At 41.6% G+C, this 104,692-nt stretch overlaps 1 protein-coding gene across 1 annotated transcript; it reads right to left on the bottom strand.

The window, feature by feature from the left end:
* Nucleotides 1–798: 798 nt before the first annotated feature.
* EGF (epidermal growth factor) lies at nucleotides 799–90,944 on the bottom strand. Its single transcript, XM_084872245.1, has 24 exons — nucleotides 90,334–90,944; nucleotides 71,430–71,629; nucleotides 68,999–69,180; nucleotides 68,119–68,346; nucleotides 67,235–67,437; nucleotides 55,522–55,647; nucleotides 54,210–54,332; nucleotides 51,333–51,455; nucleotides 50,210–50,335; nucleotides 48,779–48,915; nucleotides 46,488–46,636; nucleotides 41,230–41,334; nucleotides 39,830–40,053; nucleotides 35,446–35,613; nucleotides 34,609–34,758; nucleotides 30,600–30,719; nucleotides 23,585–23,701; nucleotides 22,535–22,660; nucleotides 18,928–19,050; nucleotides 16,561–16,705; nucleotides 11,367–11,534; nucleotides 8,185–8,299; nucleotides 4,922–5,027; nucleotides 799–3,054 (listed from the first exon to the last, which is right to left on the bottom strand). The coding sequence occupies exons 1-24, from the start codon at nucleotides 90,458–90,460 to the stop codon at nucleotides 2,804–2,806; spliced, it is 3,642 nt and encodes a 1,213-aa protein (XP_084728371.1). The 5' UTR covers nucleotides 90,461–90,944; the 3' UTR covers nucleotides 799–2,803.
* Between the last annotated feature and the right edge of the window lie 13,748 nt (nucleotides 90,945–104,692).

Below are 104,692 nucleotides of genomic sequence, written 5' to 3' on the forward strand. Positions count from 1 at the left end.
CTTCAAACTTTCTGTGTACAGAGACAATACTCCAATCAACTGAGCCAAGGTGCAACCACTTTAGCTTTAAAAGGGTGCCTCATTTTAGAGCTAAAAAACCACGGTGCAACCATTTGACTCACTATCCAAAATGATTTCCTAAAGATTCAGAATAACAACAACTTTACTATAGTTCCATTATTTTGGCAGATGAATGATATAAATAAAAAAAAAAAGAATCCAAATAATTTAGGTATTAACCTGAATTATTTCTTAGTTTAGAATGCTGGTTGAAGGTTTCCTTGCTGAGTGGGACACATCTTACCTTTGCTTCCGGTCTACCAGAGATGAAAATTGAGCCACATCAGAAGGATCAAGTATTCATTGGGAGTAGGTTGGGGGGAGATGACCACAAACTAGGAAATTTTCCTATTTAGAAATTTCTATGCTTTCTCAAGTCTGTTTCAGATATGTGATCTTATGTTAATCATTTTTGGATTTTCCTATTGAGCTGTGTTGTTCCTAGCCTATGACTACTAGCTGCAGAAACCCTTGTCAACTTCTAAGCAGAAAAGTGCTCTGCTTCAGGCAAGCCTGGAGCTAAAGAGCTCAGGATGAAAACAATGCAAAGCAGCCTTTCTCACCTAAGGATTTCAATAAAGAAGAAAGAAAAAGTAAACCAAATAAAAATGCAATCTTAACTGTCACACATACTTAAATTGACCAGATATTTTCCCTTTCTCTCAGTTTCTTTGTTTGATTTGGGTTTGGGGTGTTTTTTGAAGAAATTATTTAGTGCTTTTAACAAATTTTCAATTATCACACAACTATCCTTTATTCATAGGAAAAGGCTATCAGTGGTAATCAAGGCTAATAAGAGGAAGTGTACTAAGACTTCATTAGATGGTAGAAAGGTGGGCAAAATGCTCATTGTAAATGCGGTGGGTGACATTTAGTGAAATAGAATCACAATTAGGCATTGTGCACAATGAGATTTTTCAATGACAGGATCTAAGGATATTCAGTCTGGAAAAAAATGCAAATCAAATTATCTTAGATGAAAATGCTCTTTCTAAAACTAAATGTTTAAAGGAGGGTATTTCTGGTAGAGACGTGATGCCACAAGAAAGGAAACTACAACTCCATGATGATTTGTTGACTAAAGAATAGAGAGCCATTTGTTTACTCTTATCAGGCATGGAGCCGGAGTCAGAGCCTGGTCAAGGCTTTGTCAGGATCCCAGTTCATGAGCAATCACATTCAATGAAAAGCTCAAAGGACACAGGGACTTTCTGGTTCAAATATAACACTATGTTATGAGCGATTGTGGTCACATATCATCTCTTTAGTTATCTTTGAAATCCTAAAAGAATGAGGTGCTAAAATAAAAAAATAAAATAATCTAAACCCTTAAAACTCCAAAAAACGCTCATTTTTGAAAGAAAAAAATATTCACACTTAGGAATATAATTTCCCTGTAACTGGGGAAATTATGACTATTGTTCTTCTGAGATCAGTTCACTCAGAAATGAGACAGGTTTTCTCATTCAAACTATCAATTAAAGCAAAATTGAATAGAGAAAAATCTAAATTAACTGGGAAAAGGTTCATACTGAATATTTAACCAACATAAATTATCCTCCCCACCACCAATCTTTATTGAAGTTTCTAAGGATTATCCACTTAAAGAGATGTACTTCCATTCACTTTTATGCTGACTTCTAGTATAACCAAAGTTCAAGGAATTGGGGGAAAAAAAGATGGACAAAGACTAGTTAATGTAGGAACTAAACAATCCAAAGCCATGAACAATATCCAGTTCCTGTATTAGGTTGTGTAAATTGTACCAACGATTCCTGGACTACAAGAATGGTACTTATTTAGAACACTTTGTGAAAATTTACTTTATAAAGAAATTTTAATTTTTCTAAAGGAATAACAGTAGCAGCTTAGCGAATCACTTTGATTCAACTCTAACATGCCCACAGACTGTAACTTATTATTTAGCCAGGCATACAATACAGTGTTTATGTTTTACAGTGATTTTATTTAAATAATTAGAAGAAATCAATCGCTGTTCATAATGAAAATAAATCTGGCAATTTGCTTACAATCTCACATTTGAAAATAAGTAAAAAATTATGTGCCAACAACTAAAGGAAATTTACCATTTTCATTAGAAAAAACTTCTGAGGGGGAGAGGAGAGTAATGCCTAAGAAACACTGAGATCTGTTGGGAGCGTTTTCATTTAAAGATTTTACGATAGAAAAATAAGTCATCTAATTCTGAGGAAATCAGATTCCAAATGAATACATCTTCCATTAATTTATCATAATTCATTCTCAAAATTACCAGCATGGATAAGTTAAATAGTGATAAATTAAATGCCTGCAATGTATCATAACAGTGATTTTAACATTCTAACCATTTCATGAGATTGAGCTAGATGTTCTGTCCAATTACTTTATAACTGGCCAAACCTGTGTGATTGCCTGCTTCAACCCCAGATTTCTTCTGGGGCTGAAGGGGAAAAAGAATCTATCTTATTGATTACTGAAGACAACACAATTTATAAAGCAAAACTGCCCCCAGTTGGTTTCTAATGAGTTATCTAGTGGTTCTCCCAGTTACTGTGATGTGCAAATCCATAGAGTGACTGCTTGAAGAAAGAAGCAAAAACAAAATTCATATTTGCTTCCAGGATGCTGAGCAGGTAATTAGTTGTAGAGGTTGAGGAGTCAGATTTGTACTTCCTTTCCCTCTACTTTTTGAAACAAAGTATTACTGTCCACACATACAGTAGTGTTCTTCAACTTCCAGTGTTCACTGAGTCAGGTCCACTTGGTGTGGTGGATCCGGGGCCTTGTGTGGCCATGATGCGTCAGCTGACCAGAGAGAATGGGGCCTCTCACCCCCCACAGCACTGGGCTGTGCCCCAGAGGAGGGGTGAGGAACGCTACCCTCCATCCTCTGGGGACCAGAGCCATTATCACTGGACGGTGGGACACAGCAGCTGTACTCCGTACCCACAGACATCTGGGGCTCCTTCCCCCACAATGTCAGTTGTGCTGATCCTATACAATAAAAAAAGAAAGAAATTTTAGAATTCACATCATTCACAATCTCCAGCAAGAGATATCTTAATAGTAATGGTTGGAGAATAGACCTGAAATGTGACACAAAATGAACCTATTCCTGAACCATTCAAGACCCAGTTCTTTAAAAATTGCAATACTTTTGGTTGGTTGAGATGATTCAAAGGACTATGCTCCCTGACATTGCTCTTCCTCTTTCCCTGTGTATTTCCTCGCTCCCCATCTGAACCAGAAATGACTTGAGACCAGAGCTCAGGCGTTGGACGCACTTGCATTCCTATTCCCTCGCATGGTGCTCTACCCTCCGTGGCGCTTCCCACTGGCCTGCACCAGCTGATGTTGGCTGAGGTCAATGGCTATGGCTCTATGGGTCCACCACTGGCAGAGCCTGTGTTTTTAATAGGTTTTCCAGGAGCAGGGAAGAGATTTGCAGAGACCCCATCTTGATTTATGAGACAGCTGGACACGTTATTAGGAGACAGTTGTATGAATGGCATGTAGAGAATGGCTCAAGCTCTTTGCAATAGAAAGACCCAAAAGAGAACTATTCTAATTTATTCCTGAGGACTCAGCCGAGTCCTTAGCTCTTTCCTGAGTTTAACCATATATGGTCAAATCATTGTGCTATTTGTTTAACTTACCAAATTATAATATATGTGCCTCTAGAGTGGATTGCCTTTATAACAAAGAATTATATATTTTTTAGCTCTTCAAAAAAAAAGTAGAATGTAACTTTAAGATATTCCATTACTTTATAAGAATGCTACTAACAACAACAAAATCAAAGCAACTTTTGAAAATGGTGAATGTTTTCATTCCCAGCTAACACCACTGGGAACAGTGCATGTAGCACTATAATATTTACCATAATTTTAGTTGTCAGTTCCTAAGTGAACCTTAATATCCAGGGTGTTCCTCTGGATATTATGAAGTAAAGTTCAACTGAATTGGGTTCCATGGCAACATATGCATGAGAGGTAAGTTCAGAGTAAGTTTTAAAAATAAGAAGCCCATGTTCTCTCTACAAGGAAATCTGAGGAGGAGAGTATGGTAATAAGCATATTTGTGAAGGGCAAATATCAGAAAATGTAAGTGCAGTTAAAACTCTAGCAGAGGAACTGTTTTTTGTTGGCTCAAAGTTTCTCTGAACCTTTCTCAAAGTGTATGATACAAAGGATATTCAACCTTGTTCTCTGAGTTATGAAACAGAACTTTGATATCTGAGACTGAAACCCCAGAAGTTCATCATAATACAACTCTTGTCAAAGGCATTATGTCAATGCATATCTAACTCCATTTCTACCTGAGGCAGGTTGAGTTCCAGAGCAGCCTGAGGACCTGGATTGATTTGTAGCCCCTCTCCCAGTGGCTTGGATGGACTTCCTAAATGTCCAGGCTTGTAGCTGAAGGCTAGCCCTGGTAAGACTTGAATAGTCCTGTTTCCTGGGAGAACAGCCTAAATGTACAGGAACCTTTCCTTCTAGAACATGGAACACATTTTATTAGATCCATTGACAATGTCACTGAAACTATACTGACAACTACCAATATAAACCTAAACCCCAATAATGGCCTAAAAATCCAACCTAACTCAGAATGAGTCAACTCATCATACACTTGCTCAAAATGACCTAGCGGACTGCTATGTGACCAGAGTTTTGAGAACATGGTAACCTCACATCTAAATCAGGAATTCAGCTCTAATATCTTTCTCTGAAGCTCAATGGCATTCTAATACAGCCAGCTGCTCACATAGCTTATCCAATTTAACTCTTGTTTCTGGGCTTAAAAGACACTTTTTACATTCAGAAAAACAGTCAGGATGAAGGTAAAGATAACCATTCACCATGCTCCAAGGAGAAAAACTGGCCAACATCTGCTGCCTGGCCATCCTGGGGGACCACAGGTTGATGCCCATCCCCGAGATTCTGGTGTTCCTTTAGAACCACAAACTGCAGAGAATAAAAGGGAGGGAGAGAGAGAACACCGTTATCATTCATAAATTATCTCAAAATACATGAAATCAGAGGCTATGGCTTCTCATGTTCATACTATGAAAGTTGAAAGCTGAAAGAAAGGTCCTGTCAAATTTATTTCTCTGGCTAATTAATGAGAAGTTTAGTTCAATTTGGAACTTGATGTTACTCTCTATTAAAGCAACCAGGCCTTATCGATATCTTTAACTGAACAATCTATCTATTCCAGAATCCCAAGTTTTGGGGTCATGCTTTACTTTAATCGACCCAAGAATTTGTAAGTGTTCTAAGCATTACTAATAGGCCAGAAAAATAATATCCTATATAATAAAGAGGGAACATGCTAATTGACTGCCATGCCCTCAAATATGGTGGCATCCACAGCCACAAGATGGCAGTGCCCTATCCCCTCAGCCTTGCTGGGGTGGCAGGTGCATAGCAAGACCAGGCCTGCCACCAGGAGTCCCCCAACCCCCTCAGCCCCCCAGCCTCCCAGGGCTGGCCCAAGGCACAGGCAAGCCTTGGATGGCAGCTGCCTAGTTGCCCAGGGCCAGCCTGAGGCTCAGGTAACCAGGCCCAGCCAAGGCTTGCACTGCCAGCAGTGGCAGCAGCAAAGGTGTGATGGGGTGTCACCTTCCTCTGATCACCAGGTTGCCTTCTGCTTCTGAGGGCTCCTGGACTGTGAGAGGGGGAAGGCTGGGCTGAGGGAATCCCCCACTCCAGTGCAGGAATTTTCATGCACTGGTTCTCTAGTCTCCTATAAGATGAGCTCCAACTTTTCAAACGTGTGTGCAGTTAATAAAATTCATTTAAACATGCTGCCAAGTTCTGAGTAATTGGAGTCATGCATGGGTAGTAATAACTAATAGTGCAATTACTATTTGCAGGAATCCACCAAATGCTTTTTCATGGTTGAACAATGTGGGAACCAGAATTCTAAAAGGCAGGCACAGAAAATAACATTTCTCTTTGGGCAACAAAATGATTATTTTTGTTATTATTTGTATTATCCACAATTGATGTGGCACTTGCCATGGGGGGCTGACCAGAGTTCCCTGGCTCACATTCACACCTCATACACTGAATATTAAAACAGATCAATGATAAAAGGAAAGAAAAGAAGTAACCTCAGGCCCCAGAATAAAGGATGCAGTTTGACAAAGTCCTTCCTCACCCATTAGTGACTCGGAGGAGGGAATGCCCAAGATTTTGGCTAATCAAGCTCCGTTTATTCAGAAATGAGCCCTACATAAGAAGAAACCCATGACTCGGAAATACAAGGAGGAAAGGGGAATGGAAAAACCTTGCTCAGGTTTTGAGAAAAGTGTAGAAAGGAATGATGAGTGGAATTGAGTCGGGAGAGAAATGTTGATCATGGAAGAATGGATCCCCTGAACACTAGTGTTTTTATTCTCTTATTTCCCACAACACTAGCCCCTCTCTTCTTCATGAATGGACTCCCTGAAGCAACATTTTGCAAAATCAATGTGTGACCCACTGTTTATGGGGGCATGCCCACCATTTCTGACTCCAGTCAAAGCTCAGCCGTCTGCGTTGCAAAATTTCCAACCACATGCCTCTCTGTGAGCTGAACACAGGTCTCTGAATCCTGGGCTGAGATACGGGTGACAGACAGAACCAGATTTGTTTCTGTAGCTGCTCCTCCTAGTGTGTGTGCTCTGCTCTGGGCCGCTCTCATAGATGTCTGGTGAGGGGGACTGAGCCGGGAGCCCCAGTCTACCAACCAACCAACAACGGCAAATGTTTCTGATTTCTTAGAAGAGAACACACAGTTTGTGTCTCCTCCTCTCCCATGATTTATGTCAGATGAATTAAACTTCCTACTCAAAACCTGAATGAAATACCACATAGACTGACAAGAGCAACTTGTGGATTTAGGAGTCATAAGGCCTCAAAGAACTGAGGACATTCTATAGCTCAGTGCACCCAGAATCACACACTTAGGGAATCTCCAGAGACAGAGGAATCTGAGAGCTCATCTGATCCAAATCCCTTGGTGTCCTGAAGAGGAGGGAGGGGCTACGTGACCTGCTGAAAATTAGACCTCTGTTTGCTACGAGGGTCAGTAAGGCTAGAACCCACATTTCTAATTGTATTTCTATACTCAGGTTCAACCACAAAATCAGTGCACGCTGGATGATAGGATAGGCAGGGCAGATGATCACTTATCAGTCAAAAGCGTAACTACAGGAAAGCTATCCCCTGGGAATGCACTTGAGGTGGAGGCTGGGAAACGGGCAAAGTGGTATGGGAAGGACTCCAAAGGGTGCCTTGGCCTCTCCATAAACTCTCCTAATGAACGTTTCCCTGTTTGCCCACAGGTTTCAATCCCCCTTGGACCTGCCATATAGTCCAGCCTCTTCCACAATCTATCCCACCGATAACGCCAACAGCACACAGTGAGCCAGTGAAATCATCTCTGACAGGTTTCTGGGAACAAAAATAACAAGTTTCAAACGTTTAGCCTGTCTCAAGTTTGCCCTCTAGTGTTCTACGATTGATTACTGAAGTGAGTTTATCTGTGAAGCATTTTGAACTTGAATACTACATAGGATTGCCAGATAGAAAACAGGACACCTGGTTAAATTTGAAATTTCAGTATTAGTGAACTAGGTGTGTCGTATTTTTTATTTGCTAAACCTGGCAACTATTTTGCTGCCGAAGTTCAGCGATTTGAAATGTTTGTGAAAAAAGAAATAGGCAGACAATTAGGAGAATAACCTTGGGTTTTTAAGACATCCATCTGAAGAGGGGCACCTAAAATTGGGAAAGACATTTCATATGCACATCAAAATCTATGTTATAGGTAAAAACTACATGATTAAAAAAAAAGATTCCATAAGTTTCTTGTACAGTTAAAGCATGGCACTATCGTAGCCTGTTGGATTACTGTACTTTAGGGCAGAGTCTCTCTCCTCCCCGCCCGCGCCCCCCCCCCCAGAACCCCTAGCCCCTCCCCCCAGTTATTGTGGTGTTGGCTGTAATATTAACACCCGCTGGAAGCTAGATCAGCTTCCCGTCTCTCTGAACTCAGAAGAACGAGAAAAAATGAAAAAATGAGCTGGGATTAGTATAAAGCCAACTTCTTGCTCCCCGCACTGTGGTCACCTACCCAAGGTTGGGGGCCAGAGGACATCCCAGCCTCTCCGTCCGCAGGCCTGGCGCTCACATCTCTGTTGGACTCTTCGTAAGGGTTTTTTAGATTTTTCGATAGCAGCTTCTGAGTCCTGCAATCAAACCAAAATGTGAGACCATCTCAACACAGCACTAAACAGCAGCCCGCTCAGTGATGGTCAGGGACAACTGCGCTTGCTACTGCAATTGAGGTCCTCAGAATGCATGGGGGAGATGAAGTATTAAGAAAACTAGAAAGCCGACTTCGGGTTTTTAAGGCCTTACTTTCTGGAGAACTTTCCAGATGATGTTTCACTTTTTCCAAGGTGCTGTGAGATTGGGGGTGGGGAGGGCATAAAATGGAAGTGGGAAGGGAGCCATGAACTTATTCACGGATTTATCTACTAAATACTAACTACAGTCCAGGCACTGTCCTAGGACTGGGGATATAGCAACCCCAAACAACAACAACAACTAATCTCGACCATAACGGACTTACACCTTGGTGGGGAGGAGGGCTGTCTATGGAAATAGTATTACAGCAATCACGTGACACACACTGCATCAGCTCCACTTTATAAGAGAAGCCAGTGGGGCTGGAAGCCAGCGTGACCACCCAAGGCTCGCTGCTAACCAGGGCAGCCCAGGGCTCCTTCCACTGGCTCCTGCAGCCTCCTGCTCACAGGCATTGTAGGCAAGAACACCGGAGTGGAGGCCCAAGAGCATGTCGCATCCCAGTTGCCATGCCAGGAAATAGACTAGACCTCCTACCTCCGAAGTACAAATGTAGACAAGAACATAGCTGAAAATTTGTGGTGGGGTACCTGGTGGGGTAAGCAGTACCACCAGTCAGAACTGCTCGGTAAGTAACCATATCTTTGTTCAGGAAAACACTTCACAACTCTGGATACATTTCAGCCAAAAGGAAAGAAGAAGAAGAAGGAAAAAAAAAAAAAAGACTTCTGACAAGTTTTCTTTTTGAAGGAGTAGTCCTTATCACTTTTTTTGATTTCAGGTACACAGGGGTCAGAGGCTAAAGGCATTCTTAAAGTCTCCAGTCATCTTCCAGCTGAGCTGGTCTTTGAATCCTAAGTAAGAAAAGCCAGCAATCTGCCCCCGGCTTTCAATCCAGAGCTCTGAAGCACGTCAGGGTGACATAAAACATACTTCCTATGCCATAGCACATAGAACAAGAAAAATTATTTGATAATCATGGCACACATAACCTTAAGTTTCTTGCTCCCAATTTTGTCTACATTATTATTTTCCAAGCAGATATTTTTCTTCTGGCATCCTGTCCAATGGGATGAAACACTGCTTATTCAATATTCTTCCCACAGACATCTGAGATCATGTTTGAATTCCGGAATTTTTAATCCAGTGGTCCCTCAGTAACACTGGTTACTGAGGGACCACTGGATTAAAAATTCAAGTTGCACCTGAGAATCTTGTGCCTTGAACTATTATAGAAAAGGGTTTGGAACATGTGACTCTTTGGGGGAAGGTTATAGTTCATGGAAAAACATAATAATTACAACAAGGTAGGTCTTAAATGCCAGACCTACAATAAATGCTTTACTTAGATGAACTCAATCGCACAGGAACTCTCATGTACTATTCTTGTTCCCATTTTATAACAAAGGAGATGAGTGAATATAAAGATTAAATAACATGCCTGATATTATTTAAAGATTTTTTAAATTGATTTTTATAGAAAGAGAGGAAAGGAGAGGGAGAGAGAGAGAGAAACATTGATGTGAGAGTGAAACATCACTTGGCTGCCTCCACAATCCAGGCACATGGCCCCATGGGAAATCGAACTGGCAATGCTTCCGTGCATGGGACGATCCCCAACCAGCTGAGCCACACCAGCTCATAGTGTTAATTAAACATGAACTAGGAATTGAACCTGTGTGATTCTAGAGCCCATGTTCTTAACCACTACACTAGGATATAGCAGGATCTCAGACAAACACATCTTGAATTACGTTGAGTTCTCCATAATACAAGACAGTTGACACCCGCATGGTTGTGCGGCACCAGTGAGTGTGGCTGGAGTTTTATTGACAAATGGTAGTACATATTCCATACATTCCCAGAAATTGTGACCTATTAGTTAACTGGGTGCTAGGTTTTTCGGCCATAAAATGATGCAATCGAATTCAATGACTCCATCAAGTTCCCTTCAGCCCCGAAGTGTTAACAACTCGGTGATTTGGTTCAGCACTAACATAACAGAACATAAAACGCTTCTCAATGTTGAGGGTCGTGGAGGGAGGACAATGCCCTACTTTTTAAGAAAATGGAGCATCAGCAGTGTGATGCCTACCCCTTCATCCCAACGTAGTGTCCATTTTTAAAAACTAAATGTACAAAAAATCGTTTCACAGCTTTTAACTTCTAACTTGAAATGATTGAAAACACAAAATCTGCCGTGGCCAGTTTGGCTCAGTGGATAGAGCATCGGCCTGCAGACTGAAGGGTCCCAGGTTTGATTCTGGTCAAGGGCATGTGCCTTGGTTGTGGGCACGTCCCCAATGGAGAGTGTGCAGGAGGCAGCTGATCGATGTTTCTCTCTCATTGATGCTTCTAACTCTCTATCCTTCTCCCTTCCTCTCTGTAAAAATCAATAAACTATATTTAGGAAGGAAGGAAGGAAGGAAGGAAGGAAGGAAGGAAGGAAGGAAGGAAGGAAGGAAGGAAGGAAGGGGGGAGGAAGAGAGGGAGGGAGGGAGGGAGGGAGGGAGGAAGGAAGGCAGGCAGGCAAAATCCCAGGACCAAACCTTCCTTCAGAGTTGGGGAAAATAATGATGTGCTGGAACCAAAGTGAGTGCTTTGCGGGAAATCCAGGAAAGACAGCCTCGAAAGAAAGCACAGTTATGCAGGCGTGAGGGGGAAGCAGGTACAAGGGGGAAAGAGTGGATACAAAACCGCCTCCTTAGGCAGCAGCCCCATGCCCTCCGCAGGCGTGTGGCCAAGGCCTGGAGTGGGAGAAGGAAAAGGAGAGCCGCTGGGAGCTGGGAAGGCCTGCTCCCTGTGCCCCTGCCCTGCGCCGGGACCCGCTGGAAGTGTAGAAGGGTGCACGCGTCCCTCCCGGGGAGGCAGGTGTCCCGGAGAGGCCCAGACGCTGACCTGGGTGGAGGAAGGCCGGGACGCTGACATGGGCGGAGGAGGGCTCACCTGTAGTAGCGGGCGCCCCACAGGCCCAGCAGCAGCAGCAGCAGCAGCAGCACCGCGCACACGGCCAGCACCGCCACGTCCCGCTGCCGCCCGCGGCCCGCGTGGCGCAGCTCCCACCATCGCAGGTCCCGGTGCTGACAGCGCTCCCCGACGAAGCCCACCACGCAGCTGTGACAACACACACAGGGTCAGCTGGGAGCCCGGGAGGAAACGCTTCTGTCTTTCACACTCAGTATCCAGGTGCCTTCCTGGCCTCTGCATTCCCAGGCTCAGCTTTTCGGACGCACATGGGAAATGCGTCAGGGGACAGGCCTGAGCTCCCTGCTCCTCACGCCCATGCTGCGTGCACGGCCCCTCCCGGCCCTCTGCCCTCGGACCGGAGTTTCCTCCCTGCCTCCACCATTGATTAAAGATCAGTTACTCTGAGGCGAAAATCCCGAGGAGCTGCCTGTAAGACCAACACAAAGCAACTCTGCCCTAAGAGCCAAGCGAGTGTTTGGCCAGGTTGCATTGAAATCTGAATTCGGAGGCAGGAAGCCTGTGAAAGCCGTCCTTCACCTGAGCCCAGGCTACACAATAATGTAACAAGAAAGCACAGCCTCGCCCTAGCTGGTTTGGCTCAGTGGATAGAGCATAGGTCTGCCCACTGAAGTGTCCCAGGGTCCCAGGTTCGATTCCTGTCAAGGGCATGTACCTCGGTTGCAGCACATCCTTAGTGGGGAGTGTGCAGGAGGCAGCTTAATGGATTTTTTAACTCTCTATCCCTCTCCCTTCCTCTCTGCAAAAAAATCAATAAAATATATTTTCTGAAAAAAAAAAAAGAAGAAGAAAAGAAAGCACAGCCTCGTATATGGAGGAAACGTTTTCTTTTCCATCACCACAGGCCCCAAAGAAAAGCTCTTGGTGGTGACACCCAAGGGTTTACCTACTTTCTTCAAAGGGGAGAGATGAAACGGAGGGGCAGAGGCATCACGGAAACCTCCTGCTAGCTCACCAGTGAAACTTACTACTGGAATGAACCGCCAGCGACCGGCAGGCTGAAGCTCCGGTGAAAGTAAGTGGAACAATGCTGCCATCTACTGGGAGTGAGTGCTTCCTGAGGCCGTGGGCATCTTGCGGAGAATGGCAGTTTTATTTGTGCTTTGTTTTATTATTCTTCTTCACGAGAGCGTAAACTTAAAAAAAGATCCTATTAAGTATTTTGTGATGCTCACTTGGTAGGAATGTCTTCCCCTCGACCCTGGACCAGCTAACTATCTATCTGTTCATTCAGCCACCTTGCTCCAAAAGGACTTGATGGAATGAAAACAGAGAGAACTGATACCAGACCCCATGGCAGGCAGGGGCCGCATGGGAAAAGACACTAGAGAAAGCCCCAGAATACCTGATCCTGCCCTGGTTCTGCCTGGAGTTGGTTGTAGGAGCTTTGGTGAGTCACTTTCAGAGATAGGAGGGAAGGGATCTAGCATTGTTAAGCACCTTATGTGTTTGACACTGTGCTGGACACTTTTGCTTATTATTATTATTTTAATATATTTTATTGATTTTTACAGAGAAGAAGGGAGAGGGATAGAAAGTTAGAAACATCGATGAGAGGGAAACATCGATCAGGTGCCTCCTGCACACCCCCTACTGGGGATGTGCCCACAACCAAGGTACATGCCCTTGACCGGAATCGAACCTGGAACCTTTCGGTCCACAGGCTGATGCACCATCCACTGAGCCAAACCGGTTTCGGTGACTTTTGCTTGTTTTTGATGGCTTGTTCCCATTTCACAGATGAGGAAAGGGAGGCTCAAAATGGGGTTAAGTAATTTGGGCCAGGTCACTCAGTTAGTGAATGGCAGGTTCCATTCAAATGGCTGATTTCAAAGCCTATGTTCTTCCTCCTATAGAAGCCATATGCACCTGTGAAAGCTACTCTAGAACCGGCCAGGCAAGAGACAGCAGCATCTGAGTGCAGGAAGCATAAAGGACTGTGAAGTGATTCCAGGTTTTCCTGGGATCCGTTTTAATTCCAGCTCTTGGGTTATAGATATTAACTAGCAATGCCTAGCACACACTTTTAATATGAAGGGGCCACACCTCGAGTTCTCTCAGAGATTTTAAGGTCTCAAGGAATATACCGAGGATTATACGTTTCACCAGATGGAGAAATGTAGGCGGCCATGACGGGCTGCCGAATCCGAGCCTCTGAGAGCTGCGCAGGACCCAGAGCAGTGCGCCAGCATTGCACAGGCTCACCAGGGTGGGCCGCACACCGCTGGTCCTTGGGCTTGTTGAGTTCTTCTCTTAAACCAGCGTTTTTCAACCGCTGTTCCGCGGCACACTAGTGTGCCGCGAGATGTTGCCTGGTGTGCCGTAGGTGCAAACAAGACAAGAATTTTATAATTTTTCACTATTTTGTTTACTTAATATTTCATAATAAAGTAATTATAAAATACTTTCTTTGTGTTTATTTGATTCCTATTCAAGAGAATTACTTTATATATAGTCAATATAGGCACAGAGTTAAATTTTTTAACATTTTCTAATGGTGGTGTGCCTCGTGATTTTTTTCATGAAACAAGTGTGCCTTTGCCCAAAAAAGGTTGAAAAACACTGAACAAAAGAATCCCTGGCCAAATAAGTTTCCATTTCTATGGTCAAATAACTTCAAGAAATTCTAGACTAAGTAAAGACCAGCCACACTACCTTGTGTAGTACCGTGAATCAACACGTGGAGGCTAGAGTATCAGCGTTTTTCAAAAGGCTTTGATCACAGCACCCTTAGTTCATGAAACATTTCACAGTGCCAGTTCCAGGGGGGAAGCGGTGGGTGGAGATCTTGGTCTGAAGACCTCACTGGAAGGGCGTGGGCTAGTTCAAAGCCTAACCGGAACAAGTGGGATCATTGCAGAGCTCAGGAGGTTTGGAGTCTTCTGAGGACCTCCAGTCCCGGGATGCGTGGAGGAAGCCCCTGGCGTGGAGACTCCAGTCCTCACATCCCTGCACCCTGAGCAGCCGGGGTCCCTGTCTTGCAGGCAAGGAAAGGGCGCCCTTTGTAAGCCTGCTCGCAGCGCTGGGAGCACCGGGCGGAAGGCTGCCCAGGGAGTGTTTCTAATAAAAGGTGGACTAGAGAGCTCCCAAGAGATGTGTTATTACGGAACTTAACACATACAAGGTCACCGGACAGGGAGAGGGAAGGGTGGAATGTTTGATTAAACCACAGTTTAATGAAATGTAGAATTCAAAAGCAAAGTTATGATCCAAATCAATGGGAACTCCTGTTATAGTTTCAACATTGATTTTGATGAAAGGCCCTCAAATATGACTCTTATCTCCAGCTGGTCTTTTTGTAACAACACATGTTTAAAACATTATCAGAGGAATATGGTATTTTCATCAGGATTTAGTGGCAGGAAGAAAAGCAATATGTTAGTGTTTATAAGCCATTTAATTAATTGACTCTACCAAGGCCAGATGAACATAACATATTTTTTTAATATATATTTTATTGATTTTTTTTTACAGAGAGGAAGAGAGAGGATAGAGAGCTAGAAACATCGATGAGACAGAAACATCGACCAGCTGCCTCCTGCACACCCCCTACCGGGGATGTGCCCGCAACCAATGTGCATGCCCTTGACCGGAATCGAACCTCGGACCTTTCAGTCCGCAGACCGACGCTCTATCCACTGAGCCAAACCAGTTTCGGCTGAACATAACATATTAATTGCAATGCCTAACTCTTCTGTACTGTTCATATTATCATAAAGTCTTCTAAAAAGGACCTAATAAATTAGAACATTTGTTTTCATAATTTCATTATTTGGGATGATAAGAAACCACGAACAAGTAAAACAACTTGATTTTATTATCAGACTCAAGAATAACTAGCACTAGATTTACCTTAGGTTAGAAAATTATATAGCATGTAAATATGAGTATGGAAATAGATTTTTATTCGAATTGAGTCATTTTTGCTAATAATCATGAGAATTTTCCATTATTTTTGTCAGGCTGGCATGACTTATGATGCAAGGCATCCACTTTGTCACAGAATGAATATAACTTAATTCTTTTAATAACTTAGACTATGTTTCTGCTGATTACCACTGATAAGTAATAAAAGCTTGCCTGGTCAATGTTGCTCAGTAGTTGAGCATCGACCTATGAACCAGAAGGTCATGGTTCAATTCCCATTCAGGGCACATCCACAGGGTTTTGGGTTCGATCCCCAGTAGGGGGCATGCAGGAAGCAGTCTATCAATAATTTTCTCTCATTGATGTTTCTATCTCTCCCTCTCCCTTCCTCTCTGAAATCAATAAAAAAGGTTTTTTTAATGATAAAAACCTTTAAACTTATAGCACCTATTTGTGAGAATCAGAATAATTTATCACTCCTTCCTTAGGCCCAGAGAAAATTATCAGTGAGTCAAAAGTCCTAGCATTAGGAGGCCTACTTATTTGTCAGAATCCATGAATTCCCTCCTATTGCCTTCAAAACATGGAAATAGCAAAAAGTAGAATTGATGTGGAACTAGACATTGTGAGTGTCACTTTAAGAAAGGCCCCAAGGGGACAGTTCTCTGATGAGTGGGAGTGGGGGGAGCTCAGGGTTACAGGGCTGCAGGCTGACACTGCCCACTGTGAAACCAGCAGGGACAAAGGGAGCTCACAGCCCTCGTGACTCCATCCCCCTGTTGTCATCAAACAACAACAGTGCAAACATCAACTATTAAGAAATGAAGGAAAAAAGTATGTATTTCAATTTGGAGAACGGAAGGCAAGAAGTCCAGTGTGAATATATACAACGCTTTTGTCCCTTCAAAAACACACCATAGACGCTGTCCATATATGTGGCAGCAAATAAATCAACACTGTAAGCAATTCTCCCACAAACCTACGTTTTTCAACCAAAGTGAGACGTTTAATTCCCAGCCCGTACCAGTAGCAATACCAAGTTATTTAAGTAAAAGGGGAAATCACCCAATTCCTTAAATGTATATTTAGCACAGGCAGCTGTGGGGGGTGGGAGAGGGGATATGCAGGGAGAACGCGATGCACACACAATGTATACAGATTTATCTATGTTTCCCTGAGGAAAACCTTCTTATAGAAAAGGCTTCTCACTGTAAATGGTGTAAGTCAGCATGAGGCCAGGGGCTGCAGTAGCTCATCTCTGGGCCACCGGAAGGGCAGCTGCACTTACTTGCACGCGTAGCGGTCCGCGGCTTCAATGTACATGCACATGCCGCCGTGGAGGCAGTACCCGGCGTGGGACGGGGGGCATTCTGAGTAAGCATTTCTCACAGAATAGTGCCCGTCCTCCTTGAGATGAGAGGGTGGAGTTGAGTCTAGAAGAATCAGAGAGTCTACTTTTATTTCCCGAAGCTATCAGCATCCTTCAGGTACAAGTATCCACGTCCTACTTCGAAAGACCTACATCAATCAGTGCCCGCTTTCGCGAACCCAAAGGAACGCAAAGAGGATTTTCACTTTCAGGAGAAAAGACGAAAAGCAAAAACAGCATTCAGTGTTTTGCATGAGCCCTTAGCGAGGCAGAGGCACCCGGCAGCGAGAGGGCCGCACTCCTTCCCCAGGAACCACGCTGAGCACCTTCGGACCAGGCTGCCATAGCCCTGAACTGTCTGTGAGCATCAGTGCTTCGTCCCCCCTTATTCTATGCACCTGCTAGTAAGGTGTGTTCTAAGGGATCGGAAAAGCCTACAAGCTCCTGAGGATGTGACTGGACATAACTAAATGTATTAGGTATGATATTGGTAGGTTATTATTAATTGTTATTATTATTATTGGTCTTGGAATGCTCAAAACTTTTTCTATGTAAAATTAACTAGAGGCCTGATACACGAAATGTGTGCACAGGTATGATTCCTGGGAATCAGGGCCATCTTCCCTGGCTGCTGGCAGCCGGCCTGCCCCTGCTGCCACCCACCTGGGGTTCCCTGTTTGCCATCGGGTGATCAAAGCCTACTGGCCTGGGGGAGGGACCAAGAGGTTGGCCGGGAGGCCCCAATCAATCAGGCGATCAGGGCCTTCGGGCTGGGGGCAGCTCCTGTATTGAGCATCTGCCCCCTGGTGGTCAGTGCTCATCGTAGCGACCGGTTGTTCTCTCATTTGGTCGATCTGCATATTACCCTTTGATTATATAGGATGGTAGTCATTGCTCTTTTCACTTTGCTTCATTTTAGCTTTTGAATGTCAGGGGAATCCTAGGTCAGTATCAGGAATTAGTTTCTGTGAACAATTTGTGATACAGTGCCTTTCAGTGACAGTGGAACTATCAAAGCAACAATAGTTCCACTTTCCTAACCAGACTTCCTGCTGTTCGCCACGGAAAGGCCCATTCTTTCTTTAGGCTCAGTATTTTTTGACATAAAGCATATTGGAAGCAAATAAGAGAATGGTCAATCCTAAGACACCCAATGAATGCAGAGTCACTGATCTCATTATAAAAGCACATCTGTCATCCACAAACACACACATGAGAAATGACTGCTCGCTTTAAGAGGGTCTCGCTGAACCACAGTATCTATTTATGGCTTATAACCCACCCACGAACACACAGTCCATTACCCCTGCTATCCTGGGAGTCGCAAAAATTTCTCCCACGCAATGATTTCTTCTAAAAACTATTTAACTTTCGGGGCGGGGGGGAGGAGGGACCTCAAAGACAAGACTAGTCCCGCTGAGAGAAAAGAAATGTTGCCATACATAGGAAATGCCAAAGTGGTAAAGTCCTCTCACTGAATGGTTCACTGCTCTTTAAAAGGAAAACATGAGGGTGTGTAGCTGGTTGTGTAAATATTAGCAATCTTCCAATAGCTTTAAGAAGAGCAAATTATTTGAGAAAATAACTTGTTAGAAAAAAGCAGACACCCAAGCGCAGGACTTTTCTTTATTCCGATGCATCCTGCTTGCAGAGCGGAGCGGGATAAATAGCTGGCGGGGTCACTAGTAAGGAGGGGTGAGTCTAGTGCTGGCCTCCGGAGCTCCGAGGCCAGCCCCCTGCTGGGGTGCTGATGGTGAGAAGAGCCTGGGTTGCGGGGAGAGGGATCAGGAAGCAGGAGTTGACTATTATGAACATAAAAAAAGAAGGAAAAAAGGAAGAAAAAAAGCTGGGATTCCGGTTACAGATTAAAAAAAAATATTGACTTTTTAAAGTAAAAATTTAAAACCCTTGAAAGTGACTAAAAATCCTAACGGTCCAGACATCCTCCCCAATCTGTCCAGCCCTGCGGTTTCCCCGGCAACCCGAGAAAGTGACATCACAAACCGGGCGTTCGCTGCCTAGTCAGAGAGCCCCCTGTGCTGCCGCCTGTACTGAACGGTGAGCAATAAAGACGGCTTTATTCCAGATGCTATCAAAATTTAAAAAAAAAACAAAAAACCAGGCCATTGCGCATTCGCAAGCTCAGCACCAACCTAAGCAGGAGGGCAAACCGGAGAGCCTGATCGAACCAAATGGTTTCTGGAGTCTCCAATGCAAACACACCAGGGTACAGAATTTTCCCCAATCAACTTCCTCCCCTTGGATCTAGCCAACCCACCAACCTACCGGGGCAAAGCGGCCGGGGTTCAGACAGGCTGCTGGCACACAGGCAGGTGTAGTTTCCCTCTGTGTTTGTACAGGTGGCATTTTCCCCACAGGTGTGCACGCCCAGTTGGCACTCGTCGATATCTGCCGGGAAAGGGGGAGTAGGGAAAAGCGGGGTGTGGAGGAGGAAAGAGGGTCAGACAATGGGAAAACCCAACATCGGAGAAAAAGAGTATTTTCAAGTTTGATCGTGCTGCATGTTGCTGGATCCAAAATGTTCCATCAGGAACGCTGGGCGAGAGGTGAGCAGGGCGGCTGGACTGCATGCCCAGTCAGGGAAGCTTCTACACAAGGCTGGCATTTCCCTACTGCTTGGAAGGAAAGGGACCCTCCCCACACAAGAGCTCAGCGGGGAAGTTGGAGATGGGGGAGTGATCTCTAGAAAAACGTTTAGAAGGTGAGCTCACACCAAAGAAAACATGTTGCCTTTTTGACATAAACATACCCGAAGCCATCACTTTCTGTCCCAGCTACCCACCTCCTCCTTTCTCAGTGACCACCCTAAGGCCTAGGCCCCTCCTCTCTATAAGAAGAGCCTGACTAATCCCTGCCTCCTGCCCTCTCTGCTCCGCCCCTAAACACCAGTGCCCGGCTAACCTTCCTGAACCCCACCTCCCATCACCGCACCACTTGATCCCAGTGCTGCCAGCGCCCCCTGCTGCCTAGAGCTCGGCCGCCCAGTATGGTAGCCATGGCCCCGGGGGAGTGCTGAGCACCCGGACCACAGCCAGTCCGCGTGGGGCTGTGCGTGCAAAACACACGCCAGCTTCTGACGACTTAATACCCAAACGAGAAAGAACGTAAAATTACCTTGATCATTTGTGTATTGATTATATATTAAAATGTTAATAGGTTCGCTGCTCAGCCTTGTGGCTAAGGTCAAGGGTAGTATCTGTTCTTACCAGTTTAAAATGTTAATAACTTTGGATATATTGGAATAAGTAAAATATATTTTAAATTGATCTCACCTGTTTATTTTTACTTTTTCTAACGTGGCTACTAGAAAATTTTAAATTATACATGTGGCTGACATTGTATTGCTATTGACAGTGCTGGTCTAGGGAAATAAAACCCCAATGACTAACCCTCAGATGCTCCTCTTCCACAAACGTAACCCAATGCACCGGTTACATGCTGAATTGCATCCCCCAAAAGTCACATGTTGAATCCCAACTCCCGTGGTGACTGAATTTGGAGAAAGGGCCTATGAGGAAGTAATTAAGGTTAAATGAGGTCATAAGAACGGAGCCCAATAGGGTTGGTGTCATTATAAGAGGAAGAGACATCAGATCAATCTCTCTCTCCCTCCCTCCCTGCATGAGCCACAGAGGATGGGCTATGAGTGTGTGCGAAGCTAGAAGGCAGCATAAACCAGGGAGAGCCCTCACCAAGAGCCCAGTGAGCTGGCACCTTGATTTGAGACATCCAGCCTCAGAACTGTGAGAAAGTAAACGTCTTGTTCAGGTCCCCCAGTCTGTACAGCAGACAAGGACTCTACCTTGGTTTCTGCTTTCTCTCAAATACAGCCTAGAGGCAGTGCTCAATGAGGCTACTTTCTATTCCTTCACGCTCTGCTTCGTAAAAACTTACGCTTGCAAAGTAACTCTTCCTCTATGAAAGTCTTCCCTCAAACCTCCAACAGGCATTTGTCCCAGTTCTGAAGTTCTGCTGCAGTTTTCATGCTCTTATGATGCTGACTCTCTTCGCCACTTACCACAGCCTCATTCTCTTAGATCGCATTCTTCTCGCAACAAGGACTGCCTTTACCACCTTGGGATTCCCGTCAGGACCCAGTGCTGTGCCATCGTACTAACGGAGGCCCATTAAACATCTGTCCCACTGGGCCCCTCTCCCGAATGGCTCAAATCGAGTCTTTAAAAAACTGACTTCCTCTTACTATTTGTATGAACTATCACCCTGAGGTTGAAAGAGCTTTTGCAAGAAGCAAAAACAAAGATAGACTTGTAGCCAACAAGGACAGCTACTCTTTACAATAAGAATAACAATTCTTTTATATAGCACTGTATCTATATCTATATCTATCATATATCTATATCTATCTATATCATCTATATCTATATCTATATAATATATATCTATCTCTATCATCTATATCTATATCTATATCTATATCTATATCTATATCTATATCATATATATATGTCTATGTCTATGTCTATGTCTATGTCTATGTCTATGTCTATGTCTGGATAGGGAGGAAAGGAGGAGATGGAAGATGAAAGGGAGAAGGAGAGAGGGAGGGTAGGAGTCAGCTCACTGCTTCTATGGGACAGGCTGGGCCCTTCCTTTCTCTTCAAAGTAAATTAAATATACAGCCTGTTTGTCTAAATTACCTATGAGCCTGTTTAATTACAGCAGTGACATTTTCCTGACTGACAGCCAAATATGTGCTTAAAATGGCACTTACCGATGTCTGTGAACTCCACAAAACTAATCTGATAAAGGTCTGATTTAAATCAGCCAGATCCTGGAAGTTGAGTGATATTTCATCTTTAATCTCAAGATAGAGGAGAAAGCAGGACCATTTTAGTTTCTTACCAGGGTATCTGCCCCTCGCTGTAAAAAGGTTTTTGTGTTTTCAGCAGGAAAAGAAAACACTCAGAGACATGTTAACGCCCTGCACAACCTTAGACACCCTCTCCGGGGGTGGCGAGGGTGGCAGGCAGGCCTGCACTTGCACGGCGATGCTACACTCCTGCCACTTGGCATGGGACAAGACAGCCACTGAGTGAACTCCCGCCCAACAGGCCACACCCAGGCCTTGGCAGAGGGTGGTGGTTATGAAAGAGGTCTTAATCATTCATTATTTGTGGCTTCAGTCTTTCATCTATTATCAAGAGCCACCGAAGAGCCCTTTTCACAGAACCACACCTCTTTTCCTTCACACACACACACACACACACACACACACGCACAGTAAAACCTGTATCAGCTCTGCAGTTCACTGCTGTTCAATTGTCAAATTTGGTGACAAAGAAAATGTTCAATTCCACCCAGGATGGCTCAAGGAATGGAGTATTACTATTTTTAAAAAATAATATTTTGATTTTTGGGGGGGAGAGAGAGAAAGAGGGGAAAGGAGAAGGAGAGAGAAAAAGAAACATCGATGTGAGAGAAGAACATCCATCAGTTGCCTCCTGCATGCCCATACCGAGGGTTGAACCCACAATCTGAGCACATGCACCCCCTATCAGAATTGAACCAGCACTGGATGACACCGAACCCCCCACACTGGCCAAGGGTCACGGTATGTGTGTCCGAGAGGCACTGGTGTCCCTCAAACCCAGACAAAAGAACTAGAAAGGCCGAGGGGTACATGGCCTCCGCTGGGCATGGTCCCTGACTAGTGAAGCACAGCACAAGGGCACAAGCTTGGCTCTGCACCAAGAACTGAAAGATGTCCGTATGAACAAGCCACACAACTCCTGTTAGTCTTAACCTGTATGTCGCCCTGGTTATATCCTGCCTTTCCTTGGCCCACCACACCCAGAGCATTTCATGGTTCTCCGAGGCCAGCCTCCACCCACCTGCGCACACACACGCTTACCCAGACAGTGAGTCCCGTTTCCTCCGTAGCCTTCCGAGCACGCGCACACGTAGCTCCCCTCAGTGTTGATGCACTTGGAGGAGGGGTGCGGACAAACCGTGATGCCCATCTCACATTCATCCAGATCTGCGGGCAAAGGATGAGCTAGTGAAATATAGAGGCCTTCCTAGTCCAAATGAGGGGACTGGAGAAGGAGAAGTATAATCCTCTGTGTGATCATTCCGTTGTTTACAGAGACTGCAAATGCAATGCGGACCCACAAAGCTCATGTCTCAAGTCGGTTTTTATAGGTCTCTCACATGTCTGATTAGCTACATATGTGTAAGCCAGTCACTTTGTGCCAGAGCTTCAGGACGTAAGGACTGAGATTATTTACAGTAATCGCTAACTTATGATTTTGAGGCAATCAATGTAAAACAGAAGCTGATCCATCACAGTCTATTTATTAAACTAAAACGTATGACCTAAGGCTTTTGGAGGAAAAAAGGTGTTTTTTTATTTTTTTATTAAATTGTTGGTTTTATAAGTTTGACTTGAATTCACATTCATACTTCTGAAGCTAATTATAAATTCTCAACTCCATATATATTGTAATTTTTACTTGAATTCACATTCATACTTCTGAAGCTAATTATAAATTCTCAACTCCATATATATTGCAATTTTGACTTGAATTCACATTCATACTTCTGAAGCTAATTATAAATTCTCAACTCCATATAATGTCAACTCCATATATATTGTAATTTTAACATAAACTCAATGTCATGTAACAACATACTATATTTCCTATTTCTATACATGCCACCCATTATCTTTTTGTTGTTGTTGGTTAAAGTATTACATATGTCTGCCTTTTCCCCATTTGATCCCCCCTACCACCACTCCCACCCCCAAAGGCAAGCCCATTATCTTTTTAGCTAATGCCAAATAATTTATTCAATCCTGCTGATTACATAAGTCCTTCATGAGATTTGAACCCATTTGATCCGAGAGAATGTTTCTGGCTCACTGTTTCCCCCAGTTATGCACAGTGACCTTCACTCTTACCAGAACATACTTTTCCATCCCCAGCAAAGCCTCTCAGACACTGACAGGTGGCAGCCTCTCCCTCCAAGACGCACTGTGAGTGTGCACCACACCCCACGGGGCTGCAGTCATCGTCATCTGCAAAGAGCGAGAACCCCATCAGGGTGCTTCCCTTCCTCAGAGGTGACAGTGGGCTTTAGTGCTCTGGGTTCTACAGAGCATTCCAGTGTGCCCCTTACCAAGTTCCGGGACAAGTTATTCTCCAAATAGAAACACCGCTGACCTGGAAGTCATATCCATCTTAAAGGGCTCACAAGCCATTTGTTCTCATTTACATGCCCTCAACAAGGCTTTAGTCCTAAGTATATTTCCAGTAGGACATGATCTCACTCATCTAGGGGAAATGATGAACAACATAGACTGATGAACAAGAACAGACCCAGAGATAAGGAGCCATGGGTCAGACTGTTGGACCTGAAAGGGAGGGTGGGGATAAAAGGGAGAGATCAACCAAAGGACTTATATGCACACATATGTGCCTAACCAGTGGTCAAGGACAATAGGGGGGTGGGGGCATGAGTAGGGAGGGGGATTGGAATTGGGGGTTGAGGACAAATATGTGATACCTTAATCAATAAAGAAATTAAAAAAAAAAACTGTTTGGTGTTCAAACAGCCCTGCATGAACTTATTTACAATTTTTAAAAGCATTTAAAACTTGAATTATAAAATTTCCAGGAGAAAAAGGACTCGAGTTTCAAAAGGTTTCTAGCTTATTTGAGAATTCTCAACCATTATGACAATACAAAAGGGGTCAATATGTTCTTATCCCTGAAAGACACACAGAGTAATATATAGCAAGTAGCTCCATGTACTAACATGGCAAAGAGATTCAATCATAGAGATTTATTGTTGATTTACTAAAATTACATTTCATATATAATAGAATATGTATGTTTATTATCAAGATTTATGCAGAGACTTGCAAACCTCAAGGCACTTTTGCAAAGTCATGAACCATATAAACTAAATGCTGTAAATGGATCATCTCATTTCATACTCCATTAAATGCAAATGCCTCAGGGGACAGAGTTGCATGCTGAGCCATAAACATGAGCAAGTCCCCCTCTACCCTCACCCCCACCCCCACCCTTTAACTACTATATAATCATTCCCCAAATGTCTCCTCCCGTTTGGAGTTGAGGGGATCTGACATACCACAGTAGGATATAAGCTGTCATCTGTCTATTCACTAGTAAGTTTGCTCATCTGAGTATAGAGGAGGTCAAACTTGCCCATAAATTTAAAGAAAGTTAAATGATCAAAGTAGGATTTTATGCCATGCGAACGCAGACCTTGGGTAATTGTGTTTGATTTGCTTAGCTATTTCGGTAAGATTTCTCTTGTGGGAAAACATGTCTTTCAGGCTTGCCTGATAATGTGTCACTCCTGACTCTTAAAGATGGATAACTTCAGACTAAATCAATTACCCATTTGATTCGGCATTTATCTGGAGGTCTAGTGTCCAAGTCACAAGGCTGTTCAGAGTGTGTGGTGGACAGTATTCAATTACTCAAGACATTTTAAAGCACTTGCACAATTATCTTAAATTAGAATCTGATTCGGGATTTATTTGGTAACTTGCAAACCCTAAGGCTGCTTTGCACAATAAAAAGCAATGGAGGTGCCGTTGTTGGAGGGATGGTCTTAGCTGAAGTTCCTTCTACCATAAACTGGCTCTGGAAGGAAGGAATGCCTGAGCTTCGCGGTCCTCTTCTCTAAAATACAAGTGACAATTTCTGTCCAGTCTGCTTTACATGATTGTTGAAAGAACTTGGAGAAAAAGTGATCTTTAAAACTCCTTTGAGAATTATAAATTATTATGCACATCTAAATAAGGATTATAAGGAAGAAGAATGCTGTGACAGCCTGAATCACAATTTGCCTTATCACACTAGAGAAGATTCTGGGGCCTGCTGGTAAAATTAATAATTTCATTCAAAAGTACCTGATACGTACCAGATCCTAATGAGAGCCACAAATACAGTGGTGGAGAACATAGACAAGGACTCCACTTCCTTATATAATTAAGTATTTAAGTGCGGGTATGGTAAGCACTATTCATAAAACAATCCCTAGCTCTAAGAGAACTGAAGTGGTTCTCACCTGGATCAGGAGACTAGGAAAGGCTTTCTGAGCAAGGGCATAAAAGCTGAGGTCTGGCCCTATGAACCAAGAGGTCCCAGTTCACTTCCCGTCAGGGCACATGCCTGGGTTGCGGGCTCGATTAAGAGTGTGGAGCATGCCAAAACCGGTTTGGCTCAGTGGTAGAGCGTCGGTCTGTGGACTGAAAGGTCAGGGGCATGTACATTGGTTGCGGGCACATCCCCAGTAGGGGGTGTGCAAGAGGCAGCTGGTCGATGTTCCTCTCTCATCGACTTTTCTAGCTCACTATCTCCTTTCTTCTCTGTAAAAAATCAATAAAATATATTAAAAAAAAAAAAAAAAAAGAGTGTGGAGCATGCAGGCAGCAGCCAATCAATGATTCTTTCTCATCATTGATGTTTATATCTCCCTCTCCCTCTCCTTTCCTCTCTGAAATCAATAAAAAAATTTAAAAAATAAATAAGTACATTTAGAAAAATTTGAGGTCTGAAGGATTTGCAGGACTTGGAAGGATTAGAATGAGCACCGTGGGCCAAGAACACAGCACCCGCATGCTACAAGTAAGACCAGGGTAACTGAAGCAGGCCGCAGGAAGCTGAGGCCGGAAGGGCACACATCTTGGTTGGTGAAGTGTGTGAGGGCTAGTTCATCAAGGGACCAACAGGCCACATTACGAATTTTAAATTTTATTCATGAACTAGAATAATTCATAATTTTAGTATATTTGACAATGAAATTTTTATGATTGAGAATCTTTGTCATAGTATACACAAATCTACTTGCTACAAATCAATGTGTGTCTTTGGGGAATAAGAATATATTGACCTAAAATCCAACATAGAGTTTTCAAGCTCTTTTTAATATAGACACTTTTTTTGAAAGGAAATCTCACTCATAAATAAGACCCTTAGCTTAACACAGGTAGAACTACAACTTTATAAGCAAAGACAAAATAAAACACAATCCAGGTATGAAAAGATTAGGTCATTTTAACCAAGACGATCAATTCCATCTATTCTACACAAGGCAGAGTATGTTTCCAGACATGAAGCCAAACACAGCCTATGATATATACATCCCAAATTTTCAGCCATTTCATCACTCTTCCATCTTACCCATGTGCCTAAATGACTGTCATTTATCTTGGTCTTTGGGGTCCCCCAAACATTAGTCTTTCAAAATATACTCTATGAATCTTTAGGGATCCCAAGTGACTTTGAAAGTTTCTCTATCCTGCTCATATTTATATTGTTTTATTTCATCACATTGTTTGTCTCCACATCAGATCATGACCTTGGAGACTGGGGCTATATTTATCTCATCATGGCATCCCCAGCACTTAGCATGATGAATGATAAATAAATAGTTGTTAAAAGAATAATATTCCTAATGAGGCAATGTTTTCCAGTTCTCATTTTCTTGACATGAATTAACTATTTGGTCATAATTTTTTAAAATTTTTGGTCAAGTCACTAACTTCAAATAGCTTAGTCTCAGTTTTTAAATCTGTAAGATGATGTGTTGTGATAAGTATGAAATTGGAGGATGAAGTACCTGATAAACTCTATTTTTTTATATATAAATTTTTATTGTTCATATTATTACAAATGTTCCTTTTCCCTCCCCCCGCCCCCACCATTGCTCTCCTCCACCAGGTTCCCACCCCACCCTCTGCCTTTCCCCACTCCCCATTGTCCTCATCCATAGGTGCACAGTTTATGTTCAGTCTCTTCCCACATCCCCCTCTCCCCTTTTCCCCAAGAATCGTCAGTTCACTCCCCTTCCATACCTCTAATTCTATTATATTCAACAGTTAATATTGTTCATCAGATTTTTTTTAATTTCCTTGGTTTTTAGATTCACTTGTTGATAGTTACGTATTTGTTGTTCATAATTTTTATCTTTATTTACTTTCTCTTCTGAAAGAATCCCCTTCAGCAATTCATATAATTCTGGTTTGGTGTTGATGAACTCCTTTAGCTTTTTTTTTTACTAGTGAAGCTCTTTATCTGACCTTCGATTCTGAGTGATAGCTTTGCTGGATAGATTATCTTTGGCTGTAGGTTCTTACTATTCATCACCTGGAATATTTCTTGCCATTCCCGTCTGGCCTGCATGGTTTCTGTTGAGAAGTCAGCTGACAATCGTATAGGTGCTCCTTTATAGGTAACTACCTTCTTTGCTCTTGCTGCTTTTAATATTCTCTCTTTGTCTTTTGCTCTTGGAATTTTAATTATGATTTGTCTTGGTGTGGTCCTCTTTGGATTCCTTTTGTTTGGAGTTCTGTGCACTTCCTGGACTTGTAAGTCTAATTCTTTCACCAGATGGGGGAAGTTTTCTGTCACTATTTCTTTCAGTATGTTTTCGATATCTTGCTCTCTCTCATCTTCTGGGACCCTCATAATTCTGATGTTGGTTCGCTTGAAGTTGTCCCAGAGGTTTCTTACATTATCTTCAATTTTCTGGATTCTCTTCTCTTCTAGCTTCTGTGGAGGAGTGTCTTCTGGCTCTTTATGTTCCAAATCTTTGACTTGATTCTTGCGATCTTCCATTCTGTTTTTAGGACTCTGTATAATATTTTTTATTTCAGAGAATGTATTCTTTATTTCTTGTAGATCCCTTATCATTTCTTGTTGATTCCTGATTAATTCTAGTTGATCTCTTTTCATATCCTCATAGGTCTTATCGATCTTTTCTAGGAAATTCTTGAAAAACCTTATAAGCATAGATTTGAACTCTATCCAGTCACTTTTTGTCCTCCATTTCTTTCATTTGTGATCTATTTCGTTGTCGCATTTTGCAGCTACAGATGGGGCGGGTTTCAGGGTGGAGTCTACAGCCTTGGCTTCCGTCAGCCCCGCCCTATGCGGCTCCTGGGTCTCGGGGTCCTTCAGTCCTCGCTGCAAGAGCCTCTGAGAGAAAGGTGCCCTCGATTTTCGCCTGCTGCCAAACAGTCTATGCTCTCCCCCAATGGGCCCGAAACTGGGGTTCAGTTCAGTTGGGAGTGGAGTTGGAGGTGGCGTTCAGAGCAGTCTGGAGCCCCTGTCTCCTTCCCACCAGGGCAATCCCGTGGCACAGGCAACCGTCCCTTCTCTGCGCACAATGTGCGCGCCTCCGGGACCTCCTTTCGCTGCTCCCCTGGGGTTCCGCCTTACAGCCCAGCTCCCTATGGATGAGCCTGGGTCCCCGGGGTTTGGCCTAGAACGGGGGTTCAGAGCAGTCAGAACTGGGGCCCAGCACAGTCAGAGCTTTTATCTCCTTCCTGCTATGGAACGCCAGCCAGGCACTCAGCCTCCCTCCTCTCTGGCTCCATCCTCTCCGCGCGGGCATGCGCGCAGCATGTCTCCGTACCTTAGGCTTTTACAGCTCCTCTGCGCTTCCTTCTGGTTTTCTCCTTGCTTCTCGTTGTAGAATTTCCAGTCAGTCGACTTTCCTGTAGTTCTGGGTAATGTCCATTTTATATTTTAGTTGTATTTTATTGAAATTGTTGTGTGCGGCTGCGGCTAGGTGTTTACCTGTCAGCCATCTTGGAACCTGCTAAATTCTAAAGCTCCATATAAATTATCATTGCTAAAAATTCCACCTCCTTGTATTTTATTTAAAAACTAGAGGCCTGGTACACGAATTCATGCACCAGTGGGGTCCCTCGGCCTGGCCTGTGGGATTGGGCAGAAACCAGCTTTCTGACATCCTCTGAGGGGTCCCAGATTGTGAAAGTACCAGTGGGGTCCCAGGCCAAGGGACCCCACCAGTACATGATCAGGTCTGGGGAGAGATGGAGGAGGTTAGCCAGCTGGGGAGGGACCACAGGAGGGCTCCAGGGCACGTCTGGCACATCTCACTCAGTCCCAATCAGCTGGACCCCAGGAACAAGCTAATGTACCGGTTGGAGCGTCTGCCTCCTGGTGGTCAGTACATGTCATAGCGACTGGTCAACTGGTCCACTGTCTGCCCCTGGTGGTCAATGCATGTCATAGTGAGCTGTTGAGTGGCCTTAGCATGTCATTAGCATATTATGCTTTAATTGGTTGAACAGCCAACCAGTCAACTGGACACTTAGCATATTAGGCATTTGTTATATAGGATTACACTGGTAAGTTCTAATGAGGAGGAGTAAGACTTCTATATTGACAAATTAGTCTGCTGATCATAAAAGTTGGATGAACACTTTGTTAAGTGTATGTAATGTCCTACTCTAGAGTTTCCAAACATATTTTTAGTCACAGACATTTAGTTAAAATCTTACTCAGCTGCACTGATTGAAGGGCAGAAACCTAGAGTGAGAAGGTGTGGGGTTTTCAGAAGACCCAGGGCTGAGCTAAATCCAACTTGAAAACCGTTGGTCTCATGAGTGGATACAGAATATAAAAGGATTATGTTCCCCAAAGTTGTTAAATACTGAACAAATAACAGCAATTTGGTGATAAATGTGCCACATAGAAGGAAAATTCTAACAGTTGCTAATTGAGGAGTTTCTGGAGCAACTGAAGCAAATAACCTATATTTTCTTATCAATTACTATCTACTTTCACACTAATGGAAGTACAGCTAGATGGGGCAAATACCAAAAATATGAGGTGTGGGGGGATACATTCTGTCTTATTTTTCACCCTTGTTTCCAGTTTAGATTTCTTCCAAGAAGGATCAGTGCGGAGTCTCAATGAGTAAAGTTCTTATCCAATCTAATGTGGGGCCATCTTCCTCCGGCACATGGTTCAGAAGAGAAGTGCCAAAGTTGGAGTCCAAAGTTGGGCTTCACCAGTTTTGTGTAGATTTAGCCAACATTAAGTTAGAGAGATAATTCAGAATTTTAATTGGTAGGATGGAAATTGTTGGGACCAAAGCTGTACTGGAGGATTCATTATTCATACCTGACACCATGATTTCAGCCACCAGCATATGTTGAGATTCTGTAATGTTATCTTCAAACCCTTGATTGCCGGATAAAATGTCCGATGGCATGACTTGATTACTTAGATCTGCGTTGCTACCTATTGGAGGTCAACAGATATAATTAATTTATCCTTTATGATTCAAGAAAAGTTGTGTTTAATTTATATTTATGGCTCTTTGTTGGGTGTGAATTCAGATTCATTCTCACAATAAGAGCATTCAAGGAAACCATCAGGGTCTTGATGACTTAGAAAACCTCACCTGCTATGCCCACCATCCAAGCTTTACTCATGCAACTGATGGTGGAGGAAAGGGAGGCAGCGGGGGTGAAAGGCAGGACATTTTTAGGTATTGGCAAAAAGAAAACCAAAAACAATAATGTGAAATCCTACAATACTTATAAATATACTCAGCCCATAATGATAGACTGTCATTACAAGGGAAAATTAGTGATCTGATCGCCCCAACCTGACTTCCATATACACTCCTCCTTTAGGCTGCTCCAAGACTTATTTTTTTGCCTGATTTTTTATGTAGGAATGCGGAGGAGCATAGATAGGCCACAATTTAATATAGGCATAGGACCTATGCAACCTCCCAGACATGGAAAAACTGGATCCTCTAAAACACCAATATGCTAAGTATGGTGCATGGATCCCTGGGGTTCCATTGCATGGAGTCCATAAGGTCAAGCTATTGTTATAAAAGGCAAATAACATTGACGTTTTCTGTCTTTTTTCACTGTGTCTCCGTGGATATTGATGGGCAAAAGTAATGATGGGTGGAATTCAGTGCCTTAGCAAGAATCAAGGCCATGGCATCAAACTCTAATAGTATTAATGTTCTTCACTGCCACACACACAAACACACACACTGACATACACATACACACACTGACATACACACACACTCACACATACTCACACACACACACTCACACACACACTGACATACATACACACTGACACACACACATACACACATTCTCTCTCTCTCTCTCTCTCACACACACACACACACACACACACACGCTCACAAACACACACATACACACATGCATACATTCTACTTTCACTTAAGAAGATCCATGATAAAGAGTAAGAATTACTAATTTTTAAACATCTCAACCATGGAATATTTGGCTCTTTCATATTCTGTGTAATAAAAAGGGAAGTACACATAAAACATTGTTATTTTTGAAAATATTGAATTATGATGGTTGTCAGAAGGAAAATCACTTGTATGCTCTTTGAGTTGCAAGTTGAAACTAGCCTCTTTTTTTACTGAGTGTAATTTTCACTTGAAAGAATGACTAATAAACTATGTTTTTAACACTTAGAGGTTTGGTAAGCATTTTTTGAAAAATGAATGAAGTGAGCCTGTCACTTTAGGAGAAACAACTCACAATACTTGTTGCCAATAAGAAAATGTGAGCTTTCAAGTGGAAAGTAGAATTATAGAAGATGTTTTCATCTGCCATGTGCTTGACAAAAATCCTGATACTCAAAGACTTTTCTGATGAGTTTGATAATAATCATTAATTTGATTTTTGTATATGAATGTAACAATTGGCAGATCTACATAATTCAACCATATTTTCAGATGACCAAAATGTGATGCTAATAAGTCATGCAAGGTAAAAGAGCCACTAAAAGCACAAAATAGACCCCTGGATTTTAATGTGTCAGAAGGCAAAAAAGTTCATTGATATGGTTTCAAATTCCACATTGCAACTAAACTCTAAGAAACTACCAACTGTATAGTTCTGACATAACATCAAACAAAAAAATAAAAAAAGGTCATCTGTAATATAAGCTAAGTATTCCTCCCTTTTCTAACTCTATGTCTCTGTGAGGCCAAATTTTCTTCATGTGCTTCAACCAAAATAGCACAGCAACAGATTTAACCTACAAGCAGATATGAGAATCCAGCCGCCCTCCACTAAGGCAAGATATTAAAGATATAAAGGAAGCTGAAACCGGTTTGGCTCAGTGGATAGAGTGTCGGCCTGCGGACTGATGGGACTCGGGTTCGATTCTGGTCAGGGGCATGTACCTTGGTTGTGGGTAAATCCACAGTAGGGGGTGTGCAGGGAGCAGCTGATCGATGATTCTCTCCCATCGATGTTTCTGACTCTCTATCCCTCTCTCTTCCTCTCTGTAAAAAATCAATAGAATATATATATATTTTTAAAAAGATATAAAGGAAAACCAATGTCATTCTTCTTACTACATATTTTTGTTTGGAAAAATGTAATTATTTCAGCTCAGCTGGTGTGGATCAGTGGTTGAGTGCTAACTTATGAGCCAGGAGGTCACAATGCGATTCCCAGCCAGGGCATATGCCTGGATTGCAGGCTCGATCTCCGGTTGGGGTTGTGCAGGAGGCAGCTGATCGTTGATGTTTCTATCTCTCTGTCCCTCCCCTTTCCTCTATATATTAATTTTATATAATTATAAAAATATATATATAATTATTTTATTTATTTCCTTAAAATATGTTATGTTCATATATAATAGAGTATTAGTATAATTTTAATATAAATATTTTTAGAATCTTTTAGTTTTAATTACTAATATAAATATGGATAGATATAACTTATATAAACAAAAACTCTTTATGGTTTTCAGTCATTTTTAAGAATGTAAAGGGCACTTGAAACTAAAAATATTGAGAACTTTTGTCCTAAAACTGTGGTCGGCAAACTATGGCTCACGAGCCACATGCAGCTCTTTGTCCCCTTGAGTGTGACTCTTTCACAAAATACCACGGCCTGAGTAAGTATATTTTGAAGAAGTTTTAAAAATTTGGCTCTCAAAAAAATTTCAATCATTGTACTGTTGATATTTGGCTCTGTTGACTAATGAGTTTGCTGACAACAATGAATAGAAAAGTATAGACAACAAAGAATAGAAAATTATAAAAATCCAAAATATCCAATTCTGGTTTATGGATAGATTAATCCATTTATTTTCTGTCAATCTGTCATCTACCTTACACCATGCCTATTAGATGAATATACATTTTAAAAAGTATTTTAAATAAAATTTAAATTCACTTTGGTACAAAGATATCAAGAGATTTATCCAAATATACCAAAATTGCTTAAACGTACATTCAAGAAAACGAAGTCAGGACTACTGACACATCACACTGGACCTGCTCTTCCTTCCTCTTCCTCAAAGTCATAGTTAGTTTTTAAAAACGTGATCACAGCCTTCTCAGGTTGGATCCCTCATACTTGCTTGAGGAAATACTACTTATTAGAAAAGACTTGACTTCTGTCCTAACACTAGTCACGTGGCAAGGACACGTGGCAAGCCTCCAACATTGAGGCTATAAAACTTCTAAACAAAATATCTCTGAACATCACCTGAGGTGGTAAAATACTGGCATTTATTTCCAAAGTTGGGCTATTCCACCATAAAGGGTTGGAGGATTGAACTTTGAATATTATCTTTTTGTTCACTAAGTTTACAAGAGAAGATCAATTCAATTTAGTCATTAATAAGAAGCCCAGACTCATCAGAGGAAGAAAAACAAAAAACACTTGGCCTCCCTGAAAGCAGAGAGGCTTTTAATTATACAAAGTATTAAAAATCAGCAAAAGAGCCGGGACAGGTTTGGCTCAGTGGATAGAGCGTCAGCCTGCGGACTGAAAGGTCCCAGGTTCGATTCTGGGCAAGGGCATGTACCTTGGTTGCGGGCACATCCCCAGTAGGGGGTGTGCAAGAGGCAGCTGATCGATGATTCTCTCTCATCGATGTTTCTAACTCTCTATCCCTCTCTCTTCCTCTCTGTGAAAAATCAATAATATATATATATATATATATATATATATATATATATATATATATATATATATATATATATATAGATCTCCTGTCTTAAAAAAAAAAAATCAGCCAAAGCATAGGGGTTAGTGTAGAACAGAACTGAACCCCTGAGCCCAGGTAGGATGATTTAGCACATAATTCATTACATTACCTGCTGATATCTGATGACCAGTTAGAGCAAGACACTTTTTACCACCTGGGGCTTTCACAAAACCTTCACGACAGGAACACTGAGCAATTCCAAACTTCTCTTTGCAGATATGGTCACAGCCTCCGTTTTGGAATGAGCAGGGATCCGCTCCTAGCGGGGAAAAGGAGCTGCATTCACGGATGGGCTTGGCGATCAAAAGGGCACGTTGATTCAAATCCCAGTGTACAGTTTAGGGGCAGAGAAACTCGGTGTTTCTAAATGGAGCCCGTGGCAAGAGCTATTTCAGAAGCACTCCTATAAGGAGCTCAGTTTAGCTCAAAATGTTATTACCCGTTGAGTAACTTACTGAGTACAACCTATTGGCTGAGAAGCTCTTTAGAAAGATGATCTTCCTATTTCCTGCCCCAGGATCTAGTCAAACGGACACGGGGCAGCTCAGGAAGAAGAGTTACTGTAGGACTTTGGGCGCCTTTTCTCTCTGCTCACTCCCTGTCAGTCAGGGCGTGGAGAAAGGCCCCAGTGTAGACAGAAGCTTCCACTGCAGGTGGCTACATTGTCCCTCCCCCGCCCTCATCCTCGGTGCCTTTCACCCAAGAATCTTTTAAAAAGACAAGATAGGTAAAAGCTATCTAGGAAGGGGGGCAAGGTGGGGGGGAACGAGAATAAAGCCCAAATTCACTACCAGGCTGTCTTAATTTAAACAAAATCCAAATTTTGGGAAATCTTAATATGGACTAGTGAGAATTGCAACACCCATCCCCCTCCTCCCTGCCATCAAACAATTAAAATAGTCACAGATTCCAGCCAAAGAAAGACTGTGTAACATGTCCAGTGTACCTGGTTTTGCCAATGGATGAACTACAACCAGTGATGAGGGCTTCAGCATGCTGCCTCGGAGACGTACCCTGTTTTTGCCAGTCCTCTTGTGCACCCTTATTACCGAAGGCACGGTCCAGTCCGAGAGCCACACGTGATCCTCAAACACAGCCACGGCAAACGGGCGACCTGGAAGCAGTCCCAGCGCATTACATACGTCTTGTCTTTGCCATGGATATCTTTAAAAGAACAAGGCTCTCAACGTACACATGATTCCTACCCTTAACCCGACCTCACCTTCGAATGGGAGCCTGGTGGTATGAAGTCCTAGCAAAGCCCATGGACACCCAGAACTGGAGAATAAGGGCTCATCGGCATACAGGATGGCGCAGAAGTAGGTTCACAGTGATAAGTGCAAAACACAGAGCTTATTCTTGTGTTATTATTTATTAGCTGTTGTGTTATTTTCCGTTTGAACAACTTTAGGCCTACTTTTGCCCACCCTGTAACGGCACCAAGAGGAAGCAGGCCAGGTGGGAATGTTGTGTTCAGTGATTCTATCAGCATTCATAAACATGAACACGTTATCTTATCCCTCTTTGCCTTCAGTCCCTTGTTTTTTGGATGGCAGGAATAAGTATGCACTCATTCACAGGTTGGTGTAAGGATATTTAAAATGTTCAGGTAGCCGAAACCGGTTTGGCTCAATGGGTAGAGCGTCGGCTTGGGACTGAAGGGTCCGGGTTCGATTCCGGTCAAGGGCATGTACCTTGGTTGCGGGCATATCCCCAGTAGGGGGTGTGCAAGAGGCAGCTGATCGATGACTCTCTCTCATCGATGTTTCTAACTATCACTCTCACTTACTCTCTGTAAAAAATCAATAAAATATATTAAAAAAATAAATAACTAAAATGTTAAGGTAACTGAATAACAGGCTCTTCAAATCCCCATCTCCATCAGCACACTTCCCTGCCTTGGACGTCACCCCCTCTCCCATCTCGCCTCTTATCTCACGTTACCCACTGCCCTGGGCCCCCCGCTGCGTCCTCTGTGGAGCCTTCTCTAGGTCCTTGTTTGGTCAATTACCCATTTTGTTTACATCTTCATTCTCTTCACTTTACTAGTTTCTTTCCTGTAACTGATGAATATCTTCAGGCCGTTTCCATTTCAATTTCCACATTCCCCCTTGACCTTGCCCCCAGCTTATTTTTGTCTCTTTCCTTTCATTTTTAGTCGGTTTTTTGGGTGTTTTTTTTGTTTGTTTGTTTGTTTGTTTTGTGTATTTTTTAAAGTCATTTATCATCTGCTGCCTCCATTTTCATGGCTATCAACCCTAGGGGAACCCTTTTAACACCATCTCAACTAAACCCATCTCTCTCTGCTGCTGAAATTGCTCTGATAAGATTTTCCAGTATTCAGTAAGCAGGGAAATTCTAGATAATAAAGAGGTAATATGCAAATTAACTCTCATACCCTCAAAGATGGCTGCTTATGACCAGGCCGGCAGGGGGTTAGTGAGGGATGACCAAATGACTGAACAGCAGGCTATGAGGGGTGACCATGCTGGTGGGGGAAAAAGGGGGCAGAGGCAGTTGGGGTGACAGTATGGAGTGGGCAGTTAGGGGCAATCAGGCCAGCATGCAGAGGTACTGAGAGCCAATCAGGCCAGCAGGGAGGGCAGTTAGGGGCAACCAAGCAGGCAGGCAAGGGAGAGATTAGGAACCAGAGGTCCAGGATTGTGAGAGGGATGTCCAACTGCCGGTTTAGGTCCTATCCTGGGGATCAGGCCTAAATCAACAGTTGGACATCCCTCAAGGGGTCCCAGATTAGAGAGGGTGCAGGCTGGGCTGAGGGGACTCCCCCAACCCTGTGCACCAATTTTGTGCACTGGGCCTCTAGTGTTGTAATAAGCCATCTCAAGTAATTAGAGAGTAAAGCTAAGGAGGCCCGAGTTTGAAAGCTTTACTCACATCACTCACATTCCCCAGGCCAGTCTATGCAGATGGGCCATGGACTTGGTGGATTAGAATGAATGTCTCCCTCTCCTGGCAGCAAATGCAAATGACTTGTCCTGGTGGCAATGAACCTTAAAAATTCACTTTAGTCTCTAGCCCATTGTCCTAAATTAAAGCCATAAATGCCGCAAAGGAATTTTTTATATAGCTATCAGGTTTTTTATTTAGGTAAAAGAACATAATATTTACCATCTTAACCTGTGCATAGTTCAGGATTGCTAACAAATTAAGTTAATTCACATTATTGGGCAACCAATTCCAGAAATTTTTTTACCTTGTAAAACTAAAACTCTATACCTATTAACCAACAACTTCTCATTTCTCCCTCCTGTTAGTCCCTGACAAAGACCATTCTTCCTTCTCTTTCAATGGATTTGATTATTATAAATACTTCAAATAAGTGAAATCATACAATACTGATCTTTTGTGACTGGCTTATTTCACTTAGCTTGATGTCCTCTGGGTTGATCCATGTTGTGGCATGTGTCAGAATTAACTATAGTTTTCCAACAAATACCCATACCAGACTTATGGAAGATCCACTGTTGCATTAAAAATTAAGAATAAATTCTTTCAATCTTTACATTAAAAACCCAGTGTGGTGGTGTTAGCCAGAGGGAAGAGGCTGGATGGAGGAGAGGTGGAACTGGGCAAAAGTGGGGGAATGGTGACCTGAGGAGACTTTGCTTGTGGTGATGGGTGCACAATGCAGTGTGCTGAGGATGTTTTGTTGAGTTGTACATTTGAAATCTGTATGGTTTTTGTGAACCAATGTCACCCCAATAAATTCAATTAAAGAAAAACAACCCTGAACTGACCCTTGAGAAGCCACCACTTACATACCTGTATATGGCACTGCAGTGATGGGAATAGCTATTTAGACATCTTAATGTCCAATTATTTTGATAATGGCCTTTAATAGGAAGTGGCATTAGTCACAGATTAGAGTAAAAATATAAATTATTTTTTAAAATTTCAGCTATGATTTTTGGTTTAGAACATTGTGTCTTTATAGTCTGGTTAGAAATTTTCAAGTCACGTAGTACCCTCATATATCAAAGCTAGAATTTCACATTTATTTGGGAGATGCATTTTTTAAATAAGTCTCCACCTCTAGACCCAAGAACAATGTTTGTTTAAATCTCCACTGTGTGTGTGCGTCAATAGACATCTGTTAGTGCATGGGCAAATAAAGCCTATAGTTGTGCACAAGCTTATCATTTATGTGAAGCATCTCTAATTTTTAAAGAAATGAATAAGTATGTAACATTCACAGTTTTATTTATCTTGATCTCTGTAACATATACCACGAATCTAGAAATTCATTATCTCTAAAACCAAGAGAATGGGCAAAATAAATGTCTTATACAGATTGTTAGTTTGTCAGCTTGTTCCTTAAAAAAAGAAACCATGTGTTTTCATCTTCCAACCAACCATTTTGTAAACTTCTGAAGCATCTTTAACACCCCTCTGACCCTCACTTCTATATCCAATGTGTTAGAAAAACTCAATTTTTTTTCTTTACAGTGATTTTTTCAATGGTCCTCCATTTTCCTGTAATTATTAGTGATATTCTTTTTTATTTGTTATCTGGACAAATTTTGTAGTCTCCTGACTGATTTTCTTATCTCCAGATTTCCAACTCCTATACTGTTATTTAAGTGGTTATCCTGAAATACCAATTTCATATTCATCTCCTGGTCAAGAACATGCAATGGTTCTCTAGTACATTTAAAATTAAGTTCATCAACATATCTTGGCAATACTAACATACAAAAAACAATTTCTGCAGCTCTATTTCAAATGATCAAGTTTTATCATCATCTATTTCCCACATGGCCTGCTTCAAATGCTGTCTCCCTGAGTCTAAATGAATTTCTCTATGAATCTTATAGCCATTTGTACTTCTCCTTTAACAGTTACCATAACTACAGTTTAAAGATGTTTAAGAAAATACATGCTAACCCGTGTAAGGTCTGAAACTATAATAGGGGGCAAAGCTATATTAGCCTTTGCACATGTTATCAATTGATATTCATTAATCTCTGAAGAGGATATTATCTCTGTGCTGAAAATGACATTTTCTAAAACAAAACAAAAAATGATAACAGAAGAATCAAGTTCTTAAAAAAGTTTTAAAATTTTTAATGTTTTCATTCTGATTTTTGGAAATCTTGACAAAGTGAAATGACTGCACACCACTATTTTTTGTTCAATATTCCAATGTTCAGGTAATCTCCAGAGAAGTCTGTCAGCCTGTCTCTATTTCTTTCTCGTCATATGGTTTAAAATGTGGTGTATGCAGGTGCATGTGTGTACAAACACATTTTGTATTTAACACTCATCAGCTCTCAGTCAAGATGAAGACATCGCCCAGCTCAAAGCCTCACCTACATCGTTCTGGGCAAGTCTTTGGCGGTTTGAACCATCCAGATTGGCCATTTCGATCACAGACTGCTTGGCGTCGCACCAATACAACTTGTCCGTTAAGAAATCAATCGTTATTCCGCTGGGCCAGACTAGCTCAGAGCTAGCAATAACCAGCCGGCCAATGCCTTGGAGGGAAGAACTCTCAATTCGTGGATTAATCCCCATATCAGTCCAGAATAATCTCCTTTAATCAAGAAAGCATACAATAAATAAAATTTGCACAAAAAATTCTCCTATTCTTTCATCATTGGAAACATCAAGTAAATTACTTGAGAATAAACTAGAAGATTATAGAAGAAGTAAATAGAACTCTATGTTGGATGAATCATTTTTTTCAAAAGCAAAAACTTATCTTTTCTGTGTAGAGAATCTTGGGCAGGAATTGCTGAATTAAGGCTTAGGTCATTAGATAAAAAAGGAATTATTAATTTTAAAACTGCAGAATATTACTAATTGAAAGTGTGCTCAAGTGCATATTCTTAAATTAGCGTTTCATGCTACAAAAGGCACTGAAACTTGCTAGCTTGTCCTTCTGCTGTGCATATATAAACGACTGTTTATGTAAAATTACAGCATTAAGAGAAGAGCATGTTTATCTACTATCCAGTTTTATGCTATGCACTCGGTTAACCTGGTTAATTTAAGTTCTGTATATCACATTCTATAACTGTGCTGAGGGACATTTTTTAAGGTCCTTATCTTTTCTCTGGCCTGTTTAGACATGGTTATATCACTCTTTTAATCATGTGGCTGACTTCAAATAATGATCAATTATTACCAATATTGTTTTTCCTATAGGCCATCATAAAGAAAAGAAATGGTTTTTGAAAATCTAGAGAGAAATTGGTGATTCTACTTACTTCTCTGAACCTCAACCAACATTTTTTACTAATTCATAATTAAGAACATAGAATAGTCTTTTATGATTTCTACATCCTCTTGTCTAAATCTAGGAATGACCCATCATTTGAACTCATCTTACTAAATAGAATTAGTAAGTCATACAATCTAAATGTCATCCTCTGTTCAAGAAAACAATAATGTAGCTTTTTAAAGAAAGCAGTGTAATGGGCTTATGCCTGATTGATTACTGAATTACAGCCCATTTCTTTTAAAAAGAAATTGAATTTGATTCAAATGAAAGGGTATCTAAAGAATAAAATATGTATATAAAATAGAAAATAAAAAGACTTAAAAATTAGGATATCAGGGTAGCCACATCATTTCTGAAGATGTGGCCAAATCTAGTGGATTTTCTTGGTGTCCGATTCCATGGACCCACTGAAGACAGATTTGGGACCTTAGCTTCTCATCTCAAACACGACCTCTCAGAAAGGCACTGCATTTCACAAGGACCTACTTGGCCATTGGGTGGACAGCGATTCCTCGCGGCTGAGAGACGTCCTCCTTAATGAGTATTTCACGATGTTTTCCACTTAAATCACTGCCTTCAATGACAGATTTCCTAAAATGCATGTCACATAAAGGGGCTTGTTACATTACATTTATTTTTTCAACAAAAATATTCCTTTTCTTTGTTGCCTTCTGAACGTAAAGACCAACATTCTAAGTTATGCCCATTGTGCATCTGCATACGCACACCACACACACACACACACACACACATGCACACAAACACACGCACACATGCACCCACACACAAATCAGGACCAAATGCCCACAAATTCTACTTTTTGTAGTATTTTCATTAGCATGCCAATATTTATCCCAGGCAATTAAATTGCACAGAGAAAGGATAAGGTAAGAGGGAATCATGTCAGTGGCCTGTAGTGTAAATCCCACCATCCCTTTTTCCTCACAACCTCCCATCACCCAGGAACCAGGGGAAGCCAGCAGTGAGAAGGGGTCAGCCTCGTGGTCTCAGATCCCGGGAAGGAGGGAGAGGAAAGCTCCGAGGGCCCTGAGACAGCCAGCACAAGGACAGTAAGGGGGGTTTATGTTGACTTGCACTTTCTTCCACATGGCATTTAGACAAATGAGAGCATTAAATGATTATTATTTGCTAAACTTTACATTAAAAAAAAAAAACTCTCTGGAATCCTGCAGAGGAGAAAATGTCTGTTTCCTAGTGTTTCCATTTATCTGTCCAACAAACCTTGGTTATCAAACAGGCAGTTACTGAACAACCACCCACTGTACATGCCAGGAATTGGCCTAAACACTTAAGACTCAGTAGCCTGTCTCTGTCCTTACAGAGCGTACAGTTAAGCGGGAGAGCCAGGGCAGGGAGGGAGAGAGGAGGTGAGTGGACAGGCAAAGAACACCCTGCCCTGGGGGCATGGCTCAGTGATTGAGCCATGACCTATGGAACCAGAAGGCCATAGTTCATTCCCGGTCAGGGCATGTGCCTGGGTTCTGGGTTCCATCCCAGTAGTTGGGGTGCAGGAGGCAGCCAATCAATGGTTCTCTCTCATCATTGATGTTTCTTTCTCTCTCTCCCTCTCCTTTCCTCTCTACTATATACATACATACATATACATACATACATACATACATACATATACATACATACATACATACATATATATATATATATATATATATACACTAAAGAACACCCTAAGCAGAAGTGTGAGCGAGTGCCAAGTCTGGGAGACCTGAGGAATATAAACAGTCATAATGCTGTGGCTTTCGTATGGAGAGGACAAGGCGGACAAGCGAGAACAGTGACGGCGCTAGGGCAGTGGCAGCAGGATGGAGAAAAGGGGGTGGGGTCATGTGCTAAAACCTACTCTGTCACACCCCCACCTGTCCCTAGCTTGGGGGTAACCCGGGCTTCTGAGCAGCTTCTGGAGCCAACAGACCACAGGCGGCTGCGGGGGGGGGGGGTGGGGGGGGTGGAAGGGGGGGCGCGCGGAGCACCCTTTCCCACCAGCTCTCTTTCCCCACTGAAACTGGGCAGTATGACTGTCTTTAACACACTCAACAAACATCTGGTAAGGACCTACCACCTTGTTCCTGCGTGCTGCCTGCTGGCCCTGTTTCCCTACTGCACATCGGAAAGTAGTTTTGATAATATGTAGCTGTTGCCGGGTATCGAGCCCACGTGTACCAGTTGTGGGCTCGATCCCCAGTGTGGGGTGTGCAGGAGGCAGCCGATCCATGATTCTCTCTCATCGTTGATGTTTCTCTCTCTCTCTTCCTCTCTGAAATCATTTTTTAAAAGATAATTTCATTCCCAGATGAAGTGGTCATCCGAAGGGCACTGCAGGGTGGCAGGTGTTTTCTAACTCCATGTGTCCAAGTCACTCAGCCACACTGTCACTGTGCTTGTCCCCTGGCCGGGAAAGGAGGAATTCTGAAGACGCTTGTGACTGTCCGTCATGCTCTCATTGTTGCGTCATCTCTAGATTCTGACTGTTTTAAGCCCGAGTGCGGTGATGAGAATTGAGACCCACAGAAACCCTGACTCCGGAGCTATCTCAGGCGGGATTGCTGGAATTTGTCTCAAAGCTCCCTAAGGGGTTAACTCAATAATACGCTACTATTTGATTCAGCCAGAAAGCAAATCCCCAGCTCCAGCGTGGGTCACCAGGAAGCTAAGACAAGCATGGACACTGCGCTCACCTGAGTTCAGGCATTACCTTTAATCGAGTGGGACCATCTTTCCCTTATACCCTCTACTAAACTGACCCCATTATCACTGGGGTGTCCTCAGGCCCATACTCCTTCCAGGACAAGAGTTGTCCATCTAGAAGCTTAGAAAATTGATATTTATTTATTTATTTTTATTTATTTTTTGCCTCGTGGTAGTTTTTGTCTCAAAGGAATGAGCAAGAGATGTATATTTTCACCCTCTTGATTCTTTTTTTACTGGGTGATTGACTTTAGGACTCAGGCTTCCCTGGTACTAAATAACAGCATTGTCAGTGAAATTATCAGTTAGCTTCCTTCCTACCGTTAGATGTTCCTTCGCATCCGTCTTTTCGTAAGCCAATGTAAACTAGCAGCATCCACTCTGGTTCTTTTATTGCTTCAGAGTTACCATATAATCTAATATCACACGCTTGGAATCTCAGTTATTTAAATCCAATTTCTAGCTAATATCAAGGTTTTCAAACTACAAACCTTTCATTTCCAGACAAATTAAAGGTTTTCGTTTAGCAGCTGCCTTCAGAGGAAAGAGGGCTTAAGAAGGGCTTGTTATTACCGAAGTAGGCGAACTAGGGAGTCTGAGGTCTGCCACTCAGGAGAGGTGCCTGCCTGTGTCCTGAGGCACCTTCCGCAGCGGGTCCCGTGGTGCTACTAATCAAACACGGTTCAAATTAGAGGGGCCGGGCAAAGGTGGGAAAAAGGAGGAGACCTGGCAGCCTTGCAGGGGTCCGCGGCGCTGACATCTGCCGTCCTGATCAGCGTTTACTCTTCTGAGAAGGGCCGTGTACAAGCTCTGTCATTATGCACAGCTGACATTCTAAGAGTCCTTTTAAGTAGGTTCAACGCAGAGGAGGCCATTATTATGATTTTTATCACTATTACAGCTGAAGTTGATTTCCATTTGTTCTATGACTCTGGGTTGAGCATGTTTTAATCAACGTTGATGGGGGAGGCAGTACATATCTATGATCATTAAAAGCATATGCTTTGTTGTCGAAGCTGGTTTGGCTCAGTGGATAGAGCATAGGCCTGCGGACTGAAAGGTCCCAGGTTCGATTCCAGTCAAGGGCATGCACCTTGGTTGCGGGCACATCCCCAGCAGGGGGTGTGCAAGAGGCAGCTGATCGATGATGATTCTCGTTGATGTTTCTGACTCTCTATCCCTCTCTCTTCCTCTCTGTGAAAAATCAATTAAAAAAAAAAAGCATACGTTTTGCGAGTGGTTGCTCTTGATTCAAGTTCTAGCTCCACTACTTGCGGGCTGTTTGACTTTGGTAAAGTAACTTTTCCTCGTTGATTCTCATTTTGTTTTCCTCTCTAAGTTGGGGATTAGAAAACAAATCTCTGTGGATTCAATGGTATCATGGATATGAAGTTATTAGTGCCGTGTCTGGAACATTTCAGTTAGTAAACACTCCAAAGAATAAAAGAATGAAGGTCTGGTTGAATGAGCGAATGAATGAATGGAAACAGACCCACTCTAGGTATAGATGTGCCGCATCACCTCAGACATCTGGCTCATTTTTAAAATGCGTTTGTTTCCCACGGGCTACCCAGACCCAAAGAGCTGCTCTGGGCCATAGAACGCCTCCTCCAAGCACATAAACCCGTGTCCTGGGACTTCACTCTTCATGCCGGCACTGCTGATTTCATAGATGTGAAACCCTAATTAATTCCCCTTTCTTTTTTTCTTTTAATGTATTTTATTGATTTTTTTTATAGAGAGAAAGGGAGAGGGAAAGAGAGTTAGAAACATCGATGAGAGAGAAACACCAACCAGCTGCCTCCTGCACACACACGGATGTGCCCACAACCAAGGTACATATCCTTGACAGGAATTGAACCTGGGACCCTTGAGTCCGAAGGCCGATGCTCTATCCACTGAGCCAAACCAGTTAGGGCTGATTCTCCTTTCTTTTAATGTAATACGATGCATAGGTACCAGGTGTTCAAGGGGGCCACTATTTTACTCTATGGCTTTAAGTGACTCTGTGAAAGCATCTTTCTAGCTCCGAGCATCCCTGACACCATCCTGTGAGGTACTCTGCATCTTACTTCCTCTCCCTCCCAGGTAGGGAAGTAGGCTCTCACAATACACATGGGGGATACAGGCGCTTTCTTCCTCGCCCTCCTCCCACCCCCACCATTCCTGGGGCTCATACAGGCCATACACACACACACACACACACACACTCTCTCACACACACACCAAGTGCAGCAGTCTTTTCTGTAGCCCCAAGAGCAGGGTGCTAGAAACACCACAGCTTCTCTCTGGCTCTGTTGACTTCCACCAAAGGGAAAGCAGGCCATTTCTCTGATCTCACAAGGGCTTTCCTCACAGCTCCCGCATGAAACGCTCTCTCCCTCCTTCACATCACCCAGAGAACCCGCATGTGGATTCCAGTCCAAGATTCGTCACTTGTCAGTGTCCCTGTTTGTAAAATGAGGGGGTTGGGCCAGTTGGTCCCTGAAGCCCCTTCCAGCACTCCCTCTGGGAGTGTACACCCCTCATCTGGCAGTTGTTCATGCTTGGTCTTAAGACATTTCCTGGACTGAAACTTAGACCAAGCATTTGCATTAATGTTTCCAGTGTGCATGTGCCTTATCTCCTGGCTACACTGTGAGCCGACTGGAAAGATGGAACACGCCTCGTGCTCCTTTGTATCTCCCGTGCTGCATGGAGAGCGCCCCAGTGACAGCAGATGCTCAAGGGATGCTTGTGGACGGTATTCACACAGGTTCTGCATTTCTAGCCTGAAGTGCAAAAGCACAGGCTACATTCTTTGTCCTCAAAATTCTCTTACAGGTACAGATCCAATCTTGAGGAAAAGAGGAACGTTTGCTGGGTGGAGGGAAGGGTGGAGGGAATATGGACAGCATTGGGGACATCTTCTCCCATCGCAGCCAGATCCCAGGAGTATTTCCCACGTTCAAAGTGGAGGAGGAAGCCAGCCATCCCACTCCCCCAGGACTCCCATCTCCCATGGCTAACAGGGAACATACCCTCTGTCTGTCCAATAGAGTTTACGGTTAATCCAGTCTATAGCAAGGCCTTCTGGAGCATCTATTGCTTCCTCAATCAGCCTTTCTCGCTGGGAACCGTCCATATTGGCTCTCTCTATCCACTTGAGGACTGTATGGGCAAAGTACACCTACCAAAGAGAACGTGAACAATTTTTATTTGTTTTAAAAAATAAATATGGAATATGTACAAATGAGTTGAGGGTCATACAGTGGAATTGTCGAGAGCTCATCTTTGGACATAGACACACCTGCAACTGAGCTTCAGCGGAGCTGTTTCCCAGATACTTGTAAACTGAAGCAAGTTAGTCCATGTCACAGTCTCAGTCTCCTCATTGGTAAAATGGGGATTATAAGACCAAGTACATTAGCTTTACATATAAAACTCCTTAGCCCTGCACCTGGCACATAGTTCGTTTTGTAACTGGTAATTTATTATCCTTGATCGTTGGTCAATAACAAACTGTATTTGAACCGTAGGCTTCTACAGACTGAAAGGGAGCAACGATTTTCTGTTTAATGGGGACTGCATGCTGGGCTGTGTCTTCTACTGTGCAGTCCACAGCATTCCATGTCGCTGCAGGTTTTGCCACTTCTTTGCCTGATGACCTTGGCCAAGTAACTGAACCTCAATTTTCTCAACTGTAAAAATGGCGAAGTTACACTCAATATTTGCTAAAGTTTACTCATCTTCTTACCTTATATAGTTGCATTTTAATTAATCATATTGGATATTGTCCAACAGACCATACCTTGCAGGTACAAAGTTCTTTTTCAGTCTAGTATACAGAACTACTGTCAAATAGATACAAGTAGTTCATGAGAATGTGATGGATCAGTTTACAATTTAATGATAACATTTGTGAGATTTTAACTTGAGTACACACAAGTACATAAGTCTATAATCAATGAGAATATTCAAAAAATGGTAATTCATTAGGTTATCATCTTTCCAGATATCATAGGTTACCATCTTTATAGATAAAATAGAAAAGGTTCTATTCCATAATACAAAATGGGTACTTCTCAGATTCAAAAACACTCTGCTAGAACTGCTTCTCAAATTGACACACAACCCCCCTGGGTATCTTGTTTAAATGCAGACTCTGATTCAGTGGTCACGGGTGGAGCCCAGGAGTGTGCAGGTCTAACAAGTTCAAGGTGATGTCAATTCTGATGGTCCAAGGACCACCATTTGAGAAGCAAGAAAATGAGGACATTGACCGAAGAATAAGAGAGCCACATGACAAGATTCATCTAGTCTCCTTATTCACCTAGTTGTAAAAATGCTGTCTGTGCAGGAAAAACACTAGTGTGGAAATAAATGATTCTAGAACTTTTTTTTTCCTATTAATTTTTTCTATTAATATAACTTTTCCATAGCATCATATATATTCAGCTCAGGGAAAAGAAAGAACTGTTTACTAAACTCTTACTTGCAAAGGTAATTATATTGGCCATCAATCCATGCCAATTAAACACAGAATTAATTTGCTTCTCTCTCTTTTTTTGACCATTTACCAGACTGCTACAAATCAGGAAAAAACAAAAGCACAAAGTTTAAAATTCTAGCACTTAACCTAATAATTAAATAATTATGAAGGGAGAGTAATAACTATGTAAACATCTAAGTATGGGTGATTAATCCCCCCCTATTTCAAGCACCTTCTAACTTAGCACAAAGACAACTAACAAAGATCAAATGATCCAATTATTGGGTTGATAACATAAAAATTCTAAGTTATATACAAAAACTTCATGTAAAAATTGATTAGTATGTAAATCATTTCATGAGTTAGACTGCCATTCCCACATGAACCATAAACTTCCATTCCCTGATTTTCATGGTAGATAGGTCATTAAATTCCCTCTCTCAATGACATACATTAAGTGCAAATTACTAACCCATCCCTCCTAGGTACTACCCCAACCTCCCACTTCTCCCACTACCAGCAAATGATCGCAAACCTACTTACCTGTTTTTCTCTATATGTATGGTACTGTGATAGGCTCCAGAAACAAAACTAAACTTAAGATCTTGCTCAATCATCTCTAATAAAATGGCCAAATCACATCAAGAACCGGGGTTCTGATAATAGAAAATCCTTAAAATGTCTCAAATGATGCTTTCATGTATATATTTGCATTTTTCTGTGCCTAATGATTCCGAACTTGGCAGAGGATTTGCAAGTAGCCCAGGTCATCTGTTGGGATAAAATTCTCTACTCTGTCCTTAAAGCACAGTCACATCTGTTCAAGCCACAAAACATTACCTTATTTTGCACAGGGTCATGATCCAGGGCGAAAACCGCTCCCATCTGCTGGCTGAGTAGGGTTCCATAGTCTGTCCCATCAAAATGCATGTGTCGAATATCTTGAGAATTGGCAAACAGCAAAAACGGTTGTGGTCCTGATAACCAAATTCAAATATGGCTCCATTTAAAATATGCCTTGAAAGCCAAGGGGCACTTCTGACTCTTCCCTGTCCTCGTACCCTCTTCCTTAACTTCTGCAGTACTTGTTTTCTTAACTTCCCACCAGTATTTGTAGGTTAAGACAGGCAAGAGGAGTTCCTCTTCCATGAGTGACATATTGCCAGAATTTCATCACTGGATTCTTCCCTGTCTAGGGCCCTGCTTTTAAAATGCAAATTACTTAGAGAAAGAGCCAGCATTAAATAGCTAAAACCATAACTACATGGTACAAATGTTAGTGCTGTAATCTTCCTGATTCACACATACTGAAACATATCAAATTAGCATATTGTATTAATTCAGGTCTGAATAAATACCCTTCTCTGGCCTGAGCACTTCTAAAGCGGAAGCATGATTAGTTGAGTTCATAACAATACCCTTATTAGTTTTCAGAGCTCAGATTGTGCTATATTAACTAAGACCCTGGGAAATTAAGAGTATTGGGCTAAGCGGCAATCCCAGATTGCAAGCATGATGAACCTCAGGAGAGATTAAATCAATTTAGTATAAATCTAGGGTTTCCGAGGCTGTTGAAGGACACAAGTGATGTAACATCAGCAGATAAAATAATAGTCAGAGCATACAACTTCATATTGAATTTTGACATAAAAAAACTTGAATTTGTCAAAGTATTATTATTATTACATTCATTGGAGAGTTAAAAAATCAGATCAATCAACAATTATTCAATTTTTCTTAACTATAAAATGTTTATTTATTTATTTTTTAAATATATTTCATTGATTTTTTTACAGAGAGGAAGAGAGAGGGATAAAGAGTTAGAAACATTGATGAGAGAGAATCATTAATCAGCTGCCTCTTGCACACCTCCTACAGAGGATGTGCCCGCAACCAAGGTACGTGCCCTTGACCAGAATCGAACCTGGGACCCTTCAGTCCACAGGCCGAGGTGCTATCCATTGAGCCAAACTACCCATTGGCTTAACTATACAACATTTAAATCTATTCTGATCATGACATTCACATATACTGGAATACCACACTCGATGTTATAGCAAATCTTTGCTGAATACTAATTAACTTCTAAATATTCCACAACAACATTATTATTTATATGATTATTACTTACATTACTTATATTTATAATATAATTTGTTTTCCATCTCCAAAAATAAAAAATCAGACTTTTAATGCTCTGTCTTTCTAAATGAAAATTTTTTTTTCACATACTTCTGCGGAGACAAACTTTCAAACACACACAGCACTAACCTGAAGCTACACAGTTTTTTTTGTCCAGTTGAAGGTCATAGCCGGGAAGGCAGTCACATTTCCAGGATACTGGGCTGAGGGCGAGGCAGAGTTGGCTACATCCACCATTATCAGGTGATGAACAGCCTACAAAAAACAATTGCTTGGTAACGATGCTTTTATTAAAAAATATAACACTTTTTCATCAAAATATTGAGATGAGCCAGGTATGCGTTGATTTTTAAACCATTTCCACAATCATTTATACTGCTGCAATCAGGTTTGTTTTGCAGAGATTAGAAGCAAAATGTCACCACACTCCACTTCCCTGTAATCTGACATCTTGAGTGTTTACCCTTCACATCTCAATGGCCCTTGTCTTGTTCTACCACTGAGTTCAAGACCATGTGCACTGGCAGTTGACTAGAATACAAAATATGTTTTTTAAAAATGTGTTTTTATTAATTTCAGAGAGAGGAGGGGGAGGGAGAGAGAAACATTGATCCGCTGCCTCCTACATGGCCCCTACTGGGGACCAAGACCATGTGCTCTGACTAGAAATCAAACCTGTGACCTCCTGGTGCATGGGATGACAGTCAACCAACTGAGCCACACTGGCCAGGGCCGAAATACATTTTGATGAGTTTGGCAACAGGTCTAACTCTTCCTAGTGAGTAATATATATTTTTCTCTCACACATTTTTGTCCTCTTGACTGCTTTTGTTTTACTTATTTTTTTTTTAAGCCACACATAAATCTTTTGCTAACTTTGAGTTTTCATGGTGCTAGCAACAGGCTAAGTATTTGCATCCATCATCTGCTACGAATCCAGGAGGGAGGTATTGTTAGCCTCTACCAATGAGAAACTGAGACCAAGAGGAGTAAGTAACTAGTCCCAAGTAACAAGCTAGTAACTGGTAATGCTAACTCAGGGCGATCTAACTTCAAAACCATCATAACCACTACACTATGCTATCTAAAGTCAAAAACAAAAAAATCATTTAAATCTACACTAAGCCATTGCATAAATATCTTTCAGTGTATAATGTTGGAAAATCTATTCTTCTTTACCAATAAGTTGCAAATTATAGGTGTCACTTCGAAAATGTATATTTTCAAACAAACGAAAAGTAAATAAACTTACCACTACACGTTTTTCCATCTGGCTCAAGCACAGAGCCTTCAGGACAGAAACATGTGGGACCATCCGAAGTTAGAACACAGTCATGGCTGCATTCACTTGCGTTGCTTGGACAGGAAATTATTTCTAATTAATAAGATCAAGATTAAGGTTAAATCACATTTGTGGAAATTCAGTAAAATTGCTTGCTAGTAAAAAATGCTATTCTGAAAAAAGTAAGTTAAATAGGAATCAAACATTGATGAATTACTGTGATAATGAAGGAACAGAAAGAAAAGAAACATTTCAAATTTAAACATTATATAAAGAAAAACATATGATTTTGGAAAATGACTCCAGTTTCCTCTAACTTTCTTTTATGTCAAATAATATTTTTAAAGTTATTAGTCATCAAAATTCCAAAATATTTAAAATGAAACTTGGGCGAATGATTCTCAAGTTCATCTGGAAAACAAATTTTATGTGAAGGGAAAACTAAGAACATTGTATGAATGTGATTAGGTATAGAAAGAGAATGAGAGACTCTTAACAAATGTCAAAATGTACCAGGAAGGGCCGGGACCGGTTTGGCTCAATGGATAGAGCGACGGCTTGGGGACTGAAGGGTCCCGGGTTCGATTCCAGTCAAGGGCATGTACCTTGGTTGCGGGCATATCCCCAGTAGGGGGTGTGCAAGAGGCAGCTGATCGATGACTCTCTCTCATCGATGTTTCTGACTCTCTATCTCTCTCCCTTCCTCTCTGTACAAAATCAATAAAAATATATTTTAAAAAAAAATGTACCATGAAGGTACAATAATTAAGACAGGGGATAATGAGTACGGGAAAAGATGGAAAGAATATTAGAACCAGATAAAAAGCTTATTTTATAAAAGACTCAAGTACACATAAAGGTATTTTTAAAGATAAAGGTATTTTAAATCACTGAGCATATGAAAGATATTCCCATCAATATTTATTGTGCCTTAACTGTTCAAATTATATCTTAAAGTAATTAAATAGTTAATGAAAGTTTTCTTCATAAAGATATTCCAATTAATAATTAAAAGTAGCCAAAACTGGTCTGGCTCAATGGATAGAGCATCGGTCTGTGGACTGAAAGATCCCGGGTTCGATTCCGGTCAAGGGCATGTACCTTGGTTGTGGGCACATCCCCAGTAAGGGGTGTGCAAGAGGCAGCTGATCAATGATTCTCTCTCATCGATGTTTCTAACTCTCTATCCTTCTCTCTTCCTCTCTGTAAAAAATCAATCATATCTATATATCTATATATCTATATATCTATATATCTATATATCTATATATCTATATATCTATATCTATATCTATATCTACAATATATCTATATCTATATCTATATATCTATATCTATATATGAATCCTTTAAAAAAATAATTAAAAGTAAATACTAGAACTAGATATCACCATTTGAAACCCTTGGTGAAATAATGAACTAGGCAGTGATTGGTATTGGCTGCCACAACCCTCCCCTGAAAGACTGTGGGCCCTTTTCTAGCCCCTCGGCCACCTTAGCAGCTTCAAGGTGTGTTTGGTTGGTGGGGTCCTGCACCAGAGGAAGTAAGACGGTGGCTAAAAAGAAGACAAAAAATCGTTGGAGTCAACTCTCGGCTCCAGCTCACTATAAAAAGTGAAAAGTAAGTTCTGTGGGTACAAGCCGCTCTGAGAGTAATCAGACAGGGCAAGAGGAAACTGGCCATCCTCGTCAGCTGCCCAGTGCTGTGGGGATCTGCGACAGAGTACTGCACCATGTTGTCCAAAACCCGTGTCCATCACGGCAGTGCCAACAATATAAAACTGCAGAATTGTACACTGGAATCCTATATAATTTTATTAACCAATGACACTCTAATAAGTTTAATGTTTTAAAAAGAGAAATAATAGTAATATTGAATTGGGAACACCATGTGAAAAAGACTTCAGAACATACACACTGGCTACCATTGACCCAGGGATTCCGTATCATTAGAAGCATGCCAGACAGACTAGTGAACAGCAAGTCATGCAAAATTGTTCCTTAGTAAAACAGGCCAGAGTTTGTTTCTAAAAAAGAACGAAAGAAAGACAAAGAGAAAGACAGACCATAGGGGATGTTTATATTTTTTCTCCTGATGGAAATATAACCACACCTATGAAGCATTCTTGCCAAAAATGTCAAAGCCAAGTCTGATCAAAACTTTATATCTAACTATAAGTTTGTAGAAGAAAAGGGACATCACAAAGTGCCATCAGTAAAATCCAAAATGTGAGAAACTCTGAAGGGGAAAAAATGGTTCTTTAATAAATATTTGCAAAGGGGAAAAAAAGGAGAGAGAATCTATAGGATAAAATAGAGTTGTATCAACCCAACACAGTAGTATTACTACCCTTGTCTAGATGCGTCTTCAAACCAAGCAACTGTGTAAAAAAATTTTTTTGAGATAATTTGAAAACTGACTAGATATTTGATATTATTATGGAATTATTAATTTTAGGTGTAGTAATGGTATCGTGGTTATACCTGCAAACTGACTGAATATTAGGTGATATTAGGGACTTACATCTAGTTTTTTAGATATAATAATATATCATTATTTTATATGCTTGTCTTTTAATGATATACATATAATGAAATATCATAAAATATGGTTAAATATGGAATATATATATATATATATATATATATATCCCAACCATGGAGGTTTTTATTTAACAAGTCTGGGATAGAGAATAGTTATTCATGTTTAAAAACAAAATAAAATAAAACTCCAAGGGAATTCTGAAGCTTCCTGCTGATCCAGGACCATCAACCCAGACCACAGCCACCTCCCCAGCATCAGTGAACATGAAGGAAATAGCGAAGTAAGTACTTGTTATGACTTACGGTGACACCGTTTCCCATCAGGAAGCAGAACAAATCCCACAGGGCACGTGCAATAATAGGATCCGGGGGTGTTTTCACACCCAAGAGTACAGCCATGATTCCGAAAGGCACATTCATTGACATCTACACAGGGACAACAGCAAAGCACAGATGGTTATTTTTTACAATATAAATTGTAGTATCCCCAACAAGTCAGCCCAAAATAGAGTATCTCACACTTGTATCTGCTGTTCCTGACCATGGAAAGACTGTTTTTGCTACGCTAGTAAAGGGTGAAAGAAGTCAGTTCAATTATCAGGAAAGTCCTTTTTATTCTGTCAGAGTTTTTACTTTCAAATACAGATGTTCATAGAATTACCCTGAGGGGGGAAAAAAATAATACTATTTTCTCTGAAAAGATTCAGCAACCTAAAGCCACTTAAGGCGGGACTGTTGAAAGTTCTTGACAAGGACAGGACATGCCTGCTCCGCTCTGCAGCCTCTCCAGCTGACAGGAGCCACCCCCTGAAGGGGCCCACTCTCAGCAGCAGCCCGCAGCCTCCAGGTCCCGTTCCACCCCCTCTGACTAGCCCAGGGAAGCAGGGGAGTATCCTTAACTAGTGGGTGTCACCCCAGCTACCTCCACTGAGTATGCGCTGCAGCCACCGGAGTCTCCATCAGCAGCCCTCTGGAGTGCCCTGTACTTCTGAGTTCACTAAACTTAGCCTGAAGTCTCAACTAGGAGAAGCCCTAGATAACCATCGGGCTTATCCAGATTCCCTTTCCCACTAGACCTTCCGGGGAGGAGCTGTGGAGTCGCATACCCTTTGAGAGTCTTACGATAGCTTTGGAATCATGTCCCTAAAATAGTTGAAAATCTTGCTAGTTTGCACACAGCCAAACGCATGGAGTTGCATGGGATCCACTTGGAGAACACCTGCCTACTGTCAACCCCTGCGGAGCCTCGGAAAGCACTGGACCTAGGACAGTGGTCGGCAAACTGCGGCTCCTTGGCCCCTTGAGTTTTTAGCAAAGGCCAGTTTAGGAGAACCCTAATTAAGTTAATAACAATGTACCTACCTCTATAGTTTAAGTTTAAAAAATTTGACTCTCAAAAGAAATGTCAATCATCCTATTGATATTTGGCTCTGTTGACTAATGAGTTTGCTGACCACTGGTCTACGAACACGAGCCATAAAGAAGACCTGCAAGTATTACGATGGCTTTAAAAACAGAGGGAAATAAAACTGTTTCTCTGGGGAAGGGAGTGGGGGAGAGTAAAACTGGTTTCACATTGAGGCTCTGAATGGCCGCTGGAGAGCAGGTGCATTACCTTCACAGAACCTCCCGTCCCGGCTTAAGGCGTAGCCCTCCGCGCAGGTGCACACACGGGACTTGGGGTCTTGCCCACACACGCTGCCTCTGCAGTTACCTCTCCTCAGTTTGCAGAGTGTCTGCTCTGAAAGAGAAGACGGTTTATTTGAAGAAGAGGTGTGTCTTGACAGGGGGCAATGCTTGATTCCCTCACGGATCTTAAACCTAATCTCCCTGTGGCATCAGCTGGGGTGTTGTCCTCCCCGGTGGCGGCCCCGCTCCAGGTGAGACGCTTTGGGAGGATCCGCAGCATTCCAAAGCCCGTTCGTTTAGTGTCCCGTGTCACTCCTGCACAAGCTCTCAGGAGAGGGCATTTAAATCAGCTGGGGATGTCACTCCTTGAGTGACTAACACTAAACACAACTTGGCTTTTTTCATTCTGATTTACCTTTGTAAAAAAAAAAAAAAATTAAATACATAATGGAGATTCAAATTGACTAATAAAAATAATTAGTGTCGCTGAAACTGGTTTGGCTCCATGGATAGAGTATCGGCCTACGGACTCAAGGGTCCCAGGTTTGATTCCGGTCAAGGGCATGTACCTTGGTTGCGGGCACATCCCCAGTGGGGGGTGTGCAAGAGGCAGCTGATTGATGTTTCTCTCTCATAGATGTTTCTAACTCTCTATCTTTCTCCTTTCCTCTCTGTGAAAAATCAATAAAATATATTAAAAATAAGAATTAGTGTCTAGGGTAAAGGAAATGCTCTTTCCTTCATCTATATTTTGTTGTTGTTGCTGCTGCTGCTGCTGCTGCTGCTGCTAACTTTCTACCACCTCTTACCTGCCCTTCTGTGTGTTCTTACTACCATCATCACCATTGTCTATATATATATATATATATATATATATATATATATATATATATATATATGTATATATATATTCCACTCAGATTTATAGTCCCACTTAGCATAGGGTCTTTTACAACATAGATATACTACAGACACTAAAACACAAACACAAAAATCTGTGATTGTGTCATCTGCAACTTAATTCCTTCATTTGGTTTCTCCTTCAATTTCCAGTCAGCCTTAGCGTTTGAACTCAAACAGATGATCAGACTCTGCTAGCCCAGTCCCCTTTCCACAAGACCATGCTGCTGATGGTTTTAATAATCTTACTAATAATACACATCACTCTTCTAAGATGAGCATAACAAAAAAGCAATCATTATTTTCCTCTGAATGTGCTGATGATGTGACCTGAATTCAGACAATAAACACCTTAAAAGGTCATTTTAGGAAATAGCAAAACAGGGAGGATTGAGGGCTATATCTTTGTTTAATCTCCTTCTGTTCTTTAGCTTCAAATTAGGCCAAAGCTAACACTCAGAATGCTGCTGATGACCTCAGATAATACCCCTCCCCAGGGCCCAGCATTGAGGCTTAATTACCTCTGAGATCGAATTAAAGTTCCTAATCATGGAGTTTAATGTCCACCACCAACTGTTCCTTCGGTAACTACCTGGCTAACACACAGGCTCTCAGGAGCTTTGCTACAGCCAAGTAAATCTACAGATTTCACTCTGGCCCAGTTCTGAACAATGGACATGGGATTCCTTATCCTGCTTTTTTTTTTTCCCCCACTGTCACACCTTTTTTTTTTTTTTTTTTTACCTCAGTTTCATCACAATATATTTTTATTGATTCCAGAGAGAAATGGAGAGATAAAGAGAGATAGAAACATTAATGATGAAAGAGAATCATTGATTGGCTGCCTCCTGCATTTCCCCCCAATGGGGATTGAGCCCACAACCCGGGCATGCGCCCTGACAGGGAAAGAACCCTGACCTCCTGGTTCACAGGTCAACGCTACACCACAGAACCACGCCACCCGGGCGCTACCTCAGATTCAGTGTAAGACTCGCTCACCAACAAAGCTTTACTAGTCTCTTCCATCTGAGCCCATTCACCTTAATCATACTTGTAACTAAATATTTAACACCACTAATATCTAGCAAATACAATAAAAATTTGAACATTTATAAAGCACCTACAATGTCACAATTAATTTTCTTAACAAGCCCTTGAACTATGCAGAGCAAGTATTAATAGTCTTAAGGATCATGTACAGGTAGTACTTGGGCTCAGGCTCAAGCCTTGCAATTGTAGAACCCATCTCTTTACATGTATGCCTCGTTTTATTGTGTTCACTCTATTGTACAGATATTGGGTGTGGTTTTTTTTTTTACGAGTGAAAGGGTTGTGGAACCCTGGTTGAGCAAGTCTATCAGAGTCGTTTTTCAACACATTTACTTTATGTCTTTGTATCGCATCTTGATACTTCTCACAACATTTCAAACTTTTTAATTTTTATTATATTGGTTATATGATTTGTGACTAGTATCTTTGATATTACTATTGTAATTATTCTCAGAAGACAGTAAACTTAGTTGATAAATGTTGTATGTGTTCTGGCTGCTTGGCTGACTGGACATTCCTCATCTCCCTGCCACTCCTTGGGCCTCCCTGTTCCCTGAGACACAACAATATTGAAATTAGGCCAATTAACATCCCTCCAATGGCTGCTAAGTGTTCAAGTGAAAGGGAGAGTCACACATCTTTCACTTTAAATCAAAAGCTAGCAATGATTAAGCCAGGTGAGGAAAGTATGTCAAAAGCTGAGATAGTTTGAAAGACTTTGTGACAAACTGTGAAGGCAAAGGAAAAGTTCTTAAAGGAAATTAGAAGTGCTACTCCATTGAACACATGAAGAATAAGAAAAGAAAATGGCCTTATGGTTGATACAAAGAAAGTCTCAGTGATCTGGAGAGATCAAACCAGCCACAATATTCCCTTAAGCCAAAGCCTAATTTAGAGCAAAACTCTAACTCTTCAATTTTAGGAAGGCTGAGAGAGGTGAGGAAGCTGCAGGAGGAAAGTTTGAAGCTAGCAGAAGCTTTGCCCATGGGATTTAAAGAAAAAAAGCTGTCCCCATAGAAGTGCAAGGTAAAGCAGCAAGTGCTGATATAAAAGCTGCAGCAAGTTATCCAGAAAATCTAACTAAGATAATTCATGAAGGTGGCTACACTAAGCAGATTTTCATAGTAGATCTAACAGATTTAGATTAAAAGAAGATGAAATCTAGGCGTTTCACAGCTAGAAAGAAGTCAATATCTGGTTTCAGAACATTGAAGGACAGGCTGACTCTCTTGTTAGGAGCTAATGCAGTTGGTGACTTTAAGTTGAAGCTAATATTCATTTACCATTCTGAAAATCCTAGGGCCCTTAAAAATTATGTTAAATCCACTCTGCTTATGCTAAAAAAATTTTTTTTTAAATGGAACAACAAAGATGTGGATAACGGCACATCTGTTTACAACATGGTTTACTGAATATTTTAAGTCCACTGTTGAGACCTTCCATTCCAAAAAAAAAAAAAAAAAAAAAAAGAAAGAAAGAAAAGAAAAAAGAAAAAAAAGAAAATTTTTCAAAATATTAATGCTTATTGACAATGAACCTGGTTAACCAAAGGCTCTGGTGAAGGTGTATGAAATTGATGTTGTTTTTATGCTTGTTAACACAATATCCATTACTCCTAAATCAAAAAGTAATTTTGACTTTCAAGTCTTACTGTTGAAGAATTTCATAAGACTATTGCTGCCATAGATAGTGATTCCATTTGGGCAAAGTAAATTGAAAACCTTCTGGAAATGATTCACATTCTAGATGTCATTAAGAGCGTTGGTGATTCATGGGAAGATAGCAAAATATCAACACTAAACAGGAGTTTGGAAGAAGTTGATTCCAACCCTAATGAATGACTTTGAGAGATGCAAGCCTTCAGTGGAAGAAAGAAATACAGATGTGGTAGAAATAGCATGAGAACCATAACTAGAGTGGATCCTGAAGATGTGACTGAATTGCTGCAATCTTGGGATAAAACTTGTATAGAAGAGGAGTTGCTTTTTATAGATGAGCAAAAAAAATGTGCTTTTTTTTTTTGAGACAAAATCCACTCCTGGTGAAGATGTGGTGAATATTGTTGAAATGACAACCAAAGATTTAGAAAACTACATAAACTTAGGTGATGAAGCAGAAGCAGGGTTTGAGAGGACCTTCTCCAATATTGAAAGAAACTCTACTGTGAGTGAAATGCTATCAAATAGCATCACATGCTACAGAGAAATCATTTGTGAAAGAGTTAATCAATGTGGCAAACTTCCTTGTATTTATTTTAAGAAATTGCCAGCATCCACCACCCTGATCAGTCAACAACTATCATCATCGAGGCAAGACCCTCTACCAGCAGAAAGATTATAACCTGCTAAAAGCTCAAACAATGGTTAACATGTGTTAGCAATAAAGTATTTTTAATTATTTCTTTATATATAATGCATTGCACACTTAAGAGAGCACAGGATGGCATAAACAAACTTTTATATACACTGAGAAAATAAAAAATTTGTATGACTCCCTTTAATGTGATAATTGCCTTATTGCAGTGATCTGAAACTGAACATGCAATATCTCTGAGGTATGTCAGTATATATTTTTATAAAATATGTAATGTTATGTTATATATTATATATAAGTTACTTATAAGTATAAAATTTACATATAAAATTTATTCTTTCTTATTAGTGAGTTCCTGAATAACTGACTTCCTAAACTTCCTCAAAAAACTTGCCAAACTGTATAATATAAAAGTTTATTCTTGCTAATAGAAAATAACAAGGAATAAAACACAAGAATAATAATTTTGAGCTCTTGGAAATCTTAATTATAGTTGTGTGTGTGTGTGTGTGTGTGTTTTAATCACTCAGTCAGAATTCATCTACTTGGCATCTTTCATCATCTAAACTCCTCTAAACATCAGAAAGTAAACAAATCAAGACTCCAAGCAGTTAAAAATACATGCTTTCTACTCTCAGAAGAGCTCCTCAGACTCACTCAGTCATTTATATTTTATACCCATTTCTGACAAGTTTGACCAGCCCATAGCATGGAAATAAAAATACAAGGTGTGCATCCTTCACTCCCATTGCTACCACCCAACAATCACTACATTCCCTGACAGCGGAGGTGGCTACATGATTCCAGCCATCTTTCTCGTCTTTCTATCTGAGCCCAGACACAGCCTCAGCCCAGCTTTCAGATCCCTTCCCCGCCCCCCCCCCCCCGCCCCCCAGGGCAGTTACTGGGAGAGAGCAGGTTGGTCATCTCTCCCATGAAGATTAGAAGCCTCAAATCAGGGCTCCTCCTAGAGAAAGATGGAACAGTTTGAGTGCCCAAATGATAATAACTGCAATAAATAAAAACATGCCAAATATTTTTTTCAATCCATGAGTTTATAAAGATGCCTTTTAAAAAGTGTCACTTTGGGAGGCTATACTAATCCTTATTCTGAAAACAGATACATTAGGAAAATAATCAAGCATTTAATTTTTCTTTCATATAAAAAATCCTCCTCAGAGAAATCATACTGCTGATATGAAAATTTTCTTCACCTAATAAACACATAAATGATGATAGACTTAAATGTCCTCACTTTGAACCACTAACCAAAAAATGGCTCTAGGCAAAGGAAAACAATAGCTTCTAAAGCCGGATTGCGCAAAAGGCTGATGGGAAACGTGATAATGGATAGACCAGGTTGGCAACACCAGAACTGCTGGTGAATCTTAAACATCACAAAACAAGGAGAACCAGCCGCTGCATGCCCCCTGCGGTGATCGGCAGGAGGCAAACAGCACTGCCTGCAGTACCACCTGTTATGAATTCTTGCAAAGAAAACCCCTGAATCTGAACAGGCTTCTAAGCCTAAACTATCTGTTCAAACAAATGCAGAATCATGTTAAATGACACCATGGGGTTATAATCTGCCAAATCCAGAATGTGAGCAATTCTACAGAACAAATGATCTGGTTTCCCCAATAAACAAACAGGAAGAAAAAGCCCCCGGTGAGAAGATACAGTGAGGTCACAGCCAGGCATGTGCAGACCTGCGAGCAGTGAGAGCAAGAAGATAGGAAAATGATAAAGAGCCATTCCAGCCACTGTGTTTCAAGTGGCAGCCATTTGGTGTCAGGACAAACCTGTATTAAAAAACCCAGCTTTACCGCAAACCTGTCCTATGCTTGCCCCAGTCGCATCTCTTTGTAAATGTGACCCTCGTCATGAAGACAAGGTCGACAAGGTTCAATTCTGTATCTGAAACCAGGGGAGAAGTGTGTGTGTGTGTGTGTGTGTGTGTGTGTGTGTGTGTGTGTGTGTAAGAGAGAAAGAGGCAGAGTCAGAGATTTTCTGAGTTCCTGAAATGGGGGGGAAAAATTTTTTCAGAAAGAAATGAGATTTGGCCCTGCCATCCATGCACACTGAAACATTTAACCACCAAAAAACCATTGATAGATAATAAGTTAGAAGGATGTAGCAATCCATATTTTGCTAAGATTTCTATGAAAATAAAAAAGCTTTGGATGCTTGGATTGATGGTTTAGAATGGTATAAAGACAGAAGAAACTGAATTCTGTGCACTGTTGGTGGGGATGGCACAACCCCTGTGGGAAACAGCATAGAAACTTATTTTTAAAATTAAAAACAGAATTGGATCATATGATCCAAAAATCCACTGGGTCAAACGAATTTGAAAGCAGAGTCTTAAATGGATGGACCAGGCTGGCAACACCTGAACTGCTGCTGAACCTGGAACATCATAAGCAGAACAAGAACCAGCTGCTGCATGCCCGTGTTCACGGGAACATTATTCACAATAGCTAAACATGGGAGCCACCCAACTGCTCACCAAAGATAAATGAATAGGCGAGCTGTGGAACAAGCATAAAATGGGATATCATTCAGCCTTGAAGAGGAAGAAACTTCTGACATATGCTATAACATAGTTGAGCCTTGAGGACATTAGGTTAAATGAAATAAGCCAGTTACAAAGGATAAATACTGCCTAATTCCCCTATATGAGGCAGTTAGAGCGGTTAAAATCACAGAGACAGAAAGTAGAACGGTGGTTGCCAGGGGCTGGGAGATGTTATAATTTAATGGATATAGAGCCTCAGTTTTACAAGATGAGAAGCTATGGGGATGGATGGTAGTGATGGTTGTATAACAATGCGAGTGTACTTGATGCCACTGAACCAAACACTTAACATGGCTAAGAAGGTAAATCTTATGTTATATGTATTTTACCACCAAAAATTTGTTTTAAAATGTGGAAAAATGCTCACATATCTAGGGTGACTCTTTTCTAAAGGTTTCCAAATAGCCCAGGGTTTACAGTAGGCACTCCAGCAATAATGTGATCAAGATGGATCAGCGTCTGACTGGAGCAGTTTTAGCTACACTAGTCTCTTCCCTAAGCAGGTGTGTTTGCAGGTGGAGGAAATTCTCCTTCATGAACTCTCAGAATTAAGGAAATTCAGCAATATTTTGTGCATGAAAGGAATGTGAAGTAATTTGCACTGTGTTGATGATAGATACCCTTCATTTTCCAAAGGAATTGTTTTTGAAACTCTCTCAAGAGCTTAAAACTGGAATCTATACTTAAAGGAATACAGAAGAAAGCAAAAGTGTTAGCACCTTTTAAAAATATTATGTCTGTGAGCAGTAAAACTAGCTGCAACATCCCCAGAAGTTGAGTTTAAAAAAATGTATTAAAATTGTATACAAAAAAACTTTTCACACTGTCTCTGAGGCTTATACGCCAACTAGTAAGGGTATGGATGTTGGCTGAGGCAGCCAGGAGAGCACTGTTGCCTAATCAATTTAATTCTGACAACAAAAGTGTGGTTCAATTCTGTATCTGAAACCAGGGGAGAAGTGTGTGTGTGTGTGTGTGTGTGTGTGTGTGTGTGTGTGTGTGTAAGAGAGAAAGAGGCAGAGTCAGAGATTTTCTGAGTTCCTGAAATGGGGAAAAAATTTTTTTTCAGAAAGAAATGAGATTTGGCCCCGCCATCCATGCACACTGAAACATTTAACCACCAAAAAACCATCGATAGATAATATGTCTAATTACAAGCTTTCCCGAAATAAATAAGGCAGCATCTATAAAATGGTAGATAATATCGAAGTGGGTTGGAGAGGAGTTGGGGAGAAGGGACGTGGAAGCCAGTAGGTCAGTTATGTCCTTTGTGCCTGAAGCACTTGCAAGAAATCCAAATAGAAAGGCTCCGAAGGCAGCCATACACCGGGGCCTCGATGTTCGCTGAGCCTGAGTGTGTACAAGCGACATGTCCATTGCAGGACCTGAGCTCGGAGGGGACAGTGGGCAAGCAGGCATGGCCCCGTGGAGGGAACTGAGTGACCAAGCTCAGGAAACTGGTCAGAATCCTCAGGAAACCAGCCGGACAGGGAAACCGGCTGGACCACGGAGACCTGGCTCAGCAGTTGGCTGCATGGAGCTCTTTGCTAACAAGCCCACCCACACTCACAAACCAGGGCCTTGTTTAAACACACAAAGGAGGCTTCTTGGAGACACCCGGGCCTTTGGCTGTGGGAGCCGCACCCTCATCCCAGTCAGAGCACAGTCCTCGCCGAGCTGCTCTCTTTTGTACACTCTGAATACATCCCCAGCGCTCTTAACCACTTTTCTCTGCAGCTCAGCTCTGCCGTGGACCTTTGCAGCTTGACTTTCACCATGCCTCAGTCTTCTAAAAAAATAAAAAGGTTGCCAAAACCGGTTTGGCTCAGTGGATAGAGCTTCAGCCTGCAGACTGAAGGGTCCCAGGTTCGATTCCAGTCAAGGGCATGCACATTGGTTGCGGACACATCCCCAGTAGGGGGTGTGCAGGAGGCAGTGGTTGATGATTCTCTCTCATCGATGTTTCTAATTCTCTATCCCTCTTTCTTTCTGTAAAAAAAAAAAAATCAATAAAATAAAATGGTTTAGTTCTTAAGAAAGAGGTCTGAGCCAGAAATAGGTTGGTAGTCAAGGGGGCTGCTGCCCAGGAAATAAAGTAGGAAAACACCAGGTTGTGTCACCTCAGAGATGAACAATGTGTCTACCCACGTGAGTGCGTCTGAGAAAACACTTGAAAACCCAACCCGTTTAACTTTCTTTAACCAAGTCTGTCTAAATTATTTGGCCCTGAAATGTTTTTTTTTTCTCCAAATACCTTCATTAAGTCCCTCAGAGCCAGTGTTTTGTAGAAGGTTTTGCTAAGTGGGAGTGTAGGCATTTCTTACCAGTCACCTGCTTGTTGAAGTAGTCTCACCACAAAGTGCCTTGCAACCCAAGCACTACCACGGCCCCCCTCGGCGGAGGAGCTGCAGTGGTAAGGCTGCTATCCAGGAGGAAGTAGCCATCCTCTAGGGAAGTGTTTGTGAACCTGAAGGATATCGGGCACCTTGAGAATCTGATGGAAGCTGTCTACCATATCCCTAGGGCACAAGTACACATTTCATCTAACACGTACAGCCGAGTGATTCACGGACTCCAGATCCCAGGTGAAGCATTCCTGCTCTACACGACACGAAAACAACTTCAACTTATTTCATAATGGCCAGCGTCACAGTGCTCTTGAGACCAGACGTTCTCAGCATGTGGAGCACATGTGGATTGCCTCCTTCGGTCAGTAACTGGAACCAATGTCGCCCCTGCCCACAGCCTTCTGATTCCAGGTTTGCCTGCGATTCTGCAGCTGACAGCAGCTTCCCAACCCAATGCTATTACTTGCCGCGTTGTTTAAAGCCGTTATGTAATAAATCATTAGAGATCTTCTTTTAAAATTTATGCTTTCCACTATCCTAGTTAAACTCCTTATCAAGGAAGCTGAGTAATAGTGAAAAACTCTGAAGAGCTCATGTGGTTATTGACGGGAGAAAAAACACCCACCTCACAGCCCCACCACCAGGAAGTGGTCCCAGCTCCGTCACCAACAAGCTGTGCAATCCTGGGAAAAGCCACTCTATTTCTCTAGGCTTTAGATTCCTCAGTTACGAAATGAGGACAATAATTGCTGGCCTTTCTGTCTCACAATGCTGCTGTGACAAATCAATAAGATAATGCCCGTGAAAATGCTTTGGAAACTATGAGGCAACATATAAAGGTGGGAGGTGTGATGAGGACGAGAGAGGCACATCTCTAACTATTATGAATGAAACGCAGAGATACTTATCCAGAGTAGTGATTGGTTCTCATTTTGTTATGAGTCATCACCACTGAGGCAATGAACTGGAAGACAGCTTGGGTCAAAATTCCCCCTGGAACATAGCTGGCATATGGTCACCGTCTATTTCATCATGCCGCCATTTGCTATTCCGTGTTGTGCTGCCACCCAGAGTTGAATTGTTTCCCATGATTCTTGTTTTGTGATTTCAAGTCAATCAGGTTTTTAAAAAAATACCTTATTTGAATAAGTGCTTCATCATTTGGAACTTATTTTATTCTTGGCAATTCCTCATTACTTGCATTGAAAGCATAGTCATTACAAAAGTTAAAGTTTCTAGCTATATTTTTAAAGAAATCAGATAAAAGCATTCACGCTATTGGTTACATTCTTGAGGGCATAAGAAATAAGCATGTCCGTTTCCCCTGGATGCCAGCCTTCCTTCTGGAATCTCATGCCTGTCCCCCTGTTCAGTTCTCCAGAGCACCCCTCCGGGAGCTGCGTTTCAGGCAGGTAGGAACACATTTATCCACTAATTGTGCCAGGGACTCATGGTCCCCACCATGTCCCACACCTTTACCCAAACCCAGTGGCATCCAACAGGAAGAGGAGAAAACAAGCAATTCCACCTCTGCTTCAAAACTGCACAAGGCAACTTGAGGATAAAATTAAATATCTTTGAAAACCTTTTTAAAATAAGACATTTACATAAAGCATATATTAGTGTAACATCATTTTTGTGGCATAATTTATATTGAGGAGCTTACTTTAAGAAAAAAGTACATGCTAAAGAATTCAAAGGGAGAAGACTGCATTTAAAAATAGAAATTTGTAGTTGTTACTAGATTCAGTCAATCTATTCATTTTATTAAAATCTACAATTCTTTATAAATAAATAAATATACAAGTAAACAAATAACCACTGAAGATAGGGTTGTTTAAACAAACAAACAAATATATAAAATGGTCTCTGCCTGCATATTTATAATCAACTGGGAGGAAAATATAAAAGAGAGAAAAGTAATATGTAATTACACCTTGCAATGAATTCAATAAAGGGTTTACTGAGGAAAAAAATAAGAGTTGAGGGGCCCATTTTGATTGGCTTCCCGGAGAAGGCCTATCTGAGGACATGACATTTAACTGAAAAGCATTCTAGGCAGAGAGAAGAGTGGCTACACATGTGTAAAGGCATGCAGGAGCCAGGCATTCTGAGAAACTCTGGAAGGACCTGGGTTGTATTCCAACCAGAGGAGGAGGAAAAAACGTGCTAGATCAGGGCGGTCAAATATTGATAGGCCTGTTAAATAGTTACCATTTCAATCTAAATGAAAAGGGAAGCTTTTGAAAGATTTTAAGCAAAAGGGTCAGATTAATTACTTAAAGGCAAGAGAGAAAATAGAAAAATTAGCTGAGTGGCTATGACTCTGGGCCAGAAGTGCTGGTTGTCTGGACCATGATGATGGCTGTAGAGGAGAGAGTGGTGGGAAAGTCTTGGAGGCAGATGGGGAATTGGGGGTGAGGCTGTGGGAGAAATCAAGGATAAACCCTTAGTGTCCGGATAGGGAGGAACTAAGTACCAGACCTTGTTCGAGATCAGAGATGACTCACCAGACATCCAAGTATCACGTTCTGCCTTGGGCTGTACAAGTGGGTGTACCACTTTAATTCCACCAGGTGGAGCAAATGAAGAGTTGAGGTTAATCCGAACCATATCCCTCCCAGTGTGTTTGTTAGCTATCCAAATTGTCTTCTTTCTCCATGCTGAGTAGAAGATACGGTCTCCAAAAAGGGACATTGCAAACAAATTGTGCCTAAAATGCAACAGAAAAAAACATTTGTTTCTGGGCTTATTAAAGTTTCACTTCATTCCAATTTACTGTCTGAATTTCAATCACCAGCTTTTTTGATTATTTTTCTTTTAGGATTAGAAACCAGTATTGAGCTTTATATATGTAGTCATAATCTGAATTAATGGGGTATAATTTCTAGCTCCAGATTCCTGGTCTCATTCTTTTGCAAATCAGCACGTAAGTGTGATGGATATAAAGTAGGGAAGAAAATAGGAACAGGGTAGGATTGGACTTCTGGCGCTGTCCATTTCACACATGACTAATTTCTGCCACTTTCCAGAAGCTGGGATGTCCGTTACTGGCAAGGTGACAAATCAAACGTGTGTAACTTTATAACTGCATGACATAAAAATTCCAAAAGCAATAATTATAACCAACATGTGAGAACTGATTATATTTCAAATACTCTGTTATTTATCTTTATTTGTGTTTCTTTAATTAACTTCCACAAAATCCCCAAGAAATAAGTGCTATTATTATCCCCACATTAAAGGAAACTGAGGATAAGAGAAGTAATAAATGGTAAATCTGAAACTGGAGTTCAAGACTCCAAAATCTGCACTAACTGGCAAAAGTAAAATAAATTTATCACACGCATTTCAAATGGCAATTGCTTTATTTCACACCAGAAGCAAAACTTACTGTGCAAGGTGTTTGCTGACACGGACAGAGCCTCCATCGTAGTCACAGGAACAAATGCGGGAACTGCTTCCTTCTCTGTTGGACTGAACCCAAAAGAGCCGTTTTTCAAGCACATCCAGGGACATAGCTGCTATTTTCTCTGACGTCTCGAGCAGAATCTTCATGTCCACACCTTTGAGATCTGCTCTGTGAAGGCTGCCGGCCACCTCTGAAGACCAAAATATGAACCTGGGGGCGAACACATGAATGAGACACACAACTGAGTGTCAGGTCACTTAAATGGTCAACTCTCTCAGTGTGTGCACAGTCCCCAGGTGTCCGCACAGGACAAGCTTGACTATTTTGAATGAAAATGTAATTCAGCAGGAGTCCTTGAACTTTCCGTGGGATTTCAGGTTGGAGGAGAATTATGCTTCTCCAGCAGGAAGCCATGGTAGTCAGGAAGGAGTGCTGCTGGTAGAGGGAGTCGCTGTGGTTCAAATCTGGCAAGCAGCCTATTGGAAAGGATGATTCTTTTTTTCTTTCTTTCTTTCTTTCTTTTTAAATATATTTTTATTGATTTTTTACAGAGAGAGATAGAGAGCTAGAAACGTCGATGAGAGAGAAACATCGACCAGCTGTCTCTTGCACACCCCCTACCGGGGATGTGCCTGTAACCAATGTACATGCCCTTGACCGGAATCGAACCTGGGACCTTTCAGTCCGCAGACCGACGCTCTACCACTGAGCCAAACTGGCTTCGGCTGGAAAGGGTGATTCTTATCATAAAAGAGGGCCATGGTCTCCATGAGAAGGTCCCTTTGCGTCAAAATGCTGTGATTCTATGAATTTTCACCAGATTTTGAAATATATCTCAGTGTCTGAAAACAGCAGAATTTACCTTTCTACTGGATCGACTGCTACGTCTGCAGGATATTGTAAGGCGCCTAAGAGAACACGGGAATGGTTTCCTTCCATATCTGTGACTGTAATGATTCCTTCCTGTTGATTTGACCAAATGAGTTCTTCCTTTATCCAATTTATTGCCATTCCTGAAACATTTTTCTCTATATTGCATACTGTCTGTAAAAATCAAATTTCAAACTTGTTATTAATAATCCCCCATTCTCAATACACACACAAAAAATTATTTTTAATGTAGAAGAGCCTGTTCTTTTAAGAACTTGTCATTTTTGTGCATTCCCCAAATACATGAATGATAAAATAATCACAGCTACAATGCCATTGTTTTGATACAGCAGTCAACCCACCATATGCTTACTTCTAGGTAAAGTATCTGTGACTGTAGTAACAGTGGAATTTCGAGGCTACTTTAAAGACAGTTTACTCCATCCCACTTGCTAATGGAACTTTCCAGATTCTCACTTGAATTCAAGTCCAAGCTTTACCAAAGTCTGGCAGGATTCCCTTGGAGTCTGTGCACAGAGCTCTAAAGTAGATGAATTTTTCATGAGGGCCCCACTTTTCTTCTGGCCCCTCCTCCTCCTTCAGGCCCCTCCCTTTCTACCATCCCCAGTGCCCTTGCACTATGACCCCATGACCTGAAGAGCAAGGCTTCTCTTTCTTCATGTCTCCTGGGCAGTGTTCCCTGCTCTGTCGTTAAAAAACAACCCAACAAAAACCTCTATTATCTCCTCATTCCCGTGTGTGCGGGTAAACAGGTCTTCCTGCGGGGTGGAGGGTGGAAGGTGGGGAGAAGGTTGCAGATTTCGATGGTGTAAATATTCCCATCATTGCTGACTTCCAGCTACTGACCTGACCTCACTGAACATATTTGGGCAGGGATCTAACGTTCTCATGAGCCTGTTCTATTTCTATATCTCAGAGTAATCTGATCCAACCATTGAACCGATTGCTAATAGATGCACATATAGCTCATCCAGGTAAATGGTTTACATGTTAACAGGTGTCCTTTATAAACAATTTTTTAACCCAAAGAAGGGAATATAATAATGGATTTTAGGCATCAAGCCAGTCCTTTCCTAATGACTTGACATAAATTCACAGCTGTTTAACTTATTTCCTATTCTGTGACAGGAAATTCTCCAGATTCTTAGATTTAAGGTTTTGCGGCAATCCTACAGATGGCTGGAGAATGTGGTAGCCATCCTTGTTAAAAGTGAGATTAGCAAGTATTAAAGATGTGATAAAACAGATTAGCAACTAATTGAAGCTTTTAAGAATAATTGGAGAGAGAAGGTTTGGTTTAAGAAAAAACACCCACACACACACACAAAACAGTGGGCACTTTGTGCTGGGAGTAAATGCTTAAGGCTTCTCTAGTCACGCGCTCTCTGTAATCTATCTCCCAGGGAGAGAGAGGACATTCCTCCTGGGACTCATGTAAGGGTTCTACCAGTTAAAAAGAAAGATTAAAGATCTTGTGTAAGTACTTGAAGCAGAATGCTTTCTATCTGTCTGCTTTATTTTTTTTCCCCCAGAGTGCAAACACCTTGAGAATACAAAGAAAAAAAAGTTTTTCTTCCTAGATATCAGGTGCCAAAACCCTCAACAAAGATTTTTTATGATGAAACAGGGACTCTCCACCTCAACACGATCGATGTTTGGGGCTGGGTGGTATTAGCTGTGGGGACTGTCCTGCGTGTTGTGGGATGTTTAGCAGCAGCCCTGGCCTCTGCCCACTAGATGCCAGCAACACATCCTTTCTCCTCCCCAATCCAATTGTGACAGCCACAATGTTTCCAGACATTGACAAATATCCCCTGAGGGGCAAAACCGCCCCCAGTTGAAAACCGCAGGAGTAGAAAAAGAGTCATATAAATAATATGTTTTTACCATAAAATGGTGACCTGACTTAATAAACTGACATATTTCCAAAATACAGGATGTGAGGGCGATCTGGCTGTGACATCTGTCACCCCATTGATCGCCAGGGTTGGTTCGGCTGATCTGGCTGGCTAGGCGGGTGTCCCCCTCCTCCCTCACCGATCCATGTGCGTCCCTCCCGAAGCTGCGTGCTTGGTGGCAGAGGACGACCTTCCTCCCAGAGGAGAGGACCGGTCATCGGTCAAGGGTATACGAGTAGCTGCGCTCCCCTGCTAGATAGAACCTCCACACAAGCTCTCAAAATACATGGACATCCTCACTTTCTACTTTGGGGAGCTTCTGAATTTTATGGGCTTGTGCAATCATATGCCACAGATGCAGATTCAATAAATGCCTACTACACATGTCAGGCACACATATGAACTATAATGTGATTTTCATTTATGTATACATTACTAATTAACTTTATCATGTTTGTCAGCCTACACAAAAATTCCTCAATACCTTAGGAATTGGTACTTTACCTCTTGCCTTGTCCCATTCAGAAAAACTCTTTGCAAAAGTTGTCTTTCTGGATCTACCCAATAGATTCTTTCTTTATTGTAATGAAAGTCCGTGATCACTGACACACCAGCATCGGTCACCAATTTCTCATGATTGGTTCCTTCCAGGTCAATCCTAAAGATGTCCTTTCCATGAGAGAAGATTAAGAAGGGTGCAGGACCTGCGTGGAAGAAAGAAACCAAACTGTGCATTTTCAATAATATTTTGTCAGATGTAGACATAATACTTCCCCGTGACAACTAACACAAGTGTTATTAATTTTTTATTCCAGGTTCTATATTTTAAATAACAATATTGTAGGGGATGGGGGTAATGGGGTATAAGGACACATATGTAATAGCTTAATAAATAAAGAAATTACAAAAAAAGAGGAAGAGGACTAACAAAATGGAAAGTAAATTACTTTCAAATACCTAAAAAAAGAATATTATATAAAGCATATGTGTGTGTGTGTGTATTCACAATTAGTTTTGTAAGTTATCTTCTCCACAAATTGATTATAAACAATGAACATTGCCAAAATATGAAAAAAAAACTATTTGAAGAAAAAGTACTTTCTTCTCTTATATATAAAATGACATTTTATGTTAAAAAAAAAGAAACGATCTACTATATTCTGCTGTGCAAAAGGCCTATATGAATGTAAATTGTAGTTACATAAATTGGAAATAGTATTATAGATATTATCATTTTCTACCTCAATGCCCCCACCCCCACCCCAGTCTTACATGTGAACAGAGCCTTCAGGGTAATGACATGGGAGAAGGTGGTGAAAACTAGAGGTGTTACGTGGAAGCAGGAAAACTGAAATGCTGTCCCGTGAAAGAGCTGGAATATTTGTCTCTGTTGGCATCACCACCTAACACCCAGGATGCTCAATTCAATTTGAATTGCATATACACTGGGGGGACATACACTACATACTTACTTACTATTTACCTGGAATTCAAATTTAACTGGGAGCCCTATGTCTTTATTTGCTAAATCTGAGTGGTGCACCTCCCTGGATCTCTTGATACCTGCAGGGCCTTGCCATGTTCCCTAGCCCTATACCCGGGGCCTGTAATATTTCAGGTAAATACCCTACCCACTCTGCTCCCAGATACATAACACCTGCTTCAGATCATGAGACCTCTGGAAACCTCAGCCTAAATTACTGGCTGACTACAAGGACAGCTTGCCTTTAATGCTTAAGATGCTGCTGGGGGACCATTTCCTCTCTTGCAGCCAGGTCAGTTTTCTTGGTCTCTTCCTGAGGGTTGGAGGCTCCTGCCACTCTAGGCCAGTGGTCGGCAAACCATGACTCGCGAGCCACATGTGGCTCTTTGGCCCCTTGAGTGTGGCTCTTCCACAGAATACCACAGCCTGGGCGAATCTATTTTGAAGAAGTGGCGTTAGGAGAGGTTTAAATTTTTAAAATTTGGCTCTCAAAAGAAATTTCAATGTTGTACTGTTGATGCTTGGCTCTGTTGACTAATGAGTTTGCCGACCACTGCTCTAGGCCTTTAGGTAACTATGCAACCACTGGGATGAGTGGGGATTGGAGATGATGCTAACGTATCCTTCCTTCCCTGCTGGGCTTACTCCATTCTGTTTTCACATTAGACTGTAATACATTTACGTGACACACATATGTACTTCTTGTTCCAAAGATTAGACAAGATGATGACTTAATGACATTTTACTCAGAAAAAAAAAATTTACTTGAAATAGTGCCGGTAAAGTGTCTAAGAGAATTAGTTCAAATCACTCTTTCTGTATCTTTTTCCATAACCCAAGGCTCTCCACACAGATGTGTAGGGGATCCCAGGCTTCATTGCTACTCCAGCTGTAGAATCAAAGAAATCATAGAAGAAATGCATTGGATCGAGAGCCAGCAGGCCTGGTTTCCAGTCCTGGCTCCATCAGCATCTCTGGACTTCTCCCGGGGCCTCACTGCCTATGTCAGAGGGCTATTAGGGAAAGAAGTAAAATTATGATGTCGAAATACTTCATTAATTGTGGAGCACTACACAAGTGTGGTTCACCATTGCTTATTCTCACGGTTCAGATTTGAACCCGTGGACTAGAACATTGGCATAGCTCACTCTCCTAAGCGATGTGCCATGGAGAAAGAGTGGACAACAGGAAAAGGCACCCTGAACCACGAGCCCATGTGTGGTCCACAAACTGCTGTGGAGTCCGCCCTTTGAAATGTGCATCATGTATTCTCTATAAACTAAATAAATGGCCCCAACACATATTATTAATTTGCTAATTCATTGTTACATTAATGAGATCAAGAAAACATTTTATTCGTTTAAAATATAACTAAACAGGAGATTTCCAGATTAAAAATAAAGGAGAAAGGAAAGGCACTCTAAACATTTTAGTAAGAACACAGCACAACGTTTTCCTTGTGCATAATAGGCACAAGTGTGTTTTATTAATTTGTCTGGGCTTTTCCCAAAGATACTAGCAGATCTATCAAATTCATAAAAGCGCAATCTATCCGAAACCAGTTTGGCTCAGTGGATAGAGTGTCGGTCTGCGGACTAAAAGGTCCCAGGTTCGATTCCGGTCAAGGGCATGTACCTTGATTGTGGGCACATCCCCAGTAGGGGGTATGCAGGAGGTAGCTGGTGGATGTCTCTCTCTCTCTCTCTCTCTCTCTCTCTCTCTCTCTCTCTCACTCTCTCTCTCTCTCTCTCATCGATGTTTCTAGCTCTCTATCCCTCTCCTTTCCTCTCTCTCAAAAATCAATTAAAAATATATATATATTTTTTAAAAAGCGCAATCTAGGTTATGGTAGTTATGTTACTATCAGCAATAATAATAACAACAACAGGCTTTCACCTCCTGACCTCATTTACCTTCTATAATGGCAAGGTTTGACTGCCAATAATCAAAAGAGAAATCTGAAGAATACTTAGATCCATAAAGCACAAACCACAGCATTAACATCAGTAACATTTAAAAAAACAAATAAAGAATATTTATAAACTACTAAGTATGAATTAACAGATTTTGCCCTCAAAATGTTCCTATTCACTGTGAATGATGGCATCCAGGCTTTATCATAGTCTCTTAGAACTGGAAGCTCCTAGTTATTACCGAATCTAGTGTTTCCCCAACTCATTTCTTTAGAAGAGTCCCACAGGGTATTGTGTGTGTGTGTGTGTGTGTGTGTGTGTGTGTGTGTGTGTTCTGAAAATCCCTTTTCTTGAGCGTCTAGTTCAGTGGGGCTGGGCTGAGAGCTAAGAATCTATTTTGTGAATAGACACTGCAGGTGATTCTTACATCTTGGTGAATTTGGAAATCATCAATCTAGTTCAGATGAGGAAACTGAATGTTTCCCAAAATCCCATGGCTAGTTGGTGGAGCTGGAATTAGGACCCAGATACCACCTTCTCAATCCAGTGCCCTTTCCTGCCTTGGTCTGGGTTGTCCTATGTCAAGATGTTACAATCTTCACTCTATTTATGTGACTGATTCTAATTCCACTTCCCTCAAAACATGGTTCATTTTCCCTACACTGTCAACATCGTTTTTATGTAAACCAGGGCCTGGGCTGAGGATTTGTCGACATAAAATGTAACGTGATCTAAAAGAAATGAAAGACAGAATTAGGCTTGATGAAATAGTCATTGTTCTCTACCACCGCTGGAAAAGATAAGTCAGTCGTGTTTCTTCAGGCCTGTCAACGACTATAAACATCGCGGTGGTATGTGTGGGGATTTGAATGTCGGCAGGGCATGCATGTTTGAACAGCTAAACTTTGGGATGTCAAAACCCTATGGCATTTATTTTGGGTGCAGTTTGGCCAGGCCATGGTCAGCAAACTGTGGCTCCTGAGGCACATGCGGCTCTTTGGCCCCTTGAGTGTGGCTCTTCCACAAAATACTACAGCCTGGGCAAGTCTATTTTGAAGAAGTGGCGTTAGAAGAAGTTTAAGTTTAAAAAATTTGGCTGCTTTTCACATGTTGAATTCATCTGGAATTCTTACCATTCTGCGTCTTGTTCAACTGTGTCAGGGAACTCACTTCAGGAAACTCTATTCTAGGAATGTTCACCCTAAGGCCGATCCTCTGCACCCAAGTTCCAAGAACTGATTAGAAAGTGGGTCCCTCTAAATGGATTCCTATCATCATATCACCTAGACAATTTCATATCTAATTCCAAGATATATTGCATCCCAAATAAAATGTATTCCATGGCCCCTTTCTCTATTTCCAAAGCCAGCACCGTATTATCTTTACATTCCCTTCTTCCTTCTTTGACATTATTGCCTCTCTTATAGGGACATTTAGGATCCACCTAGACAATCCAGATTAATCATGCCATCTCAGCTCACATTTGGGAAGTCCCTTTTGTTGTGTAAGGTTACATTGATAGGTTCCAGGAACTAAGACTTACACATATTTGGGGGTCATATTCAACCTCCAACAGTTAATAATGCTCAGCATCTTCCCATAGACTTATTTACCACCCTTATATCCTCCTTGGTGGATTATGCATTTAAATCCTTTCCCCACTTTTAACTAGGTTATTTATTTTCTTGTTGTTGCATTTGAAAGATTTGTGAAAAATATATATTTTGGATACAAGTCCTTTGTCAGATATGTCATTTGCAAATGTTTTCTTTCAAGATGCAGTGCAGCACGGCTTTTTATTCTCTCAGCATCACTTTTGGCAGAGCAAAAGTTTTCATTTTGATTAGATTCAATTTATCAAATTTTTTTTTGCATATCATGTTCTTGGTGTCATTCCTAAGAACTCTTTACTTAATTCCAGGACACAAATATTTCTTTTTTGTTTTCTTCTAAAAGATTTACGTTTTCACATCTTTGGTTTAGATCCATGGCCCATTGTGAGGTTCATTATTTTGCTCATGGATGTCTAATCAATCCAACATCATTTATTGAAAAGATTATCCTTTCTCCATGGAATTGCTTTTGCACCTTCATCAAAGATCAAATGACCATATTTGTATAAATTCATTTCTGGGCATTTAGTCCATCCCATTAATTTATGTGTATATCTCTTAGCTAATACCAGAGTTCAGTATAACTTTTTAAAATAACTCATAATAATGCAGTTTTGCAGAACAGCCAGCCACGTTTTAAGGTACCTGTGCTATGGGTCATTTTTTATCCTAAGTAAACACGTTTAAATATCCCTCTCCTGCCAGTATAAATTACGCTCAACTTTATGTAAAGACTATTGCCACCAAACTAAAGTACGTTTGCCAACCTTAAAGTATTAGAAAAGTTTTTCCAGATGTCTCTCTCTCTCTCTCACACACACACACACACACACACACACACGACTCAGAAATCTGTCTTCTGAGTTTTGCCACTATATTTTCTAGTCTCTGCTGGATGTGTCCAGCTGACCACCTCCCATAGCCCCAAAAGTCCCTCTGCATGTCAAAAATCAAGATTATGCACTACCTTCAGATTAGTTCCCATTTATTGAAAAGATTGAAGTTGACATAGGAATTTAAAAATTTGGTTGAAAGTTCCATATGTTTTGATATTTAATCATTGATGGATGTCATAGGCAAAAAAAGATATTTCACAACTGTATCTGCATCAGATGAAAGAAATGCTTCACTAGCTGTATTTACAAAAATCACAGAATATACTTTTTAATTGCACATCAATTATTCACAAATTTTGTTGAATTAGACTAGCAAATTTCTATCTTCCTAAATTTTAATTAGTAAATGCGAACCAACCAGTGTTGTATTATATGTTGTTTTTGTTTTTGTTTTTAAATAGATTAAAAGGGACAAAAATTCTTTTCTTGGAAGTTTTAAAAAAATGGTTTTTGAAAATTTTGCTGACAGGGTTTTTTTTTTTTGTTGGTTTTTTTTAAACCCTGCAAACATGAGAGTTTTTAATAGGTGACATGTTGACTTTGTTAAACAACCTAATCTCCTAACAATGGAAACATTTCCAACATCTGTTTTCCAACTGTTCTCCTCACACACAAATCTTACAATCAGCAGCCACTTTCTCACTCCTTGCTAGAATGGCACCTTTAAGTTGGAGAAAGTTCTATTGCTCTAGTTATTTTTCAAATTGTATCCTAGGGACACCTATTTGCTATCACAGCAAAGGTCCAATCATTGAAACACTTCTTTTTTTTAAAGGAAACTTTGTGACATTTGATTGCTCTCTTAAGTTTGACTCAAGATACTCAGTGGGAAGCATGTAGGTCAATGTTTTCATGGCTATTCCCCATCCAATATAAGTATTATAAAGAACCTAGTTTATTCTTGTTTTTATAGAAGTAATGACATCAATGTATCCCATTGCACTTGATGCAACTCCAGTTTCAACTTCCTTCCTGCCCTGCCTCCCTGAGAGACCCCTGCAGTCCAGGGCCCATTGGGATCCCATCTGTTCATGTGTCAGTAAAGGCGGTGGCTCCATCACCACTGGTACTGTTTTTTTCTTCATAATACATTTGTTAATATGTAAAGAAGTCATGACCACGGAAAAAATTACTTCTTTTATGCATTTGTGTGTTTTGTTGTTGTTGTTTTGTTTTGGGAGTTTTTGTTTTGCTTTGTTTTGTTTTGTTTTGTTTTGACTAATGAAAAATATCAGAGGCAAATACAAGAGTGGCTAAGATCACAGGCACTGGACACAGAATACCATGTTGGCTCTTTACTGGCTTTACTTCTTATTAGCTGATGAATTGGGGTGTGGGGGGAGAGCGCACGCATTCAGAGTGAGTCACCCCAAGATGGGCCTCCATGGTATGCACACTATGTTTGAGCTAAAGGCAACTGAAACCCTACAGCTCAAGTGAAACTGTCTCTTCTTAACTCCCTAGAAGAATTTGAATCAGGGGCCTTGCCCATAGTAGGAGATGATCATAAATAACCTTTTTTGAGGCCTCTGTATGTATGGCAGGGCAAACTACTAATTCCTGAACATCTGCTCATCTTATGATCTTGCAATTACCCTCTGAGCCCCAAGGTGACTTACCTCATCCCTAGCTCAGAACGTCACACATATCTCATTTTAGCCTTCTGCCTCTGAACCCCTCATGTGCACAGGGTTCCCGTGAGAGGACAATTACTTTTGATTTTCTCTCCCAAGTCTGCCTCATGTCAAGTTGGTTATAAAGCAGCTGAAGGAACCAGAGGAGGGAAGGGGGATTTTTCCCTTTCCCTACAGACCCTCAACTCGTTACTTAACTCTCTGTGCATCAGTTTCTTCATCTTTAAAATGGAGATGATCTAGTACTTACATCCTAGGATTGTTATGTAAACTAAATAAATCAATGCATGCCAAGTGCTTAGAATTTTCCCTCACATACAGCGAGCTCTCGTTAATGTTAACTATTAGTTTCTAGAAAATATCATAAACTGGGATATATTAGACACACCTTTACTTTCACTCATCTGTGCAATTCTTCTAATACTAATTTCTTCAAAATGTCAGTAATGTTTTCTGTGACATTTTCAATAGTGCTTGCTAACAAAAGAACACATTTTAATCTGCTGCCATGTGGTTTTCCATATATTCTTTTAGTTATGCTTTTCCCCAGCAGGAAGCAGGAGGAACACATATTTTGCCAACAGTATAAGGCTTTTCTATTTTTGCTTCAGAAACCTAAAGAGAACCTTCTATCATAGTAAACATAGTCTTGCATGTCATAACTTTTGAACACAACTGTAAAAATCATAAAAGTTATTTTCACATTCTAGATACTTATTTTGCAGCAACTTATTTGTCCTAATGGCTTTATATGAGCATTAACTAACATTTTAAGGCAAATTTTACACTTAATAAACATAAGTGCATTTTTAAGGCTGTCTTCTTAATTTCTATTATTTATTTATTTATGTGTTTATTTGGTCAACTCTAAAGAAAATGGGATTGTTTTGTTGCTGTTTTGCTTTGAATTCTTTCTTGTTGAAAGTATTACGTGATTTCTTTTGAGACTGACATGGTTTTTACCTCCTGTGCAGGGTCAGTGCTTTCCATTCCTCATTGGTCTCTTGGGCTTGCATTACAGTATCAGCTGCTATCTTTAGTGCCTTTGCACGAAGGCTCTGAAACCACTTTGGGGGGTTTTGGAAGAGTTGGTTTTGATAAATCCAACTAGCACGGTTCATAAGTCAGCAGGTAAACTGCAGCATGCCTCGCCCCGGGCCTCTGGGCTGGCACCTGCCTGTCCCTCAGGATGCCATGGGCATCTGGGTCAGTGATGTGACCACTGCCAGCCCAAACACATAACTAAGGTTGAATAAAATGTGTTTAATTTATTTGAGTTGATTTATTGTTGTAATTTGTAGAAAAGAAAGTCTCAGTCCTAGTTACAAGGACCTTTCAATGTAAGGAACTAGATATAGTAAGAGACTTTTCCAACTTAACGTGATTAATACTTTTTGGTAGAAAGGACTAATCATTGCATTGGTGGGCTCTCAACAGTTAGTCCTGGGAGGTGGCATGTGTGTGCCCAGGATCCCAGGTTCTAGGTCTCATAGGATCCTGATGAAGTATCTCTTCTCCCTGATCTCAGCCTGTCATCTGTGACATGAGGCAGTTGGGGTAGATGACCCTGAAGATCCTTTCGATCTAATACTTATCAGTTCAATTCCTATCCCGCCTGACTTACAGAATTCAATAGTTTCCTGGTTTGCAGCATTTTGTAAAGAAGCCAGAGCTTGTGGTAAATTCGTAAGTCGATGCTTCTTATCCTAATTCTTATTGTCTGTGAAATGTTTCCTTCTCTCTGCTTTTCTAAACTTTAAATACCAAATCAATAGGGTCATTATGAGCTCTGCTACAGGAAATAAAACAATAACGTAAAACAAACAACCCCCTCCAAATAACACTAAAAACTTGGCTCTTTGAAGAAAGTCTAAAAAATTAATAAATTGATTAAATTTGTAAAAAATTTTAGAGGTTCAAAATTTGGTCTAAGTCTCATTTGTAACTAATACAGTCATCTTTTCTATTAATTTTACAATAATGTTGCTCAAATTGAAAGTCTAAAAATAATAAATATTTGCCTATAAATACCACATTCTGAGTGTTCCTAGAAAATAGTAAAAACATGAAATATAAAAGAATGTTGGAGTCTATATGTATTTTGAATCCAGATCCATTGTTCTCATTTATCCCACTCTGGCCAGTGGTATATATAGCTATATAAATATTGAGAAAAACCACTTCTCATAATTTTCTTGAAATGTTGAGAGCAAATGTGACAAATAGTAAAAATAATTACTTAGAAAAAAATAATTAATTGAAGATGTCATGCCATATTTTATCATCAAGGATAATAAGTCACAGATTACTCCCTGGGTAAGACGATTGTTAACACTAGACTTATCCCAAAAAACCCACCTTGGTTTCTCTAAGCATCACTGCAAATTTGAAAAATAAGCTTAGAAAATTTACACAATGCAAAGGTGTCACTAGTGCCTCAGCTTATGGAATTTGGTAGAGAGTAACAGCTCATATGTCCTGGGAACTCACTATGTCAGATAAGATTCTAAGCCCCTTCTATGAATTAAGTATTCTTATATGAGGCAAGTACTAGCAGCTCATATCAGCTATGTAATTGGACCTTATTAATTTAAAAAGCTGAGGCCTAGCACATCCTGCTAGGCATAGTGCACTGGCTAAGGTGAGAGAACTCTTCCATTTAAAGTTAAGGTGACAAGTAAATGTGACACTAGAACCACCTGTCCAAAACTGCTCCATTTTTTCCTGTGGCAAGATCAATCAACTTATGTAAAGCACAAACCACTGTTTATTCAGTTTAAAATTTATCCTTTGTTTCAAAAATGACAAACTTATTTTTTGCTTCAAACATGACATTTCATCCTGATGGGAATACCAGAACCTGGTCATTCCCTATGCACCAGCACAGCTTATGTTAAAGAGGGACATCCATTCACAGTGTGCTTCTGTTTAGCTTTTTGTTCCAGAAGATAAAGTAGGTTTATAGTTGTGAGTATGGAAAACATAGTTTATTCTTGTATTATTATTTATTTAATCATTATTATATTATGTATTATTAGTAACTTGCTTTTGCCCACTCCTGTACATCAATATTGAAAGATAATCACCTATCATTCTCTCTTGGACATTGTTGGGTGCATTTTAAATAGATTGAGATTCTAGATGGAAATTTTTGTCATGTATCTTTTCCCCCCTCTTACATGTACCACCACGATTCATTAGACTAATCAAGAAATATAAAAGTTTCAGTCAATTTTTAAGATATATTTTCAAATCTAAGCTTTCCATCCACTTGGAGTTTTTAAAATTATCAACAATGTTGCTTAAATCTAAAAGATATACATCTCCACATCCTGGGTAAATTAACATCAATGACAGTAACCTTTGGAATTTCCCTGCACAAAAAGAGAGTTTACATTCTCTTGTATTGAAAATTCTATAACAAGCAGAATACTTGTATGCTTCAGAGAAAGCAAGAAGATTCCTGGCAGCTTCTGTTTCTGGACCTGTTTTTAAGTCTCATAAAGGAAGGACCCAAAATACACAGGATTGGTGTCAGCAGCCTTATATTATCACAGTGTTGAGTTTGACTGACCTTCCATCTTTGAACTGTTGGTGTCTATGAGAGAAGAAAGTTCCTTCTTCAAGCTTTAGAAATGTTAACCACAAGAGCATCAAAGTGAATGAAATAAAACACTATTGCTTCACTGATGAATCATGTGATGAAGAACAAGGCAGCTGCCATGATGTTGTTGGGACTGTCTGTATCCTAGCAACCATCTACCCACAAAAAGAACCACCTCAGGAGGAAATCCACATCCTGCAAACAAAGCTGGTCTGCAGCACATGACAGGCCGATCCGAATGGAAGAAGAAGGTAGGCCTTTCAGAGACAGGGGGCTTTGCAAATAAATCAGTGCGTGCCATGAGTCACTGCCACAGAAGTCTGCTGGTTCTCAAATGCCTTCACACTCACACAATTGCAGTGTATAAGTAACTTGAGAGCCGCTTGGAAAACCCAGACACTGAGAGACATTAGAAGGGTAGGCCAAGTTTGAGAGATTCAGAAAATCAAGGTCATAAGTGATAACACTCTCACACACCAATTCAAACTCCAGGCTCAGAAAGAAGGTCAAGAGGTGATGAGAGCAGAAGCATGTGCCTTGAATTTGGCTAAAATGACTGAGGTTTCTATACATTAACTAACTTCTAGCATCAAAGGCAAGCTTTGAATGATGATGCTAAGAAAAAAAATTTACTACAGAAAGCATTATCCCAAAATTGCTTTCAAAGGTTAGTAACATTGGCCATGAAAATAAAATCAAAATCTCTTTTCAGATACAGTGAGATCTTTCAAGAAGGGTAAAGGTCCCTTCTATTTAATAATATTTTTCTTTTTCTACAATTGATAAAAACATCACGTCACAGCCCAGAAATCAGTCATCATCTTGTGGTCCCCAGCAAATCCAACAGCTGGGGATGGGACTGGAATGGTCATGTGCAAAGCCATTATTTATTAACATTATTATCTCACTTCTGACTTGTGTCCACAAGGTCAAAGAAAGCCACTCCCAACCATGGAATTCCTTCCTAGCCTGAGTGTTAATATATAATCTCTACAAAATGAATCTGTATTCTTGGTTCATCTAATGTCCAGGTAGTACTTCCTTCATGAGTAGAATTATCATTCTGGATAAAAGTACTAGCCTGAAGTCAAGAAAGAGACAGACAGTGGGGACAATTTCATTCCAATGACCAAGGTTTTTGTAGTTATTTATTATTATTATTATTATTATTATTATTATTATTATTATTTTACTGTTTCTGGTTCCTTCTTAAAGTTAATTCTAATTCTAACATTTGGAACTATAACATAATAAAACTCACATTTTGTTTCCTAACTCTAGGATTTCTCAAATTCAGAGTAATAACAAAGTCTAAACTCAACATCAAGTTGCTTCATAGAATTGGAGAATTTCTTGAAAAATATTTAGTAATTCCTTGAAAGAAAGTGCACTGTTTAAAACTGACTTGGACATTCTGAAAAAAAAAAAAAAAAAAAAAAAAAAAAAAAAGCTCTTCAATGCAGTAGTTCCCAGATATTGAGGTTATTCATTTTTATTTTTACTCATAACAAGTTTACAAAAACTACCACATTAAAATAATTGCTGAAATATCTTAAATCAGGCAATGCACACATATTGGAAAGTTACTAGTTTCTTCTCCTAGCCTTCTCCACTATTATCCAAGTGATAAAAAGTTAAGAATGTTGAACAGATTGTAGAAGACTTATTTTCTAGGTAAGAGATTTTAATCACCTTTTGTCTGATGGTTACTGTTTGATTTTTTAATTATCTGGATTACAAGACAACACATAAATCAATCTCAATAAAGTAGTACAATGAAATCTACAAGTTAATGACAAAAATAAGAGAGGAGATATGGTAAGTGATTCAGAGTCCAAACTACCAATGCTCCTAACAGTTGACCACTGATGGGGCATATGCAGCTTCCCTCATCCTCGCCCCCTGGTGCCTCTCATCTGCCCTCTGGCCACCCCACTGTGAGACCCCGTGCTTCAGTTCCTCGGCCTGCCGCTCATTGTACCATTTCACCTGAAACGTACGACTGGTCTCCTCATCTTCCTCAGCACAAGTACCATCAGCCTCTAACTTTCAATCAGACCCTCATTAAGGAATGGATATAATAGGAATACCTTACAATAACTGGCCAACACCAGACGTTCGACGGTCTATTTGGATGTCAGTGTCCTGCCTCACTTCTGATGTGTCTATGAGGCTAAAGAAAGCCACTTCCCCAAATGGAATTCCTTCCTACCCTGAGCACACAGGAAAGTCTCCTCTCCAGGTAGTATTCCCACCACCTGGAACCTGCCTTCGAAAAGCTGGGCTTCTGTCTCAGAATTAACATTCTCCCATTGTGGAAAGAGAAAAGAAAAAATTAGTTTAAAACCTGTGGCCATAATTTTTCTTTTGAGAAACAACTGTTTTGCTTATTAAAATAACTTCAGTATGCTACTTAGTAACATTTTAGTTTTTTGTTTTGTTTTGCATTTTAAAAAAGGAGGCCCAAGATCTGATCAGGAAAACAGAATTGGAGGAGGAAGAGGAGGAGAAAAATCTAAAATGTTCTGCGTGGGAATGTAGGTCATCTGAAACAGACAGAGGGGCCTGGGAAAGCCGGCTGGGTGTAGGTCAGCCTCACCCAGGCCAGCCAACGTGGCAGGGGCTGGCACCCAAAAGAGAGAGATGGCCGGTAAGTGTTCCCATAAAGAACAATCACTTAACTTTTAAGAACAAGAATGAAAAAGCGTTTTAGTTGTTTGATGTGCTGGACCAGGATGTGGCTAACACCGCAGCGACCCCACCCTCCCCCCCCCTGCACAAACACACACACACACACACACACACACACACACACACAAACTTTCAGTTAAAGTCTGTCCGCTCACAGTTCATAGCACCAGGTCTTTTAAGGAGTAAAACAGGGTGGCGTCGGGCGTGAGGTTATGAGATGTGGGAAAGGGGCAGCACCTGAGAGAGGTGAGCGCACTGGTCAGTAGAAGGGCCAGCAGGAACACAAGAGCCGTCCTTCCTTCCACATCACCATTCCCACTGTCTCAGGAGAGACCCGCTGGTTTCCCCAGAATATAGGCTGAAGGCACCTGTTTTTATTTTAAAATCCTAAGATATAGACACTCCAGCAGGCCATGGAGCTTTGGAATTCCTGACACTGCAGCCCATCTTTAGGCGTGGTCGCTCCTTCTGGTCCTTATGGAGGAATCTCAGTGCATTTTCATGCCTTCCGTTATCCACCCTGAGGAAAGTCATTTTTACTCCTTCCACTATCCACTCTGAGAGAAGTAATTCACTATAAAGAACTCCCCTTTACTTGAAAAAAGAAGAAAAAAAAGTAAACCTTTGCTTATCTCTTTGTGCCTAAGTGAAGGGAGCTGACTAAGGGCTAAGAAAGATGAAGCATGTATTTCATCATTTGATTACTTCTCTACAACAGTCTCGCCAAGTAGGGTGTGTACTGCTTACAGACTGAAAAAAGGTCACTATTGTTTGGAAAGACAATATTAGAAATATGTGTAGCATAATGTTCATAATAGTGGTATACATATGACATGGAAGTAACTGATAAACACACAAATTGAGAGCATATGTCCACATCTTAATTTTTTTCCAGATGGAATAGAGTTTGGAGACTACTGATGTCAATAAAACAGAAAACATTCATACTAGACAAGAAATTCGTGCAAAAGGATTTTCATGAAGGCAAACTGCGAACCAAATTACTAGTTCATTGGCTTTTGATGAGAAACAGTCATCTGCTCTCCCATGAACACAGAGAATTCTCACCTTCCGACTCCCAAATTGAAGGTCAGATATTTGAACCTCTCCCAACTAGCCTCAAAATATAAATTCATTTAAAGACTTATTTTATCGTTCCTTTAAATGCTAGCAGCTTTAAAAAATCTTAAAGAAATTGGTTCCAGGACTGGCTGGCATGGCTCAGTGGTTGAGCATTGACCTCTGAACCAGGAGGTCACCGTTCGCTTCCCGGGCAGGACACGTGCCTGGGTTGTGGGCTCCATCCCCAGTGTGGGGCATGCAGAAGGCAGCCTATCAGTAATTCTCACTCATCACTGATGTTTCTATTTCTCCCCTTCTCTCCCTTTTTAAAATCAATTAAAATATAAGGAAAAATATATATGTAATTTAAATTATTACTTTTGAGTTCCTTGTTTTGTTGTTGTCAAATAAAATGGTTACTGGTAAGAAATCTAGCAAGAATATTTAATCTTAAATCAGTGAATTTCTTATCTGTTGGTGTCACAGAAAGAAAATTGGAGCAACAGTTACCACAAGGGCACTTGCCCAAATCAGTTTGATATGCTTTCTTTTTTTTATTAACATATTTTATTAATTTTATACAGAGAGGAAGGGAGAGGGATAAAGAGTTAGAAACATCGATGACAGCGAAACATTAATCAGCTGCCTCCTGCACACCCCCAATTGGGGATGTGCCCACAACCAACGTACATGCCCTTGACCGGAATTGAACCCAGTACCTCTCAGTCCGCAGGCCAACGCTCTATCCACTGAGCCAAACTGGTTTCGGCAGTTTGATATGCTTTTGTATTTTTAATAAATGTTACTTCGAGCTACAAAAAATACAAGCTATGAATGTTGAAATTATCTTGACTATAATTTTTCATGTAAAACCATCTCAGATTTTTCAATGTGGTGTTTTCCAGGTGTAAAAAAAAAAAAAGTTCAATTATTATAGAAGAAACCGAGCCACATTTTAACAGAAATAATTTTAGCAATGATAAAAAATACCAATAGGAGCTAAGACTTATTGAGTGCCTATTACATACCAGGTCTGTTTTATGCCCCTACATGCATTAACTTAGCGGCTTAAACCCATCATGCCCATTAGAATCACCAAGGGAGACTTTCAGAGAAAGTGATGCCTGGATTCCACCCCCAAAGCCACTCTGACCCAGGTGGACTGGATGGTAGTCTGGACATTGGTGACTCTGATGTGTGGCCAACATTGAAAACAAATACATTAACACAGTCCTGACAACAATGCTAGGAAAAGGGGGCAATTGTCTTCATTTTCGAGTGAGGAAAATGAGACACATGGCTCACAAGCGGCAAAACTGGGATTTGAACCCAGGTCTGACACCAAAATGTAAGCTCTTTACCACTAAACTATCCCTCCAAGACCATAAACCACAGGGGACAGTGTCATTTCCGTGCCATGCATAAAAGGTCATTTCTAGAATTTCTTTGCAGTTAGATTAAAAAGAAAAACAAAAACCTTTTGCATAACCCTGGCTGAAAAAACAAAGATCCTGACCATGAAATTATTCGGGTTTGCACATGACTGGGAAGCTGACCAAGCCTGAGCCGGTGCTGAAATCCGCGATTTCACTGTTTACTGCGAACAGTGATCTCCCAGCAGGCTGAGTGCCCCCGTTCCTCCCGCAGCCAGCCCTCTGAGGCTCAGTCCGTACTTCTTCTTCACCTTTTATTTTACCAGGAAAGTTTGTCTACATAATGCCAGTACAGACAGCAAACAGGAACTGTTCCTTTTTTTCAACAGGTATTTCTCCTAGAGGGCAAATAAGCCTGAAGGTTCAGAAGCCACTTGCCAGCAGTTTTCTTTCTTGCTGTCCTCACCTACTGTAGCTCAAATAGAAGCTAGCAGAATACTGGGTTGATAAAAAAAAAAACAAAAAAAAAAACACACACACACAAAAAAACACACACACACACACACACACACACAGGAGCAGGAGAAGGGAGGAATGAAAAGAAAATCCAGTTCTGCGTTATCACTTGGTTTATGTGGCTAGCAGCCACATGAGTGACAGTCTTGCCTGAAGTTACCTGAATCCTGTCAAACCACAAAGCCTTCTTTCTGCTGGGTCAGGCTGGCCAGAGGTGGTCTGTCTGAATGCCAAGGACAAGAAATAAGGCAAGTGGAATTCAATGGGGGGGAGGGGAGGAGCGGTGTCGATGATAGCACCAGATCTATTTAGAAAAGGAGAAACACTAGCCTCTGAAATGCAGGGGGCACAGCGTGTGACCCAGGCAGTTATCAGCTAACATGAGACGTGCAGTGTAAAGTAGGGGATTTAAACCAGTGACTTGAAAAATCAGGGAAGCAAAGAGGCAGAGTCACAGAGTGGCGTCCATGGTCCGAAGGAGGCGTCTCAGGGTGTGATCTGATCAAACAGACTGAGCCAAGACATGGAGCCCAGAGGACATTTACTGAGCACAGCCTGTTGGCCTCTGTGGTAGGCGTGTTTCAGGTGGTCTGTCATGTGATCCTCACAATGATCCCAAAAGGGGGTGGGGCTACTTCCTGCAGTATTCCAATAGAACTCAAGTATTAACTAGGTAGCATGGATTTGCAATGACGTGTGTTTGCCTCTAAAACCTGTGTTCCTTCCACCCCGACTCAGTCCCTTGAACTCCTTGTCGCTGTCCTGCCTGGTCTTCAAGTTTATTTGGTGCATCCAGACCCGTGAGGGCACTTCTGAGCCACCGTCAGGGGCCGTGAGGAGCCCAAGTTTCGCTTGCTGGCAGGAATCGGTGGTTCCCTGAGACTCTAAACCAGTGGTTCTCAACCTTTCGAATGCCGCGACCCTTTCACACAGTGCCTCACGTTGTGGTGACCCCCAACCATGAAATTATTTTTGTTGTTACTTCATAACTGTAATGCTGTTACTGTTATAAATCGTAATGTAAATGTCTGTGTTTTCCGATGGTCATAGGTGACCCTGCTAGCGGTTCTCAACCTGTGGGCCGCGAGAGTCTAAAAGCTATGTGTAAAAGTTCATGTCTGTGGGATTTCCCCCTCTCTCAAGTTCTGCTTCCTGACTGGCTCCGACCATCTCCCCACATGTCCCATGCAAATGACAGGGCCTAATTCTGGTCACTTGCCAACTACTCTTGGGACAATTCACCCACCCCAGGGAGGCTCCAGTCTATTCAACGCAACTGTGTCCAACAGCTCTCCCCTCTGCCTGCAACAGCCGAGCTGCATGATCGTGAGGTCCGTGTTGTCTTTAGTCACCCCCTTTGGCCAGTATTCTCTGGGACTCTGTGATCAAGGAAAGACTCCTCACTCATTCAGTAAGACTTGGCTGAACACATAAAATGAAAGCTGAGAACGTTCCAGGTGCTGGAGTCACAAAGATCATGAGAATTTCTTCCTTTCTTCCAGCACCCTAGGGTTCTGCTCCCTGGTGCACTGTGTGTGGCCTGGAGTCAGACCTGAGGGCCAGAGCAGGAACACCTGATCGCGCTGGTGACTTCCTCCACGAGGCAGCCAGGGCAGGAGCCCCGCCAGCGTCAGCATTGGCTCAGCTCTGTTCTCTCAGTTCCCACTGCTCTGTGCTGCCTCCCAGAGACCTCTCTCCTGGAAACGGTACTATATTTTCTCGGTTTATCACTCTTGGAGAGTCAGATCCCTTCTCTAAAGGGCAAAATGAGTAGAAAGGAACATCAGGGTAGTTCGTGTTCTGTAATGGATGGAAGTGGCTGCCTTGTTTGAACAGCAGGTTGAAGACCCAACCAAGAGCAAAATAAAATGGAGAGAGAGAGAGAGAGAGAGAGAGAGAGAGAGAGAGAGAGAGAGAGAGAGAGAGAGTTGTTTTTTCAGGCTATGTCCTTAAGCAGGATTGCTATTTTGCATTCAGCAAAACCCCACTTCTCCTAGATTAAAAACCCATTTTATTATGGGAGGGGTAAGTGGCATGTTGTCATTTCTCAGCAGTTCACAGTTACAGTGCACCTGTTACTAAAAACCTGGAGCCAGCCAGAGATTCAGAAACGGAAGGAGTGGGGAGGGCGGGGAGGGGGAGGTGTAAGGTGAAACTCAGCTTGGCTTTCATAATAGAAGCACGTTCGTTCCCAATCCTCACCATTTATTCCACTGGTTTTTAAGCAACTCCGGAGTTCTTGCACCAAGATATTAGAGAATATTTTATGCCTTAGAGTCCATTTTAAAAAAAATGCTTAAAAAGCTGATCAACTAACGTTTAGTTATTCCTCATGAAAAGAAATGTTCAGCTAGTTTACAATGACACACATTCAGCCGCACGTGGAAGGACAGTCTGGGAACCAGGAGTCTGTACAGCCGGTAGCAGCTGGGCTCTCTCAGCCAGTAAGACACTAACTACACAAGCATTAGAAAACAAAAATCAAGCAAATGTATACGTGCAAAGACAAATCAGGAAAGAAAAAAAAGAAAAGAAAAAAAAGCCCAGCTTTACAAGAGGAAATGCACAGGTAGCTGAGGACAGTTCCCAGGAGGAAGTGAGTTCCTTTGAATGGATTACTTACCCGCACACGTAGAGTCCCCATTTCCCAAGGGGGCGCCGGCAGGACAGTTCCGGCGCGGGAGAGCGAAGAGGCTAACGCCCAGTTTAATAAAAACTGCCGGCAGCAGAGCAGCAAGGAAGAGCAGCATGATCCTCCGGGGCTTGGACTCTCAATAGGGACTAACGTGGCTTTGGCTGAGCATAGCGTGGCGGTGCGTCTGCCCCCAGGAGTGCTCACCAGCCGGCCCGCAGCCCTGGAGCATCTTCTCCGGGGCTTTCGCTGTCGCCCTTCACCTCCTTCTGCTTCAACTCAAGGCAGTGCCCAAAAGCAGGCTAATAAGGTCACTCTGGGACAGATTTCTTTATCTACGTTTTGGGGAAGCCAGCAAGAAATACCTCACACCCTTCTGACACATGTCACAATGTCACAGCCACACGGTGGAGGCCTGCAGCTGACTTTGCTGTGGCCGGCAGAGAGAGCAACGGGCAAAGGCTAGAGGGAGAGAGAGGAGAAAAAAAAGAAAAAAGAAAAAGAAAAGAATGGATGGAAGGTTCCCACCAGGACCCTGGGTGAAGCTGAAAGAAGAAATGTGGGGATCCGATTCCTCCTCCTCCAGCACGGTTTCTCTTTTTGAAAAGCAGAATGACTCCTCTTTCCTTTTTAAAGCGCTCTGGCTCCACCTCCTCTTCCTTTAGTGACACTTGAGTGAGCCTCTGTTTGCAAACGCGAATGCAGGCAATTCCACAGGACAGGAAAGCAGGGCCAGCTGCCAAAGAAGAGATAACTGGCTACTCACCATAAATATTCTGGGCAGGAGCGGGGAGAGCAATTAGGGAGCGGCCGGCCGGGCAGCCGGGGCCTCGGAGGTACCTGCTGACTCTTAGCTACGTTTTAATATCTTGAAGGATGAAGACAGAGTTAAGCCACGCCGTATAAATCAGCAGCGAGCCACGCCGCTGATAATTCAGTCTTACAGCAATTGATCATTCTCGCCGAGCCATACGAAAGAAAGAGTGACCTTCAACTCATTCTTTGAACAAAATGTCAACACCGGTGCTCTTTCCTGGAGCCTCCTCTTTTTTCTCTTTATAGCGGAATTTGGAAGATCATTCTTTCCAAATCAAAGGGAAATCCCTGGAGCCAGATGAGGAGAGCCAGTGTGCACAGGCACCTTTGCTTTCAGCGAGAGGATAACAAATAGCAGAGGGGCCAGGAGTGCAGGGAGAGGAGTGGGCTGTTTTTAGAGAGCCGCGCTGGAAAAAATAAGGTAATGGTGCAAAAGCTGGGAAAGCAGAGCTGACTGCTGTTCCTTCCCAAACAGTGTGGGCTACCTTTTCCCATGGTGATAGACGGTAGAAGCTCGGAGTCTCATTCACTCCCTCCTGACTACTTTCTACTTGGAGCAGTAGCACTTCTCTCTTTCTTTTTAAAATCTTTTTTTTTTTTTATTTTATTTCAGAGGGGGGGAGAGAGATAGAAACATCAATGATGAGAGAGAATCGTTGATCAGCTGCCTCCTGCAGGCCCCCTACTGAGGATTGCACCTGAAACCCGGGCATGTGCCCTGACCAGGAATCGAACCGTGACCCCCCTGGTTCATAAGTCAATGCTCAACCACTGAGCCACAACATCAGGGGAAGAGCATGTAGTTCAAAAGCACACCCAAGTATCTAGCTCAGGCAAACCGTGTGCACCTGATTTGATGAGCAATGGAAATTTCTGCCCATTTACTTCACCCTGGAAAACAACCTTTCATTTACGTTGCCCAGAGTTGGTGTCCCAAGGGCTGGTCAGCGTGTAGATAAAGTGATAGTCACACAAATAACAGTCAGGCCAGGGGAGGTCCGCCACGGAGGAAAACGGGAACCACTCCAAGCCTTTTCCTCATGTTTAATTCCGTCCTCATCATTCCTCAAATGCTGCGGCCACGTTTCTGAAACAGCTAGAGGCAGGATTCCGCCCATCTCAGCCGGCCTCTGCCAGGCAGCTCCCGAGCCTCAACAGGAGAAACAGACCCCAGGGGCAGCAGAAGTCACGTGTGGGGGGACACATGGAATATTCCACCGCTTTCCGGACTCAGACTCAAGACTCAGAATGGGTGTCCTACAAATAACCTGCACTGAGTTACTGCCTTTTAGCAAAATGCATTGCCGGTGTCACAGGTGACAGCAATAGCTGTGGCTTACAGGGCAACCAAGCATCAAGATTTTTCGTGGAGACAAAAGAGGAGAAGGACAGGGACACAAATAGGAAATAATCCGCAACCATATTCTACGTGGATCTGGAATCTCTCGTATTGCTTTGGGTTGTAAAAAGACACTCTTTCCTAATGACGTGTCACCTGAACCAATGGCGTCGTCACACATGCCCCTCGACATGGCTGTGGTAGAAGCTGAGACTGGTGACTGAGAGGAAGATCAATCCCAGCTAACGCACAGACAGTTCAGGATTGCCCACCCAGCAAATCACAGGACACAGCCACCACTTAGAAAGCACCTCCAGAGATATCTACGAAGTCCATATCCTCTTACTTCCAGGGAAAGCCGAACCTGTCCTGGGCACACTAACATCCTTCTTGTTTTACGGTTGCTCAGAAGTCTATTACAGCTGTGCGGGTTTCGCCCAGCCAGTGCTGCTCAGTGTTTGAGCATCGACCTGTGAACCAGGAGGTCACAGTTCCATTTCTGGTGAGGGCACATGCCTGGGTGGTGGGCTTGATTCCCAGTGTGGGATGTGCAGGGGGCAGCCAAACAATGATTCTCTCTCTTCATTGATATTTCTATCTTGCTCTCCCTCTCTGAAATCAATAAAAATATTAAAAAAAAAAAAAAAAAAAAAAAAAGCTTTACTGGTTTGAGTTGCCAAATACTTTTGAGTTTCTGGGATTGAATCAAATTAACTAACTGATTTATTAAACCGCTATATGTGATAGGGCACTGTATAGATTATGAGTATCCGCTAATGAATGGCCAGGCACTAAGTATTCCGGGTTTGTCAGGAAAGAAGGGGGTACTGCAGCAAACCCCATGGACTGGAGCACACCGTAGAACTTCATGTGGTTATTAGGAAACCTCACATTGGCTTGGAGAAGCAGGAAGGCCGTGCTGACAATAGGATGTGGAACAGGAACGGACAAAGAAATGAGATGTTTATTTATCAGGTCCTTCGATCCTGAGGGGCACAGCTGTGAGGGAGGAAATCCTTCTGGCAAGTCAGCAAGAGAGTTAGACAGCTCTGGATGCTCTTAAGTGTGAGTGCACATCCATAGAAAGGAGGCTATTGGAAGGCATGTTTATGTGTCCTGGTCATCGTTCTTATTGTTCCGATAAAATTTCCCTATTGGAACACAAAGCACCCTATTCTCCCAGGGTAGATGCTTGCTGTACAAACATCACTACCACCACACCATTCACAGATCGCCCCCGATGTGCCAGCCTTTATTCACGTAACTTCCCATCCTCAGCACCACTGTGAAAGGTGGATATTATTGCTTATTTCACGGGCCACTGAAGATCAGAAAGGCTAAGAAAAGTTCCCAATATCAAACATATTTATGGAATTTGAAGTCATTATTCTTTCATTGTTAGACAGTGTTTTTGTTCAAAATAAATAGATAGGGTCATTATTTTTTTTTAAAGAACTTACACTATGCCTGTAGCTATGACCACAGAAACCAGAAGTGACAAGGCAATACATTTTGGTAGGCGTAACTATTAGCATTAACACCCCCTGCAGAAACAGTACACTTCTGCCTATGAATATCAAGTGTGCCAGGACATCCCCTATAAGATTTTAAAACATGTTCTTGTTTTTTAGAGACAAAGTTGTTGACATGAGTCTGGCATTTCTGTGATTCACATGTGGCAGAAACTGCAATGGTGCTAAGGGAAAGAAATTGGGAAGGCATACGAATCAGCTACAGAGGGGAAATTATAATTCATCGAGATAGAAATACAAAAAAAAAAAAAAAGAAAAGAAAAGAAAAGAAAAAGAGAAAAAGATAGGAATACTAGCTGTAAAAGTTTTATTGAAAAAGAAGGATTGTTTTTCCCCCTTGGTATGTGCTCAAATGAGTTGAAAATTTATGTCCACAGAAAACCTGCACATGAATATTTATAGCAGCTTTATTCATAACTAGAGGCCTGGTGCATAAATTCGTGCATTGGTGGGATCCAGCCAGCCTGCTCCAATCAGGAGAAGGCCAACCAGGGCGAGAGGCCATGGGCTGTTTGCAGGCTCACCCCTGCCCCTAATCGGGATGGGGGGGGGGGAGGCCTGCTCGAGGGCAGGGCCGGCCCATGGGAAGAGTCATGGTGTTCCCGTAGTTCTGCTGTTTGATCTATTTACATGTTACCCTTTTATTATATAAGATTGCAAAACCTGGATACAGCCAAGATGTCCTTCAAGAGATGAACAGGTAAACAAATTATGGTACATTTATACAATGGCATATCATTTAGGAATAAAATTCAATGAACTAGCAAGACCCAAAAGATAAGAAAGAATCATAAATGCATATTGCCAAGTGAAAAATAGCCAATTTGAAAGGCTACTTACTGTATGATTACAACCAGTGACATTCTACAAAAGACAGAACTATGGAGACAGTAGAAAGATGAGTGGTTGCCAGGTGTTGGGTTGGAGAGATGAACTGGCAGAGCACAAAGGATGTTAAGGGCAGTAAAACTATCCTGTGTGACACATACAAGTAGACACATGCCATTTTAAGTTTATCAAACCCACAGAATGTACAACAAGTGAATCCTAATGTAACTATGGACTTGAAAATACTAATGCATTAATATTGGCTTATCAATTATAACAAATGCACTACACTAAAGCAAGGTGTTGATACTAGGGAGCATAGGGAGAGGAAGAGAGAAGCAATATTTGAGGACTTTGTACTTTTTGCAAAATTTTTCTGCAAACCTAAAACTGCTTTTAGAAAAAATAGTCTATTACCTTTTTTAAAGGAGAGTCGCTTTCCAATTAAGGAATGCGCAGATTAAGTGATGCCAAGCTTCTTCCAAATGAAACAAGAATTTTAAAAGCACTTGGTAAACAAGACATGAAAGAAGACTCTCCCAGACTCCATTTTTCAGCTCAGCCCACTCAGGACCTAGAAAATTTTCTCTGACCAATAAGGTGACCAGATCGTCCTGCTTTTAGAGGGACAGTCCTGATTTCTAACAATTTTTCCCACGTCCCGCAGCGTTTTAAAAAAGTCCTGATTTTTGGAAAGATTCTGATGAGTTTTGATAAGTGCATACACACATTAAACCAATACCTAAGCTGAAATCTCCCTGTGCTTTCTCCTCTAGTCAATCCCATCCACGTCCATGGGCAACCATTGTTTTGATTTGTATCATCAGAGATTAGTTTTGTTTCTTCTTGAACTTTATATAAATGCAACTATAAATGCAATAGGTTCACTTTCATATCTGACTTTTGTTCAACATAATGTTTTTGATGGACATCTCTACTATTGTCTGTATCATTACCTCATTCTTACTTATTATGGAGAAGTATTCTTTTTTTCTGACTACCGTATATCACAATTTGTTTATCCATTCTTCTGTTGATGGACATTTGTACTGTTTCCGGGTTTGGCTCAGTGAATGTTTTCATTTCTCTTTGGTTAATGCCCACTTGCTGGTTCATTGGGTAGGTATATGTTTAACTTCATAAAAAGCTCAAAACATTCTCCCCAAGTATCTGCTCCATTTTACACTCACCAGTGATGCATGTGAGCTCCATTTTTTTTTTTTAGCATCCTCACATTTGGTATTGTCAGCTCTTTTAAAATTTGTATTTTATTATTTATTTTTAGAGAGAAAAGAAAGGAGAGCAACAGAGGGAGAGAGAGAGAAACATCAATGTGAGAGCACAACATCTATTGGCTGCCTCCTGCACAACCCCCACTGGTGATCCAGCCAAAACCTGGGCATGTGCCCTGACCAAGAATCCAACCCACAACCCCCAGGTGCACAGGACAATGCTCACCCAACTGAGCCATATCACCCAGGGCTGGTATTGTCAGTCTTTTTAATTTTAAACATTTTAGTAGGTGTGTCTTAATGCCACATTGCAATTTTAATTTGCCTTTTCCTGATGAATAATAGTATTTGACCAACTTTTCATGGGTTAACTGGTCAGTCATTTATTTTCTTTTATGTGATGTCAATTTAAATCTTTTGCCCATTTACTGTGTTTCATATTTTTTTTTTGATTTGTAGAAGTTCTTTAGATATTTTCTAAGTATAAATCCAGATCAGTGTATTAAAAATATGTAAATACTAGAGGCCCGGTGCATGAATTTCATGCACAGGGGGACAGGGTGTCCCTCAACCCAGCCTGCACCCTCTCCAATCTGGGACCCCTTGAGGGATGTCCGACCACACTCTCACAATCCAGGACTGCTGACTCCCAACCACTCACCTGCCTCTGCCTGATTACCCCTAACTGTTTCTGCCTACCAGCCTGATCACCCCCTAACCACTCCCCTGACAGTCTGATTGACACCTTACTGCTCCCTAGCCAGCCCAACTGCCCCTAATTGCCCTCCCCTGCCAGCCTGGTCACCCTTAACTGCCCTCCCCTGCAGGCCTTCCCCCCCACAACTGCCCTCCCCTGCTGGCCTGGTATCCCCCAACTGCCCTGCCATGCAGGCCTGGGTCCCCCTAACTCCCCTCCCTTGCTGGCCTGGTCTCCTCCAACTGCCCTCATCTGCCAACCTGGTCACCCACAACTGCCCAAAACTGGCCTCTCCTGCTGGCCATCTTGTGGTGGTCATCTTGTGTCCACAGTGGGGGCAGCCATCTTTGACCACATGAGGGCAGCCATCTTGTGTCTTGGAGTGATGGTCAATTTGCATATTACTATTTTATTAGATAGTATGTATGTCAGATCTTTGTATTAAAAATATTCTCTCCCAGCCAAAGCCGGTTTGGCTCAGTGGATAGAGTGTCAGCCTGTGGGCTGAAGGGTCCTGGCTATTTATTTTCTTAAGAGAGACTTTTGATGAGCAGATTATAATTTTGATAAAATCCACTTATTAATTTTTTTCTTTATGGTTACATTTTCTGTAATCTAATAAATTGTTGCCTACTCTAACCTCCCAAAATATTTCTCCATTTTAAGGTAATTTCAGAGTTTTAGCTTTTATGTGATTCATTGTTATTAATGTTTGTATATTATGCAATATTGGAGTTTATTTTTCTTCACATATATAGTCACTAAACATATAGTTCAATTTGGGAAGTATTGACATCTTAACAATAACAAGCCTCCCAATCCATAAACATAAAATAGTTTTGTAGGTCTTCTTTATCTCATCAATGTTTTTGACTTTTCAGTGTAGAACTCTATACATCTTTTGTTACATTTACTTGTATTTTGTTTTTAAATGCTCTTATAAGTAAATAGTTCTTCAATTTTATTTTCTAGTTGTTTGTTGCTCTTTTGTAGAAATAAAATTGAGTTTTGCCTTTGGACTTTGTATCCTGCAAACTTGCTAAGCATTTCATGATATAAGGAGTTCTTTTTCACTGAGTCCACAATGACAGAGATAAAACGGCAAGACAATACAAAGTCATGTTATCAGTCAGGAGCCACCATATGGAGGAAAGTGGAAAGAAAAGCTTTCTCTAGCTCCTATGAAAAGTAGCCATGAGCTCCGTTTTATGGAAGGTAAACCTAAGGTTAGAGAAGTTAATGATCTTGCCCAAAGTCTCAGAGCTGTCAAGGGATGGAGATGGTCACACACACTCCACATCTTTCTGACTCTAGAGCACACGCCTGAACCATGCTCTCTGGAGCTCCTTTCATTTCACTAATGATGCCAAGGGGAGCGCCCATTCCCCCACGCTGTCTCCAGGACACCAACAGGAAAATGTGGGTTATCACTTCCTTCCTCCTGTTCTCTTTTGCCAACTTCTTTTATATCTCCCAACATTTAAAATCCCACCTGGTCAGGTCTCTCTGGCTGCTGGTGAATGCTGTAATTTGTATCGTTTGAGAAGTGAAGTAGTCTTTTTAATGATCCATAAAGATGTGCCCAGAGATTGAAGGAAGAAGAGGCAGCCATTACTTTAGAAAAATAGGTGTCCTGATTGTCAAGGAAGCTTAGGTCAGTACTCAAAACAGGGAAGTTGAGTATACGAAAACAACACCGAAAATGAATGCAGATGAGTGTTTTGTTTGTGGAATAACTAACAAATGGTGTTATTCCAAATTCTACACAAAGACTTTAAAGAGAGGAAGAAGAGAAGAAGAGATTTAGTCACTTTTGCTGAGACTAAGACATCCTGGAACAATTTTTACAACACTGACTCCAAGATCCTGTGATAGCTCACCTGAATTAAATCTATGTCATGAATAGTTTCCCTGGGTGCATTCATGTATTCACTTTAGTCCTTTCATGAAATGTAACTGCTAAACCAAGAATAACAAAATTACGCAACTGACATTTTTCAGAAGAAACCTTGTGTGTGCAATATTTTAAAACTGTACATCAGAACCTGACTGCCTTATTTATCCAAAGGAAAGTTATATTGTTTCCAGGGAGTTTGGAAATCAGTTGTAATCTTCACTTTTAATCCCCTCAGACAAAGGAGACTATAAAATAGAATCAAACTCACCATGTGTGTATATATATTATGATATATTATGTTACTTATAACTAGAGATCCGGTGCATGCAATTTGTGCACTTCAGGGTTGGGGGGGAGTCCCTCAGCATGTGCCCTCTTGCAGTCCAGGAGCCCTCGGGGGATGCCCATGGGGAGTGGGCCTAAGCCATCAGTCGGACATTCTTAGCACCGTTGCAGAGGCAGGAGAGGCTCCCACCACCATTGCTGCACTTGCCAGCCATGAGCCCGGCTTCTGGTCAGGCCAAAACCAGCTCTCTGACATCCCCAGAGGGGTCCCAATTGCAAGAGGGCACAGGCCAGGCCAAGGGACTCCACCGCTACACTGTTAGGGCTGGTGAGGGACTGTGGGAGGGTTCCAGGTCATGCACTGACCACCAGGGGGCAGATGCTCTGACTGGTAAATTAGCTTGCTGTTGAGGTCTGGCCAATTGGGACTGAGCATTTGGATGACCTTAGCATATCATTAGTATATTATGCTATTATTGAACAGCCAACTAACAACTGGACACTAATAAAAGAGAACCATGCAAATTGACCATCACTCCACTACACCCACCAGCCAATCAGAGAGAGCATGCAAATTAACCCAACAAAGATTGAGGTTAATTTGCATATGAAGGCACAGAGCAAAGACCGAAGACAGTGTACAAGGAAGAGGGAGGGAAAGTGGAAATCGAGGTGGGGTGGCGGCGGCGGTGGCAGGAGGAATCTTGCAGGGATCTTCCTGCAATGGGCCTCTAGTATACATATAAAAGCCTAAGCGACCAGACAACCGGCCAGTAGTTATGACACATTATAACTACCAGGGGGCAGATGCTCAGTGTAGGAGCTGCCCCCTGGTGGTCAGTGTGCTCCCACAGACAGGCACCAAAGTCAGCCTGACAGCTGGTAAGTGCAACTGCTGTGCTGTGAGTCTCTCCTGGGGACACTCCCCCTGCATGCTCAAGTGGTGGTGGTAGTGGTGGTGGCAGGTGCAGCAGGGTGGGATGAGTTGGAATGGCATGGCGCCCAGCTGAGGCTCAGGCTCTTCCTGGGCTGCCTGCTGCTTCACGCACTGCTTCGTGCTGTGCAGGATCTATGAGGACAGTGGACTGGAGCACAACAAGCTGATGGGTAAGGCCCAGTGGTGCAGAGGTCCACTGATCCCCACAGGCCAGGCCGAGGGACCCCACTGGTGCATATATATAAATTATGGCCTCAATCCTTCCATGTGGACTGGGACAATAAGGAAAAGTGAAATTTTCATATCCGCATCTTAGACCATAACTTGTCCAAAATGTAACTTCCAGAAGAAGGAATCTACTTAGTAATTATAACTAAAATGAACAGCAGTAAGATTTGTGATTGCCTGGCCCATTCACAGTATGACAGATGAGGGCACTATTACTGGATTATATTCTTATTTTATATGTTAAAAAGTGATACGTCTTATTTCTCACCAGTTGATAACTGGTTAGTTTAATGTAACACATATGTTGATCTTGTATCAAAATAAATCTGACCTTTAATTAAGAGCCAACTTGTATTTGATACAACCCTTTTAGCAAGCAATTTGGCAACACATTTCAGAGGCATAAAAATATTCATAGGCGTTGACCATGTAATCTCACTCCTGGCAATTTCTCCCTAAGGGAATAATCTCTCCACTAAAAAAAGAAGTTATAATCATACAAATAGGTATTGTGATGTTATTCCTGGTAGCAAAAATTAAAAACAGCTTTTATATCCATCAACAGAAAGTTAAGAAATTATGAGAATATAATATAATCATTAAAAAGGAAGTGTTTACCACAATATTAATAGGAAAATACAAACTCTTATCTATCCTGTTGTTATATTTATTATTTGTGTTACAGATAAACCCAGAACATTGAAAATAGTTTATTTTAATAGACAGTGAGATTATGGGTTTTACTTCCTTGTTAATTTCATATTTTGTTGTTTAAAGATGTAATTTTATAGAAAACTTAGTAGGATATTCACCGGCCTTCCGAGGAGAAGCATGATGTTTGGTTCTCTTATTTCCTAAAACCCCTGCCCTCTGGTCTATGCTTCTGATCACACTCACTTTCTGATTGCCTCATTCATTAAAGGAAAATTACTTTTAGAATGTAACTCCTTTAGAATGTTTGCCTGCCTGTAGAGCCACACTTACACGAATCAAAATTTCACTTGAAATTCAAGACCTCAGAGTAAGGGATCTACATCCTAGTCCAGTAGTTTATGTCAGTAACACTGGGGAGTCAAAAATCATACACTCTGTTAAAAAAAAAAAAAAAAAAAAAAAAAAAGCCCTTGCTGGTGTTGCTCAGTGGTTGCAGCATTTGCCCATGCACCAAAGGGTCATGAGTTTGATTCCTGTTCACATAGGTTGCAGGTTCGGTTCCATCCCTAGCCCTGGTCTCTCTCTCTCTCTCTTTCTCTCTTTCTCTCTCTTCCATGCTCTTTAAAAATCAATGGGGGAAAAAATCTTCTGGTGAGGATTAACAATAAATAAATGAATGAATAAATAAATAAATAGAGACAAAATGATTTTCCAAAGGCTATTGGTTTAGAATTTCAAATCTCTATCTTACTCTATGTTAGAAAATTAATTTCCATACATATATCCAGCACAGGAAGAGAAGCACAAAGTCTCAACAGAACAGGTGCGTGTTTTTCTGACAATTACTAAGAAAGTAGATGTTTACTTGAAATAATTATTAAAAATAGGCATGTGTGGGTGAAAACATGTGCTTAGTCAGTACTCTTTTTATATGATAATTTTATATCCTATATATTAAAAGGCTAATATGCAAATTGACCGAACAGTAAAACAACCAGAGCTATGATGCACTCTGACCACCAGGGGACAGATGCTCAACACAGGGGAATATTGCTCAGCCAGAAGCTAGGCTCAGGGCTGGCAGGCATAGTGGCGGTGGTGGGAGTCTCTCCTGCCTCCACGGCAGTAGGACATCCCCTGAGGACTCCTGGACTGCAAGAGGGCGCAGGCCCAGCTGAGAGGCTCCCCTGAGTGCATGAATTTCATGCACCGGGCCTCTACTTTATACATAACTTAACTAGTTTTCCTTCAGTCTATTTTTTTTATGTATATGTTCAGATTTACTAAAACATTTTCTTCAAAATTCCTTTTGAGAATGTTTGGAGTTGGCCCAGCACTGTGTCTCTTCAAGATGGTACTTCCTATCAAGGCTGTCTGTTTAATAGTGCTAAATGCTGCTCTTTTCCTCATTAAGTGTTAAAGTAATAATGTAAAGTGATTATGACTTTTAAAAACAAATTTCCCTGTGAAATGTTCATGTGTAACAAGTATTAGATATATAATAATCTTGATCCACATCTGAGTCCTCATGGAGAAGGGTTGGTCTCATGACTCACCATTTTCTGAGGAAAAAGTAAGAACCTAGAGTAGAAAGCATAGCCCCCAGATGGTAATCAAATCTGGAGTATATTGGTCTAAGGATTAAAAGACAAAGGCAGGGTTTGGGGCTGCAAATGGAATATTTTTGCATCGATGGGAAACAACACACTTTTTTTCTTCTCTCCCACATTTACTGAGAGGAGTACCAAAAGCATAGACTCAAATTATTTTTAACTTTTCAATGATCATTCATGTATAAAAGTTATAGCATCTTCTGAATTTGAAAAATATTCATAACAGGCTGGCATTTATCTGAAGGGGTTGATGCAGTTGGATTGTCCTTGCAACGCTAAGAAATCAGGTTCTTCTTCGTAAACCAAGAATCCCTCTCCTCGAGGAAAAATCAGCTACATTAATTAACTCGTCATCACGTAACTAGAAAGCTTGTGCTGGGAATAGTACATGGATATTATAAATTTCTCATTTCCTTTCATGGCTCTCTAAAATTATTACTGCTTGATGACTGGCTTATTTTTGTTTAAAATTAATTATCTCAGAGGGAGCTACTACAAAGTATTGCTGCCAGATTCCTCAGACATGACACCAACCTCACATCTTGTCAATATATAGTGCCTGGCACAGAGCAGGCACTTAGTATCTTTGTAGAGTGAAGAAATGAATGACTAGCAGGCTACAAGTAAAAAGCAGCAGAGGAAAACATCTTTGCAGTGTGTGTGTGTGTGTGTGTGTGTGTGTGTGTGTGTGTGTATTTAGACATACACAAATATAGAGACTCAAAAATCTACCCACAGGCAAATAGTTTCCAAACACTCAGTATCAGAAAAATCTTCCATGAAGCTGATGGTGGACTTTGCCCCATAGAAGTCATCCCCAAAATGCAGTATCCCTCCGAGGGAAAACTCCACCTGGTCACTTGGAAAATTCTAAGACATCCCCAGGGGGAAGGGAGATGCATCCCTTCTGCCCTAAAAGGACATGAGCCCACTGGGGAGGAGAAGCAAGGCACCCAGCCGAGAAGGCCTGTGACCCCAGACAACCTCCCAGCTGCCCAGGAGCAGAGCCAGCGTGCGGATCTCACCCTCAAATGCCACGATGAGAGAGAGAATCTGGTGCGTGGCATCTGAGGCCCAGAGCCAGAGTCACACCCTGTTTGCTGCCACAGCTGTCTGTGCTGTTCTCGGATGGGGACGAGGAGGAGGCCAACCAAGAACAAAGTCGGAGGGCACACGAATGAATTTGGTGCCTGGACCCGCTTACTATTGGAATAGATTGTTCTTTGCTGGAATTAATCCATTTTAAACTAGAATTCCATTGGCTGGCTCTGCTGCTATTTTCTCCACAGCTTGGAGCAATTCACACTTACTAACCTTGTGCTTAACTTTCACCTGCAAGTTACTGATAAAAATCAAGAAACAAGAGTGAGAGAACACCAAGCTCAAATAATAATGATAATAGCATGCTATTTGTTCTGAAATAAATAGAGGAAAAATTCCAGCCCCTAGCAGTCTATTTCACATCATTTTTTAATGTTTCTGAACACCTGGTTAATTGCATTCCTGAGAAAGGTGACATTTCTGGGGCACAGAAAGAATGGTACTCATGGCTATTTCCCCCATCACATTTCCGACTGGGTGCCAAGAATGTCCAGTTGATTGCCCAAGGGAATGAATTTCATCTGAGATCCCCTTGGACTGCCTGCATTTGTTTTATGCTGATTGTGTCACATCAAACCCTATTGGGCTTTTAATCCAGCAACTCTTAGGCAATTTCTATCGTCCTGGTCCAACACCTGCTTCAAGCAATTCCCCTGCATAAAAGTGTGGAAACCTGGGTACCAATAATGGCCCTGACTTTGGGGTTAAGACATTTGTCCTTCTGAGTGCTGGGCTCCTTCTCTGTAAATTAAAAGGGTTTGACCAGATGACTTCTAAATTGTCTTTTGGCTTCATAGAATGTGCTGGGATTGGTAACACAGGGACTGCCAGTTGCAGTTCACTGTCCATCTACTGGAGGGAGGAAATCACAGCAACCACGGAGAGCTGATTCCAACACACTCTGTTACAAAAAAAAAAGAAAAAAAAAGGGAGGGGGTGGAAATGAGTCCCATAGGAAAAATGGTGTTTCAGCTAGTTAGTGGCAGAACAGGCTGAGACCCGAATCCCTTGAGGTGCTGTCAGGCACTTCAACACCATGGTCCTGAGCACAGACGTCAGCTCTCCAGCTGAGAGGGGCCGTCGGACCCCAGATGAGGAGAGGAGAGGTCCAGTGCTCCTTCTCTCTGCTCTCCTTGCTCTTTGCTAAGATCCCTTCTGGCACTTACCACTCTGCATTGCAATTCGCTGGGT

The sequence above is a fragment of the Pipistrellus hanaki genome (assembly GCF_964339955.1).
Source record: "Pipistrellus hanaki genome assembly, chromosome: 1".
Classification (NCBI taxonomy): Eukaryota; Metazoa; Chordata; class Mammalia; order Chiroptera; family Vespertilionidae; genus Pipistrellus; species Pipistrellus hanaki.

What these genes read in the sequence shown, in the direction of transcription:
- EGF (XM_084872245.1), bottom strand. Translation starts at nt 90,460, where the DNA reads ATGCTGCTCTTCCTTGCTGCTCTGCTGCCGGCAGTTTTTATTAAACTG. An exon ending in TGATGGGAAACGGTGTCACC is followed by an intron (nt 51,456 to 54,209) that starts GTAAGTCATAAC and finishes CTTATTAATTAG; the next exon opens with AAATAATTTCCTGTCCAAGC. An exon ending in GTTTTTCTCCTTGGAGCATG is followed by an intron (nt 3,055 to 4,921) that starts GTGAATGGTTAT and finishes TTTATTGTATAG; the next exon opens with GATCAGCACAACTGACATTG.